The 124,702-nt window shown below is 31.7% G+C and overlaps 3 protein-coding genes and 1 non-coding gene across 4 annotated transcripts; 3 read left to right on the top strand and 1 right to left on the bottom strand.

The window, feature by feature from the left end:
* The first annotated feature begins 60,101 nt into the window (after window positions 1-60,101).
* LOC149906041 (uncharacterized) lies at window positions 60,102-83,102 on the top strand. The gene is made up of 11 exons (XM_090105711.1): window positions 60,102-60,215; window positions 62,158-62,254; window positions 65,053-65,233; window positions 65,892-66,060; window positions 66,379-66,488; window positions 67,480-67,592; window positions 68,378-68,514; window positions 68,960-69,112; window positions 69,371-69,551; window positions 78,430-78,569; window positions 79,847-83,102. The coding sequence occupies exons 3-11, from the start codon at window positions 65,060-65,062 to the stop codon at window positions 80,104-80,106; spliced, it is 1,437 nt and encodes a 478-aa protein (XP_089961837.1). The 5' UTR covers window positions 60,102-60,215; window positions 62,158-62,254; window positions 65,053-65,059; the 3' UTR covers window positions 80,107-83,102.
* Window positions 83,103-88,105: 5,003 nt separating this feature from the next.
* Window positions 88,106-90,934, top strand: LOC149906040 (uncharacterized). Its single transcript, XM_090105264.1, has 4 exons — window positions 88,106-88,117; window positions 88,469-88,516; window positions 88,568-88,789; window positions 89,108-90,934. The coding sequence occupies exons 1-4, from the start codon at window positions 88,106-88,108 to the stop codon at window positions 90,932-90,934; spliced, it is 2,109 nt and encodes a 702-aa protein (XP_089961390.1).
* Window positions 90,935-97,198: 6,264 nt separating this feature from the next.
* On the top strand, window positions 97,199-101,025 carry TpnC41C (Troponin C at 41C). The gene is made up of 6 exons (XM_090105404.1): window positions 97,199-97,382; window positions 97,472-97,499; window positions 97,769-97,912; window positions 98,850-98,969; window positions 100,012-100,143; window positions 100,880-101,025. The coding sequence occupies exons 1-6, from the start codon at window positions 97,380-97,382 to the stop codon at window positions 100,918-100,920; spliced, it is 468 nt and encodes a 155-aa protein (XP_089961530.1). The 5' UTR covers window positions 97,199-97,379; the 3' UTR covers window positions 100,921-101,025.
* Window positions 101,026-112,788: 11,763 nt separating this feature from the next.
* TRNAH-GUG (transfer RNA histidin (anticodon GUG)) lies at window positions 112,789-112,860 on the bottom strand. Its single transcript has one exon. It is a non-coding gene; the product is annotated as a tRNA-His (tRNA).
* Between the last annotated feature and the right edge of the window lie 11,842 nt (window positions 112,861-124,702).

The following is a 124,702-nucleotide window of genomic DNA, read 5'->3' as shown; positions in this document are numbered from 1 at the left end:
TATTGCACGTAGATAAGACATTTCCAGTTCAGAAGTAAATTCCAATAATGTAACAACGATCGTGAATTAGTTTTAAAATTCAGTAAAAGTTAACCAAGTTTAATGTTTGTATATTGTACTTTTCTTTGCATGTCATCTCGCGAAATGAAAAATACTAAAATTGAAGAAATCTCATAGAGATTCAAGATAAATCTAGTTACTACTGTGCATGTGCATCTTAGCTGACGGAAAATAATAGAGCTCTTAACACTGGGAACTTTAATTATGCTCGAGATTATAAATGGATACAGAACCTACTTATTAACGGCTACAATCTTGGAATAATCTCTATGAAAACATTATATCTAATGATTGTGTCGCTTCTTAAGGGCTTGGTCTAGTAGTGCAAACAAATGCATGCTGTCATCCTATATGTAAATAATACAAATGTACTAAGGGAAAGTTGCTCCACTTAATTTTTAAAAATTAAACCATTCGTATGCATAATTTAATATTCGTAATAAGTACCAAAAATGACAATTTGAAACAATTTTCGTGAAAATTACACCGGGTGATTTTTTTTTATCAGTACACAAAATTTGCGAATACTTTCTATTGATATCTTCAACTTCATGTTTATATAACTGATCAACTTTTACAAAGAAATTTGGACGAAATATAAAAAAAATAAGCTTTCCATACAAAATGCATAACTCTATACATTTTTTTCGACCTAAGTTTCTTAGTGAAAGTTGTTCAGTTTAACTAATAAAACGGATAAACAAATTTTGTATATTATAAAAAAAATGTAATGTTTGTGTTAAAAAATTATAAAATAGAAAAATACGCAAATGAAAACAAAAGATATTTATTTCTGACTAGCTTCCGCCCGCGATGTCGGTCTTCGCGTCTTCTACAGATTTATTATATTATGTATAATATATAGATTTATATTGATAAACCTAATAAATCTTTTGCTAGCATTCTGATGCTTTATCGGTTGCACTGGATTTATCTCTTTTTTTTTCAATCGCTTGAATGATATAGGATGGGTCCTTGATGAGCATCGAATGCTGAAGTCTCGAATCAATCAATTCTGACAGTAGGCAATTTATGTAAAATCTTGATAATGGTCCATCATTTTATTTTGCCTAAACGTTACATAATTTTTTATATATTCTATTTTTAACGAATGATTCACTCCAGTCCAAACAGCAAATAAGCAGACGTTTCGTTGCAGAAGCAGAAGTCTGCTTATTTGTATTTCAAAAGTGTTATTTTTTGCATTGTATTTCAAATATTATTTTTTTTATTTTTAACCGCATCTTCCGCATTCATGTCTTTTGCCGGAATTAGACATTTAACTTCTACTAGTCCCATTTTCCCTTTTTGATATGGGAGTGTATAAAGTAAATCTTTTAGATATTTCTCGTTATACTTTTAAAAAGTTATTATTGTCATTTTGCTCATTAGGTAAAGTAATTTCGATATCAGTTTTAAGTAAGGGAAAGCATCAACGAATTATCTTTTTCGTCCTCTTTTTTTATTCTTCGCGTCTCTGTTACTTGTGTTTGTTTAGTTCTCAACACCCACTGAATTTTCTATGTTATTGTGATCTTCCATTACATTTGAGTTTTGATGATGTGATGATAATCCATTCGTTTTAATATTGGTACTTAGAGTTGGTGGACTAAACTAGAAATGGCGGACTAAATTTGTCAGCGCGTCTGTAAGATCAGAATATAAAACCAACATCCTGTATTTAAGTTACAAAATTAATAATCAAACAACATGCCGCTACGTTGAAAATGACTAGAAGAAAAAATTAAAACACCTCGGCATATAATTTTGGAGTAAACAAATCATTTTCCCCGTATGGGGATTTCCCCGGATGAACTTGGGAAGTTCAAGTTCTCAATACAAGTTTATATTATATTTCGTATTTCTCAAACGAAAAATAAACATTTTTGGAACTTCAAAAAAATTATATTATAAGAAAATTTATGAGCTTACTTTAGTTTTAAAGAAATATAGGTACATCCCTTTACTGACACCCCGTAAAATAAAGAAATTGTTGCCAGTAGTTACACGCGTATTTTTTTCGTTTATTTTCCATATCGAAATCAAATGTTTAAAAATACGAATATTTGCACAAAACTAAGATAAAAATAATCAATTAACAAAAATATTAAATTTAATGAAGTAGAGCAACTTTCACTTCGGTATGAAGGAAAATCGAGCGTAGAGCACACGTCAGAACGCTCCGGCCCAAGGAGCGCGACTAAAGAAATTCGCTAGGATTTTTCCTTATTATTTTAAATATTTTTTTAATATTTAAAGAATTATCAAAATTCAAAAAAAAATTTTTTAAAGGATTAATACTCATTGGTCTTCAACCAACTCGAATAAATTAATGGAAAAAATAACTTTTAGCAGTATTTATCAATAGATTTTGTAAGGCAAAAAATGGGAAATTTAATGAATTTATAACGTTCTAATTAGGAAAATCATAAGTTTTTCGGCAATTGTATTCAGCAGTTTTTAATAACGACTATATAAGGATAATAATGTGCTGATCAGATTGTATAAATTGTAATCGGTTGCAACGTAGTGAGTGCACAAACTTAGCTCGAAATGTCTTTGGGGGAAAGAGACTTATCTTGAAGGCCTGATTTAGGTAACATAAAGTAACTTTATAAATGTGAAAAAATTCACGCGCATTGCGTATATAACACTAATTGATAAACAAGAAAAAAAAATTCAGTTTATCATTTCATTAGCCGGGAAAAAATTGTCAAATAACTTGTTGAAAACGCAATTTTGCTAGACTGCAGCCTTAACTCCATAAAATATAAAGGAATAATCTGCCGGTCTCTAAAGATAACTTTCTAAATAATTCACAGGCAAAAAACTGAGCGCCAATTCGACACAATCTTCTCGTCAGAATTTACAAAAAAAGGTGGATGTTTTTGGATACTTTTTTATCCTATGGAAGTTTTACGGAAAATAACAAAAAATTCTGGTGGTTCGGCTCTACATAACCAACGAAATTTTCATTCACTCTCTTACTAAAATTATGGTTATAGCACGTTATAGGTACCTACAGTGTTTTCTTCCTTTTCCAGGGGAGTCGTTTCCCTTAAGGTCTACGATGCAAAATGAAGATATAAAGAGCTAAATTCTCTCTATCCTAAAAACGATTTTGGGACTATAATATTTGGATATTAAAATAGAGTGTAGGTGGCCAAAAATTCCAAATGATTTTCTATTATGTTCAGTGTGTGTCCTCCAGTTATGTGGAATTGTGAAAGATTTAGTTTTTGGAAAATAAGAAGAGTAGGTACTTATCGTTAGTTTAATTTTATCCGCACACCAATTATAAAATAATTGAGAGGTACGCCGTAATAACACAGCTTTGTTTATATCTCTACATTATTTATGTCACGGATAATTTCCTAAATAGATATCTAGATTTAAGCTTTTTATAAAAATATAAAGGAGCCCTAAAATATACTCATACTTAACATACATCACGAGCAATGTATGCCTGATTTAACATGATCGAGCACACACTTAATAAACGTGAAAAAATAATGTGTCGTTAATTTATAAATACGATGAGTTAACAATTTCCTTCTGTATTCCGGTATGAGATCACAATGTTCGTTCAGTAATAATACATTTCTGTAATGTGTCAGAACGCTTGTCATAATAATCTTTTATGAAGAAGGGACCCTTCTCACGCAATATTTTTACTTGTACAAATTGTAGAGATGAGATTTAGGTATATTACGCTTTTACAAGGCTGATTTGAATTAAATTGTTATGGAAAATTCGTAGATCAATATCCAATAAATAGAACTTACAAACTTTGCTATAAAATAATATAATCTCTCATGTTTCATATAATGTATGCAAATGAGATGATAGCGCATTAGCTAGCTAATTAATAAAATATTTGCTTTGCACTAAAATTATTACGAGCGCAAACGTATGGTATGAAAATGTATTTGATCAAATTATTCAAAATAATGCACGGTTATTCTCTATTTATTTAATTTAAACAAATAATTTTGTAAATTGAAAACGTGAATTACAAACATTCATTGTCGGTGTTCTATATGAAATTAAACCGAAATATGAATTAAAATTTTACAAAGGTCACTGAATTCATGAATTTATATTAAATTTTACACGAACGTAGTAATTATACAATAAATGCATCGTCATGTATTATGTGTGAAATACGTAAATTAAATTTCTATATAATTAACGACAGCATCAAAATGCTGGACATTGTAGTTATTTATAAACCACCTGTAAATCTATTGTATTGGAGCCGACCGCTTGCGGACTCATTTGGCTTGAATCCAGACAACGCTGTTACCTCAATGTCTTATTTAGACATCTGCTATCGATTCCGTGAGGCAAGAATGAAAACGTTTTCCTTTGTAGCTTCTAGTACTGGAATTATTATCTTGTACAGACTACGATTTTATGTAGGAATGAAATAATGTTTCAACAAGAAAATATAGAACATATTGTTGACGACATAATATTTTTTCCTTTTTTGCATTATCTAACGCCATGTCTCAGCCACATGTCCTTTGTTTTTAATACTCTGCGCTACCTTTTAGATTTTATTCGTTCACTGAGTTGAAAATATTACCTAAGAATATTATAATGCTCGATATAGGTGTAACAGTTTGAATTTTCAAAACAGATTTTGGTTCAAAAAGGTCGTTACAACAATTATAGTACCTATATGATGGCTATTTGTGTATCTGAGCTTTGTTCTAAAATTTTAATATTATGAATGTTTATTTATAATATTTCAATATCATTGAAATAAACAAAGTTCAAAGACTATTCTCATTATTAAAGAAAAACATGGAACAAATAACATTTCATTTTTAATTGAATTAGTTACTCCGACTGAAAATACATGAGCAACTTTCTCTTATAATAACTTTGCGCTGCAGAAATGGCAGGCTTTTTGTGAGAAAACAATATAAATTGCAGACCTTTAATACGTAGTGTTTATAATTATACTTGTATATGCATTTGGCCAGGATATTTAAATAAGGATCTTTACACATAAACATGCAATATATTAATTTAATTAAAAAAAAGTTTATGGAGCACTTGCAATTAACAGCAGCTTTATTTTTAGAAATCTTTGAACACGATATATGAAATAATTTTTATTATTCGTGAAAAATAAAAACATTAAATACTTAATACTATGATTTTTTTATTACATAAAATATTCTCCTAATAAGTAGGCATATAAATTAAAATTTAGGTCACTATAATAATATCAAACTTCGGCAAACAACTTTCTCAGGAACAATATGATTTCTAATTGCTTCACAAAAAGCATTTTTAATTTAGTTTCACAAAGTGGGTAATCATCATTAAAAGATCGATATTCATAAGTACGAAACAGGAAACAAGGTTGTTATGTAAGCATACAATTGCTACATTTACAATTTTATTACGTTTTCATAAGAAATAGTTTCGTATGTTTTAGCTAATAACCGGGTTATAAAATATGTATCGATTTACATTTAAGAGCTGGTAATGTCAAGTTCGCGTGGGAAACCGCCATGTCTAGGAAACCAATAGACTTATCAGCAGTGATTTTCATGGTTAAGCTACATTCAACGTGAATGAAGTAAATATATTTTACCCTAGCTGTGCTCCGCGGTTTTACCCGCAGTGCTCCGCTCCTGCTGATCTTAGCGTGATGATATATAGCCTACAGCCTTCCTCGATAAATGAGCTATCGAACACCGAAAGAATTATTCAAATCAAACCAGTAGTTCCCGAGATTAGCGCGTTCAAACAAACAAACAAACTCTTCAGCTTTATAATATTAGTATAGATAAATCCCTTCACTCATTAAGAACTCGTAAACAAATACGAACTGATAATTAGACGGTCTGCCGGAATTATGTTCTGTGTAAAACGTTTCTCGAATGTTCGATGGGTAATCTGAAATTCAAATTCAAATGTCCGTACTCCAACGATCGACCATTGTCTCATTGGAATCTATAAGGGAATATAGGTTTTTCAGTATTTTGGTGTCGTGTTAACATTGAGTATGTCATACTTACGTTCTATGTTTATTTGAGCTTTTTGTCTATATTAATATATATACTAGATAATATGTACTGACATAAAACTGAATAAGTGTAAAGAATTTTTAAGCTGAACAACATTTTTAATATTTTTTTCTACTATATATACAAAAAGTAAAGCACTAGTTAATCTAAAATATTAATATGTAAATCCACTATCGCTTTGATTACTAAAAGGGGATGTCGTACTTTTTAAAATGAAAATCAATATTCAATTCAATTGAAATATGAAACATGTGAAGTTGATAAAATTGGCATTTTATTTCAGGATGACATTACATGCAGGCACTTTATGCCCCGGTACTCAATTTAAGTCAACATGCCGCTATAACATCTCTTTCCATATTTTATTAAACGCTATTTTTACGTTGATCACATTTCCTGGGTATATTTTTAGCGAAAGTGTACAATGTAGATAGGTGTAGGGCTAATTAATGTCCTGATAGCTTATGTGAGTGGACACTGGACGTGTTGCTAATTACTCGCATTGGGTAATCTATTATCATATACTTAATATTAGTTTTTGCCTTATTTATAGGAAGAATGTTTGTGTATGTTCTCCGTTTTAGAATTGCTGAGTGTTGCTTAATGCAAATGTAATAAAATTTTACAATATTTTTTAAGTACACTGTCAGGTGCAACTGAAATACCAGCGAAAATCGGTTCTTTAGGACGGTTTGCGAAGTTTTTTTTTACCTAATATTGCTTTTTTCAGTTATTTTAAATATATTTGATAACACAATATCTATAGATGGTGACAGAAATAGTATGTCAATGCCCAAACTTATAAGTGTCACAGTTTTTCTGTAGTGTACCTGAAAATGTATAGATTGTGGAATAGTGTGGAATAGTGTAGGTCTAATAATGTCTACTTTTATCTTTCTACTTTTAAATAAATACACGATCATATCACAAAAATGACATAAAAAGCTTTTATGGTGTACTTTCAAGTAAAATATGATTTAAATGTGTCACCCTCAAAATGTATTCCAAGCAACAACTTTGTCCCCTTTATCGTACATTTCATCCATCAATTTAGTCAAGTTCTTCATATTTCGCACAATATCAGTGCCATTGTCAAATTAACGTTTTGATGATATTTGACAAATGGAAACAATTGCTTTCCTTGCTCACAAAGATGCTAATCTTTTTCAGTGGGATACGTGAAAACAAATAATATAAATGCGAGTTTTCAAATTAGTGAATGAGAGCTCGAAGCAGATTGTTTTGGGTTTCCCGTATTGTAATTTTACGGAGTAAACATCGAAATTGTATGTAATGATGTGATAGAATATTCTCTAGATGGCTTTTAGAGTAGACTAAGCATGGGAGATTATTAAGAAGAAAAAGACTAGTTTTAGCCATCGCCCTATGGAGGCAAGGATATTTCATATTTTTGCATATTTCATATTAACCATTTAAAAACACATACATTACATTACATTATTTACATTAAAGTTCATTATTTTTTAGGAAATATTAAGAAATAGTGGTTGTCCGGGACGAATTTGATCGGTATAAGAGGTTTAGCTGGTCGCGCAAGCAATTTTATCTGATATAAGATGGATTCTAAACGCTATTTAAAAGTCAATGCCTTCTATGAGTATGTACATTTTCGACGTTTGTTCGATACTTCTGATAATAGGCAATTAAGCGTTCCACGAATACAATACCTTTTCGTTACAATTACACACATTACATCAATCATTTACATCAATGTAAAATATGAACCAATCAAGTTCGGATTTCCCATGTTCACGATGTTGTAGCCCACACGGGCCACGGTAGCAGCACCTAGCCATAACAGAATTGCTTGCTTCCTGGTTCTGTGTTATACGTGAATAATATTATAATTTTGTTTCGTAAAATGTTTCCGGCCGGCGATGAGTCTCCGGACGCTTATTACGGGACCCAAAGGGGGGTTAATGTGCGCTTGCAGCTCGGCAGGGGTTGAATAACACGCGTAAACATGGAATATTTGATGTCGTATATATTGCCTGCATGTGGGATCTTTATGATTAGGTACATGTGGTATTATTCATGGTGGTGGTGGATTTAGGTACATGTGGATGATATTCATTATATTACATGGATTCCCTACTGGACTTTGTAGGTTAAATTTGATGATGACAATAATATATATCTATCTACTTTTGATAACTGAAACTGTTGTTTTAATTATAATTGGTTCTTAATAAAATAATAATAATGATTGTTTTAGTCCACTCGCATTTGCTTGGTGAATTTTTGAAAATGTTAATTTAATACGGGCATTATAGGTACGTGGTACGTAAATTTAATTTTCTGGAATAAATTTCCAAGTTTTAATTATTCTTTTGTCTAATAAGCAGAATTTATCTAATAAGTAAAACCATAGATTTTCAACGAATATGTATAAACAGACAAAATAAATATAATAGTAGAGTTTTATGGTGAAGCTCAACATTAATTTAATGAGCTATATTTAGTACAAGTATAGAAGGTTGTGATAAATGGTAGGTTCTAATGTTGTGAATATTGATGATCGCGTGTCAGGTTGTTCATCTGGGAATTGCTTGTCAGTATATAAATATTACATTTATAATGATTGCTATTTATACAAAATATTATTTTGGGCAAAGCTCGCAATACACTTATCTCTCTCATAGTTCCCGGTCCCGCAACATGTCCGAGATATATAACCTATCCTAGGTCCTTTCTCAGGTCTTAAGCTACCTCTGTACCAAATTTCATCCAAATCGGTTTAGTGGTCGTGAAGAAGACAGACGACAAACAGACGAGAGACAGTTATTTTCGCTTTTTTTAATTTAGGATTTACTCCAGTTAGTGTTAATTGTATTTCTAGTTAGTGCTCATTTGATGTATGCATAATATATGTTACATTGCCAATTTGTTAAGTGGAAGTGGACAGGAGACGTGAAAAATTGCCTGTGACTCCCTCATTATATATCAGGTATTTATGTTTACTTAGGTATTTATGTTGAAATTACTCGGTCAGCATCTGGCTAAGTATGTTTAATCAAATTATTAGATTTTCTTAATTAATTAGGAACCTATCTTATTCAATAGAGCTAAAAGATAGCCGTGTTAGTTACACTTAAGAAGTGCTGTTGTTACTTAGGAACTGCTGAAAGAATATTTCAGGTTTTTTTGGTTTGTTGGATTTTTCTGTTAAATATCTACTCTACTAGGCTGGATAAGAAGCTAGTACGCATAAAAACATATTATAATACTCACGAAAAACAGCAATTAGGTATGAATAAACCAAAAATAATGAAGTTACACATAATTGTGAAATATTTTATGTTATTTCTCATGCTTGGGTCCGTGCCCAATTATACTCTCAAAGTATCAAAATTCATTTGGACCTGGGCGCACCCGAATAAACAAGCAATTACAACGGATATTTAAATTACTGTCCTCATAATTAAAGTGTGCCTTTTAAAAGGAAAACGATACGATGTACTGGGATATTTCGAGTGCAGAGTTCAGTTAAGTGTTCGTTTTTAGGGTTCCGTACCTCAAAAGGAAAAAACGGAACCCTTATAGGATCACTTTGTTGTCCGTCTGTCCGTCCGTCCGTCCGTCCGTCTGTCAAGACCCTTTTTCTCAGGAACGCGTGGAGGTATGAAGCTGAAATTTATATCAATTACTCAGGTATACTGTCCCTTGAAGCTGTGAAAAAATCAAACTTCTAAGCCAACGCAACCAAATATACAGCCGTTTATGCCGCAAATTTTCGACACTTGCAAGGGAATCAAAACCTACAGGGTGCTTCCCGTGAACTCAGAATCTTGAAATTTGGTACGAAGCAACGTCTTATAGCATACATAAAGGAAAAATTACGAAAACCAATAATTTTTAGTTATATCACATAATATATTTTTTTTAATAATTTTATTCTTACTACCCATTTCCTCATAAACGCGTAGAGGTATTAAATTGAAATTCATACCAAATACTCAGGTCTATAATACCTTTAAGCTGTAACAAAATCAAACTTCTATGTCAACGCAATCAAAAGAAACAAGGTTTGTACGGAACCCTCGGTGCGCGAGTCCGACTCGCACTTGGCCGGTTTTTTTTGTACAATGGTTTTAAGTGTCACAAAGGGCGCGAGGACGAAGCGAATGAAGGCTCTACGAGGGGTGCGAGGGGGTGAGGGGCGGTGCGGGGTGCGCAACAGCCAGACTCGGGCGCGATACTGTGGCGAGCGAACGCTGCTCCCGTTCCAGACCAACCGCGCTTCTACAAAGAATAAATCAAACGTGAAAATCTATGTGAAAAATGCTCGTCGATTAACTGTGTGTACCGCGCTAATACGACGCCTGTTGCGTTCAGACACTTCCCGCCACATTCGAACGTCCCAAAGTTCCAAGGCTGCGCCGCTAGATTTTCGTCGATAATATTAGGTGAGTACATTTTCTTTTGTTGTTACGTTTGATGAGTTCAAAAGGGCCGCCAAGGATAGCTTTTCGCGAATCGCTCTTGGTTCGTTAAACAAATTTGGGCATTTTATGACAGATAGCAGTGTCCTGTTAGGGTACTTTTAATGTTTCCTGAATTCAAATAAAACGGCGCGCTCTGAGGCTTACATCGTATTAATATGCATAAATTGAATTAATTTAATGGATGTACAGCATTTATTCATGTTTTTTGGAGATATTTTATATAATAGGTTGTTTGAGGATGATTATAAAGAATCGAAAATGGAGACTCTACATTTGGATAGTATATATCATGATCGTTTTTAAAAATTACTTTGAGATATTTTCCCATTCATATTTTGCCTAATAAGATTTGTCATTACATTATTTTTTCAACATAATTGGTTTAATTCTCTTCTAATTTAATTTCAAACAAAGAACTTGTAAAAAAGCTCTTGATACAGCATTCAAATCCGATTATCAAAACGACGCAAACGGCGAATATCCGCAGTAAAAACCGAAAGCCTTCTCACAAAGCTTTGAATTGTACAGGTTCTTTATTTCTCAATAAAATCGCCTGAAACAGGGTGGCAATACGTTTCAGTATTTTCGCAGGAAACGAGATTCGCAGTATCCATAATTCCGTTCCGCTGAGACTCGACCGATGTTGGTGCTCGTTAAAACTTTGATGGCCTACACATTGCGTGACATATTATAGCTTCCGACAGCCACATTGTAGAGACAAGCATAATTTATTCAGGATAGACATGATATTTCTATTCAAACGAAGTTAATCGTGTTAACTTTCTTTTATTACTGCGTCCGTGCCGAGGGATGAGATTAAAAAGCGTCATTTGCATGCTACATCATAATATTAGGATGGAGTTTTGTGTTAATGTTTTCCTGGAGAGTACTGTTTTATGGAGAAGGGAGATGGATGATTATATTTTCCGTAAATAATTCGTTTAAGCCTTTGGTGATAGAAGATGGCATTGGAGATTCCTTCGGGGATCTTGTTTCTTGTTTTATAAAAATATTTATTATCTTGACCAAAAAAATTGGTTGAATTATTTTCACTTTGAAAGAAGAACACCTACTTTTTCAGATATGATTGACGTAGGTTTATAAATGATAGGCACGCTGACCCAGGTAATGAATATTCACATTTCATTTGAATTTATTACTACGAACGGATGATTGTAATATATGGCACTGTTTATACCACCATCGATTAAAGCTTAAAAAATCATTCCATTAACGTGCTACAGTCGTTCCTAGAAAAGCCGGTATAAAGATATGTTTTATATTGTATACCGAATACTATTGTAAGCTTTTTATGTAACGTATGGTCCGCAAATTTCGTAGACCAGGCAATAATTACATTAAGCATGTCTTCTAGGTTGATAACTACGATGAAAATTACGTACTTAAAAGTTCACCACTGCTCAACCCGTCAACGGAGCTGTGACAACCAACATGCTTAATGATACAACTATCTGAACCATAATAGAAGTTATCAGCGCAGAAGGAATTGGTCATGACTCATGCAACCTAAAGTATATTACATTATTTTGCTATACTGCTCTATGTTCACATTATTTGCAGACATAGAGCAAGCTAATTAATATTAAAAAAACAAGAGATACTATTGGAATTCAGAAAAATTTCAAAAACAGTAAGTATAAGTAATTCATATTAATGATGATGTAGAAATCAAAAAGGGTAAATCTCATTTCAGATAGAGCTGTCTCTAAAGGCTAGAAATACATTTAAATCTATTTAGGTATAAAAAGCAATAATACTAAGGAATAATAATTCTGAAAGCATTGCGTTTACTTTTTGGACAGTCGCAAATTTTTGTGGATAACTATTAGCTAGCTATTAGACAGTATTTCTATTGCATATTTATTTATATAACCGACTGAACAAAGTGAGTTTTCACGTGTCCGTTAAAATCTTTGCCAATCCACTGAAAGGAATGACGTAATCACAAACAAACTTTATGAGAAATTTCCTTCATTCAACTTGTTAATCACACGTGCGCTAAGTTTGGCTATTTCAAAGTCGGAAGTTCTTTACAAACTTCAGATAAAGACTTGGACCTCAGAGTTATTTATGTTCCAAATGCCACAGTTAGTAAAACTTGCTTTTGAGAATCCAAAACTCGTAGTCATTGGCTACATGCCAGAAAACATTTTTTTAAAGAGTTAAGAAGTATATTTTTACTTCACAAACCTAGTGAGTCTTATGAACAATGTGTTTCTAACTTTAAATTTCATTAAGGAACTTTTAATTTCTTATCTATTTACCTAAAAATAAAGTTTTGTCTTGTAAATGGGTGGGTTAGACATCAACACAAACTTCAACGCTTTTCAATAAGCGTGGTAACATTTTCGCGGCCTATATTTGAGCTATTTCGACTTGGTGATATCTGTCAATAAAATATTTTATTATTTGGTTACTTTTGCCAAACAGCACAGTACACACAAACGATAGATTTTACAAATTTTTGCCTGTAATCAGCCAATTCTTGAACGTTAAAGGAAAGCAAGATCGGTATTGAACTTAGCTCGTGCTTGCCATTTAAAATTTAATTTTGAAGCCAATGTAATGTAAAAATAAGCAATTTACATGTACTATTTTAAGGCAAACTATCAAGTCTCTGTGAAATATTTTCGTCAACGTCTTAAAAAAGTTTTTGATCTCACAATAGGATTTCCATTATACAATTTAAGATCGCTACAAATAAATGTTATACTTATAAATAAATTCAACATCATTATCGAAATTTGTAAAAGCGCGCTAAGTTTTTTGGGTTAAATTCGGTATCGTCAAGTTTTTTTTGTTGTTTTTATCTAAGGAGTCATTAAAATTAAGTCTTCTGCGTGTCTCTCGTCATGTATGCGTTTTTCTAAAATAAATCTACTTTGTGTGTTGGTTTGAAGTATACACTCTTAATAAAGATACTGATAATAACGGTTCTACGTATACACTACAAAATAACAATTCAATATTTAGATATTTGTTATAGAATCGTAGTCTTTATGAACTAACAAGAATAAAAATTATTTATGAATTATGACTTTAATTAAAGACATGATTTCTATATTCTTATAATCTAGAATTACTCATTTCGTAAACACTTCAAAAACAGTATTTTATAAGTTAACTGTGAAAACAAAACAAAACAAATTAATAATATACACCTTTCATGTCAATGCCTGAGATAGACTGATGAATAAAAGTAATAATGATATTTGAAAAATAATAATGTTTTTACAATACAACTATAACGGCTTAGGTGAAATGAGAAACGGTAAAAGCAATTTTCTTTATGAAAGAATTCATTCAGTATGCATTAGCTGGTAAAGCTAGGAACGAAAATTCCTTACAGCTACCGTTGAGCTTACTAAGCTGTTTACTCTTTATTTAATTTGTCAAAACTAATTAATATTATATCCTATTAGAATAACTAGCGGACCCTGTGGTTTTACTTGCAGTTTTAATACAAGATATTAAAATGAAATGTTTTTTTTGTTGTTGGTGCAGACTTTAGGGCATTTTTTTCTTTCTTATAAAAAAGTGGGCAAACGAACTGATGGGTCGCGCGATAGCGAGCCATCTCCACTACCCATGAGCCTTGTAAAGAGTCTTTGTGAAGGTGTAGTCAGCCTTTTTAGGAAGAGGAAAGCTTTCAGACAATTACCGTTATTAAAGGTGATAACTTATTACATATTACGAAATCATTTGAATATACATAGATAATCTGATGAATACAATTCTATATGAATTATAATTAATTGGTAAACAAAACATACTCTTACACTAAATGGAATTAAATTGAGTACTTAATCTCATAATAATAACGTACAATTAAAGTTGGAAGCAACAATATTTATGGATGTAGTTATGTTGAAATTGAACTGTCGCCACGCTTGTTCAAATATGAACGAGCTCCCAGGAGTACCCTGTTATTAACGATCGCAAATGAAGTGAGATAATTTCACGTCACAAATAACAGAGAATATTGTACACTTCCTTATTAGGGTCTATTTTATTGTTTTCATGCAGAAAAACTTAATTGACATCTGTTTTCCTCGAAGGGATGGATAGGGTCGATAAACCGCGTAGAGTAGCATAGTTAGTTTATTAGGACTACACATGTCCTAGTAAGGTCCTAATAAGGAAAGTCTAAAGACATTAAATATGGAAACATCTTCAAATTTTGGTTTGGACCTTGGAAGTACACGTGGAAACACTCATATTATTAATGGAAACATTTTTCAACTACACTTTTTGAAGCGCTTGTATGATGCAGTCGACTCTCAAGCGTAGACCTAGAAGTACTATGAGAATTGAGAATGCTATCGCAACATTAATGAGGCAACATTGACTTACATAATTATTCAATTTAAACCAAAACATCGTTATGAAAAGGAAGGAAAGTGAAGTGACGGCCCGTTCTGAGATTGCGTGGGTTTTCAAATTTATTCAAATTTTCATCTTTTTAATGCCAGTGCCTGAATATACCCTTCAAAAGTTTGGAAAAAATTCTCCGTGTACCTGAATAGATTTCAGAAATTACACTTATATTATTAATTATGGTATTAGGTATCGTGCCTGTTATACTTTCTTAGAATATCACACATCATCGAATTCGTTCTTCGAAAAATTTAATAAATATGTTCAACTAATTAGACAAAAATATAAATCCAATATCGTTACCTTAAAATTAAAAATGTACAACTTTATACGAACATTGTGCCAATCAATACAATGTTGAAAAACTAATTGCTAAAACAATAGAGATGTGCTATCTGGAAAGGTTTTGCGATTATAATGCTCTCAGTGCGATGGAGTTATGCTAACTCAAAGGAGCATATTCTTTTTGCTTACTTTTGAAATCGATGAGAGTTTTCAAGTTATATCTCTCAGTGAATTTCTTTTTGACGAGCTATTTTCAGGTTTTGTTTAAAAAACGGTGGATTACTACTTTGAATTATGGGTAGTTTATGGTTTAGCGAATTCATAAAGCAGTGATGCTAGTGTTTATAAAAACTTATGGTGAGCGTGATAACACGCTATGTAAACTTTCATAAGGTTGAATTATATTACACGAAGTTTTTTTTAATTCGCATTTTAAATATATTTTACAAAGACCCAGATACGATGACAGTAGTAATAAATTGATGTTTATGAAAATTTTTGATAAAAAAAAATAAAAGGATGGCTTACAGTTATCAAAGGAATATAAATAAGCCGATTTGATGATGTAGTTTTATCTCAGTGACCTTCAAATTCGTGTAATGAGCATTAAACGACTAATTTTAAGAAACACGAAATCCGATTTACGAGTCAGATTATGTGCTGGAAAATAAAACCTTTTTAATCCATTGTTTACTTTAGCCGCAATTTAAATGGAAGTTGTTGAAATGTTTATTTAACTCTGTATGTGTTTCTTTTACAATAATAAAGTGTATTATGAAATATGTATATTTTTCTTCATTTTTGTTGAGTTTGTTTCAATAATTATTATGAGATGTTTATCACATAAGTATATTATGTTTTAGCATAACATTAAAAAAATTATCCCAATTTTATAACTACATTGTTAAAAAAAATTTGTAAGGAATTTGTTGTGGTCTTTAGTCAATGAAAATAATGTAGAGTCCCTTTTCTCATATAATTTTGCTAGCGAGAGGTATAACATTTAGGTACTTAATTCATAATACCTACTTATTTATCTAAAATTAGATCAATAATTCATGATCATAAAACTTGTGTCAATTCAAAATAATACTCCAACAATGCGTTGCTATTCATTTAAAGTTAACGTGTATTAATTTTCCTCAACAAAATCCCGAATCCCAATCAAACTTGTATAACCCGAGCGAAACAACCAGATTGTGAAAATCTTTTAATTGCTACGTACATCGTTGAGTTGGAATCAGATTCCAATCCTTTTTTGTGCTTCGTGAAGTCCTTTCCAATATTCCTTTATGTAACGTAACTATTGAGACTTACTTGTAATGTCAACATTGAATGTCACTGATTATAAGTTTCTGACCTTTTCGTAAATTTTGGTTACTAAAAATAAAACAACTTTTGATTTCTTCTTCAATAATGTAGAGCTTCAAAATTAATCTTGTATTTTTATTTTTAGCGTATTTATTTAAAGTTTGTATCTTTTTCCTAATTTGTTGTCAAAAATATTTGATCTTAAAAAAATAACACAGCAAAGATACATAATACAGATAGATATGAAAACAAAGGAACGTCTAAAAAAATATATTTGATTCCCTGTTAACGTTAAGAAAGGGTCTGTCGTACGGGCCTTTTAATTTATTATTCATTGACATAGTTCATTTATTCATATAACTCAATAGAAACATACAAAGATACACTCGAGATTTATTATTCCCTAACTTGCTTCTTAAGTCGTCTATAGCAATAGTAAATACGTAATACATGAAAGCTTCACAGATTTGTTCGCAGCTCCTGCAATAAACGAATATTAAATAAGATCAAAAGCCGATTGAAATATTACAATTATCAATTTGAATAGTAAAAATCTCAGTGTATTCTTTGAAAATATCGTTTCATGTACGTATAAAACCACGTTAAATATAAATAATTTCTTTCTTAAATTTAAAACGTGCAAAGCATTTGATTTATGGATCCATTTAAACTTCTTTTATCCTAAACTAAACATTAGTATTCCTAGCACAGCATATCACCGTCTGCTCACTTTAATGGTAAGCGCATTAGCGGTTAACGCTTTCATCCCTACGAGTTTTAAAAGAACAAAAAAGTAGTAAAGAACCAGCTCATTTAAACAGCTATTTGGCAGATAAAATAAAGCAGGGGAATATATCAATCCTGCGTTTTCATTTCCACATTCTGAAAGCAAAAATAAAAACATTTAAAGTAAATAATGGCTATAGATACTTCACCTTTTAAATGAAAATAAACTATTCTATTTACTTGTTCTCTCGTGTTGTTTTCTGAAAATGTGTATTATAAATACAAAGTAATTTTATACGAACATGCCAATATTAAATTAAAACATAGGTATAAATAATAATGTTATGAGTACGTAGCACAATGTACTTATACTTTAACAGCCGTACAAATAAACGAGTTATAACATTTTATGCAAAGAATTAACTAAGAATAAGGAAAAATCATACAAATAAACACGAAATAAATGTAACCTAGTATAACTTCGTAATAAGTATTCATACTAATGCTATTCCGTCCTTATTACGGCTACCACCCTAGTATAAGTCTGACATAACCGAGTTATAACATATCTTTTAGTACATTGTGATGTGTTTTACAAGTTTTAGAAGCAATTTTCAATCTAAATTTGAGATAATAGCAATGAGAGTAATACGAGAAGTAGAAAAAGTTGAGCAAATTAATAATTTCATTACTTACCTATTGAAATGGAAAATTTTGTATGAAATGTCAAAATATACGAAATTATGAAAAACCCTTTTGATATTTATAATGATTTATTTATTTGCAACATGCGCCAAACCATACATAGATAAAACTTATTTCTAAACTTATCACAATAATATACACTTTCGTTGAAAATATAAATCTTCTAAGCCTGGAGTTGTATGTTTTGAGTACCAGTTATTTGGCAACTCTCTATCTCAAGGTGGGTTTATCTTCTGTTCTCCAGATATTGGATAGCGTTATCTATCATTTACTTGCATATTTAATGATATATTTAAATTATTTCCAATAAATATTTAAAAAATAAATAAACAGAACATCGTATGATGAAACTTCACAACAAATTCGACGAAGTCAAACGAGCGTCAGCAAATTGACAGCACCAAGGCGTAGATAGACCGTAGACAATTTCAATGTTTTTCATAATTTTGTGAATGAATTGCGACGTTGCCGCTTCGCGCCTATTGCATAGCGTGAGCATAGTTACGTCGACTTTATTCCAAATTTATTTGTAAGAAATTATGACATCCTTATTCTTTATTTATTCTTATCATATCTATGCATTGCATAAGGTTTGAATAAGCAAGTTTTTATTTGTACGGCTGTTAATGATTAAATATATTGCATTATACTTGATTTTCAATAATGTAAAATATATCCAGTACATTGATAATTTATCTTCGTAAATTCAATATTTAAAAATATACGCAATAGCGAGTTGATGAATATGAAACAGTAGCACTTACGGTATGAGTGCTTTGGAATATTCATATTATGTGCAGTGAAACTTTACGATAGGTTCGCATATACGGTAGTAAATATAAAATTGGCACCTCTATAAATAATGCAATAATTACTATATTCAATCTATTTATATCGTAAAACGTAACATCGATACATCATTTATTCTACTAATTGTTTGTAGCGTTTATGCCACAGAAAAATAAATTGAATGCTTGAATGCTCTATCTAATGCTGCGTTCATAAGATAGAGCATGAACAAATATTATAATAAAACATCTTTGGAATTAGAGAAGAAACGTTGTTAAAATAAGCATAGTTTTTTCAGCATTTTGAGAGAAGAAAAATATTATATAATTTATGTACATTCATTGCAAAAAATATTTGTTAAATGTTTTTCGTTATAAAGTCACCCACATTAATTAACTGATGGCGTCTGCAAATTCTTAAGTATAGATAAGATACCATTATACCATAATTAATAAGATGAAGGGTAAGGGATCCAGATTAACAGGGTTCACCTTACGAAACAAGATAACAACGTTAACTGATCTCTACATTAATAGGCCTCTAAAAATTCTATAGTACCTGAAAATCGTAATAATACAAGCTATAAAGAACAATTTATAATGTTTTCTACTTCAACACTAATAAATAGTGCGGAGCGTGAATAATACGCGGTCCAGCGAGGCGTGTAAGGGGTAATTTCCCTTGGCTACAAAGGAGCGGAACACATTTCACTGATTGCGCTGCAGACGTGATTTACGCGAATATTATGGACATTTTATTTGTACCTGTACCGTTTTTCAATTGTTATTGCAGCTGTTCCAGAATACGTGACTCTGCCTTTGTAAGTTGTAACTTTAGAATCGCTTTTATCGCGCGGCAACAGAGCGCTTCTCACCAAAACGTTGAATTATTGATTCAGTCTAAAACATTCAAACGAAGACATATGATTTGTAGTGTTATGTAGTATCATGGTTTGTGACGTGACATTTCACAGCAGCTTGATAAGGTTGAAAAGGCATAGTTTTTTATTTATAGATTTCTTTTTGAGTTTGAAAGAATTAGAATGCAATTTACTTACATATATGTTTGTTTAATTGACCTCTCTGAGCTACGTACATAAATTTATCAATATTTAGTTATTAAAAAGTAGAAATTAAAATAACTTACTCATACTATTACGTATTATAATTATGCAATTCGTGTCAAGAAAGGAACGCTTTTCTTTTCCGGTCGCCTTTCTGAGCAATAAAATCTTTCTATACTGCACGCATTAGAACACATTATATTTTCCATGTCGTGATATAACATCATTAAGACTACACTTTATAGACTAGCCTCTTGCCCCAACTCCGCCCGAGTTGACCCGGATTAAAAAATATTCCTTTGTCACTCAGGAATATTAGAGAAATATTTTCAAGAGCAATTCAGTAGTTTAGGAGTTTATTTCATACAGCCAAATTTATAACCTATTAATTAATTAATTATTTCTAATTCTCTATATTATATAATATTAGTACAGACAGTAAGTACCTACTCTATTATTCTCTTATTTAATCCTATTCTGATCAGGAGATCTAGTCTAGAGTCTATAATAAGGATATTATAGACAAATCTAATCTCACTAAAAGTAGGATGTTATCTAGAATGCTACGTGCAATTATAAATTAGCAAACATTTAGGAGCTAAAATTCAATTTCGCTGGTAAGCCATTGATGCTTAAATAACTATTTAGCTTGAAAGGCGACCAGCGTTGAGAGGGCGGGAAATAATTTTAGCGAAAGATCGATTTTACTTGAGCTACTAAGTACATGAACACGGTACGTATGAGTAACATGCAAATGGCGTGAATTATAAATAACAAATGTTATGACTTATGTTATCAAATTATTGGAAAATCTATTAAGCTATGTTACCAGATTCTACAAATAACTTTTCTAATGAATAAATGTCGAATATTTTGTATTGTTATAAAGTATTTTGATTTTTGATTTAGAATAAAAGTGATTTATTTTATAATATGTGTTAGTTTATGCTCAAAATTAAATATTTACTCGGTGTCCGGTTTTTAATGAAACTAACGAATTTAGTTCATTTTTTTTACAAAATAATTGAATTAGAATTTGTTGAAAAAAACGTGATTTTTCGGTGTGATGACATCTATGCAATTTTGATTAACGAATCTAGTACAACCCTTAAACATTGCCTTGATTGCTACATAAACAAAAGTGGTTAACAGAATAATTAATTGACGTGTGGTTTTTACAGACAAGCGCAATAAAACCTCATCAATGGCTTTGTTACTTCCAGGCTTTAAATCAATTACCGAATAATAATGGCATTCCCATACAAGCCGCACATATTTAAGTAACGTTTCGGGATGCGTGAAGCGATATTCGAAACGTTTACATAAAACATGAGTAATCAATTTGCATGGATTGTTTGCATGTTCGTAAAACAATATGTTAAAGATTGAATTGAAAATAATTTATATTTAGTTTTATGGCACTCAAACGAAAAGTTCGGGGTGACTCCTAGTCAAGTAAAAACGAAAGAGTAGAAGAAATTCGATTACTGAATGAGTGGCCGAGTGGCTAGCTAGCGTTGCCCCAATAAAAAGACGCAGGATCGAATCGCCTTGTATTCGATTTTTTTATATTAAAAAAAAATCTCAATAATTTATTTTTTCATACTGTAAATTGTTGAAGCATAGCTCATCGTCTAATGGCAAGGTACAAATATAAGAATTGTATCTTTTGTATCGCTGAAGTGCCCCAGTGCGAGGGGATCTCAATTGACACTGAAGCATACTCCTTCCTATAAAGTACTATTCGATGTTCCGTTCTGCATTTTAGAATATTTTAAAATAATCCACGCGGTTGCCGAGGAAATAGCGCCATTGCAAATACAACGAAAACAGCAATTCAAATACTTCGAAGATATTTAAATAGTCGTTTGAAGAAAATGGAAAAATAAATGAAGCTGTTTCAGAGAATCCTCCAGGCGCTATCGATCGTCGGTTTACTCTGCGTCTCTTTTAATTGTTTGTTCTTTAATTTGGACTAATTCTGGTCTTGATGGTTATTTTTATGCGACTTTAAAAATGACGAGGTTCTCAATACGACTGTATTTTTTTTTATTTTTTGACTTCATAACTTACGACTGTGTGAACCGATTTTGATAATTCTCTTGTTTTATTTGAAAGCTGTTGCCTGTCTTGTGTCCTATTTAAATTTTATATAGTTTTGACCATTTGAAGGCGTTTTTTTTAGTTTTGTGTTGAAAATTAATTATTAAAATATAACGTTAAATATAGATATGTAACGTTATGTAACATAGCTTTATTGAACCATAATATTAGTTAAGTTTAATTCGTAAGTTCATAGTAACAACTCCTACTTGCCACTTCGTTTATAGACTAAACATACAAATTTAGCGAAATTGGTTCTATAAATAATTCTCTTGTCTTATTTTTACTTTCGAAGTTATGTAACAACGTTATTGTTTTCAAGATTTTAGATGTTTGTATCACTAATTATGTGTATTCAGTAGTTCAAATGAAGGCATTTCCTTTATGTTAATGGATGCTTAAAATATTTTTCAATTTCCAAAACCTATAACATTGCCTGCGAGTATTGGTAAAACGTGAATGTGCAATATATGTATAATTTGGTATATAAATTGTAACAACTATTATAACATACGCTACGCACGTTATTCAATCTTAACAACAATATGTTAAATTTCGTTCACTCAGATCTCAGAAATAGCATCAACTTGTCTAGTTTAGTCACGAACGAGGTAGTTACGTGGTAATCTTGTGGCAAGGAATATATATAGCTTAACTAGTTAACTGAAAGTTTGGCCGTACCTCATTGCCCGGTATGCTTAAGAAATACAATACGTTTTTTACACAGATAAACAATTTCATTCTTGTTATGCTTAAAATAAACGTTAAACTATGTTATTTATTTGGAGAATATATTTTGGTTACTAGTTGCTTAATATAGGTACAAAAATTAATTCGTATAAAACGAAATATAACACGCAAACAAACAATTATATAATTTTTATCGGCTTAGGTATCTAGAACCTAAATTCTGAGACTGAATCATGTTGGAATTGATGTCAATTTGTTTAGTCTGCAATGTATAGTCTGTTAATTAATAGACGGTGTTTATGTTTATCTATGTGCCTATGGCTGTCAGATTTAAATTTTAGTCGTTTGCTGACTTGTAAGTTGTAACTGGCTTCAACCTTTCAATAAGTCGTTTACAATTTAGTTACCTTCACCAATTTAAACTACAATTGATATATTGTACTTTTGTATTGTATATATTGTATACTTCCAATATAAACTACAATTGATACATTGTACTGAAATATGAAAGTTTAGTTTGACTTATATGGTTCGGCGTATGATAATAATGAATTCATAGAGTTTAGCCACTACACTGGAGCCGCATAGAGCTTTGAATTCTCTATTTGCAGTCGACAGCTGTACGAACACGAAATTTAAATTGTTCTCATGTGGAGTGGCGTTCACTTGTTTTGCGCGTACTGCACTGTTCATTATGGAGCTTTTTAAATAAAATTCATTTTCTTTGAATCGCCGAGTGAGTATAGTGAAATGCAGGCCACGTATTTAATGAGATTGTACAAATGTGAAAATTAATCGGCTTCAAATAATGTTCTGTTTCATTTAATATATGGATATAACTGATTTGTTAGAGGTGGTTAATAAGCTTTTAATTAATAAACATAAGACAATTGACAACATTTCATTTTTTATAAGGCCATGAAAGAAAAAAACCGTTTCTTTATTTTACTCTTGCGATTACAGAAAAAAAATTATTTCATTTTTTAGTCGCATATTTTAAGAGAAATTAAATAAAAACGATAAATGTGATGATGACGTCATACATACGGAGGAATAAAAATGCGCCTTAGCCTAATTTAAAAAAAGCTAAAAAAAAACTATCACTGACATTTACAGGGTATGGCATGTGTCAAATTTCATATTAATGTCATTTTTGTGAATTATTCATGTAAACAAACTTTTAAATCGTGTTATTGTGTTTTGGTTTTCTAATTTAATCTCATGAGCGTGATGTTTGTTTGATTGGAGTTGGACCAATTCATTTATATTATACAAATAGTGCCTATAGTGTTCATAATTTTCTTGAAATAAAAGACTTTGTTTACTTACTAAAAGTTGTATTTATTTAACACTTTCCAACGTTTTTGGGATAGTATATTTGTTTCCCAGAAATGTTCAGTACCCCATAACAAATCCTGCATAAAGTCATCATCATCAGTACTTGTGAATAAGTTTCTTTTGTTTAAAATTTGGATCAGCAAATAATAAATAACAATATTTACAAAGCTTGACGAATCAAAGTGACAAATGTGCCAAAATGTCAACTGCCAAGATTTTTTTTTAATTTAAACTAGGTATGTGGCAAAGGAAAAAATGTATTCCTCCGTATGTATGACGTCATTTGGCGCTTACGACATTTTAGAATGAGATGATTTTAAAACTCAAAAAGATGAATGAAAACTTCCATATTTAGAAAAAGCAAAAAATACGTGTATCATAATTTTTGATCTAGTTTTCATTAAAATAAAAAAATAAGTAGCTTAAAATTTTGAAATGTTGTCAATTGCACCTTTTACATAAGAGGAACATATTGAAATAAAAAATATCGATATATTTTTATTTATTTATACGATTATAAAAATATCCTAAATTAATGCAATGTTAAATATTTTTTTGTAATCAGTTACCAATTCCTGTCTATGTTTCTTTCATTCTTCTCTATTCACACACAAACTCTACACAAACTCATTAAAAAACTAATTTATGATATAATTTTGAAAATTGTGTTTCAAATAAATTTGATACGTATTCCTACGTGATCTTATTTGTCTATAAAATTGTCTGAAATCTAAGAAACGTTCTCCGTAGAAGATAGTGTACGAATAAAGGTTCCCATTTTCTAGACAGATTGAAATTTACTGCGACGGGATGAGCTTCAGAACGTTTTCGTGATTCTAAAAATTTAAAAACATATTGGATATTGCTTCGCACTGCGAATTTGATTTCCTCTTCGATATACTTTATCGGTTTCTTCTCGGTGGTATAATTATTAATGGTAATACGTCGATTTATTTCGAGTTTGTGTGATTTCATACTTTTTTATTTTAGAAATACTTTTTCAAATACGTGCAATTGCAATTAAAGCTCTCGTGTCGAAAAATAACAATTAAAATGTTAATTAATGACTGACTAATTAATGAGCAAGACGATAATTAGATACAAGATAAGGTATGAAATAATAATCACAATTATTATGTTATCTCTCATCCAGTTCATAAAAAAACGAGCGAGATAAAAAGTGATAATATTGAACGATATTTGCTTTAATTACAAGTGTAGTATAAAATATGTAGGTAGCTGATTATAACATGGTAGAGTGGCTCAAGTCGCGTTGGTGGTTGCCGCGTTCCTGCTCGACTGTGAAATTGAAATATGAATATGAAAGAATTTCTAAATAAGCTAGCTTCCCTTTTTAATTTATTTAACCTCTTGCCCTGGATCTTATATTAAGCTCCAAATTTACTTTCTTGTTAGTTCAAAAATTTTGCTTAAGATTTTACGTACGTAAAGTAGGGAAATGATTTGGAGTGTCCCAATTTAGATTTAATTCTAATAATGTAAGCCAGGGGAAAATGCAAGACTATTGTTTATTTTAGAAATATAAAAAATAAAAATACATTTCGTAAATGTCCTTAAAATAACTGAAAATTTATCGCTTCACTTAAGATCCATCTGCGCTAGAAACAAACAAGTGTAGTTGAATTAATTCATAGTGTTATCTTGGTAAACTCGACGTTAAAGTTTAGTTCAAAGTTAGCTCGTCCAGCGCACAATTAAGCTGTCAGCGAGAGCTGTTCGCAGACCACAGGCTGGAAAATCAAACATTTAAGTTGTGACCTCAATTGATAGCGCTTCCTATGCAAGTGTAAATGTTAGTCACAATGACAACGTTATATATGTGGTTATATAACGTATCGATTTTGTTTCAAAGCAAATAACTCGGTTTGTGAACGTGTCGCGCATGGAATACAAATGATTAATCAGAATTACATTTTACAATAAAACCGTACGGAAACAGTTAAATGAAACAACAATTTTCAAACCAATAATTTTGCTATTAAATGTAAGTTCAATACCAAATTGTTGGTTTGAAAATTGTGAACGATGCCTTTAAAATGGGTTGGATATAGTTTACATTAAATAAGTAAACATATGTTTGTAGTGCAGACAAAGTTAATTGAATGTGCGTCATTTGATTTTATTGGGGTGGATGCCGAAGGGGTGAGGTTACTTTAGTGGATAAGATTCGGGTCAAAGGGTTACTTTAGAATCGAGTAATGGAAATAAGAGACGCCTGAAATTTGATAGGGCGGTCCTATTCACGATTTTCAGCTTATATCTCCGGTTTCAATTTAATTTTACGAGGCTGTAGCTGTGTGAAATTCGCGGGTCGGATTGTTATCAGTACTCTACAGGAAAAGAAAAATATATTTGCTAATTTTATGGCTTATTTCATATTTTAATCCCTCTTTCTAAAATACGTAATTCAAACTCTTTAATAATTTTTCTGCAAGGATTACCAAATTGGATTACCAAATTGGCATTGGCATTGTTGAAATATTTAGGTTTATAATATATTCCTCATGGCACGTACAAAATGTATAATTCTATAAATTAATGAGCGTAACTGTAACATAGCTCGTAGTTGAACACAATTAGGTAATTACTCTGATTCCCCATCATAACAATGGTGCATGTGAACCAGTCTCAGTTAATTACATCATTCGATGCTAATTGCAAGCTGGGCGGGCACAAACTTTGGACAATTAACTATCATTTTGTGTTCCAGTTACAATTGTCGGGTGGAATCGAAATCGTGGTAATTATAGGTCGTGTGCGAGGGATTTTGGTCACCTGTTACTATTTCGAACTATGAAAAAATACAAGGAATTGGTCACTTAAAGAGGAAATTACAAAATGGTTGTAAAGTCACTCAATATTGTGATGGGAGCTTTAGATGTATATTGAAAGTCCGAGATGTGATTTTTTGTTTTTTTGATGTAATGAAAAGTTGGAGGCGACCATGAATGTGTAAAAGGTATGTAGGTTTATTTATGCACCCTACCTTGCGGTTGTATATTATTATACAGGTTTACAATGAGAAAAAAGGATATATTGTTTTCAAAGGAAATTCTGTATTTTTTACGTATTATACATTTCCAATATTATATTTTATAATTCATTTATATAAATTCACTAGAATGACAATATAGGAAACAAAATATTATATTTTTGTGTGCTATATTCCAACAGAAATGCGTTCCAAATCCTTTAACAAATCACGAACATCCTTCAAACTGCTGATAAATCCCCGCCGTTTCGTTATATGAAGTGACTTTTCTACCGAAATGTGTTCTGTCATTTCGTGTACAATGACAAATACATCTCACAAATCTACTTAGGCCCGGTGCAGATATGGCGGAGCACAGCGCAGCGCATTTTCATTGTCAAACTATTAGTGATATTGTCCTCATTAAAATAACATTCAAAAAAGCGCAGCGCGCTACCGTTCTCTCCGAAATAAATTGTTGTTAATTGATTTTGAATTTTATTCTATATATTTTCACAATGATAAATGCGCTGCGCTGCGCTTCGCTATATCTACGCCGGCCCTTACAGTTGTAGTTCATCTTCGTCCGTATCGTAACAAAGGGTGTTACGAGCGCATGAAACAAAACTACGGAACCGCGATGCATTTCATTCATATGCAAAATGTTGTTATACGCTCTTCACGTCGTTTTTATTGTGCACACGTTTTTTCTCGTAAATTAGTACTGGTGTGCATTACAGCGGGAATATTTTCTTTCGTAAAGCTAGATGTGAGATAATTTAACTGTGGTTTTTTGTGAATTTTATATTATAATGGTGAATTTTATATTAAGTGTAGTACTTACAACGAATTTTCTCATGAATGACGAAAGGGTCTCGTCTCGTAGAAGAGTGTTTCAGCCGTTCATAAACACTTTCTTCCTACAACTTGCACAATGCTTGTGTGTCAACATAATTTACCACAATAGTAACGTTTCGCCGATAAAAAAATCATGACGCCTCTTGAAATTGACGTTTTTTTTCAGCTTTTCGTTATTACAAAGCACTCGGGCAGGTAACTGCAAAGCGACAATAGGAGTGTCAAATATAGCAACTAGCGAGGGAGCCTCGGGGATGCAGCGAAGCGGCAAGTGGTGCCTGATGGGTCTCTGTCAGCATCCAATTTAGTTCCCGACGGAATCTCGTTTATTGTGCTGATTTTACCAAATACGGATTGATTTTTTTTCTCTATTTGCTTGATCGTGTGGTTGCGGGACCTGAAATGTTGCTTGTGATTTAAGTACATTATATTATACTATATTAATATTATATAGAGATAAAGTTGTGAATTTGTTAGTTTGTGCCTTCGTAGGGGGCAATATCTGGATATAATAAATTGATTTTAAACATTATTAAACGAAGAGAATGCCACGATATCTAAGTGTCATAGCTAGCGGAGCCAGGACGAGCGGTTAGTAACAAATAATTAAAGAGATTATTTTAAGAAGTACACTACAATAATAGTACTACTGTGTAAATAGGTGTGTACTTAGTTTAAATAGGTCGAGTCGTCTGTAAATGATTTGTTTATTAAATTGTGTCCCACATTGAACTATTTATAACGTGAATCAATCACGAAATTCGAGTTTGTTAAGCCCCTTGTGACGCATTAATCGCTGTCACAGATGTTGTTAAGCTAAATATTTTATCTGATCCCGTGACAAATTATCAACCACAAAAGCTATTCTCCTATAAATATCTTTTTGTTATAATATTCACAGTTTATTTAGTTTTGTACTAATAAAATATTTTACTTTGGTTGAATAGAAAATGATATTACTTTATAATTATATTATTGTTTTCATTATTACCATGCTATCTATGCAAAATATATTATTAGCTTGATTTATTTAACCCAAGATAATCATCCATTCAAATATACAAGCAAAAGCTTTTATATCAGCGTTGCTTGGAAGATAATATTAATAATTCATAAAGCAAAATTTATAGATGCATTAAAAATAAATTTCCGAGTTGTAGAATGTTTATTGCGTGCACTGTATTTGTTAGAACTGCGAAGGTTGGTGGAATAATAAAACAGTTATAAAATACATATTACACTTTGTTATTCTATATTTAGTTGTTCTATCTTGGAGTTAATTGGTATAGGTTACCACTTCCAGACTGAACGCTTACCAATTAAAGGGGATGTAATTTAAGCTACATGCCAGTTAGACCACCTCACAAATTGGATCAAACCTAAGTGCTACGGCGTATCTAAATCCTCTAAGATGTATATCGTTCTTGATTTCATTGCTATTATAATATGTAGGTATGGTTGATGTTCAGTGAAGTTGTACAATATATAACTATGTAAGGTTAATGTTCAGTGAAGTTGTGTATTTATGCCTCTAAGCATATAGCGTCCTTCATGATTAAGACAAACTTGACGATCTCGGAAGATGAGAGAAACTTGACGTGATCCTTAGTAATCGACCTGGAAAATTGTATAGAAGCAATACATGAGATGCGAGATATAAAATTTTCGGGTAGGAATATTTGTAGGTGAAAAAAAAAATACCGTTTGCATTCGCTCTAAAAACTCCAAAAATAAATTGTTGGATACTCTACAATGACTTTCAAGTAGTGAAAGGAAATATCATTTAAATTATTGTTATTACCTCGTTTAAATAATTATACTATCATGTTGTAAAATAATGGTAATCGCAGTAGTTAACATAATAGCTAATGTACAAACTAAAAGCATTTAAGTGGTTGTCGGTACTCAGTGACGCTTTAGTGATAAACCACGAGTTAAATTAGATGAATATATTGGCATTGTGCATTGCACCAGTTCTACTAATCAAAAGTTTGAAAGCGATTTCCTTTGTGGACGGAAAAGTTTGACACCAAACTAAGTGGCTTGTATGAAAAATTTATCTTGCGCCTGGAATTGAGAACATCGCATAAGATAAAGTTAAATTAAGATAGTTTGCGCTATTTGCAAATTCCTAATTGAGTAAAAGGTAGTAGGAAGAATATGCTCCCCGTCCGACTAGGGCCCTTCCGGCCTCCTCCACTCAAGCGACAGCCCAAGCCGAGGTTCGAGATCCCCGTCAAGGGGGGACGCCCTTGTGCATGTCGCTACCCGGGTGAACCTTCAGTTCACCCACGCGTCCGCGTTAAAATGTAGTAGCCCTTCTGGCTAACATTGAGAATCACCACACAAATAAAAGATATGCTCATGAGGGTGTATTTAAGCATTTTATTTTTAACTTCCACTCCATTTTTATTGTGCTTTAAACACATTGAATTTGACAAATGTGATAAGATTTATATTACAATCACACGTATTACAAATAACAAAATATCTACAGTAAAATCTACAATCTCATCTACAGTAAATATATTATAACAATATATTTTAACCATTAGAAATACTGACAGAATAATAGGTACTAACCCTTGAACATTTCGCTTAATTACTACCCTAAGACGGCTTCAAGCACTGTTAGTAATTATCCACGCTTGTTTGAAATAGTGCAATCTAACGTATCAGGATTGTGCTTCTGTGCTCGTAATCCCATCGATTCCGCAAGTGTGCCCATCAACGTCGATTAGCTAACGATGAGTGAAATGCGACTAGCGTATTTGTTGACATAATTGGGCATTGGAGTCCTGCAACCATGAGAGTCAATGTTTATCTATGTAATCTAGATACATTCGTTGATTGTAAACTTGATTACCTACGGCCTGACCTAAAGAGGGTAAGAATTTGATCAATAAATCAAACGTGAGAATACATTTTTCGTTTGTATATATAGTCAAATATTATTTGATTATGCTTTGTTCAATGTGACCAAAGTACATAAAAGGTACTGTCTCGTTTGTTTCTGATAAAAGCAATAAGTTGTAGATAATTAATCATGAAAATACTGTGAAGTCTATTGAAGTAACTTTATTACAGCAGCTGTAAATTTACTCGTATACATCATAACGAATGTAGTAATCCATTATACCCATATAACGTAATTATATTTCATAGAAAGGAGAAGGTAGAACATTTTGTAATGGTCCTCATTATAAAATACGATGTAGAGCATTGTGAAGGAACTCAAAAGCGGCGAAGATTCGGGAAAATATTTCGCAGCTCAAATGGAATAGCTTGAAGTAGATTTTGTAATGAATGTGAATGTTGGGCTAAGTGAAAAATATTTTTTTATGAATTCAACATGGAGATTAGATGTAGATTACATATTTTATAGGTTCACTTTTTCATAATTATTTTAGTTGGAAGTTCATCCAATTCCTTGTAAAATGTTGTATTAGTTAATGAAAATAAGAAAGTTTTAGAGTGCTTTGCACGCGTCGTTTCGTATCTCATCCTCGTCGCCACTGTTAGATACGTAGTAGGGAACAAGTGAAACACTCGAAGGCTAGATTCGCACTGCTTTATTTTACTGATTCAACACAGGCGCGGACGCAGCCACGCACACATATACAACAGAAAGTTAGATATTTTTGTAAATCGTGAGAGCCAATGCATTTTTAGGTACCTACAGCTTTCTATAAAATACAAAAAAATGACTGAGTTCCTAAAAATCTTAATTAAACAAATCTTTACATAAAATGAAAATTAATTTAATGTTCTCAACAATATAGCATAGTAATAAACTCACCGAAATCCAAGAAACATGCTACAATTTAACGGTAGAGCAATATGCTTTAATTACATTATATGCTGTGATGTCAAGGCAAATAGTGATAAAGCTAACAAACTTCGCTTATACTAGCTGCTGTATAACAAAAGCTTACAGACGTGTGCATTGAATACGTTACAGTCACACCAACACATGCTATTGACATGTGTATTACGAATATTGTAATCTTAGTACATATTCCATGTATAATCTCGAATGTTATTACATTTTCGCTATGCAGGGATTGCTCAAAGGACTATCATTTTGCTTCTGTAGCTTAGTAATTAATTATTGAAATCTATTAAGATGTTGGTCCTGTGTTTTTTTCTAATTTCTGACTGAATAAAAGATCAATCTCAGATGCTTAGTTATTCTTCAGTGTTTTAGGCTCGCTTTGAAATCTTATTCAAGTGATTTACATTTTCAGAAATGTACCCTGAAATGTGTTTTTTGAAGGTAAAACTTGTTTTAATATTCAGATGGCTACGAATCATTAAAATTTGTGAAGTTTGTTTATAAATAACTAAAAGTTTAAAGATGAAAGTTAAAAAGATTTCATGTAGTTGATGCTCTATGGAAAAACATCCTCACAGAATTAAAACACTATTTGTGGATATAAATAAACAATAATGTAGACATTAGATAAAGTAGAATTGTAGTTATAATATAGTACATTAATTAGGAATACATCCTAACTCCCGTAGACGTTTATTGTCCCCCCGGGAGAAGCGTAACTTGCTAGAAATGATAATAAGTCGCTTTTGGTTTGTATCTTCTGAAGTTATTGTTATTGAAGGTGGCAACAATACTTTGGTTTACCGAAATAAGATAAAGCTAGGCCGTAGGTAACGTAATTTTCTTTTTCTGTACGTCAAATTAATTTTTCTTTGCCTACTCTACGTGCCAAATTGAAAAAAAAAATGTTAAAGAATAAATAAAATAAGCAGAATATTACAATTAATACTTTATAGCCGGAGAATTTAACAAAAGAAAATTTTATTTGATCATTTTTTATAATACGTAGGTATATTTTGTTTTCGTTATGAAAAATTTAGATTTTTTTTAAAGAAAATGAATCATTATACTGGGAGTATTTAATATTTTGCTTAAAAATTTAAAAATCTCTTTTCATTAGCAATTTTAATTTATCTACAGAATGCCTTTTCAGGAATTTGGCGCCTCTGCAAATAGCTGTTGAAAATTCATAATAACGAATGAATTATTTCTCAATAGATCAAAAGAATTATTTTTGAATAGGTAGTCCATTTAATTAAATTTAAATGTTAGCAATTTTATAGCATTTAATTTTAAAGCTCCGGGCGTCATAATATTTACTTCTTTAATATGACCTACTAAAATGTTTAAAAGGCCGAACTGTGTGCGAATATATGTATTACTAGAGGTCCGCCCCGGCTTCGCCCGTGGTACATATTATTTCGCAATAAAAGGTAGCCTATGTCCTTTCTCGGGTATCAAAATATCTTCATACCAAATTTCATGCAAATTGGTTCAGTAGTTTAGGCGTGATTGAGTAACAGACAGACAGAGTTACTTTCGCATTTATAATATTAGTATGGATTATTTGCTTAGTAAAATAAGGACAAATTACTTTATTAAAAAAAAAAAGAAATTATTCGTAGGTTCAATCATTCTTCTATTGTCAACCGTTACGGCACATCGGTCTGAGGGTTAATAAGGCGAAATAAGTAAATATTTATGGCAATTTAAAATGTGTCCGGAACACTTTAATAAAAGGTTTTCCGACCCTTTTCTTATTGATGTTTTCCTTAACGTTCGCAGAGTTTTGTAAATATTCAAATTCTTTAACGGCGAATCAAGAATTTTATTTATTTTTACCATTTACGTTTGATTGGACTTTATTCAATAGATAGAAAAAGTAAAATTTATTACGTTATGATTGCATACAACTGTTATCGAAGAAATAGAGACATTTATCACCATACTTACATCAGTGAATATAATATTCTGCTAGCAATGCAAACAGATTTTTATTCAGTGTTTTTATCGTAGTGAACATCAAACTAGCGTTCTAAATGCACAGACATCGTAACTTTAACGAGAACCAGAGATAGACTAAATCCATCTAAGAATATCTCGTGTGAAATAAAAACCGAGATAGAATAGCAGAGTGAGTAAATTTTTATTTTGATCACACTTGAAGAGTAAAAGTTCGTAGCTCGTAGCATAATGAGTGGGTAACCTTCAGAGGAATAAAATCTTCGGATTTACGTCTCGAGCAGGGCGTTTTTCACAGACAATCTATTGTCGTAATTGTGTTTGTTTTCTGTTAACAGCCCCTTGTTGTGTTACAAGAAATTCAGCTTTATTTAGAGGAATAGTATTTTTAGATTTATATTTTCCTGGAGTTTTAATAATGTTAGCATTGGTAGAACTGTATGCTCGTAATAACAATTGTGTTATTACCAGAACTGAAACTGAATGCAGTTGGACGTCTCGGTAGCATAATGTAAAAAAAGGAGTTTAAGGTTAAAATAACATTTGGTTTATTGTACCTGAGTTGTGTCAATTCTATTTAACAAAAAAAAAACATTCTCCATTTTCCTGTCAACCGCACAAACTTACCTTTACAACACGTAGCTGTATTAAAGAGTTATCCCACAATCAAAAGCAATCGCGAAAGTATATTTCAAAGTAAAAACGTGACATTTTATTGTTTTCAGGGGCAACCTCTCGCTCAGGTTCGTTTGTCGATCTATTCCGGAATACTATACACGTTCCTAAAACAAATGGGAATTCAAACTTTTATCAGCGAATAAAAGAAATATTAACCAACGACGTGGATCGACTATTTTCACATTCCTGTTAGATATAATGGTTTGAGATAAAACGGTGCAGCTTTATTTAAAATAGACGCAAACATTGAAGAAGTTTTTAGGTATTTTATGCTTCACATACGTTCTAAATACTACATACTAAGCATAATATAATAAGGTACCTTCAAAGCAATAAGAAAATTGATCAAGTTACGAAGTTTTATTGGATTCGACTAACGAGGAGGAGAAAAATAATTGTTGTTTTTATAACTACCTAAATCGTTGTATTATTACCATTATGGGGACAATTATGTCTTGGTTTAATATTCATTGCTTCTTTTATCAAATTATCAATTTGTCTGAGTCCTATAGAATATCAGTTTGCATTATATACTCTACGTTTGCAAGCGCAGTGATTGTGTCTTTGACTGTGCAGGTGCAAGTGCAGGCTTCCTTAATAGCCTATTCATTCCATCTTTGTATTTAAAATTCATTATTTTTCAAATAAAACGACGGAAAGTGAAACTTACTAAGTAATTATAAAAACTATATATAAATATAGGTATATAATGGCCGTCCTTACCAAACAATGTGGGTATACTAACTTAAAATACATAATTAACCTTACGATTCTGAATAGTTTGCATATTTTATGTGGTATAAAGCCTCTTTAGGCGTACTTCCATAATTAAAGCTATTAACAATCTTTATGGGTAATAAGGCTGTCTGTATACTACGTATATATCAACTAGATTATCGTGTTAATCAGGTAGCAGGATCTTGTTACCAACTACGGCATAATCTGAATAGTCCAGAAGGGATTACGTATAGACGGGGCAAGCTAATTCTACGGAACTCACGACGACCGTTTATTTTCATTTGATCTCGGGGAAAGAGGATTATTTCTTATAAAGCCTGTAGAAGGTATGTTTACTCGAAATTGCGTAGAGGCAGATTAAACCGCGCCTCGTTGTTAAGTTATTTTTGTGGTGTTATTTTTTGTGATTGTTTGATGTAATCATATTGTTGGAGTGATAAATTCCTTTTCTTTTTATTAAATTCTGTCATTTGATCCTAGCTTAGAGGTTATTAAAAGGTTCTTAAAAATAACATTAAAACAAAAAAAATTCATGAATGTCTTAGAGGTTTCAAGGTAATACTAAAATAAACCCAATAACTAATGTATTGTATATAGATGAAACAAAAATGTCAAATATAAAGATGAAATAAAATTTCATGAAATAAATTCCGCGAAATTCTCAGTTTCAGTAATAAAATATGACGTGTTTGTAGTTACATTATTACTAGCTGCGACTGTCAAGGTTTTGTGAGAAATAATGCCTTTATTGAATTATAGTCTAGCGTTATGCTTTTCATTTAAACTTTATATTTGTTTTCGAACACAATGTAGTATTCAATAAATCACTATAGCTTAAAATTACAGGTAGATATCAGTAAATCCTTTGAAATTCAATATACATTGACGTGTTGACAGTTTGAACGCAAACATACTGGTGCGGGTGTCACTATTGAATATTCTCTCCCAAGACAAAATATTGAGTGGAATATCAAATGCCTTTGTCCTTACGTTCTCTCAAGTCTCATGTTCACACTTCAGTTGTTATTTTATACAAATATTATATGCATATATGATATGGTTCTTGTGTCTGGAAGTTACCTATGTTTTACCACATTTGTATTTGAATCGGGAATGTTGGTTTATCTTGGGATTCTCCTGTGAGATGCAGTGTTAGATTCAGTGAAGTGGAATAACTGGTTGGACGTATTTGACTTTACCTCGCATATCCATGTAACAACAAACATGTAACGATGTCGATGTCTTCAATTCTTGATCACTTAATATCCATTTAAATTATGCACCATTACAATTAGGGAAAACCGCTTGAACATAAATGATCCGGCGTCGTAAACGTAAGCGTTTCATGAAACCAGACATCCTGATTTTAAAATTACAGTGTAATAAATTTAATAGTTATTTTATGCTCCACTTAAAAATTATGACGTTTAAAATTAAACAAAAGCTTAAATAAATGCGGCAAGTTATATCGAACCCGCACGCGACTGAAGTTTAATGAAAACGTTAAACCATTTCAACTATAAAGTAGAATTAGTTGCCAGCGCCAACGCCCCATTTACAATGTCATTTTCTACAATTGTTACGTTCACAACTGGTTTTTATCAGCTCACAGCTTTCAATATCACGTTGAAGTTTTGATTTTGTGATTTTATCTCAGGCGAATTGTTGGACTGAATTAGCTGTTAAATGTGTTTATTCATACTTTTAGCGAGAGGATTATTAAATTTACTGTTATAACGGGATTTTCTCTACAAATAGAGCTCTACATTCACGTATTCTCATAATAGTCGAATACAAATAGCTTACTATTATAGCCTGATTTAAGCCTGATTTAATTTTTCAATACTATTAAAATAGCTAGCGCGATTAATATACAGTTTATTAAGAAACATGTTGAAGATTTTATTTTGAAGTTATGTAGATATTAGACTTTAGAAGGACACAAAAAAGGAAATGAATCGCTTGGGAAATCAAGGTCTTTTCGGCTTAAAATTTAGGCAGTCACAACAGACAACAGTGACAATCCTCCAGTTTTACTTTCTTTTAATTTAAATTGTAAGCTTAAATATCTCTGTGGTGTCAAACATTGTTAGTTTCTGTAGTGTTCAGCTTTGAGTTACACAATTCATATTGGAGATTTATACTTTGTGTTACATAATATTCATAAGCAACAGAACTTTGGTTATTTAGAACATGGGTTTGTATGAAATTCATAGTTTTAAGCGAGGTATTGTATACTTAATATATTGTGAAATCAGTTTGATTTAGTTTATAATAGCTTTCCGCCCGCGGATTTACGTACGTAGTAAAAGAAAACTACTGAATCGTATCGGTTCAGTTGTATTCAGTGGAAGAGACTTACAAAAAGACAGACAGAATGCTGTCGAATTTTTATTGTTAAAATAATGAATTTCAACGAAGACTTCCTGATGTATTTTATCATTGATATTTTGGAGGGATTATTTATATACTTATTAACTACTATATTTGTATTACAAGTGAATATTTCTGACAACATAAACAAAAAGTTACTTTAACAAGATACTCTTAGTATAAGGAGTGTGTTCTATGAGTGTGTTATTCTAGTGTAATCGAGTTTACTTTCCGTAATGTTTTTCTTTCTTTGCTCTTAATGTAAGTAAAACATTCTTGCACATATTTGTAGGGCTAAAGCTTACACTGGATAGTGTATTTTAACTTCCTTCTAGGATATAAAAGATATATACTACACTGCAGTTCTTTTAAATTACGTCGTTATTTGAAGCCATTACCTTTAAATGTTTCTGTAATCCGTTTGCAACAAATAACTATTTTATTATAGTAGAGTATAGAAATTGCATTATGAAACAAACAAAAACCTAGTATTATTATAATATAGTGTTTGGTATAAAGACTATTTGTCCACACTGTGGAGGAGGGAAGGTGGAATTCCTCCATCGAAAAAGGGAGGATCCTCGACCAGTCTACTTGACTGGCCGGCCGTGAAGGCCCCGATGGATGATGTCGGAAAGTTGTATATATGCTATGTAGCGAAAACATTTCGCTTGCGCGATTCAGAGCGAGGTGTCGCTACAAGCCTTCCTTTAAATATACTTGAGAACGTAACATTAGAGAAGAAAAATACGTAAATAATTAAACACCTTCTTCTCTATTATATATATATATATATATATAGTATTTTACTTAAAAATGGTCACAGAAGGGTGAATATAGACCATTGTATAGGTACAGCATGTTGAAATATTCAAATGTTATAATATAAACAAGGAATGTATTGAGGGCAAGCATACTAAATAACTAACTAACAAGCCTAGCAATTAAACTAAGGGCCGGCGAAAATAAACGTCAGCTCCACTTAATAAGGATTTACAGTGGCATGGATTACTACCCATAGTTTTCTAGTAAGTATTATTTTTGATAAAATTAGCTAATTGTTTGCAAAGTAATAAGTGTATTATTTTATTTACTTCGACAATATAAAAAAAAAAAATATGCATAGAAGTTATTATTTACCACGATGATATATAATGCTTCGCCTAGAAAATAGGAGTACCTAAACATTATTTTTCCTACAAGGTGAGTTTTTAGTCATAATTGGCGAATCTATCGGTTAAATAAATAAATTATTTTCCTATGTTTTTGTATAAAAAATGGATTATCAAATTATAGTATTAAGTAGACACTAAATGTGTGTTTGCCTGTGAATCTGTCGAAATTTTCATTTCAAATGAAATAATGCATCTATGTACTAATGCTTCTCTATTATACCTAGAGCATCTTTACGTAACTCTATATTACACTTAATATAGAGTATCCAGAGTAACGTGTATAGATAGAGTTTACTTAATAACTAAATTAAACCGTCCATAGATATTCATAACAGCTGTAAAGCAAAATATAATGGTTATTACTTGGAAAGCGGTATCGTTATCTCCTGTTAGTTTATCGCGGCGTCAGTTCCCAGCCGAGCTAACTTGATCATTTCGAGTGAACAACTTTCTATCTGCGGGAACAATCGCTTGAACGTTTCTACTTCCAAGGGGATCATCTGTTGGTTCTGTGTTGACTAAAATTATAAAAGAATTTATAAAACGCAAGACGAAGAAATGTAATAAAAGTTGTTATCAAATAAGGCATCATCGTCGTAACTAATTAATTGTTAAGAAGCTTACTCCAATTTTGGCAAAGAACCGAATGGTCTTAGGTTGAAAAAAAAACATCAAGTATATCTCCTATTATTCTACTTGTTCTTACATCATGAGACAAATGATGTATTCAAGAAGAATAATAGTAATTTCCGCGTGTCGACTTTGATTCAACTACTACTTATATTAATATTTACACTCATGTGTTTCTATTTTATATTATATGTTAAGAAATATGTAGGTATTAAATAAATGTAATTAATTTTAAAATTATAGTCGAATTAACTTCCCAAAATTTGGAATAAGCTCGATGTTCATGTAAAGGTTGAAATTTGTCTAATTGGAGTTCAAACGGTGTACGATAAATTTTAGTTTAGATATCGTATTTAATTGGATTAATGTGTGCTATTCAAAATAAGAGTTCAGAATACCATATTGGCAATTAAAACTTGAATATCGGAGGGTATAATTTTTGGAATAATTGCATTATAATATTCTTCGTTAGACCTTCAATTCAAGCTAAAACTAAGTCTCTGATTTCAGTTCCCCAGGCCATAAATGTAGGTAGTAAACCCAAACATCTTTGAATTATAATACATACTATATACACAATCATAATTCAATGAACTTTAACGAGAAAAAGCAATGCGGAATGGAAACGGTTGTTAAAATATCGAAATATTATTCTTTCCAATACAGAGGCTGTGGAGAGGTTGTATAGGAGAATTTCGAATATAGCAAGTTATTTTTAGCACATACCAAGTAACAGTGTTCTAACACTTAGTATTTTATGGTTTCATGTATGTCAAGAAGGGTGGGCATAAAGTTCATGAGTATGCATAGGGAATTGTTAAAAAAAGGACTCATTGTAACTGGAGACACAGCATCATTCCTTTTTATCCCGGTGTTTGATTCATGTTTCACATGAAATTCAATACACTTTACTATTAGTTGCGAAACATGAAAAATTGATAGAAATATAACGCTGACTCGCAAGAGCACGGAGGAGTTTTAAAGTTTTGCAAGGCAGCTGAGTTTTATTGGACCTGTAAAGTGGTGTACTGCATTCTAGGGTAACTAGCTATTTCGCATTATGATGCTATCATTCTCGTGTAATAGCTCTAGCAATGTTAGTACGTCTTCGTTTCTTAGAAAGTATATAGTGTTAAATTTTTAGACTTTATAATGTTTTGAGTGTATTGTTAGGTATCGCTGAATCAATAGGTTTTTATATGCGCATTGTTAAGTTGTCTCATTCGAATTGGTTTTTAATATTGACCATTTTACAACAAATATTAATTAACTTGGCCTTTGGTTCAATCTAAATAAAAAAGAATGATTAAAATGAATAGTTCGTTTTAAAATCTCATGTCGTGAAAACAAAAAATGTAATCAGTAGTTATTTGATACTTATCATAACATTTATCGAGCATTCCATTTAAAATGACCAGAGTAATCACGTGTCATGTTACCAAATTGGAAAATTACTGGAAACGTGGATTCAATACGAACCATTACATACTTTTATTATCTCGTAAAAATAAAGTACTGCCGTTAAAGGTTCCGATGACGCTCGCACGAAAATAGTTGTCCAGGGGTGGGACGGAATGGGAGGCAATTTATAATACAAGTTTATTTTGGTCCTGAATCAATCACACATTAATACAATGGGTATAGATTTGATCGCTCAGTGGAATTAGTATATTAAAACTGTCTATCTCTTTATATGTATTACATAAAACTATAGAAATAAGAGGGAAAATAACTAAAGAGAGAGTTCAAATTAAAATATAACATGGGGACATGGGACTTCACTTTAAGGAATGGATAAATACAAAAATAAACAGTACCACGTTTTATTCAAGATATCAGACTAGAAAAATGCGAGCTGACAGCATCTAAAGAAATATTTTCAACTTAAAAATCAAATTAAATCTCGATAATTTAAAACTTTAAAATATTTTCAATTAAATCTCGATTCATAATTATTGACAGACTAACGAGCAAGTCCTACGAACTTAAAAAAAGTATTTATTTTCAACTAGGAATCGCAACTACAGTTTTTGACCTAGTTTTCAGGATGATATTGAACAAAAATATTATATATTCTGTGTTTTGTAACGTGCGTAGCTTTTAGCGTAGCACTGAAGCTACGCGTTCTTAGTGTTTTTCTACGACCAAGCTATCAAGGCAAATTTTGTAAATATATAGAAATGGAACCCTTTTTCTTTCGGTCACGATAAAACTTGAGCAGTATTTTACCAAATTTTTCTACAATATGGTTCCTACGAAACGAAAAAATGGTAAATAAATACAAGCAAAAAAATCAACGATCTATTCTTACCACTCACTACGTATTTAAGTATATGAATTGCGAAACAAAAACAAACTTTGTACATATACTACGGCTCTGAGTACATTACATAAGTATATTAATTTATAGCTTTTCGCAGCGGCTCCAATCGCGTGCATTTGACGTTATCTTGCGACAACCATTCAGTATTTTTTCTATCCCCTATTTTACCTCCTTCATGTTTTTTTCGCGGTAAAAAGTACACTCGTATGTTTTAAAATGAAATCGAATCGAATATAATTATTATTATAGCTGGTAAATTTTGTATGTTTTTATTAAAAAAGTATGAAGTCTAAACATTAATAAATCTTGGCATACAGTAGTTTATTAGCAAGGCATTTAATAATTTGTATAACAGAATGACTACCTATGTTTTTATTTTATGACTCTACCCGAATGACTGATTTTTCTTTCATATGAAATTCGAAAGCTAATATTTGCTATAATATTTTGTACTATTTGAACGAATTTTAATATTCGTTTCACATGTACTTTACTCGTATATTTTAAATAAACCAAATGTTTAATTGCGATAATGTTGGGGTTGCATAACAGCTATGAGCTATAACATAATTTAAAGCGTAATAATCAGTATCCCTGCGGTACACGTAACAAATAACACACGTCACATGATTACCGATTCCGATCACGCAACATTGCTAACGAGCTTCATTCCGACCAATGAAGTAGAAATTTTGCTTTCATTGCAAAAATGCGTAGGACTCTATGGAAAGCGCGTCCTTGTTCGGGGAAAAGATAATTATACTCTAAGCATGTATTCTATAATGTACCACACGTATATATTATTTTAAGTTTAAAATATGTAATTTTAATATTTATTTTTTGTTGCAGATTAAATTGACCGAGCCTTTAAGAAGCACATACGTTTTTTTATAGGTGAGTATTTGCAAACCGTTGAATAAAATTTTCGTTAACAAATTTTATGAGTTTAACTGAAAATATTCTTTAATGTTGTAAATAATAAAAATATGGACAGTGCGTGTAAAAATTCATGAAGCTTTAATCCAAGCATAAGGTTTAATGTCCAATAAAAGCTGGATTTTGTAATGTAACAACTAACAAGGGACTGAAAGCTGCTAGTGTAACGGTGTGAAAAGCCTTAAATTTACTCAGTGCCATTGTGCCTCAACTAACTAATTCATATAACTAATTAAGGCAGGTCACGTAACATTTGCGGACACGTAACAGAGTGACCTCAAAATATCATACTTTGCAGTTGTAATTAGGAAAGTTGGATAACTTGCATAGTGTTCAGCAAAAAGTTCTGGCCAAAGTTTTGTTGGAGGCTGAGGTTGGATAGCCTTGTCCAACCTTGTCTTGCTCTACGATTGTTATAACATTAATTGGTTAGCAGTTATATAAATAGTAGTTTTGTTAACACAATATTAATTATACTGTGCTCTGAAATTTGATATTGTTAACGTTTTAATAATGGGTATATCTTGTTCTAACTGCTATGACTGTCTTTGTTAATCGTTTTCTTTCTTTAATTGTAGGTTATAGTTTATATCTAACTAGCAATTCACAGCGGTAACTTTTCAACAGATTAACTTGTTAATAGTCAAGTTTTGATTTATTCTGATCGCAAAATCGATATTTCTGAATAATTTATTGCTGATATTGTATACATACTAACTGAAAATGATTTAACCACATAGTAAATTAGCATTTTTTCAATTAAAACGATGTATTTTTGGTATTACTCGTAAATCGTAGTTTAACCTTGATTGAAATGGAAGCGATTTGTTGGTTAAAATCGCGAATTGTAAATGAGCACTGAGTATGAAGCCACAGTTCAGGGTAACTGGGGCGTCGAGCAATATACGTCTTAATCAAGCGGCCCTACACGAAATACAGCGTGTATGAAGTACCTTCATTTGAATAGACTTTTATGTCGAGAACACCTCGCCTTGGCGAGAACCTTCTGTAAAACGATGCTTGAAAATGTGAGCTTGTCACCTGTTGCTTTTATGGCGACGTCATATTATTTATTGGAATTTTATTAGTTTTCCGATATCGAGCGTAAGCACTTTGCTGGAAATGTTCCAGCTTTTATGATGTAAAAGCGTTGCGAATATTTCCCCGGTCAGGTCACGTACTTTTTGTAATGTAATATTTAAACGTATGTTCGAGTACATAGGGGTCAAATTAATTTAATAGATCGAGCACTGTTAATGTTCTATTAGTATAAAACAACATAAAGCTCTCATATTTCAATATAGAATTTATAATTAACTACTATGTGAGTATATATCCTATAAACTCGATTTTAAACGTGAGGGATATTCGTGATGAAGTTCGCAGACATTCCTCTCTTTTGTACTGTTATATAAATCAAGAAAGGTGGTAGCCTATGATTTGATTGACTGTATATAAATAAGAAAATCATGAAGCTTTAGTATACCTAAGCATATAAATTAAATATTATGAAACAATTAAGGCACAAGCCTAAAAATATACTGTTAAAAATACTTAAAATACGATACTGATTTTCAGACGCAACGTATTTGTAAGTAAAGTCAACACTGCCTAGTGAAGCGGTAAACTGTTGTCCATTGTAAACTGGATAGAACGAGCACCGTCCGCCCACAATGCTTATATTGTTCGTACAAAGCGCTTCACGATGCTATTAGGAGCTTATATGCCGCCTATTTTGCAAGCACTTAGCTTTTAATAAAGCTGACTGATTTTGACGCAGCGCTAATTGAAATTGGCGCTGTGTGACTTTAATGATATTTTGTTCGGAAGCTGTTCGTATTTGGATTAATATTTGATGCTTTTTGGGTGTACTCAAAATAAACATGTCCCTTAATTTTCTATATTTATTTATTGTTGCCTTTATTAAAAAGAGTCTTATTTTATTATGTGTTTATTTAATGAATCAGAAGAAAAATACATGCAGTTTTTATCACATACAGTTCCACTGATTGATTCCCTTTGCGGCTGAGCAACAGATTGTCTTAATGAACCGTAGCCTTCTGTGTCCTACTGCCTACAATTCATGTTTCCGTTAATAAATGCTTGTATCTATTGTTAAATGTGAAGAGGAATAGTAAATTGTTTAATTCCATACTTAATTTATTCTAATATGAATAATAAAGATTTAAATTCTAATATAAGTAAATATGAACTTTAACATTTGTTTTGATTTCATGTTCTAATAATTTGAATTCATTTTAATTCTCCATAATGATTCTTTATCTGGATTAAAAATAATTAATGTATAGTCTGGCGAACGTGTGGAAGGATTAAATTCCCACACAATATCGGCTTTAGGACTTAGAGTAATTACGTTGGTTAGGTTTGTGTTTCAGCCATAGCACGTTCTAGTATACAAGTTTGTAACGAGTAACTAAGGATGAGGTAACCGTGCTAATTATTTGATACGTACTAAAGTATTAATAAATAATTGTTTGAACGTAGAGTACTTCAGTTTTATATGAATTCGTTTGTCGCAATTACTACCTATGATTTGATATGCATAATGCTTAAGTACAGACTGACAAACTCAAAAGAGTAAAACTTTATCTTCCGAATTTCATAAAAATTAAAAAGAGACAGTTTAACTGTACAAAAAGTATTACTAAAAAACTCTACAATTATTGTGAGTCTATTTTAAGGCCGTATTTATATGTAATAAGAATATAACGAAAAATATTAGTAGATTTTCAGAACTGTATCATGATAACACTAACTGAACTGCAAAACGAACACTAACATGGATTTATAAAATGTAAAAATATCTCTATCTATACATCAGTTTGCTAACATTGTTTCACATGTTTTTCTAGTTAATTTGCAATTCAAATATTTGTTATGAACATCTAAATACAGTCAATAGACCTTCTGTTTGCTCTGTCAAATTCAACACAGAATAAAGTTTATTTCGCGAGTTTTAATTTTATAATCGGTGATGTCGTTTGTTTTGATTTGCATAAAAAAAAACAAACAAAAAACATGAGTTAGTTAACAGCGATGTGTTACAGTTAGTGGTGTTCTAACACCTCTAAATTTCTAATGTGTTGTTGAGAGAAAAATGCTAATCACATGCCATAACTTAACTCGTTCTCAAAAATATATCTATTTAGGATCATAATGATTAATGAACACCATGTAGGTAACATTTTATAATTATTAACGTTTTACACTCAAACAAAACACCTAAAATTTACCATAATAATACGGGAACGGGAAACTAGTTCACAGAATTGAAAATACTTTCAGAACTAATTTTATACGGCACAACAAAAAAGCCAACCTAATTATATACATAAACTTGTAAAAAGTTATATTCGAGCGAGTGTTGTAAAATACGGCACTAAAAGTTGTTTAAGCTGTCTCGGAGTTAGGGATTGTGACAATTTGACAGACCAACTCGAATTGGAAAATATTTTCCGTTATTTCAAATACAAATTTCCGATATTTGAAATGCTTAACTATAACTATCTGAATATGAGATATTTTTTTATAAAATTTGCATGGACATGTTCTGATTGTATTTGTTGTGTATTGATGATGTGAATAACATAAAAAGTTTAACATAAAAATAAGATAAAATAATGTAACTATTACATTATAAAAGTACATCTCAAAATGCGAGCGATATTGACGATTTAAGAAAAACTCAGTTTACAAATTATATTTAAACAATTTATTGCATATATAAAGCAGTAAGTGACACACTCTTATGTATGATTTATTATCTTTTCCTTTAGCACAGGACAGTGTAGAACAGCGAATTAGGAATATATAATTAAAACGGCACACACGGCTGTCTTTTAATCACACTTTGTATCCTTTCTCGGTCATATAATTTTTATCACTGGGCTTTATTACGGGTACTGTCGTTTCAGGCTTTATGTTTCGCCATAATCTGTCAAGAGTGGCGACAATAAGATTCACACTGACTTTGTTTTATATGTATAAGTTATGTCGACATATTGTTTAAAAATACTTTAATTTTTAAATAACTTATGTAAACCTAAACTAAATTGAAACTAATCCAAAAACACAAAATCTTTTTGTTGAAATATTATATCTTCAATATGGATATTGGACAATGAACATATCTAGACAAAATTAAAAAATCAATAAATTTAATATTTTTTCAATAATTTACTCAAGATAACTACGAATAATACACATCACTAGTAGTAGTACACGCGAGTAATCGTAAACTTTAATACACAATAATAAATCGTACGTAATCAATATATCGTTACATCTACGATTATATTAACGTATTTCTATCATCACTCGAACTCTATAAACTGGTTTATTCCGAGCTTATTTGTGCATCCTTCAGGTGAACAATACAAACATTTCAAGTGCTTCCAGACTGGCCCGATGTCCATGTGGTATCGAGAGCCATTCAATAGCTCCTAGTTTATCTGCAAAGGAAACCTCGTGGTTTGTTAACTTAAGTGTTAGTTGGCTAAACGGAATAGCAAAGCGAAACTAGTGAAATTTCAGAGCTGCTTGGTCGGGAAGCATTCATGCGGTATTGATGTTGGCTCTCTGCTGTTGACGTTGATTGCTTATGTTAATTATAACATTGGTCTGTAATATCTTTACTTCTGATTTATTACTGTTTATTTAGATACAAGCGGGAACACATGGCGTTACTCGCATTATACCCAGGTAAATATTTATGTTCTAATCAATTCTATCCTTGAACAGATAGATCAGATATTTGCGAGAAAGAATGACAAATATCCAAATAAACTTTCGCGTTCATAAAATTTTTGGATACTCTGTACAGACTGCAAATTAAAAAAATAAATAAAATGTAATGTTACTAGAGTACGAACATTATTATCAGGCTTTTCGCAAAGATTTACTCTACTTGAACAGAAGAAATTGTACGAATGAAAGTTTATAAGAAATTAGAAAAATAAGCGTGCCCTGGAAGTTTCAAATATTTAAGCAAGCTCAAGCACGGTAAAAGATTGAAAAGGGGTGAGACTAAAATACACCTACTATATAATTGATAGGTACCGCTGTACTATACCTACTGGTTTGATGGTGTACTTTTTCATTCGGGCATAACTCAATCTATATAGTGGCCACTTCTTACTTATACTTTTAAATTTAACACATAACGGGGTTAAGATTAAAGAAAGCAATTTTTTTAGATATAAACACAACCAAAATGAAAACAGAAAATGTAACTTGGGACTTTATCGTTTATCCAAGGATTAATCTAAAAGTTTTTTGTTTGAAAGTTCTTTCTAAAAAGTTTTACTTGGACATTAATATATATGTCCTTAAATTGTTGGACCTGACAAATAATATCTAGAACTTATGAAGAAATTGTTCAGAGACAAATAATTTCAAAATTCCAAAGCGGTGTATCTAACTAAGGTGACCCTTTGTCAGGCTTTTTAATATACATCATATTTTCAAAATGAAACGTCCCATTTTGCCCTTATTAAATATTCAATGTCAGCAGTTGATGGGTCGTAATTAGCGTTAATGCTATTTGGACGAAGGCTGCATAATTGACTTTGTTAACAGTAAAATTGTTTGAAAATCCCGTCAATGTGGAGGGAATTTCAATCATTTTTAAATAAAACCGCGAATGTGATGTGATGCAGTATCCAGAGGCTAAGTGAATTAAATCCACTGAACCATAGTTTAGTAGCATCAATTTATGGATAGATTGCAGTTTTATGAGTAGCGACTTAATCTATACATATAATAAAATCGTAGGAAAGTCAAAACTGTACATTGAATATTTTTTTAAAAGAATACATAATCCATGATCTATAATCGATATAGAAGCCAAAAATATAGTTTTTAGAATTTTTGTCTGTTTGTCTGTTTGTCTGTTTGTCTGTATGTTTGACCGAGCTAATCTCGAAAAGTACTGCATAGATTTACTTCAAATTTTGCAAGAATATTCCTAAGAGGTCGGGTGAGGATAGTTTAAACATATTATCATGATATCACCTTCGGGGGAGGAGCTGTGAACCTTTATTTTTCTTACATATTCCGTTTTTTTTTTTTTTTTTTTTGTGTGGTGTCTCTCAATGTTAGCCAGAAGGGCTTCTACATTTTAACGCGGACGCGGGGGTGAACTGAAGGTTCACCCTGGTAGCGACATGCACAAGGGCGTCCCCCCTTGACGGGGACCACGAACCTCGGCTTGAGCTGTCGCTTGAGTGGAGGAGGCCAGAAGGGCCCTAATCGGACGGGCGCTCACCCGGGTGGGCGCGGGAACGCGGAACAAGGGACCTCGTCTTCGCCGGCGAAGACGGTGTACGCTTTCTGCTGTTACATATTCCGTGTACTACGACAGCGTACAATCTAAAGACTCATGTTTAAATGTTGGTTTCGAGTAAGCCATGCTATTATCTAGCTTTACAAAATAAAAACTATGTCATTTACGTAATTTGGGCAGAGAAACAGTTTAATGAATTTAGTAGTATAAAGACAAATCTGAAACAGCGCCATCTATGAGATTTCGTAAAAATCAAATCAATTTACATGTTAACACTACTGAAAATACTGTTGAAAATTAATAATAATAATTTAAATATAATCATGTTATTTATTTAACTCTTTAACCCATATCTTCCCTTCCCTATAAGGTGCGCTTATATTTCGTGTGAATATACTACATTTTTAAAAGTGAGGGTAAATGTTTATTATTTTAAGTCAAACTAGACACCATTACAATCTCAGAGCAATATTACAATTAATCTAATATTGATTGTGTTCATTGGTTACATTTTTAAAATCTTCGTGTTTTATAAATTTACTTATAAAGAATAGAAAAAATTCGATCACGAGGCGGGACTCGAACCCACATAATTTCGTGATCGAATGTTTCTATTCTTTATAAATTTATTATTTATAAATTTATATTTATAAAGCATTTGAATGTCATAAAACCAAAAATATCAAATTCAATCTTTGTGTTTTGTGAATTTTCACCATGCGTTCCCACAAAAGGTAAGTTGTTACTTTTATAGGTATTTATTATTTATAATGATAGCAATTCATGTTTTTTAAAGTGAAACTTTTATTACATCGTCTCAAACTTTTTGGTCTGTGTAGCGCATGTCGCGTGACGGTCGAACCGTACGATAATTATCGTACAAATACGATAATTTTGTGCCTAAGTTTCACTTTTACCGTGGTTTCATAAAACCACACAACATTTTTATTGGTTTTATAAAGGTTTTATATTACACTTTTAGAATGAAATAATAAAATGATGAATTCTTTTTGACTTTTACAAGATTTTGAGGTGCGTTGGGAACAGTAGTTTGTTGATAAAATTTTATTTGTAAGTAGCTTTTTTATAGATTTACAGTTAACTTTTGATTTTTTATTTACAGATTCAATGTTCATAAAATTATATCGCCTTTGGAAGACGATTTCTGCTGACAATTTTACAACACCACTTGAAAATTGATGATTTGATGATGAAGATAGTGGCAGCGAGGATTAAGTGGAAATTAGTAATCATCCGCTTCGTCAATTTTTGACTGAAGTTAATGTCCAACGTATGGTTCAATCATTGGAAGTATCTCGGGTAATTTTGGAGGATATTTTTCAGGAAGGAGAGAAGGGGCAGCCAACCACATATCAAAGTACTACGTTTTAGTACCGAAAAAAATGTTATTGCCAAATGAAACATAAATTTTGCACTCACAACTGTAAGTTATGATTTTTATTCTGACTTTGCTGTTATCTGATTATAATATTTATCGTTATGGCTATCGACCGTACTGGGATGAGAGTACATGATATACTCATCATCCAGGATTGCATAGAGCATTTTCACACTGAAAAAGATGTTTTCTTTGAATCGTAGTTGCTTCATTTATTTATTTTTAATCATTTTACATAATATGTTTTATATTTGCCCATTTTCATTATATCTATATATATAATAAAACTAAGTCGATAAAATGTGCGTGCCGATAAAACTTAAAAAGGAGTCCCGACACGATAAAGGGACTTATGTGGTGTGATAGCCCTTTATCCCCCCTCGAACAAGAAAGTTCCCGTTTTAATCTAAAGGGCATGTTTTTAAAGATATAAGGGACTTTCCGACCATTCAACTTGGAAATTAAGTGCAGTGGCGCCATCTGTTATCGAATATTTGAACTTCGGAGACTATACACAATAGTCATAGTGTATTATAGTCTCCATAGTTGTGAGCCATTGCAGCATGTGTAGTAGTGGCGCGAAATTTAAAATTCCAATTTCAATAAAATCTTAAATTTAAATTTTGTATATTTAGACGTCATTATTTAACGTATATTTTGGAGTTAAAGCGAAATAATTTTATTTATCCAAATTAGTTCTCAAAATATTTAAAAATTTAGGTTTTTGAATTTCGTGCCTACTACATACGCTACCGCTACAGAAGCTAGAAAGTTCCCGTTTTAATGTAAAGGGCGTGTTTCTAAAGATATACTTATGGTGATGAATTAATTTTTCTAACATTTACGGCCCTTTTCAAACCTTCGTAATGTTTATATTATTAAAGTTGTCGTGATGAAAATTCTTGACAGGAAAGTTCAATAGTAACACAATACGTCTACCGTTTTAGAAACATGATTCCATGATATTTTCTCGATAGAAAAAAAATACAAAGTTCTCATTGTTATTTTTTTTTAATCTCTGGCATCTTCAAAATAACAAACGTAAAGTTACGACTTTTTGGATATTAACTATAAAATATACAACCGATACGTCTACCGATTTAGAATTTTGAAATATGCGATGGTTTTGAAATAAACAAGAAATACTTGAAATTAGCGCGCGACCAGCCAATATAGCGAGAGCCGCCCTGTACCTTCCTACCCCGATCGCTGCACGAGTCATTCCCGCTACGGCCGTCACACGGGGAACTTGTGTCGCTCGCGCAATCGTTAAAAAAGGGTGACAACACGATAAGACAAATGGGGACAATAAAGAAAATAAGAAGAAGAAACATAAAGGTTGGAGGAAAAACAATGCTTACAATTGGAACAAAATAATGAAGTAAGTTGGTTTTATTTTAAATTTGATGATATTGTATTATAGACGATGTTTGATATGTACCCCTGTTTTAAGTACATAACGAATGTGTAAGATTTTTTCATTTATAGCATAAATAATCTGTTCAGAAATCCGGAATCCAGAAGGAAAATAAACCCACTGATTGTTCACAATGTGAATCCACTCCTTCGTAAGTACCTTTATTCAGTCAAAAATGTATGTTATCAAAGCTCTACTGGTTTTATCGCATGATTCCATTTTTAGCAAAAAGCAACAAAGTTCAAAGAAATAAAAAATCATGGTGAACTTAGTGGAAGTATGGTGGACATAATATGGAACAGGAGCTCATTGGAGTAGTATTATATTAAATAAAAATACGAAATAATTTCAAGAATTACATTTCTTAGAAGGTGGTAGATAAGTATGTTATATAAAGAATTTGATGTTGATATTTATTTCATTTATACTTACTACACCTGTGCGGGAAATTGCTTAGTAATAAAACAGGTTTAAATATTCATATTTACATAGTAATGTGAGTTTTCATTTCGAAAAATTTTGTGTAAGTATATTAAATTGAGTTCCTGGGTGATCTGGAAACACAATTGGGCCCGGAAGATGGCGCTGCAGTCACTCCTCCTAATGACATGAACCGATTTGGATGAATATTTGTGTGCACATTTCATTTTTGTGGGATGATTGGTTGATTCGCTTTCACATTAGCTAATATTATGTATTTTTGTTGTTAGAAAGTAAACTTAATTTAATGTTTATAATACATTATTATTGGTATAAATAAGCCAGTGTTCGTCTCACATTGCTGTACCTGCCTACCTACCCTACCAGGGCCTAACTTTGTTCTGGCTATTTTATTTTGATTATTTGTAATGAATAATTACAATTATAATAGAGTGCAAAAAATAAATACATGCGTCAATATATTTTGTGTTTTTTTTAAACAATTTTTTTATTTAAAAAAATATCATTCCGACCGCGGCTTTGCCCGCGTGGAATTAGATTATATCGTGAATCCTGTCTTATCCCACAGAAGTGTTCAGTTCAGATAAAAAGTATCCTATGTGTAAATCCAGGCAATTAGCTATATTTTATCAAAATTGGTAATGTAGTCTTGACGTGATTAAGTAACAACTAACAAAAAAATATACAAATTAACATCCAAAGTTTCGCATCAGTTTTACTGTATTAGTGATATCTTCCACTCTTGACTTTGACTGAGAAGAATTAGGGTTTATAACTTCTTTCAGAAATATTACCTTTCATTTCTGGGCATGACGTAATATCTACGTCAGCATCAAATCTAAATCCATTCAGTAGTCCGCGTTATTGAGTACCATTTCATTTTTTCAGAGTAACAATATTTTTTGTTATTTTAAAGATTATTTATAACCTGTATTATTTTGTAATAGAGTAAACATTACGAAATAATAATAATTATTAATAATGTCTAAGTAGTTGTTAAAAAGAAGATTATTTGTTTATAAGCAAGAAAATAAAACCAATAAATCAATAATTAAATATATGTATAAGAATATTATAACTGTATGACGACTCCATACATGTTTGTCCCGAGTCGGCCAGCGGCAGCGCGGCGAGTTTGCAAGAATGACTTCGCGCACACACGCGTTCGCGATAGCGAGCTATTAGACTCCGCCCGCCAAGCAGTAGATTTTTTTTTGTGTATCGTCTTAAGGAACTTTCCAACCCTACATAGTGGCGCCATCTGTTATCGAATATTTAAACTTCATTCAGGCCAACGATTGTTTGGGTTGAATTTCCAAAAGCGTTGCGAGCAATTGTAGCATGTGTAGTAGTGACATGAAATTTAAAATTCCAATTTCAATAAAGTCTTAAATTTAATTTGATGCTATAATAAAGTTATTAAATTTTGTGTATTTATACGTCATTAGCTAACTTATATTTTGGAGTTAAAGCGACATAAAATTAGTTATCCAAATTAGTTCTCAAAACATTAATTTAGGTTTTTAAATTTCGCGCTTTTACTACAAATGCTACCGCTATAGAACCTTTTATTATGGCGGACGATAATGACCAGAATACTCTAGAAGGTGTGAGAATATTTTCAAATTTTCTCGAATATTCTAGAGCCTAGCACTCTGAAGTGTCTCTGAATATATAAGAGCCCAGTGTCACTCACCAGAAATAGTTTAATTTGAACAGCGAAAAACTTCCCCACTGAATTTCTAAACTCTTTACAAGTACCAGGAATGCCATTACACTGCCTTCGTCGTCATACTACTCAGAAATCTCAACTCCCCAAAATTATGTAATGGAACTAGAATGATCGTAAAACAGCTATCGAATAATATCATTGAAGCTGAACTTATTTCTGGAAAGACCAAAGGACAGACAGTATTTATACCTAGAATACCTCTGATCTCTTCGGAATTGCCATTTCAATTTAAAAGACTGCAGTTTCCAATAAAATTAGCCTTTAGTTTTACAATTAACAAAGCGCAAGGGCAAACTTTAAAATAATGTTGTGGCATTAACCTCAAAGAATCCTGCTTCTTTCACGGTCCGCTATATGTAGCTTGCTCAAGAGTAGGAAATCCGAAAAAATTATGTATATATTATACTCCGGACAATAAAATGAAAAATGTTGTTTATAAACAAGTATTGTAAATAATGAGAAAACGTTTTCAATAAACTTTTTTTTTTACTTTTTACGTCATTGTTTATTTTTTTACTTCGACTCTACCACGTCATCTCATATCAACTCCCGGGCGAAGCCGGGTTTTTTAGCTAGTCATATTTATAATTAGTTAAATTTATTTGATTTTGAGGATGTGAACATTATCGTATTTATAGTATTAGTAAGTATAAAGATAGTATTGTAGTTGTTTATCTTTTGTGAATAAAGTAATGACTAATGAGTACAAGGGATGCTTGATAAAAATAACAACCCACGGAAACAAAATTTATTATAATTTATTTTAATCAATTTGTTGGTGAAATAGAAAACGCAAAAGCTCATAAATACAGTCTGACAGTAACAGGAAGAGGATCTCGCAATATCCAATTCATTTACTCGACACGAGGATTAAGTATCTACGGAAATTTTTCTTTCGTGCGAGAATGTCCTCTTATACCTAATGTTGGCGAAAATACAACATCTTTCAAAGAATTATTTTCATTGTAATATAATATTTTTATACATTTTGTTAAAAAAATATCAATGATTTAATTATAGAACCTTTTCAGTCGAAAAAAAACAGTTACAGTCAGAAGCAAAATGACTTACTTTGGAAAAGTTCTAACAACTTAAAACACCAATAAAATAATAAACCAAAAGTAAAGTTTCGTCCCAAAAAAGCAACATTTTTATTAAATTTACACCCAAGCGAGTTTTTATTGGAAAGTTAATGATAAGAGCAATCCCGAGAAGTCAACGTGAAGCACTTTTTATTTTTATATAGGAAGTGAAACGTAAAGTACGCGGAGTGAATATTTAACACTCTGAGTGAAAATAACGTGGCTCTAATTAAAACTTCAGCAACATCAAAATTAATAACACTGTCCTCTCGGTCCCCAGGGAATGAAGATAAAATGTAAGTTTTTGTCTAGTTGTACTGGAGCCGGGTTTTCGGCGTTATTTCATTAAACCGTATTTTTACGATGTAAATAAAAGCTTTGTCGGTTGGGATTGCAAGACTTTGTTTTAGTTTTCGCTACGTGTACAACGAATTTCATTATAAGTTTACCGAGTGGATTATTTTAATGTGTTTGTTCTATTAGATTCCTAATTTGAAATGTGAGAGAAAATATATAAGTTTTTTAATATGATATGGAAATAAAAGATGCAAAAAGGGGTTCGGTTGTTTGTAACGTAGGTAAAGCTCTTTAAATGAAATCTAATTAAGATATATAAGTTTCTACATCTTTCTTTTTTATGATTAATACGAAATAGCTTAAAGTATTTTGCCGGATTCCTTTCTTTATAGGTTAGTCCTATTTCATATAACAAAACGAAAACTGTTAATGGAAAATATTGGTAGTAATTTTAGCACTGAATTAAAATAAATGCGTTAATTATTATTGTGGGAAGCATTTGATAGGCGCAATAAATACTGTTTGATTTAATAAGCTCCCGGGCCTTTTGACAGTATTGCATTTAACTGTAACCAATATATTTATATTGCAATATTTATTTTTCTTCACATACTCGATCTCGATCAGGTAGAGTAGGTAGGTAGGTAGAGAGTAGTAGAGAGTATTGAAAATATATGTTTGTCTATAAAATGAAAATATATTATTATTATAATATGTATATCATAAAGAAAGTCGTATTGATACAATGCACTTTATACAATTTGTTGCCACTAACATTTCTATCACAGATTTTTGAGTTGTACTCTAATATTAAAGAAAACCATGTCCAATGCAAAATTTATAATCTATTTCGAAATCATATAATTCAATAAATAAGCAAGATACACTCTTCTTTTGAGTTTATGAAGGCACCCTAAGTGGAGTTAAAATAGTTACCACATTCATGGATCAGTTAAGATCAGTTAAGAAGAGGGATGGATAACATATCGCCACAATAGCGTTTTCATTCCAAAACAAGATAGTCTGATAAAATCCGAGCGAGTACTTAGTCAGAAAATGAGATACTGTATCAATGTCATAGATTATTATCGTAAGAGGCGCCAAAATGAGAGTAAGGTCGTAAACGTCGTAACTTCGTCTAATAAAACCTTTAGGAGTTTCGTATATGTGCTTAAATGATCAAATAAACCGTTCTATCTTTTCGATATTGAAAGAGTTTCTCACTTTCGGGGGATAGCTTCGCAAAAATTGTTTTCGACGAAATAACGAAAGTCAAGAAAGTTTGATTTGTAATATAAATAACATACGGAATTGGTTAGAATCGAAGAGGATATAAATGTTGTTTATATTACAATGTACGTATGTTGTTCAAGACTATATTACATTGATTGATGTATTAAGTTTAAGAAAACAATTCTTCAAATGCCATATTCTCATACAAATGAACATTTAACAACCCTTTTTGTGAAACTTTTTCAGCGTCACATCTAAAGTATAGAATGAGCCATTAGACCGGTTTCCAGGCGACACTTCACATATAACTCTGGATTTCCGACGTTCAAGAGCACCGTTGGCTTTTAGCGTTATCTTCGCTGTTGAGATCACTCCAACTTTACAGAAGGACACGGTTATTAAATTTTATTTTTAAAGCACAAGTGACGCAACACAATGCAATATGAGATAAATTGGAAACTCCATTCGCTCTAGAGAACTTGCTTTTGTTGCAATGGCTTCTTTGGCAAGTACGTAGGAAACATTTGCGGTTAAAGTTAAATTATTAATTAACTATGGCTTGTTTCTGTTCCGTTATATTACTTCAAGCTACATTATTAATTAAGATACTTTAGTCTTTAGGTGGTACGTAAGAACTGCTGTATGCTTAATATAAGAGATGATTATAATGTCTAGTTCAGAAGCATATAAAATCATAAAAATATTTTTTTATCTCTATGCTTTCTCTATGCTTCAATAATTATTGTTTTTTCCAAAATATTAGTACAAAAATTACTATAGAGGAAACAATTATATCATAATGTCTCGTATCATTTACAAATATATATTTTTGTCCGAAGTGATGATGGCTAACACTTAAATCTTCACTCTGTATTAACATAAAAATAAAGGATTTTTACTTTGAAAGCGCCGACACAAAGACTGATTAAGCTCATTATCCTTTGTAGCAAATAATATTCAAATGGGTAATAAATAAAAATTAAATCTGTAAGGATTTTCTCTACATAACATACTTTAGCCGTCTTAATAATTGGGACAATTATTACCCTCATACTTTTTTAAAGTAATCAATAATAAAATTCCCTGATCTCCAAGATTCTGTAGACACGCAAAAAATTGCGCCAAACGGTTTCTGCATCGCAGCGTATAAGATGGGAAGACAAACAAGACCTTTTTGGATTTATTTTTGACATTGACAGATGAAAACTAGGAAAAGGTATTAACCACATATAAAATACTCTGAATGGGTTTTTTTATTTACTCCTAACAAAGAAAGTTTATGTTTGTAGCGTTTTTTTTTCAACTTTGGTTGTATTAAACGTAGCAGTTAAAATGTGCGTACTTAATTTTCCGTGTAAAAATTTTCATAAGAGTGTATTTTAGATTCGAACGCAATGCCATCCAGTTGCAGTGCATATATTTGCAAACAAATGTCTCATACTGAAAATTCATAAATGTTTGTTTTATATCTATGGAAAACATGTTTCTCGGAAAGTAAAATCGCGCAATAATATTCCACAACTGTGGTTGCGAACTCGAACAACTTGACATGCTTGAATATAATATGAATAATGCGGATATAAAATAATCGTACGTTTTGAGTCATCATATTTTAATGAGCATAAATAACTACGTACCTCCATTTTTGAAATTTGTATTAAAATTACTTATCATGTCAATTAATTATTTTTTTTCTTAAAAAATATTGATATCTACATTTTAAATAAGACAAACATACATTCTCCCTATCTTAACAAAATCGTAATGAATACGTATTTAATTTAATGTCCGACAATATTAGCACCGTGAATTACAGAAGTCTATAAATAGCAACCTTACCCGCATATTCCCAATGTTCATACAATAATTCACGAAGCATATGGCCCAGGCCAGAGCGTCTCCACGGTTGTATATTTGGTTAACTCTAGGGATAATCACGTGACCCGTGGCGTGACGTGAGCCAGCCGTATCACGTACCACCTCGATCGATACTCTTCCTCCGCCTCTAAAATTATCCAATACAACTTTGCAGCTTCGTACCCGCTAAGGCTTTTAAGCCTTGTTCAAGTATATTTAGGTGGCATTGTGTGATGAAATTTCGGGTTTTTTGTATGATTAGTTCTGGATAGTGCCAAGATGTGTGTTAGTTATAATGATTGATAGAATTGTATTATTTTATAATGTTAATTGCCAGCCCAACCCTAACCACCAGACAGGTGAGGTTACCAAAACAGACCTAGAATAAAAACATAGTAAGAGTGCTAAATGCAAATTAAATTCGTTATCACCTCTTTCGAATTGGAATTTATAGCTCAATGTCGGTGAATTAAAACAATATCTTTATGTATTAAAAAAAAAACATATTTTTAATAAATAATATGCATATAAGTCTACGTAGTGTAGATATTATAATATTTTACATAGATAGAGCAGGATGTAATTTAGTATTTTTGGGGTTCCGAGCCCGAGGGACTAGAGGGATTTCGGAACCGTAGCAAATATTTCGCTTCCCTCTCGTTGCATGTATAAATAGATAGTCGTAAATATAAAGAAGTGATCAATAGGAATAGAATACATTATTTTTGTATACATAATTTTATTAGGAACAGGTAAAATTATTTTTGTTGGTTGTTCGAAAGATTTGTTTCTTTTGATTGAGACATAATTAGGGATTTTTAAGCGTTCTAACTAGTAACATAACGATTGTATAAAGAAAAAATACGTGTGTGGCCAATCACTAACAAAGGAATAAATAATATTAAGAATAATACGTATAGACAACAACTCTACTATATGTATTGAATTAAATCAACAAAATTAAAGTTAACACAGTTGACCTACATAATTACAATTTAATCATCCAAACTAAGTTTGTTTTATAAAATAGTATATATTAAACTATATTGTTTTAGGGCTGTATCAAGATTGGAGCACGAATGTTTGATTGGATAATATATCACGCAATAACATGCGCATATTACGATGATTGTGTCAGCGAAATCACGTGACTTCTACAATTAGAGCTTTTACTTAAAAGATTAGGTACATATATTGTGTAACATATTTGCGGATAGGAATATACAGGTAGTTTAATACAATAACTAAAATGTTAGAAAATTGTATTACCTAAAAGTTACCACTGTAAAAGGATATGAACAGTTGTAAAATATATGACGAAATTGTCTGGTTATAAGCTCCATTATAGTTCTCTATGTTATGTTTTATGACTTGCCATTTTATCATCGCGTAGCTCGTAGTTGTAATAGAAGGAATTTCATAGTGCGATGCCGCGATTACAATACATTGTAATTTACTCCCTTTTATACGTTTAATAAATGTATGATTGATTTTCTTACAAATAGCGAAAAGAAAATCATATTAAATCATCAATCATTCATTAGCAAAGAAACGATAACGTAACACAAAATGAATTCAGATTGATCTCTCCTCTGCTACCGAAAGATTGACTACGTTTTTTCGTTTAAAATAAAAGATAATAAGTAGGTACCTAATTGATAAGCGAAACTGTGAGTTCAGCGACTCGCGGTGACCGCAACGAGTGGTCGGGCACTTAAAGCGATCCTCACACGTTCGCTCACAATACACCGGCCGAACGGAGATGAACTATCAAATGATAATAGATGTAACCGAGGGGCCGCAGTTAGTGTGGATCTGCGTAGGAATAACACTGTTATGTCGATAAGCTAGCCAATATTAGCGTTTTAACGGCATGTGTTTTGTCACAGAGTGCACGCGGAAGTTCCTGTTTGTGAATCTGTGTTTGTTGCATTTGTGACCCGATTTGCTACGTACTAATTGGTGTGTAAAGGTAATTAGTGTGGATTCGTATGCGTAAAGTATACAAATAAATTATAAGAACATTACACTGTGGTAAATTAATTCGGGACAGCTTTCATGGTGTGGACGAAAAAAAAAAAAACATATTGTTTCTGGAAGCTTGATTTGAAAAAAAGCTACATAATATTGCCTGTTTTTATGTATTTTTTTCATCGAATTTAACCACGAATTTTTTGTCATTTTCATTGTTGCTGTAGTACAGATTATTCAGAGAGTTCAATTAATCCAATTACAAATTGGTCCATCCAGCATTTATCTGTGCACCATTCATATTTTATTGATTTAAATTGAACGGTTTAACAAAAGTTACAGAGTAAATTGCGAACAAAATAACAGGCTGTCGAGACATACATTATTATTTGCAATTCAAATAATAGGTTTACAAAAATATTATATAATATAAATAAATTATCAAAATGAATGCTCACATACTTAGTTACTTATATAGAAAAGAAAACGATATGCTTAAAAATGAATGATACTTTGGTAAATAATGGGCAAAGTAATTTTTCATGTCGTTCAATATCACCGAAGAGTACAACAATGCAGTACTTTTCTATCATCAATAATATTGCTTTAAAACAGATAACTACGAAACTCTTGTTATTTGATTTATCCAATTGTAATATTTATTTAAAAAAGGGTACTACGGTAAACGTCTTTTTAACGTTGAGTTCGGTCTGGGTGAAATAAATAGTATTCCTTTATTCGTACGTTAAAGTTTTTTAGCTGAAAATAAATTCAACGGCGAAGACGATGAAAAAATAGGTTGTGAATATGTAAATTTGTATACGGAAAATAAATGATAAGGTTTTAAGGCTAAGTAGAACTTATAACTGAACAATTTTGGTTCTAGACTATATTGAAGAAACGCTTGTAGCACACGAAAAGGAAGTATTTAGGTACTTATGTATAAAATGTATAATAACATACGTATTAATACCCAATATTATGTTACTAAACTACTGCTATAAACTACTATTATAACTACTGTTATAAAGTATACACCATAAGCCATGGTTATTCAAAAACTCATATAATTTCATATAATGCCGAATAGGATTTACCAGTCCTTAGAATTACAGCCACCCATTGTCTACACAGATTGAGTACTTCAATATAATATATTCAAGTCACTCTTTGTTTCAATGTTTTGGGTCGGGCGTAATAAGAAAAGCCTCCCAGATTTGCAAAATAATAGCGAGATATTAACTAGAACTCCCAAATGAGAAATTAACTGTTCTTACATGACACACATTGACATTATCATAATCGTAAAATCATTAAGACTTCGGTTATCGTTTGAAAATGAAACACTCTTACAGGAAAATTTAAACATTTTCGATATCAAGTTTATTATCAAGCGAGTTTGCCAAAATTCGTCGATGAATTCTCTAAGGCCTTCCATTTATAAAACGCTATTCAATTTTTTCCTTTCATAACATGAAAATTATTTTTTGCAAGATGAATTACGTTTTTGATGTAGAGGAAAAATAATAGTTTAAATTTATATACAGTTAAAGTAAAATAGACTTGTTTTTGTATTGTAAAAACTTATTGTGATGTTTTATTACATAATTAAGTATGTGATTTATGAGAAATTTTAAAAATAATATAGAAACATTTTTATCGCCCAGAGAGCTTCCAAGGATATTGTATAAGAATACAATATATTTTAATTAAAACGTCATAATTGAGTGAGAAAACTGAAGCGTGGTAAAAGTGCATTTCATTTATTAGGTCAAGATTATAATATAGCAATTAATTTAATGAAGGTTACTTGTTTTATATAACAATAGATTTATCTGCATCTTTTGGGTTCAAGTTTAAGTTCAATACTTCTTGATAAAAATGTTAAAAACGAATAACATAGGCGCTAATTGTCCGAAATCTTAATGAAATCATTGTTTCAGGGTGGCAGGTGAATCTCAACTAACATGACCTAGTGCCCCATGACTGTGGCGCACCCCTCACGCCATTCTCATTCGCCGACCTAACACGCACACTCACGTAAGCAAATGATTATTATGTGTGTGTTCCACCTTGTTGTAATTTATCGGTGTCGTTACGTACCATGCTTTTAGCTCGCGGGGAATGTGACTCGGTAAAGATACCTAATTTACATGGAACAGGCCTTTTAACTTGAAGGGCCTCTTACAAGATTAATGTACTTGAAAGTATGAGGTTTTTCGTTCAGAAATAACACTTATGTCATATTTTTATAAAATTAAAATTTCAAAACACTATTGGAAATAATATGGCGATAAATGTATAGTTTGTATCGATTCTTAAAAGACAGAATACCTGTGATAGAAATAAAAATAAATACTATGGTAACGAATTATCTATAAACGTAGTGATAACTCCGCTGAACAAGTCCGAAAGAAGAAAGCGGAAGCTCCGGACCTTGAGACAAGGCCTCGACTACTTCCATAGAATTGCGATAAACATCCGACCTTTTTATCCAAAGGGTCTAAACCTAGTATTATGTAAATTTTAGGTTTTCGGTCTACGTTTGAATAAGTATATTCAGTTCAACGTGTATGGAGTAAATAGCTTTTGTATTTCTTAGAAGAGTCGGTACTAAACGGATTTTACGATTGCCCTGGGATCAACTTTAAGGGCATTCGCGTTGATAATGTTCACAGAGTAACTTTGTGATTAGTAATTAATTCATGAAATAACTCTGGACTAATCACAATTAAACTGTTGAATGCTATAAATAAATAATGATAAGCCTTAAAGCCAATGTTAATCTGGATTAGTCAAAGGGCTTTAATTAATAAGAGGCGCTAAATTGAATGTGACTATAGTGTTACATATAAACAATCTGTGACAGAGAAAAGTGATGGAAATTTTTCAAATTGCGTTTTCATCAAACGGTACGTATAGCCGGTTAAATATGTAAATGTAATAAAGTCGATATTAAAATTTAGAACACGTTTGCTCTCGTCTCTCAACCCGATTCAATTTCCTCTAATGTGGATTTATGCGTCAAATTAATGTATCTATATGTACGCGTTTTTCATTTCAATCGCTGCCAGATATGGAAATTTATATTATTTTAAAAGTATATTCAGTTGCATTACCTATTTCGTTTCAACGAAATGGATTTTGAAATGATTGAATTGTTTGTGCATGAGATTTTCTTTTGATAAATAAAATAACATAAATTTGTTTATGTAAGGCGCGGGACATATACAAGCGGCGCGGCGCGCCTCGGGCGCGCTGCCGGCGCGCCTGCCGGCGCGCATCGGGCGCGCTGTTGGCGTCCGAAAATGATATTTATATAGAGTGGTTAAATGCATTTTCTTCATGCATAATTTAGTAAAATTATGTTTTTTGTGCTAAAAGAGTTTAACATTAATTTGAAAGTAACGATTTTGTTTTGATAATTCCTTGTAAGTAAATAGCGAGGATAACCCCACGATTGCAAATATATCTTTGTTGGAAATGTTGGAATTTACTTGGAAAATTTTATAGTACTTTTAAAGTAATTTTAAAGTAGTACTGGTGTAATGATGGAAGAAAAGAAGGTTAAAATAACACAAAATTTATATTGTACTAGCGGTCCGCCCCGGCTTCGCCCGTGGTACATATTTCGCAATAAAAGGTAGCCTATGTTCTTTCTCAGGGTCTAAAGATTATCTGTGCCAAATGTCATCAAAATCGGTCCAGTAGTTTATGCGTGAAAACCATACATACATACAAACCTTTCCTCTTTATAATATTAGTATAGATAAAATATGGTTTTCAAACACAGGTTTACATTTAAACCATATAAATCTTATCATTAAAATCGCAGTTCAAAAGTATTTACAGTACTGATCATTCCACAATATTATTACAATTACAAATAAATAAAAAACACAATCAAAATCAGGATTATCTTTATTTCTGACATTGTAAATACATGGGAACTTTCATTATGCTCTTCTTCATTTTCACTTTCCCTACTGCCATCACCTGTGTAAATCATTTCATCGATTAATTCAATTCACCTTTAAAAATAAAACGAAGAAGGGTATGTAATAGCAGCTCTATATAATTCCACACAGAGAGAACACATTTTTGACTGACAGGCTACCGTCTCCTACCACCCGATTTGTTTTTGATTGTGTATGACCGTGAATTGACCTCTATTTGGATGCGATGGGGGAAGCGCGCCTGCGGTACGCCTGCGGTACGCCCGCGGCGCAACCGTGGCGTGCCGCCTCGTCGCCTTTCCAAAATTCTTTCATACAAAATGTATAAGAAGGACGTGGTGCAAAACAGATTCAAGAGGTGCGCTTATGGCACGCCCGCGCCCGCGCCGCTTGTGTTTGACCCGCGCCTAATAGATTTCGGAAAATTGTGAAAACGTTTTGTAATCTTTTAAACTTTAAAAAGATATTTGAACTAACACTTATTTATTGTACGGTGACAATTCCCAATAGTGCCAATCCTTTCTGTGTACCTTTATGAATATAATAATAACTTCTGAATAGATATCAGCAAAAAGTTATAGTTTTGGGAAATAAAGTACAGGTACAAGTTTAAGCTAAGCAGAATTTTTATGTATATGGATAGAATGCTTATGAGTCAATCGATTTTATAAAACTGTTTGCTACGTTTCATCCATTTTTCCCATTATATAAATTTCCAAATCATTCAAATAAGTGGTTGTTTTTTGATTGGATCACAAATTAATTCGTTGAGACATTAATTACTTTTTTTTGAGAAAGCGTAACGGAATTTTAACTTCCAACCAACTTACAACCCGTATTACACACATACAGAACTCCCTCTAATATCAAACATTACCACAGACTCAAAATGATGCCCCGTTGGTTGATATTCTGTTGCGTGGTGCTGCTCGCGCGGCCAGCTCACCAGCAAGGCGCTCAGCAGTGCCCAGCACCCAACACGATCACACCCTGCACTTGCACTGTGAAGAAGAACGGTCTGGATATACTGTGCGAGTTCACTGAGCAGCAGCATATACAGAAGGTTAGTGTGTAGTTTTTAGTACATACCTTTATGTTTAGAAAGCGTTCTGTTAAAATGAATTTTATATAATATAAACAAATAAGGTATGTAATACCACGTCGAAGAAATGATTTTTGTGAAATTTATGAGAATTTAATTTAAATCAGGTAGACAATAAAAAAATTTGAATCACCGAAAATCTGGGTACCATCTCCGTATAAAAATTGGACTGAAAATCGTCACCATAAATAAAAATAAAATAAAATAACATCTATGGATTGATTCAATCAGTGAAATACTACAAGTTTAGATTCCTCCTTCAAATTTCTTACAACATACAAAAACGTATATATCTCAGAGACTATGTTTTCATTTAATTACATTCCTGATTCAAGATTCACATTATACAATCTTGTTGTTAAGTGATTACCAGCTATGAGCCTATATAGGACAAAGAGGCTTGTTACTCAAAGCCGTGATGTTGTATAATTAATGATACAATGCATATTGTATATTGTAAGAGTACTTCGTAGGAATCTTTTTATAATACAAGTAATGTTAGTTTAATTTAAATTTAGTTGATGATTATACTATTAAGATATACAATAACAGTAGGGTAGACTGGGTACGGTTGTGCCTGTGTGTGGTTACAATATTAATATGGAATTTCTTGTTCCAGGCAATGAATACACTTCGTTCTAAGCCAATGATAATTTTCTACCTGAAACTGCGTCATAACAATTTGGCCAAGCTTCCTTCATACATATTCCTTGGCTTGGATATTCGGCACTTGACGGTACATAATAGTAGCCTAGCTGTTATCGAGGATTCATCTTTGAGTTCTATTGGTAAGCTTAACCCGAGTTTAACATATTATTTCATTTGAATTAACATTTTCTTACTTCTCTTCTACATAATTCATTTATTTTATATCATTATAGTAAGACCTCCTTAAATGTAAACTCATTCGAATAGTTATCTTTTTAATTTCAATTTTAAATTAAGAACGCTTCATCAATATGTAATCTGTAGCGCGAGAACCCGTAAAATTTTGCGCGCGAATGACCTGACTTTTACGAGTTTACTTTTTTTAATAAACAATTATTATTCTGAACAATGTAATAAAAGATGTTTCTTCACAAATTGAATATATTGGATTATTTCAGGCAACAAGTTAACGCAGCTCGATGTGTCTCAGAACAAACTTGCGACCATTCCGACCTCGTCCTTCACGCATCTAAACCATCTGCTTATTCTCAACATGAATCATAATAAGGTGAGGAAATGGAATACATATTGTGTTAGTATAAATATCTATGTACATTATTTATAAATAATAGCACTGTGGCCGTGACTTGAAAATAATATAAATCCGGTTTTTCATGACTACATTTATACCTTGAGTCTAGAATCTAGATCATTACATTAATACAATTTATCTTTCTTAGTATTTGTAGTACAAAAGTTAAAATGAGTAATTTTATCCGTAAATTATATTTCCATTATTCAAAGTCTAATAATACAACAAATTCACGCTTATTAATTTAAATTATCGCATCGGAAAATACATTTAAAAGCTATCCTGTTACAAACTTCCATTTAACAACACCCACGTAATTTGTATTTCGGTAAAGCGTCCACAAATAATAAAGAAGCAATTTCCTCTCAAACTTCACTAATGAAGTTAGTATTCTGTGGAAGTGAACGTTCTTGTACATGAACATCAATAATAATTGGCATTTCTAAGAATTATCTGAACTTCGATTCTTTGTCATTTTGTTCAGTTTAGTATAGGCGAAAGCAAAATAAAATCTTTATTGAGCTCACAAATATGGTATTTAATAAGCGAATCTGTCTTGCTAGCTAGGAAAATATAGTATTTTAATAAAAAAGGACAGGGGTGAGCCATATTAATAAATTCATTAATATTTTTCAAGCTGTTTGTCTGAAAAATAAAACTTAATTTAATTAACATAGTTAGTGTTAGTTCAGTACGAATAAATAAGAGTACAATTATCAAAATGTTCATGTTTAGTTCACATTAACAACACTAAAAATTATATTACGCCCAACGGTACATTAGTAAAATTGGTAATCGTAATCGAAGAACTTTAATAACAAAATCATAAAAAATTTAATGTAATGTTTGCGAAGTTTCAAATATCAAAACCATATATTAACTCAGCTTTTATTTCGCTTGTATTTAAACAAATACCCAGGGGTCTTGTGGCTTCAAATTTAAAACCTATTCAAATTTGTTTGTTCAGGTAACTGCGGTACATAACAAGGCATTTTTGGGACTCGACACTTTGGAAATTTTAACCTTGTATGAAAACAAAATATCGGTGGTTGACGGGGAAGCTTTTAAAGGCTTAGAAAAGTGAGTACATATTTATTATTTATAGTCTAGTAATATGTTTTTATACAGTTTGAATATTGTTTAATTGAGTATATGAAATCGGATATTAAAACTAGTGTATGATGATGTATCTAATACAAATTATGTCTTTCACACTGCTAATAAAATAAGGTTGCATTTATATTCTATTGAAAATAAGGACAAAGTACATTATTATTGTTGGATCTTTAATCATAAATGATGGCACCATTATAGCGATGGTGTTAGTCGAGCTAAAAGCATTCTTTTAGCTTTTCAGCTCATTACTTTTTATGTATTCAGATCCCGTTTACGTTGAATAAATTAGGAAAAAATGAGCTTATCTTTACCTTATCCAGGGTGATTCTTAATGTAACACTGAGAAACAAAGCGAAACCGTAAGCTTACCTTTTTTATACGATAGTCTACTGTAATACGAATATATATCATGTTCACTGCTTAAGAATATGTAATCAATACAATGGTTTTAAAGAAAAATAGTTATATTAATAAAATAATCACATTTTTCTTGCTTATAATAACAACTTTTTTCTTGAACTGGATAATTTTTCTTTATCAAAGGAAAATCGTTCTCGTACATTATTATGTTAGGAATATGCAAATTCGATGATTATATCTATTCAATCTTATCTTTATATTTTCAACGGTATATCAAACTACAACTTCCGTATATACTAATACAATAAAAACAAAAAGTAATTTGCATAACACAAACACAATTAAAACGGAACATCAGTGTGTGCGCTTATATGATAAATGGTTCCCAGGAAGCTGAAGCGTCTGAACTTGGGCGGCAACGAACTAACCGCGGTGCCGCAGAAGGCTCTAGCCTTACTCGAGAATTTGAAGAAACTCGAGATGCAAGAGAATCGCATTACTTCCATTTCGGAAGGAGATTTCGCGGGTAATGTAATAACATTTCCTTTGTATCTCGATATCCCGTCTTGTTTTATTCAGTACTCTTATTTCGATCAAATAAAAACTTAAGAGTGTTATTCTTTTTCGTTTCGTATGATAAATGAATTCTCGAATTTATGTTAATATTATAGAGTACAACGTACAGATACATAATATTTTTATTATTTGATATATTGCATGTTGTTTCGACGTGTTGTTATCACGCTTACAATCAAAGTTAATTGTATAATGTTTTGCAGGTTTTCCTCCGTTGATTAACATGTTATATTTGTTGTCGTTGATTGTATGAAGGTTAATTAGGTCGGTTTAATTATCAGATTCGAGTGTTGTTTAGGACACGTGTAACTGATATGTATTTAGTTAAAATAACATTCCAAATATTATGTGTGTCGTTTATATTTGTTTTGTTAAATTAATATTTTATTTACTAGGTTTGAGGAGTCTTGATTCACTGGGACTAGCTCATAATCAATTGAGAGAAGTACCATCTCAGGTATTTTCTCACTTAAATTTCCTCAATTCATTGGAACTTGAAGGCAATCTAATACAGCGCATTGATGAAAAGGCTTTCGTCGGCCTTGAGGGTAAGTCGGTTATAAATTTACTTATAATTAAATCTTCTTTGTCGTGGTTCATGATTTAAAAATCTTCCGAATTGATATTCTCTTTTGCGCATATTTTTGGGTAATTATGACATCAGGTTTTTGTTAATCAGTGAAAAGTTGAAAATCAAAATTATGTAAATATTGGAAGGTCTATATCATTATTACCTTAATTGATATATGTGACATTTATAGAATCATTTATGTAACAAATATAAAAATAACTATTGATTACTACAGAAAACTTGCAATACCTACGCCTGGGCGACAACCGTCTACACGAAATACCATCTGAAGCGCTACGCCCGCTGCATCGGCTACGACATCTCGACCTACGCTCCAACAATATCACATACATTAACGAAGACGCGTTCACTGGCTACGGAGATTCTATAACGTTCCTGAATTTGCAGAAGAATATGTAAGTATTATAATGAAAAAAAATACGTACTTATGTAAGGATTTGCAATACTACGCTTGAGCTACAACCGTCTACAGTCTACACGATAAATCGTTGGAAGCGCTACGCCCGCTGCATCGGCTACGACATCCAACCTACTAATTTTTATCAGAGCTATTTATTATAATTTCTGTTGTAATTATCCAATACAGACATATTTAATATTTATTTTAGTCTGTCGTGTACTAGATTCTACTTAGATACAGTTTTAGTCATAAGGTCGATGAACAATTAAAAAAAACTATAAGTGGTCTTTTTTTAATCAAATCTGCGTTCGTTCATCGTTGTATAAAGTTCGGTGACTTTCCTTTGCTACTTGAAGTGTTTTAGTTAATAAAAATATTCCTTTGGTTTTTATAATGACGCTAATATGTATTGCAAAAGGTTAATAAACTTTGATAATAAAGAAAAAACGTCATAGAACATCAAATACCAAAAACTTGGTATCTGTTTGCTCGAATATTTAAGTGGAAGGTTATATTTCACCGTTTTAGGCTTTTTATAGCGGGTTATAACTTTATAAGTAGAGCTTGGCGTAAGAACTTTCGGGGTAAGACTTGGGTCATTTATAATGTTGATAATCCTCAATTGTAATAATCGAGCTAACAAATCACGAGCATTTGGTTATGTATTGTTTTAGAAGTATGATAATTTATGGCTTTTAAATGCGCGATTTAAATCTTGGATCTTCCTTTCAAATTTGATTTATCATACAATATCTTCATTTGAATAAAATGTATTCAAAAATTATTGTGTTTTTACTTTATTTACTGTGGCAGTAATGACGAAAACGTAATAATATATGATAACTAGATGCTAGTGAATTAGCTAGATGAAGTGCTATTGGACTAACATGGTTAACTAATTATAATTGATGCTAGAATGCACAGATATGGCTAACAAGTGTGATTAATGTCATGCTGTGATTACTGTTAATGCTAATGAGTATTCTATACGAAACATCTTATATATAAAAATGAATCGCAAAATGTGTTGATAAGCGCATAACTCGAGAACGGCTGAACCGATTTCGATAATTCTTTCTTTTATATTCCTTGAAGTACGAGGATGGTTCTTATGTAGAGAAAACGTAAACACGTACGACGGGCGAAGCCGGGGCGGATTGTAATAAAACTATTATTTGAATAATAATTCATATCACTTCTGTCAACTGTCATAACCACGAAAACATACTCTCGTGAAGATAAAATCGTTACTACGGGAAATATTCTAGTTTATGTCGTTAAAAAGTGAAAAAAGTGGAAAATATAACCTGAAGTTCATGTGTGATTGTTATCCAGTGAAAGTGTTGTGTTTTTCGTAAAAAAAACTAGTGCTAAAACTCTATAGTGACACTTAAAACTTTTTGCAAACTACAGACTACCCTCAACTAAACCTTACATTTCTATTGTCAAGTGAAGATGACATGACATTGACATGTCATGACAATCCATAGACAATATTACCTGTGTTGCTACTACCTAAATAAATAATAATAGAATATAAATATCATTAACTTTTAAAAATAATAAATAATAAAAAAAAAATAAAAAAAAATTAATAGCATAATACTATATATAAGTAAATAATGATTAATGAATATAAACATGCTACTAGTTTGATCATTGAAAAAAAATGAGTAATTATAATGAAAACTCCCCAACTTGTATTGGATGAGTATAGGCCTGTTGCAATATTGCCCTCACCAGCGAAGGTTTTCGAGTCTGTGGTGCAAAAAAGCATATTTACACAGGTGCGATCTCACTTGTCAGACGCTCAACATGGCTTTAGACCCCAACGTAACACTGCTAGCAATCTACTAAGCTATATGGCGGATATTATACCCGTAGTCGACGGTGGCGGACAAGTCGATGCGGCCTACTTTGACTTCAAAAAAGCATTCGACCTGGTCGACAATGATGTGCTGATAAAAAAGTTAGCAGAATTTGGATTCACTCCGCATCTGTTAAACTTTATGGCCAATTACATGACAGATAGGCAGCAATACGTAAATTATGCTGGACATGCATCAAATCCGTATTTTACCAGATCTGGTGTAGTTCAGGGCAGCAATTTGGGCCCCTTGGAGTTTATTTTGATGATAAATGATCTTCCAAAGGTAGTTCATTATGCAAAGTGCTTGCTTTTCGCTGATGATCTTAAACTATCAATGGTAATAAAAGATATAAGTGATTGTGAGAAACTACAGAGCGATATTGATAGAGTTGTAGACTGGAGTAAAAATAATTTATTACTGTTCAACACCGCAAAATGCATGATAATTACTTTCTCTAAAAGTACTCAAAACCAAACAAAATATAATTACCACCTTGACGGGGCACAGATTTCGAGGGTAACTGAAGTTAAAGATCTTGGCGTTAATCTCAGTGCTGACTTGAGTTATAGTAAGCATATAACTAATATTTGTAAGAAAGCTTTTAAGAACTTAGGGTTTATATTGCGGATGTCTCGAAATTTTTCGAATATTAGAGCTATTATTAATTTATACAATACTCTAGTAAGAAGCCAGTTGGAATATAATTCCTTTATTTGGGGCCCGCATGAAATTAAATATAATCTTATGCTAGAGCGCATACAAAATAAATTCACTCGTTTCCTTTACATGAGATTATATGGGGTTTATCCTTTCTATCCGCTTATGTATCCGACTTTATTCGTTTTGGGCATGGTGGGATATAACGAGCTGAGGGTTAGAAGGGACCTGGCGTTAATCTCGTACCTGTTCAGGATTTTTAGAGGTAAGATACATAACGCGGATATTCTGGGTAAAATGTATTTGTATGTACCAGATGGATATGTGGGGCGCCGGCGCCGGCCTCCGCTGCTGCTGGTGCCGTCCGCTCGCACCAACTTGCTAGGTCAGGCACCTATGACGCGTGCACTTCGTTCACTCAATGAAATAGCAATTAAAACGGATATATTTTGTTGCACTTGGGATGAATTCACGCGAGTAGCTTTATTTGTAATATGCTATAAAAAGTGATAATGTCTTTATTTGTATGTTAAATATTTATAATTTCAATGTAACCAATTAAATGTAAAACCACTATCGTATTGGGAAACTGTAATGTTAGTGTGTGTCTTTTGAATAAATAAATAAATAAATAAATAAATATTTCAAATGAAACTGAAACTCAGCTAATGCCAAGGAATAATGAGAAATCACCTAATAAAACCACTGCTTGTAAACAAAGCAACAAAAAATCTGTACAACAAGCGTTTCACCCAAGCTTATTCATGTCAAAACCTAGAAGCATATCAACATCTGAAATTGAAAACACCCAAACTCAGTCCAGTTCTGATTTAACCCAAGACACTATTCCTCCTACTTGGCAACGAGTCCCTTCCCTAAGAAATGCCAAGCGGAAAAAAACATCCTCTCCATCTCCAGAAAGAATATCAATTCACAACCAGTACTGTGGTCTTCCCGTTGACCAAAGGGAAGATGATTTGAGTAAAAATAGTGAACCCATCAAGAAAGTAACAAAACCACCTCCAATAATATTATATGGTATCAAAGATGTCAATAAGCTTACTGAACTATTAGAAAACACCATTAGCAAAGAAGACTTTACTTACAAAATCGTTAACCAAAACCAATTACGCATTAATTGCCAAACTATAGATTCTTATAAGAAAACAGTATCTATTGTCAGAGAAAAAGGTTTAATTGGACACACATTTAATAGCAAAGATGAACGCCCCTGTAGAATCGTCATCAAAAACCTTCACCATACTACACCCATCACAATTATTAAAGAAGCCATCGAGGAAACTGGAAATGTAGTTATTGGAGAAATAATTAATGCCAAATACGGGCCAGACAAGAAACCAACTTCAACATTCTTTGCTAACCTAAAACAGAATTCGAACAATACAGCTGTAAAAAATATCAAATTTATCTATCACCAAGCAGTCACTATAGAAGATCCCCGGAAACGAAACACTATTGTACAATGTCAAAGATGCCAGCAATATGGCCACTCTAAGAATTATTGTATGAGGCCCTATCGCTGTGTTAAATGTGCACAATCTCATAGAACGGCAGATTGCCCAAAGACTGATCGTACTACACCAGCAAAATGTGCTTTGTGTCTTGGTGCACATCCAGCAAATTATAAGGGTTGTGAAGTGTACAGAGAAATTCTAGAAAGAAAAGAAAAGAACCGCTCACATCTTATAAATAGAGAAACAAATAAAACAATACAAAACTCTAACACTCAAAACCCACTGCTAAATAGTAAAGATAATTTCACACAAAATACTAATAGCAACAAAAACATGAGATATTCTGATGTACTACGAGGTAATAAAAACAATGATCCTATAATTCCACCAACAAACAAAACCATTGAAGACATGCTACTCAGACAAGCAGAAAAATTTGATCTTATACTCCAACAAATGAGCACACTAATCAACCTGATTACTACCCTCGTGTCCAAAATATCAAAATGACGTCACTCAAAATAGCAACTTGGAACCCAGACGGTCTGTCTCCAAAAAAACATGAAGTTGAACTTCTATTGCACTCACACCAAATTGACATACTTCTTGTGGCTGAAACACATTTCAATAATAATAGCACTTTTAGAATAAGTAATTATGATGTATATGCAACTAACCACCCAGATGGTACTGCTCACGCCGGTGCTGCTGTTATAGTCAAGTCCAACATCAAACATCATGCCCAACCTAAATACAGAACAGCCCACTTGCAAGCAGCCACCATCTCGATTGAGGATAAAATTGGAAATTTTAATGTGTCTGCTGTTTACAGTCCTCCTAAGCACAAAATAACAGATGAACAGTACAATGAATTTTTTAACACACTTGGCACTCGATTTATTGCCGGCGGGGACTGGAATGCAAAAAATGTTCATTGGGCTTCAAGACTCACTAACACTAGGGGGAGAGAACTCAAGAAGAGTATTGACAAAAATATGTTAGGAACCATCTCTACATCAGATCCTACCAACTGGCCAAGTGATTCGAAAAGATTGCCTGATGTTATTGACTTTTTTATAATGAAGGGTTTATCAAGCCTATTCCATCACATACAAACATGCCTGGACGTTGACTCGAATCATGTCCCAGTTATACTAACCATTGGCATAAATGCTATTAAAGTTTCAAAAAGTATAAAACTTTATAATACACGCACTAATTGGAAAAGGTTCCACAAACTGGTTAACGATAGGCTTGATCTGAAAATACCCCTGAAGACTGAGACAGATATAGATGAAGCTACAAGAATTTTTACCACAACAATACAGGAATGCTGCTGGACATGTACCCCCAACTTACCGAACCGCCTACCTCAGGACAAGCTTATCTCAGAATCCATAAAAACAAAAATATTAGAAAAAAGGAGACTGAGGCGAGTATGGCATACAAGTAGACACCCAAACGATAAAAAGAAACTGAATAAAGCCGCCAAGGACCTGAAAGCTCTTTTATCCGAAGCCAATGATGCATCGATGCAAGCTTATCTGGAAAATCTAACAAACACCAAAGCCACAAATTACTCACTTTGGAAGGCATGCAAAAACTTTGACCGGCCACTTCATCACAAACCACCAATTCGAACTCAAGGCGGGAACTGGGCTAAATCCCCGCAAGACAAAGCTACAGCTTTCGCAAATCATCTTAGTCAAGTTTTCCAGTCAAACTGAACAGAATATGACGATGATGAAACGTATATTGATTCAGTTCTCATGCAGGACTACCAACTCGATCTTCCTCTAAAACTAGTAACTCCTAAAGAAATCCGTAGGAACATTACAATCATGGACGGTAACAAAGCACCAGGGTTTGACCTCATTGATGGAAAGGTCCTGAAGGAATTGCCACGAAAGGGAATAGTATTTCTTACCTCATTATTTAATGCTATACTGCGAATAGGGCACTTTCCTGATTTATGGAAAGTCTCGCAGGTCATAATGATACTTAAACCTGGGAAGCCTGCTCATGAATTAACCTCATACCGACCGATCAGTCTTCTGCCAACTACATCTAAATTATTCGAGAAATCTCTGCTCCATAGACTTAATGACATCCTTAAACAAAAATCAATTATCCCTGACCATCAATTTGGATTCCGTAGTGAACATGCCACATTGGAACAGGTCCACAGAGTTTGTAGAAGCATAAGAAAGTCCTTTGAAAAGAAAGAATATTGTTCATCTGCATTTCTTGACATACAGCAGGCTTTTGACAAAGTTTGGCATAAAGGTCTATTGTACAAAATCAAAAATTTATTACCACATACCTTCTATGGAGTTTTGGCATCTTATATATCCAATAGAATATTTCAAGTAACAGAAAACGAATGTACATCAGGCTTCTACAATATCCTTGCTGGAGTACCACAGGGATCAGTACTCGGACCAGTTTTGTACACCCTATACACATCCGATATTCCAAGAAACTCAGATGTAGTAGTTGCGACGTTTGCAGACGATACAGCGTTACTTGCATCACACAAATGTCCGATGCAAGCATCCCAAAATCTACAAAAGGCACTGAATGAAATAGAATCCTGGATGAAAAAATGGAAAATTACTGCCAGTGTCACTAAATCAGTACACGTGACCTTTACTCTTCGCAAAGATAACTGTGCTCCTGTAACACTAAACGGTACTCAACTTCCCCACTGTGATACTGTCAAGTACTTGGGCATGCATCTAGATCGTCGGCTTACCTGGAAAGAACACATTAAAAAAAAAAAGGGACGAAATAAATTTAAAATACAGAGGACTCCACTGGCTTCTAGGTCGAAACTCAAAATTGTCCATGAACAACAAACTCCTCATTTATAAAACAGTTCTTAAACCAATATGGACATACGGACTGCAACTTTGGGGTGCAAGCTGTAACTCTAATATAATGATAATGCAACGAGTTCAAAACTATATTCTCAAGCAATTATCAGGTGCTCCCTGGTTCATCAGAACAGAAGAGGTCCACACTCTATTGAATATACCAACCATCAAAGAGGAAATATGTACGCAACATTTTTCATACAAAGTGCGATTGGGAAAACATCCAAACCCACTTGCTACAAAACTGCTTGAACCTGAAAACGTGCGTCGACTCAAAAAGCGACGAGACATTTTTGACTAGTCAACACTGCCGGCTACCAAGCCCGATAAAATAAAGGGTGGACTCCAATGGGAGCAGCATCCTTCCTACCATACGCGCCTTCAACATATCCGCTTATAGTCTAGCGACTGATCGCAGATATAATAATAAAAAAAAAAAAAAAAAAAAAAAATTTGAATAATAACTCAATATAATAGTACAATTCGTTATCAGACACATACAATAGGTAGGTACATGCGTGTATTTCTATTCCTGAACTTTCTTCATTTTTATACTATTAAAATAAATTCAAATAGTCCTTTAAGTTAGTTTCAGTATAAGTACGGTATATAAAATCTGCCATCGACTTGTTTCCGACACCTATTTATGGAAATAAACCACGTTGTAAATTTGAAATTCAATTAAATATTAAAGCTACACAATTTTATAAACATAGTTTCGATAACACAGAAGAGACGAATCAATAATTATATTACTAGAGTCTAAAATGAAATATTATTTATTAGAGCTCATTCTTGCCATTGATATATAAAATATTTGTATCCCATCTTTTCTTTTCCAATAAAATGATAATCAAAAAAATATGATTACTATAGGTTCCTATATAAAATGGCATAATTTGTTTTACTTAACTACCAGAAAACACAAGCTTCGCCAGTATGTCTAATGGCAAAACTTATAATAATTAAAGACGGGTAAAAAGCAGCATTTACAACGAATAATTACAGACCCCAACCAAATGAATACTTAAAACGTGTTTTTCAAATTTTAGTTGAAAATAAGCCATAAAGGAATCCCAAACTCAATTTAATTATTCAATATGTTCACGTTTATTTAGGCCGTTTACGTTCATATTTATGAGATGGGGACCTGAATTTTGCTGCGTGTTCACCTAATTACTGTATTTAAATCTTTCCGTATATCTATGATAGTTATTTTTTATGATAAATTATATTTTTAATTTACCAAGTGATCTTGAAAATATTAATTAGTAACAGATTAATAATTAAAATAAATTAAATTGATATATTATGGCAACACAAAAATGGTCTTGATTGCGTTAGACAGAACTTATTCCTGATGATCATGTTGAATCGCAATTTATAGGTAAGATCAAAAATGAGTACAAATTTCCACGAATTGCCTTAATAGTAAAATAAAAGAAGCTAGTAAAAATGATTATCCCATTATTCGTGATCCTAACGGCCTTGACAGTATTAAGATATTTATAGCTGCTATCTTAGACAAGATTAATTCTGTTGTGGGGCGTTGGGACGTCCGTGTTTGATTAATTTGGCCCGATTCAGTACAAGCGTCTTTTGTTAATGTCGCCTGGGACCTGCGGCGTTGTAGCTTCGTTAATTGAGACAAATTATGTGAAAAATCAATAACTGTAACGCTTAGAACGTTTTTATATTGTTGGGTAAAATCGTTTCAATTTGTTTGGGGTTGTTGTTTTGAGGTTTTTGTAAAGATTGTTGTTTGTTTGAAGATTAACAACATAACATAAGAAATAACAATTACGAGTAACAGTATAATTATGAAAGTTTCGTTTGATAAAGGCAATTCATTTTACCAAATGAAAAAATGATATCGATTGATTAATATATATATATATATATATATATATATATTTTTTTATAAGACGGAAATATAATCAATCAATAAGTCTTGTTTTAATAAACTCAAGTCTCATACTCATATATTTTTACAGGATTCACCAATTGCCGACGATGGGCTTCGATAATTTGAATTCCTTGGAAACGTTGAATTTGCAAAACAACAAGCTACAACATATTCCTGAAGAGATAATGGAGCCCATACTTGACACTCTCCGTGTTGTAGATATTATGGGTAAGAATTCTAGAAAATCTATACTAATATTATAAAAAATGAAGAGTTTGTATGCTTGAACGCGCTAATCTCTGGAACTACTGGTCCGATTTGAAAAATTATTTCGGTGATAGATAGCCCATTTATCGAGGAAGGCTATATTATATCATCTCGTTTAGATCAATTGGAGCGAAGCACTGCGGGTAAAACCACGCTTCAAGTCTTTTTAAAACAAATTATTTATGCGACTTTTCTATAGAGAATTTAAATTTGTTAACACAATTTATTTTTAAGACTTTCACAAGTTAAATTAACTTCTAATGCAATTTACTTTTGGAACAGTATGCAGTAAAAACGAAATAGAGTCTGAAATTCTTTACGAAACTTTTCTCATTTGATTAAACAACGAAAGTATTTGAAATTCTGCATCTGAAGGAAAATACGAGTGCAATATAGAAACGAAGTGGAAAATTTTCAGTGAAATTGAGTGTCGATTCGGGAACATGGCAGCGTACTACACTCAAAACTATTTGTTTGATAAAATTTCTTACTGCAGTAGTGTATTTCATCTGGGAATAATTTTCTGTTTCAACATTTATAAAACCCAAATCATAGAATAATAACTTAATAGCTAGCCCAAATTAAACACAACATGTGCTTCTTGTTTCTAATTTTGGTTTCGTTATACGCTAAATATTTCGGGCATGGAATCAAACAGGAATATCAATTGTCTCTATTAAACCACGAGCATTGCAATATTTCGTAGTCAGGAGTTTAAACGATATCAATATTTTAAATAAATAGTGGATATTTCAGTTTAAGATTTGAAACACATAATATGATAATTCAATATTTTTTACATTACTTTTTATTTCCAAAAAAAGCGTGTGTGCACGTGCATCTGACACGTGTCAGATGTGAAACTTCTTTGGCAAGATTCAGAGATACCAAAATCGTCCATGACGTGACGGTATTGCCATTACGCGACCTTGATATTTTACTCTCAACGCGCCAAAAGAAATTTCCTTAAAAAACAAATTGGTTGTCTGTAAAGTCGGTTTACTGACGATAGTTGAACGTGACAACGTCCGATTGTGCTTCTTTGTCGCTCGTTCCGCGCTCTCGCTTGCACTTCTAGCATATGGAACGCCTCAGAGCGAGGTAACGCCGCATGAGTCATGTTTTTTCATGCGTGCAGCCGGCGCTATCGAATTATAAGACGTTGTCACGTCAAAAATCCTTCTCTTAATTTAAAGACATTCGACATTTCGTTGTATAACAACTTACGCATTTTCTAGACAATCCTCTAATCTGCGAGTGCGACCTGGCGTGGTACGAGGCGTGGCTGGCGAGCCTGCGCGACCGCGACGACGAGATGATGCAGAAGAAGCGCACCGTCTGCACTATGGTCAGTGAGCACCGCGAGTACAGCGTCGCCAAGATGCCGCTCGAGAAGATGAGCTGCAAGCGGAAACCCGGCTACGGGCCCTCCACAGCCTCCAACACCTGCCCCATTTTCGCCCTCAACCTCATCCTCCTCGCCGCCAGAGGACTCTAGTAAGTCTATTCCCTTAAGTCTATTCCTTCATTTAGGTCCGAAGAATCAACTCGAGCCAGCTGTGGCCGGATAGCTCGACGCGAACTCTTCGCTCGTCTCGTCTCCAGCGCGATGAATTTGTGCAATAAACATATACATATCAATTTTGGGCTGAAACGTAGTATTTTGGGATGGCAATTTGTGATAAGATGTTTTTGCGAGTGTGATACACGTATTTTTAAACTAGGTACCTTCGTATGGAATGCCTTACTTTAGAGTAATGAAGGCAAAGCGTCGGCTCCGTTTGAGGAGCGTTTTCTAAGCGGGATTTAAGACGTAGTCGAGAATTGTGATGCCATGAGCTATATGCGTTTCGTTTAATCTTTATCGATACCCAAATATAAATCTTCTAATATTTTTTATCGTTTACCCCTAACTTTAATATTGTACACGTATTTTAAGCTTTTGTGCATTTACCATGTTGACTACTATGGTATCGTATAATTCTCTAAATCTATTAAGATTCCGGGCGTTAAGGTCGTAGCCTGAATTTGATACGAGGACTACAGGGAACGAAAGGAGCAGATGTTTTTGTGGGAATTTATGTATTTTCCTGTAATTTTATGAAAAATGTCGTTCTCTGAGAGTTTCTGGCTACGACCACTCAGAACGTTCTGGTTATTATTAATCTTTAAGTATTAAAATATCTCCTTTGAATTACTACCTCTTGTTTAATAAATTTAGTTAGTTTTATTGCTCGAAAGATTATTATTGTTACTGAGCCCCTAAATGTTCGATTTGATGTAGTTTAGTTTTATGTAGATAAGTGTTAGATAAATTTTCTATATAAATTATAATTGCTGTTGATAATTTTAAATTGAGTAGCATTAGTATACTATTTTCAATTATGCTCGACATGTAAAAGTACCATTAATTTCACATTACCAAGATATTCACTAGTCCATGTAAAAGTATTGTTGAGAACTGCAATTGTTAAAATGAATATAACAAATCATATAAGTCGATGAGTGTGGATAGTTTATTTTTTATTGAGTACATTACTTGCATGTTAAGTTTTACTTTAAGTTAATATTTGTTTATTTTTATTATGTTTGAGCTTTTAATACCTCTGAAGCTTGAAAATGAATGCATTTTACTTGAGGTTTTAGGCTTATGAATTTATTAGTTTAGTAGGATAACTCGTATTGCTATATTTATTTTAAGCTGTAGGTTTATTGATATTTCATAGTAAATTAATAAATGTGACTGCAAACAAAGCGCATGCTGCAGTTTTCGTGAAAATACTAAATTGCTTTATTTTGCATGACCTCTTTAAAATTTTGTTCTAAAACTCATTTTTTACTATTAATTTCGATTGCAATCTTGGCAAGCGTGGTAAAAATTATTGTAGAAACACGTTTCACGTGCAAGAACCTTATTGGTATACACTGTTGACAAAATTAATTTAACAATGATTGCACCCTTTATAAGTGAAAATCCAAGTGATAAAAAACGTAACCTAAAACATATCCCTTAGTCTGAAATTTAATATTAATATTATATAAATTATTATATTATGTATACAAATATTACAATTGGATTGATAAGCTTAGTATGAAATGAAAATTTTGGTAAAATATACCTATTTCGATTGGTTATACGCGAACGCGAAACCGTTTTAAAAATATCTCGCAAAATTCAAACTTCAGTGTTTCATACAAACATTGTTGTACAAAATGTGCGATGCCTGTTAGACGCGAGATTGAATACCCGTTTTGTATTCTTTTGACAGGCGTTTACACATTTTACCATATAAATCTATTATACCAGTAGAATAATAAATTGATCGTATATTTCGTATTGATGTTTATACTAGTAATGCACCATTGGAGATCATTAGGCACGTAGAATTAAGAGAACACGCGTAGTGTTGGTCAGAGTCAAAGAAACCTGATAATTAAGAATTACGACGCCGTCTTGGGCGGTACTTTTCTCTATAAGTGTTTAATGTATTCTTCAATATTGGATTTTTCGATATCTAGATGTCGTGTTTCATGTCTGCTATTATTGTGGGAAAATTTTATCGTACTAAATGATGGAATGCATGTCGAAGTTAACACGAGATTAAGATCAGCAATGTAGCTCGTAACTGAAACCTAAATCGATTGCAGAAATATATTTAGAACTCTATTACCAGTTTTAAAGGAAAAGAAAACAAACTGAAAACAACGATGATATCTTAATAGTTCCATCATTTATGTAACGTCGATAAATTATTGTCTCTTATTCCGTACTGGCGCTTTATTTGTTAATCTGACGTAAGTTAAAATATACTTTATATGTAATTCGATTTCATATAGAATAATTCGATGTTTCTATACTTATATTTATAATTATCCTTATCTTAAAGTAGTCAAATTTTATTAATATAAAATATTGATGATTGTAATCTATTATATTTGTATTTTTAATTTTCTTTACGTAGAGGCTTCAACTTGTTTTCTAATAAAAAGAGAAAATTGCGATATATGAAAGCTGTAGTTATTTTAAAAATAAACATATTTTGACGATTAAGACTTAAACATTTTGAAGAAAAAATCGTAAATATTATAAAACAAATGCCACAAGTAAATTAATATCATGGACCTTACATTGCATATCAATTAGTGTTAAGATTATATAGTTATATACTCTTTATTGTTATATATTTATCGTATATTCACTGTTAATCATTGTTGTGGAAGCTTATAAATCGATGTTTATCTGTGTGTTACATGTATAATGTATTCAATCTATTTGTGTGTCTGTGTAATCACGTGTTTTATCAGCAATAATTAGGAAACTTAAAAATAAATTTAATCTGAGAATATAAAGTTTAATAAATCTGTTGGAAACTATTTAGTGCGATGTGTTCACGGTTAATAGTCACATTTATTAATTATATTACGTAAAAATCTAAGTCTAATATTGAAATCTCGCTGTAAAGGTGTAAACTTTGATTGTAATAAAAATTTAAATATGGTATAACGTTTGTTTTAATTACCCTATCCCTCTATTTTATAATACACAAACACACACACACACACACACACACATGATGAACCATATTTTAACAAATTTGGACTATCTACAAGACCATCAAATGAAATTCAAGGGAAATTCATAGTTATTAATAACACGAAATTGCTGCATTAATTAGGCACAAAATGGAAACGTGTTCTAAGAACTATTCTATTCACCTTACAATGTGTACTAACACTAGCATACTGCATTCGGTATTATCAACGGGATTCCTTTTGTAAAGCTATTCTGCACTGAAACGGGTCACACGACTTAAGAAAGATGACAGCGTTCACGTGACGAGCTTACAGAGCTTCCACTGACCAAATGCCACGTACTGCTGAATTATCACTTGAATTTTAGATTCTCATGGGTATTTTTCATACGATCTGCAATTTAAGATGTAAATATAGTGAAATTAAATGAAAAAGAGATATGCTGTAGGCAAGTGCTTTTGATATTGAATGAGATATTTTTATATCTTACGGTAAGCAAAAAATATAGCCTATCTATTTTTTTCCCTAGCTATTCTATAGCATAGTGCCTGCTTGGTTGATTGGAGTGTAGAATGATCAATGCCCTCGACGAAAAATAATTACCAGTATGTATTGTAAAATTCCTTATAATCTACCTACTAGATATTTTATTTTTATAATTTAAGTCGCATAAAGTAAACAGAGAGAATACTTATTTTAATTTTGACAAATACCTAGATACACAAATTAGAAAACGTAGATAAAAAAAACATTAATATTTGTAATTGAGTGAAATACAATATGTTTTTGTAATACATTATCAGGTTTTAAAAAAATCGAATTATTAACATTTATATATATATAACAAACCTCATACACTCAATCACAAAAATAAATGAACAAATCCATTAATATCCGAACACCCGTATTCATTTCATTTTTAATTGGTCGTCAGGAACAAATTATAATTATGAAATATGACCCTTCGTAAATACAATGGGAGTATTCAACGCGTTAAATTCGAGAAAGTCCTTGCTTATCAACTAAAATTTGAAGTCAAATTTACATTGAATAATGACGCCTTTGCGCTTACATTTAAAATATTTTTCTACATTTTTGGTACCTGTATGATCTACGCAATAAATACCTACCTGCTGTGTATAAATATATTAAAACAATAATTCTCAGTATGAATAAAATATTGGAATCCAAAATCATATTGTTTGCAGTTTTTGGAAATAAAATGTATTCATGAAACGCAACCTTTGCGTAACCTATTCAAATTAAATTTTTCGCGAAAATACTAGAAATTCTTTTCATATGCATCCAAAATGTATTGTAATGGTCACAATTAAAAACCATACGTAGAACAATATAAAAGAAAATTGTGTTTCGACCAATAACTCAATTGAAATTATTTCATGTTTTTTGGCTTATTGGAATTGTCTCTACGCGCTAGGATTACGATAATAAGTCTTAAAAATAATAATTTTCATTTTCATACAAAAAGTCTACTCGGGTGGAGCCGGGACAAGCAGCTAGTTAAGAGTTATTAAAGTGTTACGTGGTTACATTAGTTTGTAGGTACAAATGATGTTTTAACATCCGTGTTACAATTCCCGGTACGATAAACGGAGAAACTAATAGAAACTGAAGCTACGCTGTGACACATGATTTATTGTTTCCGCTACACACGGTTCAGCTAACAATTCTGCTATTACTCGTCTTCCACCATAAATAATAATACTTCGAAATGGATCTGGTGACTTTTCATAATGCAACTTGTTTTATTTATGATTTTAAAACGTGCTGGGTTTGAAGACATATTGTGTGATTGAGATTATTTTGCTTTTCATTTTCAAAATTTAAAAACTGCATTGGAATTTTATTATACATTTTTTTTATAATTGTTTGATTCCAAATAATTAATCATTAAGCTTAATGAATTCTATAATTAATAAAGAAATTTTCCTCACTCACCACTTTACATTCTATCGCGTGTATAGTCGTTGAACTGAAAAATGTACAAGAGATTGTTTTCGTAGATGAATAAAATATTACAATGTAAACAAATGTAAGCTTTTGTAAATGTAGTTTACAAATTAAATGGTACCGGGATAAATTAATGACTCTATGGCAAGTGATTAGATCGCCCACTCTTGCAAAAATATTTCACTGAAGTTCTTTAAAAAATAATAATAATTCCATAAACATAATGAGCAATGAAGCTTTGTGTCTTAATATTTAAGTTTCCTTTTTAAATCGCATGTCAGGCGTTGTTTATGATTCATTTTATAGCTCCCCACTGAAATGTTAATTTAAAAAGAAGCCGTCGTAACCCTACTATAAAGATAAGGAAGGAGGTAAAAAGCAGGTCAAGGATAAATAATAATTCTTAAAAAGGTTAATTTCATATTTATTGTAATGAATTAATTAGGGTGAGCAGTGAGCACTCCGGATGTGACTTCCAGAATTTTTTAAATATAAAGCATTGCTTTGTTTTAAGTTCAGTGCTAAGCTTTACGATAATGTTTTTTTATTATAAACGATTTGTAAGAGTCTCTTGTCTCACTATCTATACTAGTTATTGTAAAACCATACACAAATTATGTAAAATTATATCTGAATCAAGATGTTGGTATAAACTTATATCTATACCTACGTGAATTCTTTTTTCCAATCAATATAAAAAATGCTTTTCTGTTAAAATATCTTGAAATAAGATCTTATATATAAAATTCTCGTGTCACAATGTTAGTCTGCATACTCATCCGAAACGGGTGGACCGATTCTCATGAAATTTTCTGTGCATATCGGGTAAGTCTGAGAATCGGCCAACATCTATTTTTCATATTATGTACCACGGGCGAAGCCGGGGCGGGCCGCTAGTCTTTTTATAATATTGATAACTTGCAGTTCGTAGTCCCTCATGACGTAACCTTAAGGTATGGATTATGAGTAGACGTTTCGAATTCAAACCTTTATACAGGGTGTCCCACTGTTGGTATACTAAGCTCAAAGGAGGTTATAGTTTTGCATACGCTGAGTACGCAAAAAATACTTATAAAATTCCAGACGCATTTTTTTTTCAAATATATGAATTCTTAAAACTCTATGTGTACACCCCTAACAAGCAACCCGCCCAACTTTGCCACCAGCACGTGAGCTATCGTTTAAGATTATGTTTTTATAGACAAAATGCTCATATTAGAGAAGCGGTATATGCCGGCTGCGCGAAGTCAGAGAACAAAACATGGATTTTCAGGAAAAATTTAGCAAAAAATTTTTGACGTAATTTTGTTGTTTAAGTATTTTTTTACGTGATCAGTGTATGTAAAACTACAAGTCCTTTCGCGCTTAATATACCAATAGTGGGACACCCTGTATAATATAAATGAAAATGGTGTGATATGTAAAAATCATTGAAAGGTGAAAACGAAAGATTTTATTTATTTTTCATTCAATGCACTCGAACTTGTTGTTCTCCACCCATTACCTGAATAATATTGTTCATAAATCAGTCAGATATTGTAAATAATAAGTAGGCATTACAACTAAAAAAACTCTAATTTTATATTCTGGTACGTGCCTTGTTACTTACCCATAAAGATATCGTTACCTTGATAAAACGTAGTTTCACTTTTTATGGTGAATTGATTACCGCAATATTATTACAGTAACGTCTGAAAAATGAGGAGAGTAATAAAATAGGAAAGTATTACTTACCTCAAATACCAATACGAATTAATGAATATACTTTTCTCAAAACATAGTAAAAATAAATATCCTCAGATAACATACTCGATACTGTAAAACTATTACAAACAATTGTACTTCTATTTTTCTTTTCAATTAAAAAGTAGGCGAGGCAACTGACTAGCTTTAAAGCAGCAAATGCATTTCGTAATTACAAGAGAGCGGTTCGCTGAAATTCAAATACGCTGGCTTAATGTAAATATATGTATGCTTACATTAGTTATTAACTCAGTTTCTGTTCAAACAAATATGGATCATTCCTAGAAACAAATGTAGTTCTGGTTATTAAAGTGTGCTTTTGATTTGAAAAAGCTATCGATAAAACTTTTTAGAAAGAGAGAAATGTAATACATAATATAAAATTATGAAATAGGTTAAAAACAAGTTTATCTTCGAGTTTGAATAGATATATATTTAAACATTTTTTTTAGACTAGGTTTTTAAAAAGGAAAAAATACATCATTTGTTGCTCTAGTCAATAGTCTATCTATTTAAGCCAATGTTAATCTATAATTAAAAAAAAAGTCAATGAATAAATTTTGAATAGAAGTAGATTATAGAGTCCAATTAATCTTACTTAATTTTACATTAAAATTTGAACGGCGTTTTGAATAAGATTTAATTTGCTTCTTAAATCTTAAGAAATAGCGAAAAACGATGATTCATAAAAAAATGTAGTTGTTTTTTTAAGGGCTGTTTAAATATTATTTAATTTTACTTCGATGAATTTATTAATCAATTAATAATTTTAATTTGGTTATTTTAGGTTTAATTTCATATCTTAAATTGTTAGACAGTAGCTTTTAAAAAAAACCAATAGCATTTATCCAAATTTGTGATCTAGTTTACCTCTAACCAAACTATACAACAGTCTTTATAATCCCTATTCTCATTATCATCTATAAATGAAGACTAGATCATAAATATGTCATACCAAAATTGATAAGCAATTTACGCACTATAGAAATACATAGTTATATCGTACTTATCCTTGTCCATGAAATTAGAACCATTCAATCATTCTAATGTTGACTCAATAAATTCCTCTTATGAGTCCATTAAGGTAGATATAACGCCATTATCAGGTGTTATCGTGTTATGGATTATTCGAGACAGCTAATGGTGTATCTGTCACTAAAGTTAACAAAAGCGTGCGGTTAGGCTTGCGAACAACTTGTGATTGTTTTCAACACGTGGAAGCCAAGTGTGATGGAATATTCGTCCCTAAGATGACGGCATCTGTAATAAGGTATTTCATTTATTGTTCTTATTTTTTAATAGTTGTTTGAGGATTTATTAGGTTTCCTGATAATATAACTTGATGTCAATCGTTGCGTAATCCTGAATTCCAGTCAATTTATGTTTGCGTCACTCAGCTTTCCAAGATTTAGTTATATTGAAATTATAGTGTTCTTACGTTTTGAAACTTTAATTATTTTTAACCCAGCATTTTTATTACAATTATAATACCTGTGTGTTACCCGCAGTGCTCTGCTCCTGTTGAGTGTTGATACGTGATGATATAAAGCCAATAAAAAAAAGCAATAAATGGGCTATCTAAACAGAAATAATTTTTCAAATTGGACTTGTAGTTCGTGAGATTAGCGCGTTCAAACAAACAAACTCTTTCAAGCTTTATAATATTAGTATAGATTTTCGCAAACCAATATTCTGTAAAAATAAACAATTACAGGGACGCTTCTTGTAGTCGAGGCTGGCTAAGATTGATCGTTCAAATTTTCTTCGGAATGATAATAGTGACGAGTTTCGTTTTGATTCTATTGATGGCTGTTACTTCGAGAAAACCACCTCCAAAACCCGCTTCCCGTTGCCGAGTGCGAGAGTGCTATGTTGTTTGTAAAATGGCACCTTATTTCGATGAATACGAAAGTGATATCGTGGATGCTGCTTGGGTAAAATCTTGTTATTGAAATTACCTTTCGTTTAGGAGCTTTTATTGTAGATTAAGATCTACATTTCTTTAATTTCCTTTGTACGATAACAATCTGCTTATCAATCTTTAATTAAATGTCAAATATTAGGTATATTAATTACTTGATAAAACTTTATGGGTGTTATTTATTACTAAAATTTAAGTTTATTAGTACATTATACAATAAATTAATAGCGTTATGTTATTTATGGTACAATCTGTTTTTTAGAATCGTTTCGTGTAGAGCAAGGTAAATTATTATAATTAACCGTCTAAAACGTTTAATATATTGTTACAGCAAGCAGATGCGACTTGTGAGAGCATAATATTAATTTTAAAGCAGCCGTTCTTCACAAACAATACACTGCCGCAGAATTGGCTCTCGGGAACGCGTAGCAATGTTAATGAATTGGCTATTGTCGGTGGCAATCTGAAGCACATATCACCGTGCGCTTTTATCAGCCAGTTCTCCAATAACATACAGGCGCTCATTCTAGAAAATATACAGTTAACCACATGGGGACCTGAAACCTTTGTGGGACTCTCGAGTCTTAAACAACTATATATCAAAGACTGCAAGCTTATAAATATAACAAGAAACGCTTTGCAAGCTGTCGACGACACTTTAGAATTCTTGGATATAAAAGCGAGCTTTATGTGGAATCCCGCCTATATTACTGGCTCAACGAATCTCGCTAGGCTAAAAGTTGTAGACTTTGCGATAAATCCGTTTTACAATATATTGGATAGATCAAGCTTCACGAAGTTACGGATGTGCACAACGTTGTTTTTGAATTCGTGTCGGATAACCTCGATTGGAGAAGGTGCTTTTGATTATTTGGAAAATATTAAGATATTATATTTGAATGACAATAATTTGAAAATTGTTCCGGCTGGGTTTTTCGATAAGATTCTACCACGGCAACCACGACTAGCCCTACATGATAATCCTTGGAATTGTGACTGTTCTGATTCAATGTTTAAGAGTTTATTGCCAAGAGATGTACTTATGGTGGATCCGATGTGTCGTTACCCTAACAGCTTGAATGGTTTAACATTTTCTGAATTTAATTATTATTGCATGAATAAATCAAACGGAGAATACATAACGGTCATTAAATCTGATCAAGAAGATGTAACTAATTGCGATGAAATAAATAGGACTCCTTTAAATATAAATGATATTTGTTATAAAGGCAGTCATATTATAGGAAACAAAACTCACATTATTAATCCGTATAATGGTGGTTGTTATTTAAATCTAAAACGAGTGGAGAGAGTCAGAAATTTTTGGTTGTCAATATTAAATAATTCAACTATTATTATCCATAACAATAACTGGTTAAGTCTCACATATTCAGTTCGCAGTAACCATCACTCTATGGTAGAATTGTCATCAAGCAGCAGGGCAGACCAAGGTCTACTCTGGTATAAGTCATCATGTCCTAACGAAATTTACTGTTTAAGTCGAATGCCTTCTTCTTTAAGAATATTTGACTCCAAATCGAACATTCGATATGCTTTTTGTCCCTTTGAAACAAAATCTGGAGATATACACGTTAATCAATGCGTCTCATACACTTTAGCCGATATTGATACCTATAAATACATATATAAATTCCATGGCATTATCGGATATATACTTATATCAGTAATGTGTGCTATATGTGGTGCAATTTGCATATACGCTTTAATCCATTGTAATCCACATTTATTAAGGGGCAACAAAAGAATTTTGTTTGTAAAACACAAAGAAATAAATGCCCTTATTCTTCCCCCAGATGTGCCTTTGCGTAAGAATACCTTAACTGATTGCAGTTTGACTGATGGAGAGATGAATAATATATTTTTAGTTTCAAATCAGATAGAAAGTCTATCTTCATTGGAGAGATCGTTTTCATTTAAAAGCTCTAAAAGTATGAATAGCAATGATGTGAGTTATATATCAGCTATACAACCGACGGACGAACAATTAGCTCAATGGCGGATTAGAGAAAGTTATAAAAATGTTCAATACGATTCCATAAAGTCGGATAATCTCTCTAGCATTTTTGATACAGATTCACTCACATACTATTCACTGAAAGAAATTTACGAGACACCGCTCGAAATGAGCAAGAAGTAATACATTAGTGCGTCCAACGGTTGCTAAAAGAAATAGACGATTTCATAAATCACTTGTCAGTCTATCACTGTTTTGTGAGCGTTCATTAATCATGGTATTAAGAGATAACGATTATAGTTTAGCCGGGAGTTCGTCGAGACGTATTGAAATGGTCAGTCGCGTCACGGAGGTGCTCACAAAGTGAATCGATTCGTACAGTTGTTTCCGCACGACGTGTATTGTCTTCGCCGTGAGACGTCAGATCTATTTTAATGACTAGTTCAAAACCAACTGTAGCTCCCTGAAGCGTGATTAGTGAGTATCGGTCTATTACATCTCTTGGCACTTTGACGTTTCTATTTCTTGTTATTCTATTATATAGTGTATTTAATATCTGTGGACTTTTGATATGCTATTTTTCTTTTGAATGTATTTTTAATATTTTTTATTTTATAAGAATTAAATAATGACAAAGACAACAATAATGTAAAGACTGCCAACATCAGATTGGAACGAACTACATTATTATTGGCGTCCCTTACCTGTCGACTGTGGCTCGATACTTGGCACAGATTAATTGGATTGGCAGAAAGTTTTGCAAATATATTTTTTTTTTTTTTAATTATACATGTTCTTTTATTTTCTCACCTCACTTATTGGGAACAATATGTATTTAAAATCATTTATCAAAAATAGTATAAATCAATTATTATAAATTATAGGAAATGTAACCACAAACGATAATATCTTTCTATTCACAGGAATAGTATTACTACGCGTAATTAATTTAAAACTTTATTAGCTGACTGTTTATTATATCCGATCTAAACAACGATTCGAAGATGTGCACCTGTTCTATAGATTCATTATTAGAATGTACACTACATTTTGTCTGGAAATCTATTAATAAAGCGACATTTTAAATAGTTTTATCAAAACTATATCAATATATAATAACATTAAATTAGTAGTTAGCTTTGTTCCAAAAAAAAAACAATTTCACCTCGTACATTTTCTTTGTTATGATTTCTTTATTTAATTGAAAATAATATTATTTTATTAAATAAAGAATTTTAAAGATATTGTTAGATATAGGTAACTGTGTAATGCAGTATAATTATAATCTATTCTATTATCTTATATATAAAAATGAATCGCAAAATGTGTTGGTAAGCGCATAACTCGAGAACGGCTGAACCGATTTCGATAATTCTTTTTTTATTATATTCCTTGAAGTACGAGGATGGTTTTTATGTAGAGAAAACGTAAATATGTACCACGGGCGAAGCCGGGGCGGACCGCTAGTCTTATATATAAAAATGAATCGCAAAATGTGTTGGTAAGCGCATAACTCGAGAACGGCTGAACCGATTTCGATAATTCTTTTTTTATTATATTCCTTGAAGTACGAGGATGGTTCTTATGTAAAGAAAACGTAAACATGTACCACGGGCGAAGCCGGGGCGGACCGCTAGTATATTATAAAAATGAATCGCCAAATGTGTTGCTAAGCGTAAAACTCGAGAACAGTTCGATCGATTCCGAAAATTGTACCTATCTAAACGTTTTTTTAGGCACAAGGGAGGATATTATGGAGCAAAAACTCGAAAAAAGGGGCAATAGGACAGAACAGTAGTATTATTATAGTAAGAATGATATTCAACAAAGATAAGTTAAAAGGAAAGCAATTGAAAAATAAACATTTTCGTCTTGCTCTAGCAAACATCGTTCTTACGATGTACGTATGTACAGAAATGTATTACTTTTTTAAATATTTACCCTTTCCGCTGGTTTTATTGAATCTGTTTGGTGCACTTACTATTCAATTTGAAAACGTATTATAGAATTAGCTTTTCCAGCTAACATCCTATGTACATATTTTTGTTTAGCGAATTTTTTTTAAATTGTAAAGAAATTGACAACGTTAAAAAAAATAAAATTGTAATTATTATGATAAGATGAAGATTTTTTCTCAAACGTATAACATCATATTTTTTAAATATAATAATTACTGATGTTATTAGCCATAATAAGTTTTATAATCTTTCTTAATATATGTACTATTATAAAGGCGAAAGTTTGTAAGTATGGATGTATGGATGTTTGTTACTCTTTCACGTAAAAACTACTGAACCGATTACAATGAAATTTAGCACACATATATTAGTAAATGGTAATTTGGATTAACACATAGGATAGGTTTTATCCCGGAAATCCCACGGGAACAGGAACTATGCGGGTTTTCCTTTGAAAACGCGGGCGAAGCCGCGGGCGGAAATCTAGTATTTTAATATCGTAAAAAGTTAGTGTCACTTTTTTCGATAGAGGTACATCGAACAATTTCGTTACGAAGCATGCAACAATGTACACTGTTTTGAAAACGACAGCAAAATTTATAACCAATAAGAAACGAACAATATGACTTCACCACTCCAAACTACACGTACAGTCGTAACATAATTAATTATGTAACACCTGTACAATCAATTAGATAAGAGGTTTGTCGCTGTTGTCTGGTAACCCCGGCAGTGTCGCGTGCCAAATTGTAGAAAGGAGCGTCAAGCGTGTACGACAATCGTCATCAGAAGCAGCATGTGCAACAATTATGTACACGCTTTATATGAAATGGCCAAGGTCAAGGATGAATATTTACGAAACACAGATTATATAATTCACTAATGGAGGGATGAGCAGTACTTACTGAAACCTCGTGCTTTTAATTAACTGATTTTTAGCTGAATTTTATTATTATTTATTATTTATTTATTCATTTATTCAGGAAAACATTTACAATTCTTAAATACTAGACAGTTAAAAAGAAGAAAAAAGTGGATTAGTGGATTACCGCCTTATATTCTAAATACCACTAAATATTGAGGTGTTTAATTATTATTAAAAAAAGATAGAGCCTTATAGTTATGTTCGGATGGAAATAAATATTTAAGTTACACGCATTTTGAAGAGGTGCTACGTTGTAGCACGAATTTTAGGGGCCAGTTTATCGTATCGTAACTATCGTAACTTTTTTTTTAATTTCTGTTAGTTGCTTGAACTTGATTGAAATAAGTATATTTTTATATTTCTGCAAGTTGATCTAATCGTTTTAAACCACACACAACATGTTTTTTGTTTCACAATTTTCTTAAAATGTAGTCCAACGCATTTAAATAAACATTGAAATGAATGCGATTTCAGAACATAGGAATAACGTAGCAATTTGTGTCTTTACTCATGTATAAAATGTGAGTTGCGATTGAAGCTATGAATAACTGCAGAATTCCACTCAACTCAATTTTTCCATTTCAAACTCTCGGATATCAAACGCGCTGTAGTTTGAAACCCTTCTGGCACGTAAATATTACTATTGTTTGCGCGAAAGGATATAGATAAAACTGATATGAAAATAACTTTATAACTTTTATTCTGAAAATACTCTCACCTACTGTTCTTTTTCAACTACTTTTGTTTTTTATGAAATTTGAATAATGATATGTATATGGTATGAGTACTTATTTAAATGTTTTATTTCGAAAATCACGCTGTATTCAAATATTATACAGCGGTTTGTGTTTCCATGTGAACATCTGATTGCTAATTGAGTCGTATAATATGGGGCTTATGTTATTAAAAATTGTATAGCAAACTGCATTTGCATTTACCATGTGTTTTGATTTGGAATCGAGGCTATTAATGGTACGTTCACTTGCTATTGGTAGTCCGTGGTTAATGTTATCGCTAGACCACAAAATAAATATTAGCTGGCTTTCCTAGCTTTGCATGAAAATTCCTAGCTGCATTTCTGCTACAAAACGATTCTGCTACAAACCTATTAAATTACAAGTGATTTTAGAATTTCCCTGGGAATACACTTTAGGTTCGAATTTTTTGGATTGAAGCTTATGTAGTGAATAGTGATGTATATTTTAGCAAAAGTTGGTTTAAATAGTAGTCGCCTTTAGTTTTGGATGAGATTTTATTCTATTGGACGGTAGGAGTGGTAGGTTTAGAAATTCAAAAAATAAATCGACTGTCGGATCGGATGTCGAATTGACGAAGGACACGGAAGGCTCAAGGAATTCAATTTGTCAAGCATAAAACTGATCCTCTGTATAAAAATAAAAATTTTCAATCAATCAATAGTTATAATGAAGACAGAAAATATGATGTAAGTCAGCATAATACCATTATTTCATTATATTATAGCAATGTATGTTTATTTCAGTAGAGTAATTCTATACATTCGTAGCATAATCTATTATTATAGAGGATATTATAAATCACAATTTTCAAATACCAATTCATGTATTGCATGTTCAATATTATTTAAGAAATATTTGCACTGCGGCCAATATTGCAATTATGCTTGAAACATAACTATTATTATAATGCAATTTTCAATTAAAACATCTAGTTCTATTATTAGTATGGGTTAATTCTATTTTATAAATCCAATTATGCACTGACGTTACTCATAAATAACGTCTAATAATTATTCTTCAGTAACTATTGTAATTGTTTATTAGTCGATAAGGTTTTCATTTATTTCTTGGCAAATTTCTCTCCACTTCGCGCTAAATCAATATATAGTTTAGGGTGTTGTTTAGAATATTTTTTTAAAAATTTTGATATAGGTACCTACATGAAAAATACATCTTTTTTAGATCTTAGACGTTGTTATAAAGAACCTTATAGGTTTATAAAAAATTATAAGAAGCTTTGGTTTGACACACTACGACCAACTTATTTAAATAGACTATCCCTTGTACTTCGTTAAATGAAGCATTTATACGGCTTTGTTGCCATTATCTGATGATTTTTGAAAAAGGAAATTTGTTTTTTACCCTTTAATACTTAAGTGTTTTGTATTTTCTAACTCTTTAGTTCATAAATACTAGTCAATTTGCCCTTTGAGTTCTGTATCTTGTATCAATTCCATTTCTGGACTAACTAAATTTAGAAAAACATTATTTATACTGTGGATGCACTTGTGCGCATTAGCTGGAAGGTTATCCAAAATTATAGTCGAATAATAATCATTATTTACGATACCTCCCACGCTATGCGCTTCTGTTTGATAAGATATAAATAACTATGATAAAAGTATGTGCTTGGTTATTATTCATAGATAAAATACTAGGTTTCCGCCCGCGGCTTCGCCCGCGCAGTCAAAGAAAAACCCGCATAGTTCCCGTTCCCGAGGGATTTCCGGGATTGCATCATTTTTCCGGGATAAAAAGTAGCCTATTTCCTTTCTCGGGTATCAAAATATCTCCATAAAAAATTTCATGAAAATTGGTTTAGTAGTTTAGGCGTGATTGAGTAACAGACAGACAGACAGAGTTACTTTCGCATTTATAATATTAGTATGGATTATGTTATAACACGAAATATCAAAAGTATTCTGTCTCATACTCTATTCACGCACAAAATAACTCTATCGCACGAAAACCGCTAAAAGATAAGGCTAAAATTCGCCATGCAGTTAGATAATTAGATTATATCCCGAAATATAGGCTTCTATATAGTCAGTGTGTTAATATCTATTATATTATGTTTGTCGGGCCGATTTTTCAATGCTTGGATAAAACTTATCCGTCCAATAAAGTATTACACGATAATATTAAAATGTCATGTAAATTGTCAAATACGGGCAAGTTTTATCCAAGCATTGAAAAATCGGCCCTATGTTTGGACATTCTTTATAAGTAAAGTAAGACAGTATAATGCCATAACAACATGCTATGCTACAGGATGAAATAGTTGTTTAGATAGGAAAACATAAAAATAGTTATATAAACAGAGTTTAGTAAACATAATTTCAGATATTTAGATTTTCGGGATCATAAAGAAAATAATTTAAATGTTTTATATAATTACGTTATCTGTCCATGAAAAGATAACTATTGCTCACTTCTCGCTTAAATAAACTAAGTATTAACCGAGATAACGCGGCGTAGAACCTCCCTCAACTATCGTAAATCTTTCTGATAGGGTTGAGATAAGACAAAGTTTTGCTTTGAAAAAACTGTGTAAATTAACTTAGTAGCAACTTTACACGTGCCCTTGTCTTTGCATCGATAGTTATTTGAACAAAAATATGGCAAATATCCAAATCGACTCGATGGAGCATTAATAAATTTTTGTCACATAAATTTTAATTGGATCGTATTAATTTTATCGCGTCGTATTTGGCTTGAATGTGCGGACACGGGATCAGTCGTTTGACAGTGTATAGTGGCCTTAACGATAAGAGTTAAAAGCGATAGAGTAGCCAAAAGGAAAGTACTCACGGCTTGAGTCGGGATGTGAACCGGAGTCCGCCCGCTACACTCTGGGGATCGTATCGCGTATTATAGCATTAGCGAACTTCATCCAAATACAGGGACTAGTGTTCCTCATTCTGTTGTTCGCGATAGTTTACGTTTTAGTGCAGTTCTTTTAGTCTTCACTCACACGCCGCCCAACCATGGTGAGTGGTAGAAGTAGTGTTGTGCCGAATTTTAATTAATTTGTAAATGTAGTGATTGTGCCATTAAATATTCATTTGCTTATTTACAGGAGGAACTCGACAAAGAACAAATTAACAGTATGTATAAGTTTTAATTAATTTCAGTGATATTCCTTCGTACGCCAATTAAACTTTTGTGGTTTCAACACTTGCTATTCAATTGTTCGGGCGGGTTTAAATTTTCAATTATTTATTAAATTTTGTTTCGTGTTTTTTTCTTTAATTTTGAATTATACTAATTATTTTATTTAATGAATTTTAACCCTAACGCAAGATAGTTTTGATACTGATTATTTATTATTAAATATTATACAGCTAGCCTCTATATAGAGCATTTTTCTTTATAGTTCTCAAGAAGGCCTTCGAAGCTTTCGACCACGAAAAGAAAGGATGCATAGGCACGGTGATGGTCGGTACGATCCTCGGCATGTTGGGCCACACCATCACAGATGATATGCTCAAGGAGATCATCGATGAAGTCGATGTTGATGGTAAATTATTTGATTACTTTTAGTAATTAGTTTTTTGGCAAACATTTTTTTACGCTCATGACGGCAGAGACTTTTGATAGCTTACTCTATCTTAGGAGCTTTTATATAAATTCATTGTTTAAACATCTTTTTGCAAAGAATGATTAAAATAAATATAAATGTTTGCTTGTAACAGTTGAAAAATTTATATTCAAGTTATTTTTCCAAACCTATCCTCAACTTTCGGTTATACATTTTCAAAATTTCTTACATTTTACAACTTTAATTAATCTTATGAATTAAGTATATAGTTTGCGACTGCTTTCATATTTTTATTGTAGCTCAACATCAGTAAATTTAGATATTAACTATTCTATAGCTTTTCTGTAGTACCAAACATAAACATAATCATAATCAATGATACTTTTATTGGTATAGCAACAATCGTCTGGCAGATTGTTTATAGTTTATTAATAATGCTTCCCAACAGTCACGTTTACCTTGATAATATATTGTATAATATCAATATATTAGAATACTATACTTATAATATCTACTAGAGATCGTAAAGGAGTCAGTGTTGACAGATATTCACTCTTTGCCAATTATTTCTCGTGCCAAAACGTAGTGCTGAATGCTTTATTCTTTTTATATTAAATAATCATAAATAATAACTATTAGGTTTGATAAAATAAGAAGTCAAGATAACCAAAAAGCTATCTATGTAGATCATACCACTCTATTATGTAACATTACATAATACTTTAGGTTTCTGGTTATAACAAAAATGAACAATTATATGATTAGATAGCACTACGGTATTAGTGACTGATATGCCTAGAAATACTTTCGAAGTCAATGTTTCATCAAGGTTAGCCTTCCTCTATAAAAAATACGATAAAACAATGAATCTATTTAGCCTTACTACAAAATTTTAATTGTTCTTTTTTTATATTAGGATCTGGTGAGTTAGAATTTGAAGAGTTCGTGACGCTGGCCTCCAGGTTCATGGTTGAAGAAGATGCTGAGGCCATGCAGCAGGAACTGAAAGAAGCATTCCGGTTATATGACAAAGAAGGTATTATAACATTTTGGTCAATTACATCTTTAACGAATCCAAGTGATTATTTTATACAAAAAACTTAACCTCCTACAAATAATCAAAACTAGATCCTGGAGGGACGAAAGGATTAAAAAAATCATTAAAATCTGTTCATCCAGTGAATAGGTACCTCAGAACTTCTTTAAAAACAGAAAATACAGTCGAATAGAGAACCTCCTATTCGACTCGAGTCGGTTTTAAACCTACTTGATATTAAAAAAAAGCTTCTATAAAACTTCAAATAATCTTGTAGATTTTATCAAGTTTAATTATACAATAATGGTTAAAGCATTCTAATTAACCACTTGACCTGGTTGATTGTGTATTGTGTTCAGAATCAAGTTACATTTGAGACCATAGTAAATAATCAAAGGTCGAGAGTGGGCGGCAAATACGGGTATTGATTCCTCGTTTCAATGCGAATTGTAATTATAAGTTAAATTCATATTCTTCAGTGAAATTGCGACATTATTTATCCAAAAAGGTATCTATTTTAAAGCTAATTACATAATATAATAAATAATTCAGTGACCCGACGACGAAGTGAAAATTTATGAAGACGCCATTGCTTTCTTAATTAAAAAAAAATCCGTAATTTTTCTTTATATTTTTATAACGATTCCGCTAATTGAAGCAGTGAAGAATCTAAGAAAGATCATTAAAATAGCGACAATTTTGGTGTAGTTACCTATTGAATTATTTACTGAAACAATATTTAGAAGTAAAACAGATTTTTATGTTATGTTAGGCGAAACGTATGTTCATAGGAACACACATAGGTGTGGAAAGTATCTTCCCCTAATTAGTATCCATATTTTATAAATTAACAATTTTCGTCACAAATCAAAAATTTAATTTTGCACCAGCTTTAACTTGTATTAATTAGACTGATACATTTTTAAAGAATATAAAAAATTCGATCAAGAGGCGGGATTCGAACCTGTGTCTTTTTGCCATTCCTGTGCAACGCCTAACTATGTATTATATTTTTGTAACTGGTTTGTAAAATTCTCTGAAGGGAACGGCTACATCACCACCCAAGTGCTGCGAGAGATTTTACGGGAACTCGATGATAAAATCAGTGCGGAAGAGTTGGACATGATGATTGAAGAAATTGACTCTGACGGGTCCGGAACAGTTGATTTCGATGGTAAGAATTTTCTCTATTTTTTATATTCATAGAGCATTTCACATTACAATTTTTGAGTACAAAATAGTACAGAATATGACAAAAATTGTTATTATTGAATATTTTGCAACTGTTTACAGAAATATTAAAACATAAAGTTGATTGTGACAATTAACTTTACTTTTTAAAACATGTACCACTAACATCCTAACGTCTCATTTATTTCCAGAAAGATACAGATAAATATATTATTTAGAAGATGAAAATAAGAATAATAGCAGCAAAAATTCAGATCAACAGCCCATAATGTCCTACTTTATTAATTATTTTTAACCACAATGCTTACCTTAGAACAACACGAATTTTTAACAATAACATTAAAAATTCACAACGCTAGCAAGCTTCGGTACGAGCTATTAAAAATTTAATTTTCGGCAAACCAGCTTTATCTTGCCCTCTGCAACGTACTATGAAATAGTATTTATTCATTTTATAGTAAATAGACTCGTGGTATAAAAAAAAACCGCTCTTTAGAATAATATACAGTGTTTTTTTTGTTCTTGGATTATAAATAAGTATGCATAAATTTAAAGGTTATGTATATGCATAAATTTTAAGGCCTTATGGTTAAAAGGTAAATAGGAAAAGCTAAACGTAAAGATAAAATGTGGAAATCCTCTGTGTCAAACTATGAGAGTGGTGCCTAACTATTTATTATTAATTTTATTTTTTTAATAATTATCATTTTTTCTTTCAGAATTCATGGAAGTAATGACTGGTGGTGATGACGAGAGATAAGCTTACTACCCTTAATAATTAATAATAATAGGCAATAATCGCTATTAATGTTACCTATATGATTGCATACCTCATTTTTGAGATAAATAAATATCTTTGTCTACATATTTGGTCTATTATTTATATTGCTGATATATTTTCAAACTAGCTTTGCCCCGTAGTTTTACCCGCATATTGCTCCACTCCTGTTGGTCTAAGCGAGATGATATAATATCTATAGCCTTCCTCGATAAATGGGCTGTCTAACATCGAAAGAATTTTTCAAATCGGACCAGTAGTTCCTGGGATTAGCGCGTTCAAACAAACAAAAAACTCTACAGCTTTATAGTATTATTAGTATAGAGGCTTATCTTGCTAATCTATGATGAGAAGAAGCATCTGCCATTCTCGCAATTTTGTTTAAAAACATTTTCATGAAAGTTTAAATCAATTAATTTAATTTAATTTAGTTTATAGCCAAAGAATTTACCAATGTTTCACTCGTTAGTACTAGTACTTGTACATATGTTCTCAATATGCGAAACTGTATTTAAAAAAGTTTTACTAGAACATGCTCCAAACGTTATTTCTTAATGAACGTTATATTATAAGTCCTTTAAACGCTACTCTTTAACTATTCTTTGAAAACTTAATTTAAATAGTAAAGTATTTCATGCTATAAATAAATATAATATAGCACTTATTATGCTCCTTAATATTTTCGAAAGAAACAAGAAATGTTCAATGGAACCGGAGCACAACTTCAGCTGCAAGGATCTGATTACAAAGCGCGGCTATTGAGTACGAACACTTGAAGTGTTTCTTTCAATATTAAAGCTTTCCTTTGCATATATTTTCAATGAAATTATTTTTAATTCATGCTAAAATTAGACGAAGCAATGCACTTAGTTGTAATAACAAACAAAAAAACTTTATTAGGAATTTTTCGCTAATTATAAAGCTTTATATGTATATGAAGCTTAATTAAGGGCACCACCATATAATATAATTATTGTTAAACTGTTTTAATTTACAAAAATATTACCTTTTTGTAGCATATACCTACTCAATTCTGTTCAATATAAATTATGCCTGTTATTTACTTTACTTGTATATACCACTGTTGAAATATTGATTTCATTTACAAAAGTTTCTCTCTTAAAAAGCAATTACGTTTCTTACACTATACGTGTGATTTATTGCAACGACCTTTTTTTTCTTATCATGCACATTTGGTAAACCTATTGTGAGTTCTGTATACACTCCACACTTGGTAACACATGTTAAACCTTGTGAATATTTATTGTATAGATTCCTAGAAGTACGGGTAAGAAATACTCGAAGAGGGTCATAAATAAAGGTATAATTTTGAGTGTTATATAGACCCTAAAATAGTTGAGTTATATAGCTCTTTGTGTGTAGTTCACTCGTATCCTTCAGACTGTTAAGACATACCTTCGATACTCTATTAGAAGATAAATAAAGTGACTATCTTCCTACAACAAAGTGCTTGAATTATTTACTAAAATTAATCACACCACTATCCATAATCCCAATAGGTTATGGGCCCAGGCTACGTTGTTGATTAATTTAAATACAAATTTTATTGAGAGGAAGAAAATTAAAATTTCAAAGTGCAATTGAAAATTAGTGAATGTATCGTAAGTAAAACATTCAGAGTGAAGATAAAGATTTTATAAACAATATGGAAACTATAAAATCTAAAAGAAACATCCAACCTTTCAACGGTGAAAATTATAATATATGGAAGTTCAGAATCCGCAGTCTCTTAAATGAACTTGAAGTGATTCATGTAATCGATAAACCAGCACCAGCGAATCCTGACAGCAAGTGGAAGAAATCGGAGTCAACCGCAAAGAATGTGTTAATTGAATATTTGTCCGATTCGTATTTAAGTTACGTGAAACCAGAATCGTCGACAAAACAAATTTTTGATGTACTAAACAATATCTTCGAAAGAAAAAGTGTAGCAAAACAAATTGGAGCTCGGAAGAAATTATTTAATTTGAAGTTGGAAGAAGACACAGATTTGTGTAAACATTTTATGATGTTCGATTCTTTGATATCGGAGTTAGCATCAGCCGGTGCGACTATCTCAGAGGTTGATAAAGTGACTCAACTATTGCTTACTTTACCACCTTCTTACAATGGTGTTATAACAGCCATCGAGACTTTGTCAGAAGACAACATCACGTTAAGTTTCGTGAAAACAAGATTATTAGATCATGAAGTTAAACTTGTTAATGAAAGTCTTGACACAAGTAAAATGGTTCTACATGTTGAACAGAAAACTAATGAAAGAAAACGAAATAATAAGGAGCTTAGAAAATCATCGAAAATACGTCGTGGAATCGTCAAGCCGGAACAAAATGGTATAAATTATAAAGGGCACATTAAGTGTCACAATTGTGGAAAAAGAGGACATTATAAAAATGAATGTCGTAACTTCTCGAAACGCTTTAAGTCCAAACCAAGTACAGAAAGACAAAGGACAATTCAAACCATTCAAGCTGAGCCAGTGATTGAAGACAGCTTTGCATTTATGGCTGGAAATTTTCAGTTAACAAATGAAGGAAGTGAAATATCCTTTTAGCAGTTAGTAAGACAGCTGACAGTGAGGTGGAATGGTAAGACGGCAATGACTGGTAAGCCGAAATACAATATATCTATTCTGGAATTTTCGGTAAGTTAAACTTTATTAATTATTAAAATAAAGATTCTAATTCCGAATAAAAATATTAGCATCAGTGACGAGGTCAAATAAGAAAAGATAAATTTTAAATTATCTATTAGAAGTTTGATAAAGTTAAATTATCTAGTAGCTAATAGATGAATGAAAAGGTAGATTACCTGTTTGTGTGAAGCTTGTATAAACAATAAACAAGTTTAAATGTCATTTAATAAAATAATGTTGAAATCAGATGTTTATGGTTCTCATGATTAAAAGAAATGAATAAATAATAATAAAATTATTTTGTAATGTTTAATGATGAATTCACTCATAAGAGTGTAACATATTTTATGAGAAATAAATCTGATGTATTGTAAACCTATTTACTGATCATGTTAAAGAGAATTTATCTTACTACTTAAAAGGTAGATAAAGGTATCAGTTATCATCTCACATTGCCACGAACTCCATATTTAAAATACCTTTAGGTTTTCGAATCAGCCGTATGTTGAAACCAGTAAAACAAATTTGATGAAAAGTCATCAAAGGTAAAATGGGTATAGAGCGTATAAAGTGGAGAGTAATAAATATGTGGTAGAAAGAGATGTAAATTTAAATCAAAGGCAAAGGGAGACGAGGTTGATTCAGGTTTAAATACTGAAGTCCCTAACGATTCGTTAAACTCAGTTGACAACCTTATATATTCAGTTAAAAATAGCTATATGGGTTAATCTCAGTTGGTTGAAACTGAATGAATAGCTATATTATGTTAAACTCAGTTGGTGAAAACTGAATGAATAGCCATATGTGTTAATCTCAGTTGGTGAAAACTGAATGAATAGCTATGTGTTAATCTCAGTTGGTGAAAACTGAATGAATAGCTATGTGTTAATCTCAGTTGGTGAAAACTGAATGAATAGCTATGTGTTAAGCTCAGTTAGTGAAAACTGAATGAATAGCTATGTGTTAATCTCAGTTGGTGAAAACTGAATGAATAGCTATGTGTTAAGCTCAGTTAGTGAAAACTGAATGAATAGCTATGTGTTAAGCTCAGTTAGTGAAAACTGAATGAATAGCTATGTGTTAATCTCAGTTGGGAAAACTGAATGAATAGCTATGTGTTAAGCTCAGTTAGTGAAAACTGAATGAATAGCTATGTGTTAATCTCAGTTGGTGAAAACTGAATGAATAGCTATGTGTTAAGCTCAGTTAGTGAAAACTGAATGAATAGCTATGTGTTAAGCTCAGTTAGTGAAAACTGAATGAATAGCTATGTGTTAAGCTCAGTTAGTGAAAACTGAATGAATAGCTATGTGTTAAGCTCAGTTGGTGAAAACTGAATGAATAGCTATGTGATAAGCTCAGTTGGTGAAAACTGAATGAATAGCTATGTGATAAGCTCAGTTGGTGAAAACTGGAAGTAAATAGCAGCTATACGTTAAACTCAGTACCTAGACGAAAAACTGTAGTCAATAACTTTGCGTTAAACTCAGTAGCTAGTCATCAATAAAATAATAAGGCAGAAGGCTATCGAAGTATTGAAAATACAAACAATACAGTGCCTAAAATTTAATGACACAGACAATTAGTATTGACAATGAAACCGATATATCAGATAGATATTAAAAGCCAAACTTCATCTAATGAAGATGATTATTAGCCGTTTCATTATTTACTGTGCGCATAATACATTGTATATTTACTCCTAATTCACATGAGATAATTGAAAATAGGAATGATGCTAAACAATGAAAAATGCAATTAATGATGAACTATATTCTTTATTTGTAAATAAAAAGCTTGGACTTTAGTATCAAAACCAAGTAGTACAAATATTGTATATAATGAAAATGGATATTATAAAGTACGATGAGTTCGGAAATCCATAAAAGTGTAAAGCCCGTTTAGTTGCTAGAGGTATTAGTAAAAATATCGGTTGCAACAATTTTGAACTTAAGTCTTTTAACAGCAGCATGGCTTGTTAGTTTACCAGATTGATTAAACTGCATTTTAAGTGGTCAGTTAATCGTACAGTATATTAAAATACTTGAGGGTGTGAAAAGTGAAAACACTTGTGAACCCCGATTGTAAATTAAACAAAGCATTAGGTAGCATATTGCTTAAAAAGTTGCCAGATGTTGGATTGAAATATTTGAAAAGACTATTAGAAAAAGGTTTTACAAATGATTTTAAGGATCGATTCATGTACATACTGAATAGATGAGATATCTCTAATAATATTTATACTGAATTAAATGTGGACGATCTAGTGATTATAGTGAGTGACTATTGTTGAAAAACGATGCAGAATTTAATGAATTAATTTAAAATGGGTGATTTAAAAGGAGGTTAAATTCTTATTAAGCTTTAGAATCACGAGACAAAATAATGTCGTAACACTAGATCAAAGCACATAAGTAAATATTAAAACCGTATGAAATAAACTTAGTACAATGGGTGATCAAAATCTTCTTACATAAAATTCAATTTAGATTTTGAGGCAATGGAATCCAATGAGAATGACGGTATTCCATTTCGAATTCTTATTGGAAATCTAATGTATTTAATTTCATGTACAATGATCTGACTTTAACTATAAGCAGACATGTGAATGAAAATAAACAAGAACTCGGTAATGTTTAAAAACAAGTAGATTAAAATTAAATATGTAAAGGAAACATATAAGAACAAATTGATAAGATACTTGATTCTAATTAGACAAATTGATAAGATAATTGATTCGAGTTAGTATTTAAAAAGAAAAGTACAACGGGTTACTTCTTCTAGTTGTATGATTGATGTACAATATGTTGGAGTACAATAAGGCAGGTTCTTCTACAGAAGCTGAATATATGGCTCTGTATGAAGCTGTTAAATGCAATATGGTTGAAAAAAAAAAAAAAAAAAACTTTAGCAGCAGGTATAAACCTGAAAACTAAAGAACCTATCTTAATATATGAATAGTAAAATGGATGTACTAGCTAACAATCCAACAAGCCTTATTAGATCCAAACATATTGACATCAAATATTAATTCCTTTGGGATCAATATGAGAAATAATACTAAAATTATTAAACATATGTCAACAGGTGTTCAAATTGCAGACATGCTGACAAAGCCACTACCAGGGAGGTTCCTGGAGTTAAGAGCGAAAATGGCATCAGAAGATTGATTAGTAAATAAGTTGTATCTTGATGTAAACTTATATATTTTTAATGATCTGATAAGGTTTTTCTGAGTTTCCCTTATCGTGAAGACAAATGTCGGATCACTATGTATACGGTTAGTAACAACCGTCCCAGACAAAGAGTAAGCGGAAGGTATGTCGATCAGTATTAAGAGTATTGTATTCAACTTTAGAATTTTGGTTATCATGATGTATTAATATAATTGTATATGTATTAATATGTAATTGCAATTAAAATTGTAACTTGGAAAAGAGATTAACTTTTGAGGGGGCGTGTTGAAATATTGATTTCATTTACAAAAGTTTCTCTCTTAAAAAGCAATTACGTTTCTTACACTATACGTGTGATTTATTGCAACGACCTTTTTTTTCTTATCATGCACATTTGGTAAACCTATTGTGAGTTCTGTATACACTCCACACTTGGTAACACATGTTAAACCTTGTGAATATTTATTGTATAGATTCCTAGAAGTACGGGTAAGAAATACTCGAAGAGGGTCATAAATAAAGGTATAATTTTGAGTGTTATATAGACCCTAAAATAGTTGAGTTATATAGCTCTTTGTGTGTAGTTCACTCGTATCCTTCAGACTGTTAAGACATACCTTCGATACTCTATTAGAAGATAAATAAAGTGACTATCTTCCTACAACAAAGTGCTTGAATTATTTACTAAAATTAATCACACCACTATCCATAATCCCAATAACCACAGTTAATATAATACTATAACTAGTAATACTTAGGTAGGTAGGTACTAGACATCAACTATATTACTATAAGTTATAACCATAAATCAAGCTTACGATTTGTTTACATTCGTCACACGATTAAAGTTAAATGTTTACAATTCATTCCATTAATTTGCATAAAAGGATAAACAAATAACCTTTAAAATATTACCGATACAAAGTTATGTTGTTTTATGTGTATAATGTCTTAAATTGTGAATTAAACATACTATGTTTGCAATCGTTTGCCCCAGAATACAGCATCCGACGTGATATGGATGCACAACAAATGTTTTGTATGTTATTTAAGCAATTTATCTTCGCTTTTCCCGTATTTCTGTTAAATAGCTTTTGCAAATGGTCTATAAATATTCCCTCTCATCGTACGGTGGTCGGTAGTACGGTGACGATGGCCACCGAATTTGATCTGAAAGTATGAAAAGTCGTTAATTGGTTATTAAATATTTAATTTTTATATTAATGAAATGAGAAGCATTAGTCAAAACATGGGATGTTGATGAACCTTAAATTAGAAAACATTCTTATTACAAGTTACATCGATAAATATTTTATCACAAAATTGGGTGACAACTGACAATAGAACAATTACATGATAGACTTTGAAAGTTCAAATGATTTAAAAACAATAAAATCATGATTAACTAATCAATTTTGTGCCAAATGTTTTAAATACTCTATAAATAACCATGAATATCGCTATTGTGGTTACTCTACCGGCAGCTGATCGTTTGTTAACCCATGCCAAATATTATATAGTGCATCTGCAGATACGAGAGCTCAAAATTGTATTATTGATTCAAACGAAAATCACCTCTCTCACTGAACAACACGGCTGATATTTGTATGAATATATAATCCGAGATATATGCTGACAGCGACTGCACATTGTATAAGCAAATGGACACAGTAAAATTTATTGTTTCTTAGTTGATATTAAATGGGAAGATAAATGATTATAAACAAAGAGGGTTTATATAACATTGCATTATGTTATATGATGTTTTCATTTGCTTTTAGAAATTCAATTTATGCATATCTAATGCACACCTAATGTTTGTAGTGGTAATTAAATAATAATAAACGAATTATACGGAGTTATCCGTGCAAACTTATATTGTTTAAACTAAAAACTGAATACTAGTTAATAGATATATTAATTATAATTACTATTTGTCATTTGTTATGTTTTTTATGCAAGACTTGAGAAATAAATTGAGTATCCTACATACCTAATTTAGATTGCATGAATACAAGTTCGCTCTGCCAATTCCTCCATCTTTCAAATAAAAAGCAACGCTAGTTCAGAATTTTCTCCTGATTGCGATATTCTCGTCTCACCCGGAATATGGCAAATTGGTAGTCTCAAATATAATATTCATTCTCACTTTTTATGTTGAAAGTGACAATGCATTTTTATCCGTGGTTTCTGAGCTCATCTAAGCTAAGTTATTTTAAGAGATGTTACCGAGGACGGCAAATGCAAAGATATGTTTTATAACACCCTCTTCTTTTTAAGGACACTTCTATTATTCTTTTTAAATGCATAAAATTGTACATAGTGTCGTTTATCTTTATTTTTGCGATCTAACTTTAGGGACAATAATTATTTATCTTAATTTAAAATAATCCTACTTTATTGTATAATAATTATTTAATTAAACAATAGAATGACAAACGAGATTAGCACTCAATCAAATGCAAAGCAACTTATTGAAGGAACGTCTCGTTTCTTAGAATAGGGGCAGGTAACTCGCTTAGCGTTTTAATTTTCCTCTCGCCAAGCCAATCCCGCGGGCGGAAATCGAATCAGAGCGTTAAGCCCACGAAACCTATCAATTCCACGAACGTGTGAATGTGGCTTTATAAATTGGAAGAAAATAAATAGTGTTCTTAGAGATTTGTATAGGTGTTCTTATATAATAGTGTGTAGACACATTACTTGAATTTAAAGCCTATTGAATACTAACATGTTTATGTATTATGTTACTTCCCTTTAATCATGCGGAAAGTCTTTCAACAGGACATGTTTTAGTTTATGAGAACAGTATATAAATGTAAATAAATAAAATAATTTAATAAAAGCTTTGCTTAAAAATATTTATATGAACTTATATTGTAAGATATAGGAAAACAAACGCGGTTAAAGAAAATAAGAACTACAATATTTTTACAATGCATAAATAATGAAGTTTCCTTCTTCATTATGGTAATATTGACAATAGGATGGCACTTTAAAAAGTAATTTACCCCTATAACTAGACAATATACCTCAAACGAACTCACGCGTGTCCCCAATGGTCTAATTTGCAATGGCAATCAGTGCAATTAATAACATTTACACCTTATAACTCAATCAATCCAACACTGCGCTAAGATCATTAAATACAAATTGAGTGTTGACATTTTAATTGCACGATTTCCACGTAACGTTCAATAGATTATTGGCACATAGTAGTTCTAGTATTGGTTTATTTTTAGGAATCATTGACTGGGGCTTGAAATCATATTATTATACCTTTAAGGTCCTTCTTATGTATCTTACAATTGTCAAAAGAATAAAATATCATATCAACTTCAGAGCATGAGAACAGTTATATTTACTTTAACACTTTACTTTTTAAGCTGGATATATACCTTATTCAGGTACCTCTTTAACTCGTAGGACATCGCATTTGGCAATCTAGGTTTTACTTGACGTCGTGCAAAGTTTTATAGTCTAAATAAGGTTTGGTAGTTTTATAGAGTTTGAACTTAATTCATTATTATTTTGTATCAGGATATTGCTTTATTCTGAAGAAGTTGTGCGTGAAGTTTTAATCAGACAGTCAAACGAAACGAAGACGATAAATAAACGAACGATTTAACTATTTAGCACGGTAATTATAAATGAGATCTCCACCTACTTTCAATCAGTGTTGCGGTATTTATTTGAAATAGAGGTATATTTTCTGTATTTGCCGTTTTGAGGAAATGTTGGAAATATACTATTGAAATTTTATTCCATTAAAAACTATCGTTACAATTTGTTAACTAACTTTAATTAACTTTTTATTTTGATTGTCAAGTAAGTTTTACAAAAGGATTTAATTCTTTCATACGATATCCGCTGTAAAAATTCATCCTATCACAGAATTCAAAATAGTTAACTTTTGTTTAGAATTTTGCGAAAAATACTATGTGTAATAAAATTGTTGGCTTTCCCGGGATTATGTTGCAGCTACGTGATGTTCGGAAATTGAGCTCATTAAAGTACAATTTTTAATTGGAAAGGCCAGCACATGTTTAATCCAATGTAGATTTGCATTTATAAAATCGAGAGTGGGATCATGTAAATAATTTCCAATTATTTCAGAATTATTATCTTACAAAATATATCAAACATATACTGTTTGAACTATTATAGAAATACGCCTACATAATATTATAACGGTGCATTTAGATCAAACGAGCGAATGCTAATTCTAACCCCACTATGTCAAATTCTTTTAGTGTAAACAGGAGTAGAGCATTCTTTTAAAAGAAAAAAGATTTTAAGCAATGTTCGAATACTGAACAACACTGAATACGAGTTTTCGTTTACAATAAAAGAACACTAAAAAATGCTCTTGCTCTAGCTCTATGTTCGTTTGGTCTAAATGCACCGTAAAATGTAGATTTTTTTAAGTCATTGATAAAATATGATTGTGTCAAAGAAAAATGATTCAATCCCTATAATGTCATATGGGAAAAAAGCAAGATATTTTTCCCGCTTTACTAGTAAGTAAAGTAGAGTAGGAATAAGAGTGTCATAGAATTAATAAACTAAATTAAACTTAAGTTTGTTTGTCAACTCTACCTTGAATAGATAGGTAATAATGATACGCCCACATTGCGATAATTACACCTGAACACCAACTGAATCCAAAATCCATAGCTTGTTAAATTTATGGATTATACTACAACTAAAAATAGTATTTTCCAATTAAATGTTAATGTCTTTTATAAATGAAACTAGATTAACCATATGAATAGTTGAATTTATTATTTTCTCGTCTACAATTCTAAAATCTTTGGATAAATTTTCCAAAGTACAATAAATAAACTGCAATACAATAAATTGTCAGTTTATTTCATATAGGTATTATTCTCTAATCATATTTCTTTGGACCTGGAATTGTATTAAAATTACCTACTAAAGACCATTATGTACATAAAAATAATATATAATTTTATGTTAGAAGTTAGAACCATCAAACAAAAAACACATTATCTTTGTTATAAAAATGACAACTCTACACAATGTACTAACGTGTATCACGTTTAAACAGTTACACAAATCACATTCAAACTCCTACAATACGGAATTTGTTATGAAGCGCAGTTCAAGGGTTTCTCAGTGGCGAAAAATAAGTCTAATTGCCCTCCTCTGGCATTAAATGCTCAGCAAACCTGTGCTTTATGTTCAACTTTCTTTGTTGCCCGGTGAGGAAACTCTTTTGTTTTAGCCGTATTCTGATTGCTGTACAAAGCTGAAAGTAAGGAAGTATTTTAGCAAGCTTGCTTTACGAAACCATCCAAGGGGAAATCCATAGTCTTTAATTTTATATGATATAAGTACTTGTGTTTCGTTTTCCTGTCTCAAATGTGACTTTTTACAGATGACCTATAAAAGATGTACAACAAATGAGTAACCATTATAATATTGGGTTATGGGTATTCTCTTTCCTACTCGAATAGGAATATGTAGAGCAAAAAAATCAACCAACTTATTAAATAATATATCAGTTAGGGTAATTTGGTTTGCTGGAAAAGCACTTTTTTGACAGAACAATAAGTTAGTTTGTCTCCAAAAACCTCTCTAAAAATATTGACATTAAATTTTTCTGGGAACTGTTTCAGTAGTAAGTTTATACTGAAAGTTCGCACAAAATTCGATAGATAGAGTATTTGTGGTCCATTTGTTGATAGCGTTAAAGTTTCAGAAATTTTATATAGATGGCGCTGATAACAAACAAGAAAAAACAGCACTCCAATCACAGATTCTTACAATGATTTTTTCTGGCGTAAGTAGTTCAGTAAACACTTTTTATTAATTATATTTAATTAAAAAAGAAATAAATAGTTTCAAATATCATTCGACATATTATTTAAATTTAAATATAATGTTTATAAAATTATTGATTGGGTTATTTATTAATTTTTTTATAGCATAAAAATGAGTAATTAAAATAATATGAACAAAAATGTACGCCTCCCCGTGACAATGTTTTCACATTGCCGTGACCAGGATTCGAACCTGGGTTACTACGGCCACAACGTAGGGTCCTAACCACTAGACGATCACGGCTATAGAGACGATGACATGATGTTCGAATTTAATGATAGAATTCGGTCTACAATTATTTGAAAATTATTATTTTTATAAAGATGTTTTTAACTGGTTAGTACCTAGTTAAAAATTAATTATACAGGGTGTACCAAAAAGTAGTGATGAACGGAAGCTGAGAGGTAGAGGACCTAAAGGGCTATCCGAATCACCCCCATGTATGTTATGCGATTTTTCGTATTTTCGGAGTTATGACGTTTTTTTCAATTTTTCACCTATCGCCGAGTACGATGATATTTTCACTCATGCTGACGTCAATGATTGCGGAAGATGCTTGATTTTTTTTTGTGTGCTAAGCTGAAAGATAGGCCAATTCAGTATGGTAACATTTACTATCGTTAGATCTTTGAATGGAATAAAAAAAAGAATTAAATGGCAAGAAAGATAAAATTACCCAGTATGTTCACCACTTCAAGGGCCCGTAAAAAAATAAAATCACATAAAAAAAGTTTTCCGTTTGACTTTTAAAAACTTGTTCTATCTATCAGATAGCTACCCTGAAAATTTCATTTAATTATTCAGAAGGCTTCAATCGAAAAATTTAAATCTAAATGTGGTAAGTGCAAAAATTGAATTAACTTGATGATCATTAAAACCAATAAATAGGTGTTTAATTACCAGAAATGTTTAAAATAACCCCGCTGTTGCTCAATGCAAGTGCGACATCACCGTAAAAAGTTGTCTTTTGAATGTCTGAATGCCCTTTTATCATTTTTAATGGTTTCTTCTGCTACTATGAATTTCCGGGTTATTTCGTCCAAATTGTGGCAGTCTCTCGTCTTTGTAGTATCCCCAAGGAAAAAAATCAATAGGGTTTATGTCCGGGGACCGTGCAGGCCAGGCTAAAGGGCAAAGATACCCTGAAAGATGGATTGGTCGTTGCAGCCTGCGCATGCGCCGGTGATGCCTGCCTTAAAGCCTGGCCTCCACGGTCCCTCAACCTAAACCCCATTGATTTGTTTCAATGAGAATACTAAAAAGACCTCGGCTACTTGAGAAAATGTCACAATTTGGACGAAATAACCCGGAAATTCATAGTAGCAGAAGAAACCATTAAAAATGATAAAAGGGCATTCAGACATTTAAAAGACAACTTTTTACGGTGATGTCGCACTTGCATTGAGCAACAGCGGGGTTATTTTAAAAATTTCTGGTAATTAAACACCTATTTATTGGTTTTAATGATCATCAAGTTAATTCAATTTTTGCACTTACCACATTTAGATTTAAATTTTTCGATTGAAGCCTTCTGAATAATTAAATGAAATTTTCAGGGTAGCTATCTGATAGATAGAGCAAGTTTTTAAAAGTCCAACGGAAAACTTTTTTTATGTGATTTTATTTTTTTACGGGCCCTTGAAGTGGTGAACATACTGGGTAATTTTATCTTTCTTGCCATTTAATTCTTTTTTTTATTCCATTCAAAGATCTAACGATAGTAAATGTTACCATACTGAATTGGCCTATCTTTCAGCTTAGCACACAAAAAAAATCAAGCATCTTCCGCAATCATTGACGTCAGCATGAGTGAAAATATCATCGTACTCGGCGATAGGTGAAAAATTGAAAAAAACGTCATAACTCCGAAAATACGAAAAATCGCATAAAATACATGGGGGTGATTCGGATAGCCCTTTAGGTCCTCTACCTCTCAGCTTCCGTTCATCACTACTTTTTGGTACACCCTGTATATTTAAATGTTTGTGCTTATGCACAAATATTGTTATTCCTCAAGTAAGCAAAATGAAACCTAACTTTGAATAAAATTGGATTATAATAATATAAATGTTGCTATAAATATAGAAAGTAATAAATTGAAAATATATAAATATTAATTAAAATAGATCAAAGTGTGAAAGACTATTCAAATCACGTGCGGTATTTTGGATCTTGTGATCCCTGAATTTTTGACGCCTATTGAAATATTATAGCAATGTTCCTTGAATAAATAATGTGCTTGTTATTTTTTATGACGGGTGATAAATTTAGTTTTTACCTTTGAAATGAATAACAATTTAGAAACTCGAAAAATATTTCAAAAGTATATTATTTATGATATTCACTAGTTTCCGCAAATAAAGTTATTTATCATCTCATAACATTAAAATAGTAGTAATGGCTTCTTGGTAACAGATTCTTTAAATAGATTTCCCTCATGATAAACTACACAATTTAACAGGTGGCTTATATTATGTTAGCTTTCGCAAGCAAATCACCACAAATATCTCAATCTAGAATAAATATTCAATAGATAAATAATGTTTCACGTAAAAACCGATTTAAAATATAGATAATTTGATTTGAATTGCACTAAATTGTTTTCCCCTTCACTAAAATGATAAAACTTGTAAAAAGTCAATATAGTAATAATTTAATAGGTGGCTTGCTCTCATTCACGTCGTAGAAACACTGTTTTTGTGCACTTTATGTTTGGGCTATTGAATTTCTGTGTTTTATCTCGTTTCTTAAACAGTTACGTAAGATCGATTTATTTTCAATTGCAAATACTTAATACATTTTAGTATTGTGCTAGGTTTAAAAGGTTTAATCTATTTCCCATTGTTGAGACATGATTTTATTTAACTCTCAAATTGCACAAATATTATAATTATGTACATAAATATGTTTTCCTGTAAAAATAATTTTTCCGAGTTGTACCAATATATTTTGCAGTTTTGCGCTAATTTTTATTTATTTAGATACTTGAAGCCGTGAAGCTTTAAAGTGCTTGTTTTTTATAGGTAAATATAAAATATAGGTATATAACCTTATCATTATACAATTTGTATTGCACTATTTCATATAATAATATACTAGGTATTCGTATAACTATATGTAAACTAGGTATATGTAAGTAATTAATAATCTATGTTAATTTGTGTGAAGTTTTGGGGCCATGATAACATTAGCCTAATCCCTTCTTAACGGGTCTACAAATTGAAAATTTAAATTACTAGGAAGTTAAAACCTGACCAAAACTACCCATACGATGCAGTCAATTAATTATGACAAAATATTAAATATTGTTAATTAATTTACATATGCAAGGCACGTTAAGGGCATTCTATTATAAAAGCACACTAAATAAGTTGAAAGTCCTTGCATATACGTTTAATTTATTCTAATTTAATTAGACCACAAATAAGGAAAGAACAAGTAGTCTTTAAATAAATTTCGATAGTTTTAATAAAAATATGCTAATACTCTATACCTAGTTAGTATTATTTAGCTTAAACAAGCGTATATTTCAATAATTATTTACCATAATTTGTTATGTGTTTTTGTCGTTATCTTTTACAATATATAAAATCCTAATAACTTTAAACTAAAACAATATTAAGTAGTAAAATTCAGATAAGGAGAGCAAGACAATATTTTAGGCATAACTAAAGGTAGTGCCTATTTGCACGTACTTTGTTTTAGAAGTAAATTATCATCACACAATATAGTTCTTTATTGGCCCATGATTGGCCCGTACAAGCTTATAACAGCTCACAACGTATATTATCCGGTCTTTAGTGCAATCTTCTTCTCTGTCGATTCACTCTTGGCAGAGTGGTCGTGGTCACGTTGAGACGTCCACATCGGTGGTAGAGGCGGACATAGCTTTCCGCACGATCTCCCGCCATCTCTCTGTTATTAGACTGTCTGGCGCAGTCTGATACGCGAATTCCTACAGCAGATTTCACTTGGTCGGTCCAGCGCATTGGTGACCTGCCGCGCGATCTGATTCCTTCTACCTTTCCTTGAACTACTAGCCGCTCAATGGAGTTGTTATCTCGCCTAGACACGTGTCCAAAGTATTGCAGTATGCGCGATTGTACTACGGTCGATAAACGCTGTGTGATGCCGAGCTCTTGGAGTATGGACTCGTTGGTGCGAAACTCTGTCCACGATATCCCTAGCATCTTCCTCCAGCACCACATTTCTAGAGCATTTATCTTCCCTTTTTCCAACTCGCGCACTGTCCACGTTTCTGCCGCGTAAAGAAAAGAAAAAGCAAGTTAGTGCAATCACTGTTTGATTAAAGTGAGCCGCCATGTTACGTTCTACAAATTAAATATATGAATTGTAATAACTTCTGTCTATATTCAACGTCGACGATTTCCGTCAATCATTATATGTACATGTTGAATAAAAATTTTGTAAATACATCTGTATATAAAGTAGGTATTCTTAATACACGCTGAAGTTGCTACAATTTTAATAAATGATTGAACGTTATTTTCGAAACCTATTATTTGCCTGTAATGGTGTTTCACATGACCTAGCACTACATGGGCACCAGCGTTCCACGCACAAAGCTTTGTAATGAAAATACTTATAGATACAGGAGAATTAAGAAGATTATTACTGTCATGGAGTCGGTTAAATTGGCTGGATCTTTTAACTTTAAAGTAATAATATGTTTATTTCTCTCCTTTGTATAGTTAAATATGACAAATTCGAAAAAATATATTCTTATCACTATTCGTTATAAAACTTAATGTTCGGTATAACGCGGTTATAACATTATAAGGTCCGGCTTAAAAATTCTCACAATGCTCAGGTACATAGATAAAAAATATTCCACAGCACCGTGACCGCATAATAAAATAAATATTAATTTCTAACAGCAAGGTCATTGCAATCGACACCAAGATAATTAGAGGTAATTGTTATACAATAATTTAGTGTTTATTGCTTGACTTTTTTACGTAGTTATTTCTCTTTAGAATTTAGTAATGAATCGATGAAATACAAGGTCGATCTACGTCAAATGTTTAGTCTTCCTGGTCAAGGATCCATAAATTGGGATCAAATATTGCTTTGAAATATAATAACAATATCAGAGTACAAGTTAAGTTTTTGTTATAAGCACTAACAATGTCGGCAAAAAAAACTCATAAAACATTCAGATGCAGAAGGGATTTTTTGTAAAGCTTTACTGAATTTAGACGAAAGTTTTAACAAGATGTAACTGTGACAAAAGAATACTGCAAGGTTTTGTTGCAACAATACGTAAGTTTAGACTTTAGTCAACCTGCATCTGTTACATGACTTAATTGAATCAGGTATGAAGCACACGTAGCAACTGTTCTACGCATTCGTGGGAAAGCAATTGGTTAATTTTATTGAGATGCAACAAAATTGGTTATCGTAAATGCCAATTCCCCTGTTTAAGTACAGATTGGCTTTACATATATGTAATATGCAAAAAAAGAAACCCAATCATGTTTCCAATTTTCCTGTAGGTAAACTAGCACAAGCTTTATCAAATGAGAAATGGTCTTAAAGGCTGACATCACATTCACAATCATTTTTGTTGTGAAAGATCATGGGTGGGACCAGGCGTAATTCGCATACCAACAGTTGACGCTTCAGCTTGTTTTGTTATCATTTTAACATGTACATAAAGTTTTTCAAACAAATTTTTAACAACATTTACTTGTAAGTTACGCAGAGGTTATCGATGTCATTGCTCCCAAGATAAAAAATGTACCAAATATATTTCTGCATAATGATTACACATTTCTTGATATATCACAAAAAAGCTAAAATATGTCGCTATGCTTACATATATTTTAATGAACGTGATAAAATTTCCAGTGTGTCTTTAATGGTTCAGAATATAAGTCAGCAGCAGACAAATTGCGTTCATAAAAACTAGCGTAAAGCACGAGTGGTTACTCGATTATAATTAAGCTTTAGGGATTTTTTAATAAACAGTATTTCTTAATCGATTTAAGAAACACCTCGGTTGGAATTTTTAGTAAATTTTACTCACACATAGATGAAGTAGGTGAGGCCTAAAACAGGCAAATAAACACTGTGTTATTCAAAATTATGTTAGAACGTGTAGAATGCATGGATTAGTCCTTATCAAAAGAAGGTAGTAGGTAGTAGACGTAGTAGTGAAAACAAAAAAAACTAGGCTATAGAGTAGGTATGCACTTCATTAATACAAATCTCATCATCAATATTTTATATAAAATATAAGGCAATAGACGCACGACATTATATTTTGTCTCAAATTTCTATGCAATTCGTGGATCTAAAAGTAAAGATTATTTTTTTCACTGGCACAAATCCTTTGATGTTCAATTTCATGGTTTAGTTTGTCAACACTGTCCAGGGTGTCGCAAGATTCGAATCGTGACTGAAAGGAATGCCCGGAAGCGAGTAATCGATTTGCAAATAATTTTTAAGTATTGCTTACTAGTGAATTTTGATTCGAAATCACTGAATTTTCGTTTAAGATTGAAGTGAATAAATTATCAGTAACTAGACATAACAATTTAAATAATAATATTACCTAAATAAAAACTATAATATGAAAAAACATTTATTTTAGACCTTCTCAATCAATATAATAATAATATAATCTAGTATGGGATACGCAAATTATAAAAAAGTGCTAAGAGATTTCTATGGTGCTAAGTCATGATACTTCAAATTGGCCAGCTCTCCAAACGCACGCTCATCGTAATGCAGTTTTTTGCAATATGAGTAAAACCATAATAAATAGCGTAATATTTGAAACAAAATTCAGCGTTACTGAAATTTAATTAAAACATCGATAATTAATTTGCTTACAGTTTGTTAAAACGTGGTTAAACCACATAAGTGGAGCACTTTCGTTTTGTGACAGTGTCGACATTAAAAGCTACGTAACAGTTGCGTTTTATTTGAACTACATTAATTTTTGAAAAGCTATTCTAGATATTTAGTTTTAATCATCATTCAATTAAAATCAGATTGGCATTATTTGTTAGTGAATAAGTTTATAATAGGTACCTAACAATTACTTGCATTATGACAAAACTATTGTTAGCATTATTATTTTTACTATCACTTCATTGCAACATACAATAATTTTATTTGAATAGGTATATATATAATACACCACGTAATATTTCATATTGAAATTTTTCCTTATTCGTGAAAGCGTTCTAAAATTTGCAGGAACTATCAAATTATTATTTGATCTGAACCATGTAACCGGTCTCCTTCTATTACATTTTGAACACATTCAATTTCTCACGACGTCTGTCAGAGCGAATTATACCACAAATTAGCGGTCAAAGCTATCAAATGGACGCAAGTCGCAGGCAGAAATGTTGAAAACTAGCTGGTCATTGGTATGCATTCCATCTACTCCTGATTTATGTGGCTGGAGCTGTCACGTTACCGCATTTCTCACATAAACTACGGCTATTTAACAATCACGATCATTTTAGAATAAAAAACGGCTAGAAAGTCCACAATGTATTTCATTTCGACGCTAATTGTGGTCGTAAAACATTCATGGAATTTTGATTCTCGTTAGCCTTATAAAGCTAACAGCTAATGCAACAAATTTTTATTAATTTAGAAACTGCAAAAAATTAAACTGCTTATTTTGAAATATTCGTCGTTTTATTTCTATATTAGATCGACATTTTTCAAATAAATCGGTATTGGAAAATGTCAATTTGTACAATAAATTTAATTTATATTTTTGAATCAATTGTAAGATAGTATATAGATAATTATAGTAAAAACTGAACATAATAGCAATAAGATTGACCACGGACCAAATCTGTAAACTGAAGTCATTCATGGATAACAGCTTTTTTCCACTATCACGTAACAAGATTATGCGCATCATCGTCTGTAATTTACTGTTTTTCAGATATAATAAAATGTAACAACTCACAGTTAAGTAAGCAAATTATAAAAATAAAAGATTCGCCGGCTCATGAACCTATTTTTGTTTAGGTCTTTCAGTAAAGTTATATAATACTTAAATAATTGGCAAGATTTGATCTCTTAGCAGTCCGAAACTGTTTGTTAGATAATTGATAACGTTGTAAAGTAATATTGAGTTTTATTTTTTATTTTAAATATTTACAAGAAACTTAAAAAGGGAAGGTATTTTTTTCTAGTAGGAAACGGGTTTCATTCAAATCGGAGCTAAACAGAGAAGTTAAATACATATTTATAATATTCTTTCTTACATTTTATCTACTTACCTGGTGTTTTATCACTACATACTTTTTTCTAGGAAGGAGGGGTAGGTAAAGCCTTACCTACGAACTACGAACCCTTTCGTTTTAACCAAGTCTAAATTAAGACTTACTTTGCTCGAGAATGTAGTTTTTTTATCAAATTTATGGGAATGAATGCTATTAGAGCATAAATCATAATACTTTATATTCTCACTATTTATCAATTCAAGCTCCGCGTATTTTCTGGCTCGAAGCTATTCTGAGATAATATCCGGGATTTCTTAATTATAAATGTACCTAGAATAATAGCTAATTTAGAATGTTTAATAAGTATTTCAAGGTTATATTGAAATCATTACATTATTATTTAACAATAGGCTTTTTAGGACTTTTGTCTTTATAAATTATTACAATCAAATTGTTGCTCGTTATTTGAACTTTAATTTCTTATGTATAGGTAAGTCATGCTTATTATAATTCGGGAATTTTCATAATTTAATATCTTTAATCTAAATGAATACAGGATGTATCGATTATCGAGTACAGTTTAATTAATAAAAATATTATGGTTAATTTATTCAAATTATTTCAAGTCCTGGATAAATATATAAATCAAACAATGAGTGATTTATTACAACAAAATACTAAGTGACAGAATAAATAAAGGGTGTTGATTTAATGCGACAATTATGCGAGCTACACTTTATTTTACTTGAGAATGTAGGAAGGTTATTTATTATTATTCGTCGTATTAAAATTATCTTCATTAGTTGTTAAAATGATATATTATGTAGGTAGACTGCCTACATATTATAGAATATAGGCAATAGGTATATTATATCAGTGATCTAAATAAAGCCTTCTGACCTTAGACTAATTTACTTATAATTTACTTTTTGCACGCCTCATAAGCGAAGCGTTGAGGTGGGTACTACTGTCACTTCGCGCAAAACATCTGATTTTTCAAACTTAAAATGTCTTTATGTATCATACATTGCACTTGTAAGATAATACATACACACACATATTAAGAAAAAACACTATTTTTAACATTCATGATATTTTTGATGTCATTTTTGTTATTTAAACTAGTTAAAAAACAGTTTAAAAAAGTTCTGTCTTGGACGTCCGTGTGTCTGTATGTGCGGAGGATTTTCTTGTTAACACGATAGCGACCGAAATAGTTTACTAATCGAGTCTTTTTTTTTCTCTTACGCTTGAGTATGCTCAGGAATAGAACCCTTTCATTTTTCAGGGTCTGATTCGATGTGGTTTAATTGTTATTAAATAAACAAAAATAATTATTAATAAATAATTATTAAAAAAAAATTATGAGGCGTGCACTTTTGGATTTTCCAAACTATTTTCTAATTACACTGATAGATAAATTGATAGAACCAAGAGCCGGTTAGAGGTATGTGCTCTTACACACAAAAACTTGCTGAAAATCCTAAATTTTGGTACGACACGAGTTAATTCAAGGCCGAAACTTTACTTTGAATAAATCGTTGATAGCGTAAATACTGCACAGTTGCAACAAATGCTTTAAGGTCGTGGAATTGCCAAGAAACCAGAAGATACATATAAAGACAAGTCTAAATTTTAGTTCATATTGAATAAATACAGGTAGTCCCTGGACTGTGGTCATCAGACAAACACAATCAATAGAGACCGTAACGTCAAAGAGAATAACAGCCTCCGTGCAATATTTGCTTTAATTAACTACTGCGACCCAACTACCCTACAAAAGGTGCATTTTGCCTTTGTTGCGATCATATTTGTAAATCTTTAATTTGTATTTGGATTGTTTCAGAAAATACAGCATTGGAAGAATGTCACAATCCTGCTTCATGGAACCTTTAATGTCCTACTTTGACAAAACTATTTCTCATTTTTTCCTCTTTAAAAAAGGTTTAGCATGTAGCTGTTCAATTAACCTAACTGTTAAGCATTACTTCCCACTTAATAAAAGTGACTTTTTCAGCAATTAACATCACCGGTTACACATGCATTAAATTTGACCTCTGAAATGGAAACATCAATGACGGCTTACAGTCGAGTACTTTTCCACTATGAATATTGGCGCAAAGTACATTTCAAAAGATTTCATTAGGCCCAAAGATTGTTAAATCACTACGTGCAATCCTTACTAACACAATGCAGAATTTTGTAATTAGACCACTTCGGATTTCAAACTAGTTCGCGACAAATTATTGGCCTACATTCATTGTTGTGACGCGGTAAAGCTTTCAGCGCACTGTCCTGTCTAATAGACTGTCGTGGTCGTGGAACAGGTTGCCCGATGTTATCAGACTGATTCGTGTGACAGAATGCTCTGCTAACATTCAATTAAGTAACATTTACTGGTATCTAGTTCGCACCTAATAGGGAGGTTTACTTCGGTGATAACCATGTTGTGTTGTGGTCAAAAATCTTTTATGTTGTGTGTTTTGATCATTGAATGAAGTCAATCTCCTATTAATGTTTAGACACTAGCGGTCCACTGTGGATTTGTATGTGGTACAATACAGTTGCATATAGCTTGTAGCACGTTAATGTCCAAGGGTGAAAGATTTTTTTAATCTATCCAGTAGATAGTTCCTGATAGTAGCGCATTCAATAAAAAAGATCTTCCGCTTTATATTAGTAGTATATTTCGAAAGCCGACCCCAAATAATATAAGGAAGAAAGACAGAGAGATTGAAAAGCTCTGTCATAAAGACTTTCAATGTTTTTCATATTATATGAAAGTAAAATAGATTATAATTCATAGAATGTATTTCCACACATATGTCCCAGCAATAAAATTGTAAATCAGGCAATGCGGAATTATTGCAATTAATGTAATAATGCCTATTGTAAACAAATACCTCTCATAATTGATGTAGGAAGTTTGTGGAAAAATGTATCAGGTGCGTGTGTTACATTTTAGTTTCGTTTCGTATTAATAATCATTTCAATGCATATAACTAAGGTTAAAACAATAAGCATTCTAAGAATCTACAATTTTTTATTAACATTCATTATACCTTCTTCAATTTGTAAGAAAATTGGCAATCTCTTCATGAAAAGAATCGTAATTTATTTCGCAACAATAAAAGGTGTTCGCACTTCTAATTATAATTCTCCCTTTAACTTTCACTAGAAGTACTAAATATTGCAATATTCAGATAAATAACTAGGTAATCAGATATTTAGACACAAATTGTGCTTCCGCAATGGCGACCATTCATTCGTGTGATACATTAATTACATGGTACCAGCTATAGGTGCTAATCCAAATACCAGAGTAATCTTTCGTAACCTCTAAGAAATAGTAGCACTGTATTATTACCTACAATTTGTCATTTAATGGTTGAGTGAATTTATACCATTTTTACAATTACCTGTGTATTAAATGCAACTTTGAACACAGTTGAAGTAATTTATCGATGTTAATTTAGAATAGAATAGAAACACATTTATTCCCAAAAAAATGATACAGTACATTAGATACAGAAAATACTTATAACTTAAAAAACAAGGTATAACTGGGTAAAACAATATATTGTGTAGACGTAATAATATTATAATATTATATCTGTATCACCTCAGGGAAAAGGATTACTGACTCAGCATGAATGTTACAGCTGAGGCTGTAACGCTGTTATTCTGTCAGCACCATATAAGTAGAGAGGAGTGACTAATAAAAGTAGGTATAATTTTAAAGAACGGACTAAATTATGCTATGTATTACAATAAAGTAAGAAGATTTTGATGTATGAAGTATGTAACATAGTTTGCCAGTCAGAACGTAAAATCGGCTGAGTGAGTTGAGAGGAAACGAATCAGTA

Source organism: Colias eurytheme, chromosome 9 (assembly GCF_061535395.1).
Source record: "Colias eurytheme isolate Ceu_HAF_F1 chromosome 9, ilColEury1 Martin Lab GWU primary, whole genome shotgun sequence".
Classification (NCBI taxonomy): Eukaryota; Metazoa; Arthropoda; class Insecta; order Lepidoptera; family Pieridae; genus Colias; species Colias eurytheme.
The sequence above is the reverse complement of the archived record's forward strand: the minus strand, read 5'-3'. Positions and strand labels throughout refer to the sequence as shown.

What these genes read in the sequence shown, in the direction of transcription:
- LOC149906041 (XM_090105711.1), top strand. Translation starts at nt 65,060, where the DNA reads ATGATGCCCCGTTGGTTGATATTCTGTTGCGTGGTGCTGCTCGCGCGG. An exon ending in TTCATCTTTGAGTTCTATTG is followed by an intron (nt 66,061 to 66,378) that starts GTAAGCTTAACC and finishes GGATTATTTCAG; the next exon opens with GCAACAAGTTAACGCAGCTC. An exon ending in GGCTTTCGTCGGCCTTGAGG is followed by an intron (nt 69,113 to 69,370) that starts GTAAGTCGGTTA and finishes TGATTACTACAG; the next exon opens with AAAACTTGCAATACCTACGC.
- LOC149906040 (XM_090105264.1), top strand. An exon ending in AAACTCTTTCAAGCTTTATA is followed by an intron (nt 88,517 to 88,567) that starts ATATTAGTATAG and finishes ATAAACAATTAC; the next exon opens with AGGGACGCTTCTTGTAGTCG. An exon ending in ATATCGTGGATGCTGCTTGG is followed by an intron (nt 88,790 to 89,107) that starts GTAAAATCTTGT and finishes ATATTGTTACAG; the next exon opens with CAAGCAGATGCGACTTGTGA.
- TpnC41C (XM_090105404.1), top strand. An exon ending in CGACAAAGAACAAATTAACA is followed by an intron (nt 97,500 to 97,768) that starts GTATGTATAAGT and finishes TTTTCTTTATAG; the next exon opens with TTCTCAAGAAGGCCTTCGAA. An exon ending in CGGAACAGTTGATTTCGATG is followed by an intron (nt 100,144 to 100,879) that starts GTAAGAATTTTC and finishes TTTTTCTTTCAG; the next exon opens with AATTCATGGAAGTAATGACT.